This window comes from Protomyctophum bolini, assembly GCF_963924005.1.
Source record: "Protomyctophum bolini genome assembly, chromosome: 16".
In the NCBI taxonomy this organism is placed as follows: Eukaryota; Metazoa; Chordata; class Actinopteri; order Myctophiformes; family Myctophidae; genus Protomyctophum; species Protomyctophum bolini.
Window position 1 is genome coordinate 11,136,847 of NC_137877.1, and position 107,500 is coordinate 11,244,346.

The 107,500-nt window shown below is 43.6% G+C and overlaps 8 protein-coding genes across 15 annotated transcripts in view; 3 read left to right on the forward strand and 5 right to left on the reverse strand.

Annotated features, from left to right (window-relative positions):
• Positions 1–14,565, reverse strand: part of satb2 (SATB homeobox 2) — a 61,340-nt gene extending 46,775 nt beyond the window's left edge. For all 5 annotated transcript variants that reach the window (XR_013965529.1, XM_080785804.1, XM_080785803.1 and 2 more), the window contains exons 1-2: positions 13,822–14,565; positions 1,475–1,696 (exon numbers count right to left, since the gene is read on the reverse strand). Coding sequence is in view for 4 of the 5 variants with exons in the window: in XM_080785804.1 (XP_080641930.1) it covers positions 1,475–1,652 (178 nt within the window). In the remaining variant the exon portion in view is untranslated. The remainder of the gene's footprint in view (positions 1–1,474; positions 1,697–13,821) is intronic.
• Positions 14,566–40,624: 26,059 nt separating this feature from the next.
• Positions 40,625–49,111, reverse strand: dnajb11 (DnaJ heat shock protein family (Hsp40) member B11). The gene is made up of 10 exons (XM_080785340.1): positions 48,961–49,111; positions 48,244–48,400; positions 47,622–47,719; positions 44,253–44,388; positions 44,018–44,160; positions 43,639–43,721; positions 43,480–43,537; positions 43,257–43,368; positions 42,392–42,551; positions 40,625–42,198 (listed from the first exon to the last, which is right to left on the reverse strand). Exons 1-10 carry the CDS (start codon positions 49,032–49,034, stop codon positions 42,134–42,136), a joined length of 1,086 nt encoding a protein of 361 aa, XP_080641466.1. The 5' UTR covers positions 49,035–49,111; the 3' UTR covers positions 40,625–42,133.
• A 126-nt stretch (positions 49,112–49,237) lies between these two features.
• Positions 49,238–59,779, forward strand: tbccd1 (TBCC domain containing 1). The gene is made up of 11 exons (XM_080785262.1): positions 49,238–49,660; positions 50,333–50,397; positions 50,513–50,779; positions 51,705–51,860; positions 52,180–52,296; positions 52,459–52,708; positions 52,894–53,080; positions 53,836–54,363; positions 54,984–55,194; positions 56,981–57,256; positions 59,485–59,779. The coding sequence occupies exons 2-11, from the start codon at positions 50,335–50,337 to the stop codon at positions 59,755–59,757; spliced, it is 2,328 nt and encodes a 775-aa protein (XP_080641388.1). The 5' UTR covers positions 49,238–49,660; positions 50,333–50,334; the 3' UTR covers positions 59,758–59,779.
• A 61-nt stretch (positions 59,780–59,840) lies between these two features.
• lcmt2 (leucine carboxyl methyltransferase 2) lies at positions 59,841–67,475 on the reverse strand. 3 transcript variants are annotated; one of them, XM_080786658.1, is made up of 15 exons: positions 67,259–67,475; positions 66,937–67,061; positions 66,535–66,616; positions 66,256–66,436; positions 65,717–65,873; positions 65,419–65,608; positions 65,167–65,271; positions 63,651–63,738; positions 63,326–63,550; positions 62,683–62,928; positions 62,036–62,133; positions 61,751–61,938; positions 60,786–60,921; positions 60,322–60,403; positions 59,841–59,968 (listed from the first exon to the last, which is right to left on the reverse strand). In XM_080786658.1, the coding sequence occupies exons 1-15, from the start codon at positions 67,304–67,306 to the stop codon at positions 59,955–59,957; spliced, it is 1,965 nt and encodes a 654-aa protein (XP_080642784.1). In that variant the 5' UTR covers positions 67,307–67,475; the 3' UTR covers positions 59,841–59,954. The 3 variants fall into 3 exon arrangements, with proteins under 3 accessions (XP_080642784.1, XP_080642783.1, XP_080642785.1); XM_080786657.1 differs by having other exon boundaries at positions 59,841–60,403; XM_080786659.1 differs by lacking the exons at positions 66,535–66,616; positions 66,937–67,061; positions 67,259–67,475 and having other exon boundaries at positions 59,841–60,403; positions 66,221–66,282.
• A 390-nt stretch (positions 67,476–67,865) lies between these two features.
• Positions 67,866–75,517, forward strand: rab5b (RAB5B, member RAS oncogene family). The gene is made up of 6 exons (XM_080785825.1): positions 67,866–67,970; positions 68,653–68,944; positions 69,605–69,756; positions 71,592–71,714; positions 71,920–72,013; positions 72,520–75,517. The coding sequence occupies exons 2-6, from the start codon at positions 68,779–68,781 to the stop codon at positions 72,639–72,641; spliced, it is 657 nt and encodes a 218-aa protein (XP_080641951.1). The 5' UTR covers positions 67,866–67,970; positions 68,653–68,778; the 3' UTR covers positions 72,642–75,517.
• Positions 75,518–75,595: 78 nt separating this feature from the next.
• dbr1 (debranching RNA lariats 1) lies at positions 75,596–80,675 on the reverse strand. The gene is made up of 9 exons (XM_080784975.1): positions 80,552–80,675; positions 79,603–79,976; positions 79,392–79,516; positions 78,613–78,693; positions 78,434–78,519; positions 78,120–78,344; positions 77,856–77,933; positions 77,612–77,757; positions 75,596–76,775 (listed from the first exon to the last, which is right to left on the reverse strand). The coding sequence occupies exons 2-9, from the start codon at positions 79,797–79,799 to the stop codon at positions 76,013–76,015; spliced, it is 1,701 nt and encodes a 566-aa protein (XP_080641101.1). The 5' UTR covers positions 79,800–79,976; positions 80,552–80,675; the 3' UTR covers positions 75,596–76,012.
• A 6,404-nt stretch (positions 80,676–87,079) lies between these two features.
• armc8 (armadillo repeat containing 8) lies at positions 87,080–101,364 on the forward strand. 2 transcript variants are annotated; one of them, XM_080786335.1, is made up of 22 exons: positions 87,080–87,163; positions 89,081–89,157; positions 90,347–90,418; positions 91,074–91,216; positions 91,333–91,430; positions 91,562–91,654; positions 91,762–91,842; positions 92,011–92,086; positions 92,234–92,324; positions 92,676–92,736; positions 93,294–93,494; positions 94,025–94,120; positions 94,380–94,462; positions 94,604–94,685; positions 95,699–95,785; positions 95,930–96,022; positions 96,163–96,312; positions 96,982–97,077; positions 97,736–97,831; positions 98,354–98,426; positions 99,039–99,132; positions 99,650–101,364. In XM_080786335.1, the coding sequence occupies exons 1-22, from the start codon at positions 87,119–87,121 to the stop codon at positions 99,681–99,683; spliced, it is 2,022 nt and encodes a 673-aa protein (XP_080642461.1). In that variant the 5' UTR covers positions 87,080–87,118; the 3' UTR covers positions 99,684–101,364. The 2 variants fall into 2 exon arrangements, with proteins under 2 accessions (XP_080642461.1, XP_080642460.1); XM_080786334.1 differs by having other exon boundaries at positions 87,085–87,163; positions 98,354–98,447.
• A 5,822-nt stretch (positions 101,365–107,186) lies between these two features.
• The window catches only part of kcnh3 (potassium voltage-gated channel, subfamily H (eag-related), member 3), a gene marked incomplete at its 3' end in the record, with an annotated part of 143,943 nt that continues 143,629 nt past the window's right edge, over positions 107,187–107,500 (reverse strand). The window contains exon 16 of the mRNA XM_080785268.1: positions 107,187–107,247. Within this exon, the coding sequence (XP_080641394.1) occupies positions 107,187–107,247 (61 nt within the window). The remainder of the gene's footprint in view (positions 107,248–107,500) is intronic.

A 107,500-nucleotide genomic window follows, 5' to 3' on the forward strand; every position in this document is an offset into this window, starting at 1 on the left:
TCAAACAAACATTAAAGTCCATATACTTGGCTGGCAAATGATTTACGTCATAACTGCTCTAAACAAAGTAACATATCCTTAAAGTCCATAGACTGGCACCCTAAGGGCTCTATTTTCGTCCATGCTAAACCCCTTATCCGTAAACTTTGGCTTTTTTTTTTTTTACTATTTTGAAAAAAAACGTTGTTGTTGAATTGTTAAAATAGCCAATCTACAAGCTCACAACGTGTCAATATAGATCGGCTAGTTTCAAAATAGTAAAAAAAAAGGCAAAGAAGTTTAGGGATAAGGGGTTTAGCGGTGACGAAATAGAGCCCTATAAGTGCCCGAAACAAATATTAAAGTCCGTAGACTTGGCTGGCTCTAAAGTGCTCTCTAAAGTGCTCTCAACAAACATTGTAATATATCCTCAAAGTCCATAGACTTGGCTGGCAAACGATTTATGTCATTAGTGCTCTATAAACAAACGTAAAAATCACACCTGTGTGAAGTGAGGGGCGCTCTTATCATCAGCTGGGCATAGGAACAAACATCCCATAGACTTGGCTGCTGTAATCCTTAAAGGCCGTGCAATTTGCCCCACTCTATATTTGATGCCATATTACACAGTACAGTCTGAAGTGATGATTTAACTATGAAAGTGTGGATCTGTGGGGGTCACCCATTCATTCATGCTCTCATTCCACCATTGTTAATGTGTGAGATTCTTGACAACACACTGCAGTTAACACAAACAGACAGTTACAGGCAGATATAGATAGCTCTTTCTCTCCCTCTCTCTCACGCATTCTCTCTCGTTCTCTCTCTCTCTCTCTCTCTCTCACCCTCACTCTTTCTCATTCACAATCTTATGAATGCAGGGATCGATAGCCTAGAGTGAGCTGTATAAATCATGTTTATATGGCAGTAGCTCCTTTATTTTGTAAGTCCAATGTTATAGATTACACTGACACAGTACAGTATAAACTAATATAAAATACAACTCTGGGCCTTAAGCTCCACTATAGTCCGCCATACAACACAGCATTGGGAATGGATCTATCCAAACGCAATGTCCTGTGTGTATAATAGGGACTGAAATTTGGTCTTGAAATGCTTGGTGAAATGGACGTGGCTAATTTGTGTGCCTGTGTGCTGAAATTGCACAAGCCTGAGATTTCTATGCAAGAATATGAGTCCAATGTATATTCATCTGTCCAATTTAGAAAACAATTGTTACCTGATGTTCATTACTTCTTATTCTTTTCCTTAAATGTCACGAGGTGTGTACAAGTAAAACTATAAAAGAAAAACTTTGGTGAAATACAATATGTTTAGCCCTCAGTCGTGCTCAGTCTTCACTGGGTTCTCAAGCTGTCATTCAGGGCCCTAAAAACATTTAAAGTCGAATGGATGAATGAATGAATGAATGAATGAATGAATGAAGAACCAATGTATGTACAACTTGCAACCTTTGTACTGTATTTATGCTCACCTCCCAGGGGTCTCCGAGGGAACCCGTTGTGGCGCAGGCGGGCGTGCTCCGTGGGGCTCCCGTTGAGCTCCAAGCGGCCTTTCTTCCCCGGGGGAGGGAGGCTGGCGAGGTCAGGGCTGCTGCCACCCCTCCTCTCAGGACTGTCCTGCATGATGGGGGACTCCGCGCCATGCTCCATCCCCCTCCACACACCTGGGGGAACTCCAGCCAGAGGGAATGGGTCTGAATGGACAATGGAGACAGAGAGAGATAGAGGGGGGGAGAGCCAGGTGAAAAGCGAGAAGAGATAAACAGACAGACAAGGTTGCAGGACAATGTAAACCAAAGACGCACGCTATAGGGCTGACACAAATGCATGTCACTCGGTTGTACCGTTTTCAATTGTAGAATCACCAAACGGTATACGTATACAGGCCTCTCAGAAGCAGCAGGAGTGGGACGTGGACTGATAGCTCTCACGTGCAGATACAACTAGGAGGGTGATGTCATGACGCCATGACGCCCAATCAGCCACGAACCCACACAGAGATGACAGACAGACAAACGTTGACGACAGCGGAGTGGATTGAGCTACGTTAAAACCCAGAGAGTTAGGAACAGAGCGAGAGAGAGAGAGAGAGACGTTCTGCATCAGTGTTTGTGGAGAATGTAAACTGGCCAATGTGGGTAAGAGGGGGTTGTGCGGTGCCGTGGCTTACGTGTGTATAGTTTAGTGTGGGTGGTGAGTATGCGTATAACTATACATCAGTGTGCTTGTAATCTGGGCACGTGCATCGCGTGCATGCACCTTGTTTTCTCCGTGCACGCGTGCACATGCACGTGCGAACACGGACCTCAAGTGTCCCCTGATAAGAGAGCGTCAGCCAAACGTCTAATATGGGTAATGCCCATTAGAAAAACCTGCCAGGCCAGACAGGGGACAACTGCCAAGTACCAAAGAGCATCCAGCTCGCCCAGGCCAAATGGACTGCTTGTATTTACATACGAGTCCCCGGACACCACCTGCCAGCATGTGTGACCCCACACCACGGGGAGAGAGAGAGAGAGAGAGAGAGAGAGAGAGAGAGAGAGAGAGAGAGCTGGGGTAATAAAAAGACAGACAGACAGACAGACAGACAGACAGACAGACAGACAGACAGACAGACAGACAGACAGACAGACAGACAGACAGACAGACAGAGGGGGGCTGGCGTAATAAAAATGGAAAATGGCGAGGCAAAGCAAGAGTGAGAGAGAGAGAGAGAGAGAGAGAGAATTTTGTATTAGAGTATGGAAATGGAGTTAGCGACCAGATTTTGAGTGGAAAAACAACAGAGGGGTCAGTGTACTGAGTGACACTGGCCTGCAAATCAACAAAACAAATGAGGGGCGAATCCATGGTTAATGTTTGAGTGTGGCATATTCACAGTGCTTGATTAGTACCCCGCATTAGTACTCCCACAACACCCTGCCTCTTTCATAGTTTTTGCAGCTCTTTCCCCACAAAGATGACGCGGTCCGTTTCACTGTCTCTTCATTTCTCTGCCCTCCTCTCTGTATCTCTTGCTCCATCTCTCTGCATTTACATCCTTTATGTTCGTTATTTCTCCCCCCTCCCTCCCTCTCTCCCTCCCTCTCTCCCTCTCTCTCTCTCCCATCTCTTTTCTCTACTAATGCTGAAAAAACACCCACTACCACGATCCACAACCACAAAATAAAAAAGGAAAACCTCTTCCTCCAATCTGAGAAGAATTAAGAACTTGGGAGACCTCTCAAAATGAAAAATAAATTAAAAACATTAGCCTTGGGGTTAATTTAAAAAGTGTTGGAACGAACGAAGGGACCAGAAAAACGCAAGTGGCAAAGTTGAATAAGACCAGCACGGAAAGAAGAAGAAGAAAAAAGAAAAAAAAGAAAAGCTATAGCTGATAGAATGAAGCTGAGGAAAGCGTGCTTGGGTGTGAGCTAAGTCAGTGGTAGCTATAATTCAAATTGTGACTTCAACAATGCTAACAGCAATGGCGAAGAACAAAGGAATATAATGAGACATTGAATTAATTGCTGGCTGCTTGTGACAATAAAATGCAGACAATGTTCAACAGGCAGCTCTTGAAGCCCTCTTCAGTATGATGTAAACTTCAAGAAACATCTGCTCCCCCCCTCCCCTCCACCCCAATAGCAATCTGGCCAACTTCATTTCACAGAAGGAGTGGCATGTGAAGACAAGATGAGTATGGGGTTCTGGTTCAACTTTACACACTGACACTAGCAAGGTGCATGACAACAAGGGAAACTGGAACACTGGATGAAAGAAAAACACCCGCAGTATTGTGAACAACTTACATTGTAAAAGCCAATGCCTCCCCCCTATTCACAGTATTGCAAGTGTGGAATTTTTTTCACGAACAGAAGAAGTCGAGTGAGGGGCCACCAGAAAAGGTAACGACATGAATACCATTTGATTTGCCTGAATAAAAGGTAAGTGATATTGTTTGGTTAAAGGTTAACGTGCGGGCCCAGACGGTTATACTGTAGCTCAACCGTCTGGGCACCTTAGGCTGCTGAGCCAGCCTGACGGCGTGCCGCAGGTTCGACTCCCGGAACCGACGGCCTTTGCCGCGTGTCCCCCCCCCCCCCATCTCTCACCCAATTTCCTGTCAGATTACTTCCAACCTATCAATAGAGGCAGTTAATAATAAAGTGCGGTATTCTGACCAGTAATGGACGGTTGCTCGTGTTTGCTCAGTGTCTCTCCAGCTCTTTGATAAACAGAAAATACATTTCCAGGTAGGTGACGGAATATCTGCCAATCAGGAGAGAGGGTTTATCAGATTCATTTTTTTTTATATAGTGTTTGTTTCTGCTCATTTCTTTGTATATTCACTTCCAATTTCACTTGTTTAATTTGTATTCTGTCTGAGTTCTCTATATCCTGATTGGATAAAATGAGTAAAAGACCTGGAGAGACATGGACATGTCCTGCAACTGAATAGTGCTATCAGAATATAGAGCTATTTAACACTTATTTTAACCGAAGAGAAATCACTTACCCTACATTTAATATGAGAGAATACATTTCTCCTCCCCAGCAGGTCCTAACCTGAATCGTTGCTATCACGAGTGACGATCCCTATCAAGACTCACCGACATCTCACCATCGTACGACACACACACACACACACACACACACACACACAACCACACACACACACACACACACACACACACACACACACTATCAGCATCTCACCAAGGACAAGCAGGCACATACACACAAAAATATAGCTCAGCATCTCTCAATCTTGCTACACATCCTGTGTGCCACTTGCAATTTTTTGGAGGGCATTGATGCAAGAGATAAATTATTTTTGTTGTCCTGTTATGCATTTTTTTGTCTCCTATCCTGTGTAGTGTCTGAAAGTGGATCGACAGCCTCATCCAAACCGTTATTAACTTTAGAGCTTTTATTGGCTCAACCGAGTGATACAAACACGAACAAAAATACAAAAATGTAATTAATTGCAAGTGGAGATGATTGAATCGACTCTTGTTAGAAGAACAGACTAATTATTTTTAAACACTATTTTGCTTTATTATGATATGAAAGTCGCAAATAGCATTTGCATCTTCAAATTAAAGTCTTTAAGTATGTGAATATAACCTAATTTAAATAGTACTGGATTCATTGGGCCTTCAAGTTCAGTCAAAACCAACAGAAAGGTTAAATTTCATAATTTCATAAAGTGGCAGTAAAATGATTATTTGTATGTATTTGTATGTATTAAATCATTCTCTCCGGTGCTGAACTGCTGATAAGGGTTTCAGGATCTCATCTCCAAATCCTCCTCAAACTAGTGTTGCCTTTTGGAGTTGAAAATAATATTGAATTTGAAGAATGTAAGTGTGCATTAAATATGAATGTGTGATCCAGACAGAAGCAGCATGCAGTGCACGAAGAAGAGCATTGTCTCAGTGTTTTCTCCAGACTCCAGAACAAGGGTGTCCTGGCCTCTCTTTGTCCGTTTGCCTGTCTGTAATCTCTCAAGAACGGTTTCCGAGGTATACACTATACTGAATCTGTCGGCAGGGACATTCAGAACGTGTATACGTTGTTGTTAGTGGGAATGAAAACATAGGCGCCCCACCAGAAGAGGAGGGCCTAAGGCAGAGCAAAACGGGCAACATCCTGCTATCCACATTCTGCTTGGCGCCGTCCCCAGAGGCACATTCAAAAGGTAAACAGGGCGCTGTTTATTCCTTCGTTTTTTTGGCTGAAGGGTTCCCAGATTCGCCTGTCAGCTACAAAAGGCCTGATCTGGTTCCAGCCTTGTCTAGGCTCACATATCCATAGTATCCAACAAATAACTCACAGTTAAAAGAGGTTCCGATCCACTATGTATTCTCTAATAGACAGGGTGTGGGCCTATATACGTCCAGGTGTCACCATTGTTTTGCACATAAATCTCCATGGTCACACACACACACACTGATAAATGCTAATCCATTTTATACAATTATTATGGGTGTGTTGGGCGATAACTTGTGCCCTAAAGACACACTTTAGGCAAGTGTAGGCAAAGGACATGATAGCTTTCTTATGACCATACATAATTTATCAATGGCTCTGATGTTATGCATTTAGCAGTGCAGATAATGCAGTGTTTAATTACTCGGTTGGGTGTCTTTGTACATCCTACATAGCAGCCCATGTCCATCTGCAGTACTTCTTGATAAGGCTGAAGATAGTAGAGCCAGTTAATAGAGACACGATAAGAACAGTTACCAATTTAATGTCTTTTTTGATAACGCCAAGGGTCGGGCCATATTTCTCAACATACTGTATTGCTTCTCTGAAGCAACTGCCATCAGTGAAATACAAAAATACCGTGCTACGACTGAACGTTTTGTCTTCATCCTTGATAGTTGCTATTATAATGGTATTAGGATTACATTACACCAACATCCAGACATCTTGGCCCAGACCAAGAGCATGCTTAGACTTGCGAGGAGTATCTCTTCTGACCCCTTACATGTTTTAAATGATGAATATCAACTGTTGCCCCCCATGAGGCGGTTTAGAGTCCCTACATTTAAGAAAAACAGACTAAAGAACTTGTTTGTCTGTCTTGTTAAACCATTGGATATGTTCTCGTTCCTGATTGTTTCTGTGATTTTTGTCCTGTAATGTCTACCATTTTGTAATGTATGTCTTGTCTGTTGATTGAACGGTGACGTCATGGACGCAAAACAAATTTCAGTGCAAGCTGACAATAAAGTTGTATCGTTTACATTTAAGGATAAGATGCTATCACATCCTATATTATTACATATTCCAAATCCCTTATTTCTGCTGTGGCTAAAGGTCACAGAAAAACACTAATATATGGGCCCTTCAGTTTTTCTAAGCTAACATTTTCTTTGATAGTACGATATCATCAAGATTTGAAGATAAGCTACTATCATATTCCACATCATTACACGTTCTAGACATAACAAATACGTAGCAGGGGCCAAATACAAGATTGCAGAGGAAAATGCAGACACACCCAGAAAAATAGAAGCGTACAAACACAACAGCAAACACACCTATAAACAATATGTCGAGCTCAAAGACGTAAACACACACAAACAGAGGCTAACATGTAATTCAAAGCCAGTCTAAACTCTACAAATCAGACAGCTGACAAACACTGATTGGTACTCCCATCCGTTTCAAAGACATATATGGTATAATGACTGCTGTAAAGAGTGCAAAGTAAGGGCTACGACAGAGGGATTGGAACTTCACTATGAACACTGTTTTCCCAATTTCCATTTTTCTTATTCCCTGTCACCAGAAGATTCTGTTTTCTCTCCTTTTCGGCTCACTCTCATTCACTCTGTCTCACTTTTATTCTGTTTTGTTTAATCTGTTCCGTTTCTAGCCGCTTTTCCAACGGGAATCTGGGGGTTAGAAACATTTCTTCATGCACTGAAGTTGCATCCAACTTTCAGATTGATTATGCGTCAGACACATCACTTAACAACACGTCCTTATTTATTTTACATTTATTCAGCCAGTATAGTCACCATTGAGATGAAAATCCACTTTTTTAAGGGAGTCCTGGCCACGACAGGCAGCAGCATAATTAAAAACACAGTTACAAACAGAAAACATAACTCTGTGTGTCAAGAGCTCACTCTGTCAGCGCTGTAAAATCGACACCAGCCTACGTAAAACGACATGTTTCGATGAGATTTACGTAGGCTGGCAATGATTTCCCAGCACATGAGAACGGCAAGCTCTTGACGCACAGAAAACGTTGGGAAGTGTTGTGTGTGCAGATTTTTCATGAAACCTCCTCACAATGGAATCATCGGATTCACAAAATTGACATTAAGGTGTAATGTATATAGGCTGACAAATAAAAAGATTCATGGACCAATGTTATTGCTGTAAGGAGCAACGCAGAGGAAACCTGTGTACCGTGGAGATGGCGGTATTAGTTCCGTCCAATCCCCCCCATCCACACACACTCCACACAGTCAACAGTCCACACACTGTATTAACACAGGCATGTTTGAAATGGGACACATTCAGAAAGTTAGGAGTGAGGATGCGGGAAACAGTAATACATTCAATAACTTGTTTGCCTTGTGCATCGCAAAAATAACTGTATACGCACTATATAAACTAATACTATATTATATGAACTCTCCCAAAAATCTATAAACTATAAAAACACAATCAAATACAATACGATAAACCAGAGGAGAGGACCAAAACAATAAATGTTACCCACCACCTCCCAGAAAGGTGGGAAATAGGGATAAAACTTACATATTAGGTTGTCTGCACTGTTGCTTCTCAGGCTACCTCAGCCTAAACTTTACCGTTGCGATATGACACTAATACATGGTTGTGCTCTTAAGCATGCAAACCAGGCCCAGAGAGAAAGAGAGAGAGAGAGAGAGAGAGAGAGAGAGAGAAAGAGACACACACACACACACACACACACACACACACACACAGAGAGAGAGAGGGCCTGTGAGGTCATTATTAACGCTGATAGTGAATGAGGCGTCACTATAGGAAAATGTCCACAGACAGATAGGCTGTATGGTCTACCAACTGAGGATCCACTTTTATAGCAGGGCTATCGTGGTATTGACTGATCTGTAACATTCAGATAAAAACATGCAGGGAGGGAGAGTGGGGTATTAAAAGCCCTGCTGTCTGACACACACACACACACACACACACACACGCACACACGCACACATGCACGCACGCACGCACGCACGCACCATGCAGGGCTGTCAGCAACCCTGGCTCCTGGAGTTGTTATCAAACTCCCAAAATTCACCAGAACACATGGAACATATAAATCTACTATGTTAAATAGTTTCTGGGGGTCTGGGCAGTGCATGCAATCATATACAGAGATGTTCACTTAAATAATTAATTATTAAAGATGGGTCTCACGTTTCTTCAGTCATCCATTTTTTGTAGACCTATATTTTTGCGTTTTAATGGCTGAAACTGTACCCATTCCAATGCTAGTAAAGCAAGCCTGATAAAAGTATCAAAATTCACCAGAACACAGGAAATGTCTCTGTTAAAACATTTGTGGGGGATGACCCCCAGACCCCCGCTTTTGGGGAGTCTCCCCCCCCCCAAAGAAATCTCCTGGATTCTCACAGTCCTCACACACACTGCACACACACAGCCTCACATGAAGCACAGGCGTGCATCTTGGGATGTAGGCCGCATTGGTAAAAGTTAAGTGCCGAATCATCATCTTAATCACAAAAAATGAACTTGAACACAGCACATGTTGGCACTCCATATGGTATATAGAACATATACATATAGGCTATAGCCTACTCACTCACATCAATGTCATCAAAGCTGACAGGACGTTCATTAGCCTATCTTTTGCACCTCGACAATCCACACATAAATGCACACACATTCAAGGGGAGGCCTCACTCTGTAATTTATGGTTTCACAGAATTAAAAGGGTCTGAAAACAAAATGGAGGGCAAAATTAAACTTTTTTTTTTTTTTTATGTGACTGTTTATGAGTAAAATGATTGCTCCGAAGGAAGATTACATTATTGTGGAATGTATTGTTTATGGCCATCAGATGTGTTACTGGGAGAGCGCTATGATGTGGTGAGAGCTGGAGTGAGGGGGCGAGAGACCTTTGTGGCAAGCACGCTAATATTGCGCAAATGTTGTGCTCCACACAGAGTGCGCCCATGGCACCACCAGCCACTCGCACATGGACGCACACACAGTAAAACCCTGAAGGGGCTCTTATTTTTTATTGTTGACAATCACATTCTAGGTTTTTTTTTTTTTCAAATTAGAATAATGCTGACAGTGTACACATATAGAACCAAATCGGCCCTTGACGGGTCCATCATTTTGTATAGGCCCGGCCTACACACTCTCTCAGTTAAAGGGAGGAAAATCACTGCCGTGAGGGGGCGAGACGGAGCTCCTTCTGGTGAACATGTTTAGCGCACTCGTAAACATCTCATTTGATAATACAGGGTAAAGAGTTAACAGCACAGGGTTTATGGCCTCACCCCTCGACGTCGTCGGCGAGGGGATGGGTGCGCTCGCTCGCGCGCACACACACATACACATAAACGCGCGCACAGACACACTGACTGCACGCACACAGACAGACGAACACGCATTCATATACACTCCGCCGCACCAACCACAGCAGGCGCGCTACACAGCTTCTCTGCTGTGACACTTCCATGGACCACACACTGACTCACACGATGCAGTCACACACACGAGAGACAAATAAGGCCTTGAGGCAAACACGCGTGCATGCTTAAGTTACAAAAGTGCAACAAAGACACACACACACACACACACACACACACGCGCGCGCGCGCGTAAATAAGCAGAGCCCCCCCCCTCCTTAAAAAATGAAGCCAGTCCCAAAATAGTGCTATAGAAGCGCACTATTTTGGAGAGATTTAAAGATTAGTAGCCACAGTGTTTTGTGCTATGTGCTCTATGAACATGGCCGCTACGTAAAAAAATAACTTTACTGCGACTGCCCTTACATTCCACATCTATACCACACACACACACACACACACACACACACACACACACACACACACAGTCACACACGCCAAACCCATCCACCACAACGTGCGCCATCCTCGCCAGAAAAAGGAATAACTGTGAGTGAGGAGAGAAAAAAAGACGTCGAAGTGACCGTACAAAGAACACGGTGGAGAAACAGAAACAGGTCTCGTGTCCACTATACTATACTTAAACATTTAGTCTTCCAATAGATGCAGGCGCTTCAATATGTGAATCCACCAACGACATGAATTGCAAGCCGCAGATGTGTGAGTGATGATAGATTTAGCTATATCTTTAATGGGGAGAGCGTGGGGAAGGATGGCTCCCATGCCAGATAGAGAAGAAGGAGTATCATTAGTGAGCCTTCTTTCTCCCCACAGACCTTCCCCACTATCTAATCTTCACTTTAATAGCACAGACACACCCTTGATATGTGTGAACCGATAACTGGGTTCACACAGGAAAGGGATGAAGAAGAGACCAGAAAGGACCAGGAAAAAAACCGACATGCATTGGAAAATTGGACATGGTCTGGATGTATGGAAATGGATACTGCAGGGGGGATTATATGATACTCTTTTGGACACGTTAAGGGGGCAGTTCAGTTGACATGTTCCTCATTTTCAAAATGGATGGCGTTTTTAGCAATGTGTATAAGGGCAATAATAAGCCTAAATAAATTCACGTAAATGTAGCTTCAGAATTGCGTTGTATAACATAATGAACAACATCATTAGACTATATCTGCTGCAATTGGCCCATCCAGTCGGTCTACAAAAGTTACGGTGCAGAGTAAGCCTAGACCGCCCTCCATAAAGTCACCATAACATGTTCAACTATATGGTAGCCTTCATGGCAGAACAGTCACCAGTGACACTGCACATTAATGCTAAAGCTCGATCGGTGAAACCAAAGTAAACGGGAGAAAGCGATATAGGGGACATCATGGTGAAAACGTATGGCTTCCCTTCCCCTCTGTTTTGATACGCACTTTAAAAAGCGTCACAGGTCAATCCCTTCAAATCCCAAAGTGCGCGCGGCTGTGCTGCAACTCTCAACATCTAAGCAATGTTTATAAGTTTAAACAGAGAGATCTGGCGTTAATGAAAAAGCTTCACTCGTCACATGGACTGAAACGAATGCATTTTTCATCGGGCTTCGCACGGAGATTTTTCTGAAGCTTGTTGGGGGTCAGTGTGTAGGCCAGGGCCTATAGTAAAAGAAGAGACAAATGCACAGGAGAAAATGGTCGACGGTGACGTGCAAAACAGGCCTATATTATTCCCCAAGGGTGAAGTTTACAAGTCTCCTCTGATGTGCTGTTGGTGTTGTTTGCCTACGAAGTTATCTGGCCCGTATATTCGTGTTACCGTGCTTAAGAGCTGAGCAAAGTTCTATCTCTTCAATTTAGGCCTACTCGAGAATTTAATCTCTGGTAAAAAAAAATGGCCTTAAGCCTACTGTTTAGTGGAGCACAAACTATTGCTTTTGACGTGATCGCCGAGGAGCGACTGTTTCTCATTTAGCCTGCCAGACGCATTTACCTTCAGTTTGTATTGATTACAGAAAGTGGGCATTTTTACTCAAAAAAAACTCCGCCTGAGTCTGAGACCTGCATGTGCTTTGGCATTTAGACGGTGACTTTTAACTCTGGAATGGCATCTTGCACTTTTTTGTGTTCTTCACACACATATCATGCTACTAAATCAAGAAACCTATTGATCATTTCAGGTTTTTGTTACCTTGCATGCATGCTCGTATATAAGCCTAACTTTTTCGTATAACATTTAATGTTATGCTTACACTAAAATAACCCCTCTGCTCCATATACTTTTTTATTTATGATTATGTTCCCTAGCTTGCTTGACGTGATTCTTCATACTTAACTTCACACTTAAGAAAATAAAATGTTAATTAGTAACTCCATCAACACCTTTTGGACAAATGGTTCAGAAATAAATTAAAAAGTTAAACAGTGGACAGCATTTTCGTAATTTAGTGACGCACAGTTGTTTATTTTTAAGAAAATCATTTATTTCCTGTGAATAGTTATATTAATTGAATTCTGTCCAGATCTCTCTCTCTCTCTCTCACACACACACACACACACACACACACACACACACACACACACACACACACACACACACACACACACACACACACACACACACACACACACACACACACACACACACACACACACACACACACACACACACACACACACACACACACACACACACACAATTATCCTAATCCAAGAAATGTTTGTTTGTTTGTTTGTTTCTTATTGTTGTTGGGGAGGTATAACACCTGGTGCTTTGAATGAGCATATTAATCTATTTTCTAAATCACTAAAACATAATATTGGCCTTAAAGCCCAACATTTTGCAGTAGCAGCTGCTATTACAATCAAAGTTCTGTATTATAACTCTTCTGTTGTTTCGTAAACAGAACGCAGTTTTATTATAACTAAAAAGAAAACAAAAAGCTGTCAAATTAGGCCTACAACAAGGCTAATTACCTTAATTAACAAGATGCAATCACAAATTCACAATAGCCACGTAACTGTATACAGAAAGGAAAACTGTATCAAATATTATAATCACTTACTATACCATAATTGTAAAAACATTGTTAAACTTTGTTGTAACTGTTAAAAGTAGCGTTAATATAATCATTTTAAGATTATTATACTGCTAGGCTGCTGCTACTATACACTAATACTACTAATACGACTAATAATAATAATAATAATGATGATGATAATAATTCTGAAATTCAAAATCAAATATTCAAAATATTATTAATAATATGGAACGTTATTATCACTATTATTGTTGTTTTTATTAATGTTGTTTTTATTATTATTATTATTATTAGCCTATTACTAATAATAATGATTAATAATAATAGCCTAATATTAATCGAGCCTATAATTGGATTGGAACTTTGAAAGAGGACTGTCAGGTATAAATCATTGTTATTGTCATTATTAGGCTATATTGTTAGCAATCTTGTAGTTTGTAATTATTAACTGGCCTAAGTTATTAGGGCAATAGTCTATTGATTGTCACTCACGTTCCATAATTGCTCTGGTTTTCTCCCACATTTCAAATTGCGACGGCACTGAGCAGCGGAGTTGCGCCACTTACAGACAAGCATGCTATCATAAACATAAGAGACTGCATCGAGATTTCTTCAAATTGATGGCGGGTGACTGCGAGTGTGGAGTGCGCTGGCAATGTTCTCTCGTACTTACTGCTTATGGCGTGCCTGTATCGCTGCTGGCCGAGGCTCTGTCCATTGATCAAAAGTATCGAATCCAGGGCTGGGCTGAACGGGCTCTTGGAGTTGGATGGACCGCGGTCAGGGACCTGAAGTCCTCACTAACTTCTCCGTGGAGAACCGAGCGGCGTGCGCCAAGACGGAAAGAAACAATGGAGAAGAAGATCGGACACGGAGATGGACGGAGAATGCGCGTGCTTATCGTCTGTGGAAAAGTAGTGGTGAGTGAGAGATGGAGCACGAGAGAGAGAGAGAGAGAGAGAGAGAGAGAGAAGAGAGAGAGAGAGAGAGAGAGAGAGAGAGAGACTTTCTCAAAACCAGTGGCTTGACTTGGCTGTGATGTCGCGGGGACCCTCTCTGGACATGAGCACGGAATGGAAGTCTGAACTTGATGCGTGGAGAGAAAAAAATTGAATATTTGATGTCGTCGCACCGACTCGCACGTTTCGTGTCCTTTCGCTAAAGCACGACTATGGCACCGAACTGTCCTCCTCTGAACTCATGGCTTCATCAGCGCGCAAGTAGAAGAAAAGCGCGCAGCGCAGTAGAGTGATCAGGAAATGCTCGCGTAAAACCCAACTTGGTTGTGGATGTTGTGGACCCCGAGCCGCAAACATCGATCAATAGAGCATTTAGCGCGAAGCGTCCCGTTAACGGTGTAATGATCGGTGAAAAGGTATACAAGCAGAGTGTGTCACTTTCAATCTTCCCCGTGCCAACGGGCGCGCTGACTGACAGGCAGCGGGTTGAGGGCGGAGGGAGGCGAGCAGGAGAGAGAGGGGAGGAGAGAGAGAGAGGGAGAGAGAGAGAGAGAGAGAGAGAGAGAGAGAGAGAGAGAGAGAGAGAGAGAGAGAGAGAGAGAGAGAGAGAGAGAGAGAGAGAAACAGCGCTGCATGCAGGGAGGGAGGGAGGAGGGGGTACGGGGGCGTCAAAACCAATTTGACCTTTGGCAAGCATTTTGTGGGCTCTATATCTCGCTAAGGTTATATAGGCTATATATATTAAAAGTATACACGCTAAAGGAGATATTGTTTTTAATTAAAATATTCACATGTTGTGGCGATTCAACGATTCATTTTGCTTTGAGAACAACGTATATATAGTCTATATCGCTTTCTCCATAAAACATGTATACCCCCTATGGCTGCCATGTGCAGTATCATCCTACAGATAATCCGTTCAAGTTGAAGTCCATGCCACTGATACATGTTAATAAGTAGCCTAATAATATAGATGATGTTCTCTCTCTCTCTCTCACGCACGCGAAGCCTCGCGCGCACACGCACCCGCACACACACACACACACACACACACACACACACACACACACACACACACACACACACACACACACACACACACACACACACACACACACACACACACACACACACACACACACACACACACACACACACACACACACACACACACACACACACACACACACACACACACTTTTAATAGATGCCCTGTGTCAATACAACAGCAGTTCACTGTTGGGTGATACAGTTAATGATAAACCTGCAACTTTATAGACAGATGTCACTGCGTGGGGTTTAATAGATAAGGAATCCAAGGTCAAATGGCACTGAAGACAAATCCTGTGTTGGTGTCTGCATGCTCGCTACAAATTCACGTTGAACTGTCCACAACCTAAACATTTTGTTGGACCGACTTGTAGTTGGTTTATTGCCCTATAGTCTATATAGCCTATATGTCAAATTCACTTTAGCTAACCTTTACTACAACAAGGGAGTCTTTCAAGCTCATTTTAACGAGAGCATGCGCAACAGAATTGAGCAAGACAAAATTAAGTTACAGGTTTGCACATCTGCAATAAATGTGTCCACGGTTCTCTGGTCTCATGTTGAGATGATGGTCCCACGGCGAGAGCCAGAGAAGGGCGGCACACAGTAAAATCCTCCGTGTTCATTTCACTCCGAAAGTGTACAAAATGTATAGGCCTACCCATTTTCAGACTTACGGAGGATTTTTTGCTGTGCAGGATGGATGGATTACAGCATCTTTTTGTTGGCTCGCATATATAGTTTCAGCACGTGGATGGGAAAACAAACAGGGGCCACTGGAGTGTCCGGGTTCACTTCCACGTGCATGTCTGCGCGTCGCCGGTCAGAAAGAAAGACGAAGAATTATATTAGGTGTACAATGTTTGCTTTATGCTGAAATGACACTAATTTACCACAAAATAATTTGGCTTCGCTGGCTTTGTTTTAAAGATGGGATATAGGTTTTATAATAATAATAATAATACAAATAAATAAATAAAAATCTCTGACTAATTACTCTGACTAATTAGGCCTATAACTTAAACATATAGGCTTATATACAACTTTGCATTTATCAATTATTGTGCACTCTATATAGCTTCCATCCTTAATTGATTGCCAATAAAGTATCCTATCTTATATATACCATCTTACCCATATGCAGTTTTAAAAGGAAAAGTCGTCGACAATTAATTCGCTGTTGGACAGTTTGAGTCTATAGACAAATAAGACAACTCTCAGTGCGGGCCGGGGGAGAAAGGTTCGTCCGATGCTCGTCGTTCATTATAATATATATATTAAATATATGATAGCCTCGAATGGTGGCGATGATGATGATGTCGCTGTGGGCATATAGTTATCAGTTATCATTTTAATGCAGGATATACATGGATAGAGTTATGGTCATCATAATGAAGGTAAGCATATATATGAATCGATGCATGTGTCTCTCTGACTCATGTCTCTCTCGTGTGTGTGTGTGTGTGTGTGTGTGTGTGTGTGTGTGTGTGTGTGTGTGTACGCGCGCGTGGTGTGTGAGTGTGCGTGTGTGTGCGTGCGTGCGTGAAAATTAGTGTTGGGAATTACACTTGGAGTTTGCAGTGAGGCTACATGTGGCATTTACAAGTCACACACCAGTGATTTTGACTTAGCCACAAAATGCCTTTTAAGGCTTAAAATAGGCGTGGTAAACAGCATTTTAAATCGTTATTTCTCACCGTATAGTTGTTTAAAACAACGAGTCTGCGGTCTTTGGAGAAGGCAATATTTGTCCGTACGGTAAACCTTTTCACAATTTTGACGGGCAAGCGCATTCTTTAGTTTAAAGTAAGCAACAGAAATGCAAGGACATTAGTCAGACATTATAGCCTCTAAGCTGGTAATATAACCATCTAAAGTTATTTAGAAAATAGAATCACTCCGTTGTTATAGGCTATGGTTGACAGTGTTATTTCAAGTGAGATCAGACCTTTGCATGCCAGGGATTCAACTCAACATATTAGCCTACATCTTGGCATTCGTTGTTGTTGTTTTTCCGAAGGGTGGGAGTTTGACCATGCGATTTTTTTGTCATTGAAAGGAAAGGATATGCCACGCTATGTCAATTACATTATTTCGATTCATTTGTTGCAGTCCCGCATGCATATAAGCACGCAGACGTATAGCAGCTAACACAGATCATGCTGTTTTGTTTCCACTGAGGAAAATATAGGCCTTACAATGTTTTTACTTACAAAACAGGGCTAAATATTTTATTATGGCGCCATACCTGCTGTTTTAGCCTTCTCATGCAGATGCGCTTTTCAAGAAAGACAACAGGTTACACTTCTACTACAAAAAAGGCCTGTATACCTTTAAGCTAAACATTTTAATGAAGTACATTAAGTACAGTAAAATAAATAAAATCGAATTGATTCAATAATAAAAAATAAAAAAGGGGATTTAACTACAATGGTTGACCATTCAACACATTCTAACATTTGTGGGGAATATAGAACATATTTACATAAAATTATTACGACAAGTCAAATGGCTATAAAAGGCTACAAATGTGGCTTCATTCAGGAGAGGAGGAAACTTAGATGCGACGAAGCGAATGTGGTTCACAGGAGGCGGGTATTTATTTATCCAAGGAAATGTTTTGCAAACGGCATCATGTGCATTGCGCCTCATCGTGCAAAACCATCCCTCGGCTGCTCGGGTAAAACAGAGGCTGTGAATTATTTAAACCCATGCAGTTAGGAAATCCGTTGCTGCCTGCAGAGCTTCTCGTGAGCTCTCCCTGCAGTCCCAGTCCCACTGTATCTCCCATTGCTATTTTTCCCATTTCGTGGGGAACTGGGAACCTGGAATTCTGTAACTGTTGCTCAGGGGAAACATAGAGCACCAGGAGTCCTCGCTCATTAGCTCAAACAAGCGTAAAACTTAACAATGCCGTGAAAAGGATAAAAAATGTATCGCTACAATAGCCACAATGGGAAACTAATTCAGAGGTATCGTATGAATAATTGAAAATGTGCAATATCTCTAAAGATTCTGTGCAACATGGTAGTAATGAGGCAGACTTATTGGGCCCAAAGCGTCTTCGTGCACGTGTGTGTGTGTGTGTGTGTGTGTGTGTGTGTGTGTGTGTGTGTGTGTGTGTGTGTGTGTGTGTGTGTGAGCGAGAGAGCGAGAGAGAGAGAGCGTGCGTGCGTGCGCCCGTGCGCACACTTATGTATCCAAAGAAATATGATACGAGGTAAGAGCTTGAAGATGGGGGGCCTGTTTGTAGAGTATAAACGGGCTTCATGTTGCGACCGTTTTGGACCGACTGGCTGGTCTCTGGCTCTCTGCATGTCATCTACTCTGTGCACCTTATGGAGCTGCAGCCTGCGTCACGCCAGCCTCCAAATAAGAATAACATGCTTTTATTTATTTCACATCGAAGGGCCAGGTCAATTTATAGAAAGTGATCCAATGACTATACACAGAGCAGACCTCCGGCACAAAGCTCATTTCAAATTCAAGAAGTCAGCAGAATAATTTAGAGAAGAATGCATCTGGTATGTGTCAAACCAAGATGCAGCGTTAATAGTCAAATGGGTTTTTTTATTTCTTTTTTTTTAGGCCTGGGCAGCGACAGCAATTCAATTAGAGGGGTATTACGCGAAAGACTGTATATCTTTATTTGTGCTGGGAAATGGTTTTGTTCATCACGGACTACCTTGTTTCACTGAAGTTTTCACCTTGACAGAATGATGAGCAGAGACGCGTCACTTGTGCAAACAGCGCGACTGTGTGGCGAAGGGAAGAAGAATAAAATACAGAATGGTGCAGTCCGTGCTTATTGACCATTACAAACATGTTTTTCGATTTGTCGATCATGTATAGGCCTATAGATTTGTGACGAAAAGGTTTGTCGTGGAAGTGCCATATCCTAAAGCAGAATAGGCAATTTGATTCATCACGAAATAATTGCTATAGGAATTAGAGTAGCTGTTAACAATTTTCTTTGTTAGAAATTAAACCGCACATCATACGACGTGTGGTGTGGATAGGATATTTGAATGTCATTTATTTGACAGCATATTTTGTAAGGGTTTTCAATTAAAATTGTTTCAGTCCATTAGCAGTGTTGTCAATTTAACTTCTGCAAACACTGAATTAAGAAGCCTGCATGCATGTGACTGCTGCGGAGTTCACACTTCCAATATTCTGAAAAACATTCACTGTCCTCATTTAAACCAATTATAATGTGATATATTGCATTTGAAGCCTATTATCTTTCACAGCAAAACTGCGTTTTTGTTTTGCTTACTCCAACAACTATAGCATCTGATTCCTGCATGTTTTTCTCAAATGTTTGCCCATTGTTGAACATGGCAGTTTTTTTAATCGTCTGTTAAGCAAGTCAAGAGTAACAGGCTCTAACGTTGCTTACACCAGACCATACGCCAAGATATGATGAAGAAAATTGTCTTATGACCAACTTGGTGAAACACTGTAAGTAGAGTGTGTCAGCCTGTCATAACCGAGAAGTGAGCGATTATTATGCAGCTTTGGGAGGAGAACAAATGGAGAACTGTTTTAGTTTTTTTTAACGAAATTCCAGTATCCAAACATGAAACCAAACAAGTCGTTGTAGTAATACGAATATTAGCCTATTATTATTGTTATTATTATTATTAGTTACAGTATTAGCCCATTTTATGATATAGTTTATACACGATGTTTCGAAGTGATGTGTCATGGCTTGAATCAGTTGTAATTGAAAAGGAAGGTAACTAACGCATAACGAATGACAGACGTACCATGCAAAACAGACAATTAAACAGAAATCTAACTAAAATAAATACGTATTGTGCAGGACACCAGTTTCTTAACCTTTTTCCAGAGTCTTGATTGGCGCAAATCAATCAAGATTTAAAACATGCCGGCTTATAAGTAGGAACAAAATTGATCATCCAATATGTTTAATTAGTATCCATTGTTAATCACATTTAATGAGCCATTCGTATTGTTAGTCCAGATAGAGAAATTAAACACCTCCAGCGGATGATAAACTTCTCTGTTGAGATATAAACCCTCGTCGCAGCGCTTGACGTAACCAACCAGACAGGTTTTTACACTAATTTAGGGCTGGCTGTTTAAATGGCTTGCTTTTAAAGGATGTATCTAGTTTCCGTTAAGGATTAATTTGTCTTTTAAACGGCATTTGAATAGACACGGTGGCAGTTGGAGCGCACCTTCGGCCCTTTTCCAAATTGCTTCCATACACAGAGGTCACGACTCAGTCCATTAATGCTGCTTCTCACCATTTTTCACGGGTTCGCTTTTGCTCTCGCGACAAGCTCTGGTAGGCCTATAACTAATCTATACTCTGTATATGACTTCAAGCTTCGAGACAGTCAACAAAGCTAATTAAGTAATTTACCACATGCAGGTAAACGCAATTGTTTGATCGATTGCCTAATCTCTTACCTATCTTAATTTATTATATATAGGCAAATGTATAGCTACAGTGGCATTATCATTAGGCTATTATTATTAATATCGAATTATTGTCGATTTATTACCAAATTATTATTATTAGGCTATTATTATTATTGTTATTATTATCATCATTGGTGTTTAGTATACGTCCTATATTATTTGAATGTAAAATACATAGCCAATGAGGAATAAATACCGTATAGACACCAATCATAAATACATCTTCACAGACTTGCAGCACCATGCACCAGCGTTCGATGATCAGACATTGTGAGTGAGTTTTTTTAATTAAAAATGCATTGCATTTATGTTATTATTGCATTAAAATATTAACTCGCTCTTGGGTTTTATTAAATTGTTGACTTATTATTCTTATTTTAAGACTATAATATGACATAAAAGGCCATATGCTATACGATTTTCACTGATCATGTAATACGGAAAGACATCATGCACATGAAAAGGTTGCCCATCTCTGCACATATAGCAATATTTGAATTATAAATGCGCAATTCATTGATGATATAACTTTTTTTTGGTAAAAAAGACACCTGCGGTTAATACATTTCTATTAGAGACTGCATTGGCAAACGGGGGGCCGAGGCGCTAATGTTTTAACGTCTCCTTTAGTTTAACTTTAGACTACTTGATCCTTGGTCCATTTAGGCCCGGAAATTTGCACACAATTTTGTAAATCTATCCCAAAAATATTGAGCAAAACTGGCCCTCAGGCTTAGCTAAAAGGCCTGACGTGCAGTTTTTGTATACTTTATTTTCAATCAGAGAATATAGCCTACTTATCGGAGACAACAGTAATCTTGTTACGCCTATCTCAACTTCTCAAAGTTCAACCATTAGGCCTGGAGCTATTTAAATGCAACAAAGAAGATTGTTTTTCTCCTTCTTGTTAAAAGCCATAGCCCGCACCGACAGCCCTGCCGCCTCTTTCCTCCGTATAACTTCTTACCTGAAATCAAATACGTCTGACCTAAACGAGGAGGGAGAGTTGTTAGCGTCAGCACTCTGCACTATGTCATTGGGCAGAAGTATTTGACAGTTGGAATTATCTGTAAATACTTCATTAAACTGCGTAGGAGTTCCCCCTTATGCCTCATGGTCCACTTCTGGTAAGATTTTACAAATGATAACATAAACACTCTGCAAAAAAGGGGAAAAAAGAAAAGAAATTCAATTCGCGTTTGAAAGAATCGGAGGAGGGGAGAGCGGGGAGAATTTGATCGGGGCCCATTAGCAACAAAACAGCGGAGGTCGCGTAATGAGGTTTGGAAAGTGTGTTCAGTGTTTGGGCCAGGGTTTACTTGACCCACTGGAGGGATTGTCTTCCAAACGGACACTGCGTGCCAGAAGTGAGCTGAGCTGTCCAGGCATTCACCCCACATTGTATAGAACCTCTGTTGAGAAATGTGGAAAAGAATATAGGCTATCTGGGCTTCTCACTGTTCTCCTTGTCAAGTGAGACAGACAGATAGGCAATCCTTCCAAAAAGGCAATGCCTAATTCGACTCTAACTTGGCCCTAATACTACCACAATGAAATGACATTCTGCTCTGCCAGTCAGCTGTTTATGCTACGAAATTGTCCTTGAGATGAACTGATTTCTCTCCTCCCCCAAAAAAAAATACAAGCAGCCAACTTAGGCACTTCGTCTGGCTAACAGACAGGACCGTCTTAAAACGAAGGACAGATTTAGGCTACAGCAGACTGTGAAGTCACTCCACGCCCAGTGGTCACTGCATGCTCCAAAGCAGCAAGCATGCAGGCTGACACAATCAGATATACTATATGTTACCCATGTCAACCTGTCTGTAGCAATAACACAGAGGCAGTGCCACACAAGAGCCCAAAGTCAAAGACAGTCTGATGTCTGAAGGAAATGGAAAGTGATACGCTTGTGACAGACAAAAGAACACAGTAAAATCAGTGTGATTTTACTCTGAGAGTTACACTTTTTTTTTAAAGAGAGAATGAGGAGGTATATGGAAGGGGAAGAGGGGGAGGAGGGAGAGAGATTGTATCTTCATCAAGGGAGATCAGGTATAGGAAGATGTTTATAACTAGTACTGATGCTGTTGCAAATTGAAGCAGGGAAAAACTAAACTGACTGAGGCTCAAAGTCCACTGCATAGACTAGCACGCACACACACACACACACACAGACACACACTCACGCACACGCACGCATGCACCCACGCACACTCCTACCATGATCCACCCAGGTCCCCGTGGGCTGCTTGGATTGAGTCATCTATGGTCACCTCTCCGAATGTCTCGTGTCCAATTCTTGCCTCAGACTCCATCAAGGATCTGGACATGGCGAGGGGCACCATTCAAGGATGGTTTCGCTTTGCAGATCCCCCTGGAATGGGTGGAGCCTGTGGATTCAAAGCAACTGTCAATCATTTACTGTCAAACACCAATGAGGAAGCCTTTACTCACAAAGTAAACCCCTTTGATTTGTGTAAAAGGAGTAAATGATTAAGACACGACTGTAGCCAAACCCCATCCTCTGTCTTTTCTAACATCCGTGTGTGAGTGTGTGTGTGTGTGTGTGTGTGTGTGTGTGCGCGCGCTCGTTACCTGCCTGCGTGTGTCCATGCATGCGTGCACAATTAACTGCACTATACACTTTGTGGGGAGTGCATACGTGCAGCATGTGTTTGTCTATGAAAAGTCTGCAGTTTGTATGTGTGTGCGCGTGCGTGCATGTCAGTGTGATAGTGATCTGGCCTGCTGTGGTGTGTAGGGTCAGAGGTGAACTCAGGGCTGTGATCGTGTGTTTGTTATTGCTATGCTGCCCTTGGACAGGTTAACATAGCCCACAGCACCGACTGGTGGTGCACTTCCTCTGACACACACACACACACACGCTCTATAAGAGGGTGCTGTGGGTCACTTACAAAATGTGTTGATAGGCTCCGGGTCAGCTAATCTAAACTGGTGAAATGTTATCCCATACAGGGAGGAGTGAAGCCAAAGCAGTCCCGCTGCTGGCCCTAATGTTCGAGTGGGAAACAAACAACAGGTCCGTAATTGACGTCAACATCTTTACAGAGGTGGTGATGGGTTAACTATAGCAAATGTGGTAGATTATTTTGTACTCAAGGTGAATGATAAGTTATCCATGGGTCAACAGATCCCTCTGGGGCACTCTGAAAGTGTGCACGCCGCTGCTTATAATGTGGGGGTTGTGTCTGGAGACACAATGGAATACATAGCTTCCTATAGTGGCTAATGGGCAATGGTCAATAGATGATGCCAAGCAGTGTAGCGGACCGAGCTGGCCATGAAAGGTTGAAGTCTGAACTGATGTTTTGAAGCCTTCTGCATATATTTTGCAACATTAATACCAATAACAGTGCAAGCAAATGAATAAAATACCTTGTCCCCCTTTCCAGCTAGGTGCTATCTTCTGTGTGTGGCATTAGTTAGTTGACATTTGACCGTTCCTTTGGCCTTCCTTTCCTTAGCCATCCATAACCAACACACTTTAGCCACACCATTTGTGTGCTGTCTGTTTCAAGCCTTCTCTCTACTGAGGCATGCAGCATTTCCTTGTTTTTAGTGCCACAGCTGAGCTGAGTCCCAATCATCTGATTCTCATCAGCTGCGATCAGTTGTTGGCACAATGTCTTCAAATGAATAGACTTCCTGTTCAATGCCTCACATCACTGTGAATATATACTAAACAATAAAAGTATTACCTGTGGGTCTGTTACAAGCAGCATTATAAGGACAAAGTGGAAACTCAATTCCAACAGACTGACTCAGGATGTGTGTGGCAGTAATTAAGATAAATCACAGTCTTCACAGACAATTTAAGGCAATCGTGCAACAGTGCTGATGCTGCATTGACAAACAATTTGAACTCGTTCTATGCACGAGCACGGTAAGATAGGGCAAAACAAAGGCTTTACAGCAATAACGCATACATTCACTTGACAGAGGTCTTCGGACCAACAAGGACACACTGCAAACAAAGGGCTTAAATAGACAGGCACACAGAACACAGGTGACTAGGCCACAATAATCAGATATAGGTAAGAAACACCAACAAGAGTAGGCAACCAAAAACACAACAGAGTAAACAGTAAACCAAAACCAAACACCACAAGGCAAAATACAGAACATACTGAAAACACAGAATAAGTCCAAAACCCAATAATGACTGTAACAAGTGTTCAAAGGCAACAGTAATAGCAAGCGCTTCCTTTCTTAACATGCAAGGCATTACAGAACCAGAACTAACCAGACAATGGCCATGCCATAATAGTTCAGGGTGTGGAGCCATAATAGTCACGGTGCAAATACAACGGCAGAGGAGCAGGGCGTGACACCTTGGTGGTCATGAAGTGCTTTGAGACCAATATACTTCTGCATCTTGGACCCACAGCGGTTTGCCTATACAGATCCCTCAACGCCACCCTCTCCCACCTTGATAACACTGCAGCCAGGGGGCTGTTGTTTGTCTACTTCATTTAATCTTTTAACACCACAGTCCTCACCAGGCCAGCTGTTGAAATGGCTAACACGGCGGGACTGAACTCTTCTGTGTGTCTCTATGTCCTGGATTCCTTGGCTGCCAGACCCCATAGGTTGTCAAGGTGAGTGGTCACATCTCAACCACCCCCACCCTCAACACCATAGCCCCCCCAACGTTGCGTGTGAGTCCTCTGCTCTGCTATATTCATTGTACACACACGACTGTGTGTCATCAGGTATAGTTCCAACACCACCATCAAGTTTGCCAACAACCCAGTGGTGGTGGGCTCCATCACACACATGAGGCCCTACCAGGATGAGGTGGCAGACCTGTCACTGTGGTGCCATGCAGGATAAAGGCTCATACATAGTCTGGATTTTCGGTGGTGGGGTGACCACCGAACTACAACATGACGTCACAAGCCGCAAAGCCGTGAAGAGCAAACCACCACCACCGCCCCAGCCCTTCTCTCGGTTTTTAATCACCACCGCTCAACGTTATTTCAGCTCCGGTGGTCACCTCACCACCGGCGCGGTGGTCACCTCACCACCGAAAATCCAGACTATGAATGAGCCTTAAACAGTCCTCTCAGTAAAACCAAATAGGTGATTGCAGACTTCTTACCACAATGACAGGATAAGCAGTTTCAAGTTGTGAGTACATCACTGAGGATAATGTATACATCACGTCATGGATAATGCACACGACATTGGCCAGGAAGGATATAGGCAGCACCTGTAACACCTGAGACAGCTGAAACAAATTCAAGGTGTCACAGAAGGTTGTGAAATCCTTCTACTCAGCTACTACCACTCGACCACATTCTGGACAGGGGCCTTCACCATCTGGTACAGGAAGAGAGGACCTGCGAGAGGACCAGTGAGACCTGCAGAAGGGGACCTTCTTCCCCCCTCTGCACGGCTGATACACTTGCCAGTTGTTTTAGCAGATAACAATCAGAAGAACTATACAACTGTCTGAGTTAAAAAAAAATAAAAAAAATAACTAAAAGAAATAAAGGTCCTCTACCTGCGTCAGTAATTCTTTATAGGCTACTGTAACAAAACTGTATTGCAGACCAGAAAGAAAACACAAAACTGTTGCTTTTACCAAACAAAAATTATAATTAAATTCAAATTTATTCAAGATTTCAAAATATATATGTTAATGTTAAAAATATATAAATGAAGTCCCGCAACTCAAAGTTCCTTTAAATGTCTCCAAGTATTAAACAAGGTTATCCCAAAAGTAATCCAAAAGTAATCAAAACCAAAAACTGTAGATCTTTGATTTGAAGACAAATAAAAAGGCTAAAAATATATATTTCTCACCCAACCTTCAAATCAGGAGGCCACAGCAGGTGTCCCTTTGTCCAAAAGCTCTGAGGGATTCTGAGCTAAACCCTTGGAAATGTTCCTTGACCAAACTTTACTTCTTCCAGATCTCTAAAATAGTCTCTTTCACAAACAACCACCAAACACTCCTTGGTACATCACTTCCAAGTTCCTGGAACTATTGGTGCCTTTTCCCCACAGCTCCGCCTACAGGCAAACATTGTCAACAGAAAATGAATGACCAGGGTTTAACTACACAAAATAAAATATATTTTCTGTACACTACAATTCGGGGGTTAAGTATTCAACCATATTTAAACCAATATATTCCCCTGTTATCACCCAGTATGTCATTTTCTTTCAATACTCATTCCAGGACAGGAAATACATGTCTTCACACATTTATGTGGCAGTGTCACATGCAACACAACACCATGCAGCAATAAACTGCTATGGTCGGTCAGGCAAGTGCCTGTGTTGTCACAAGGTCACCAGCACAGAGAGACAGAGGAAGAGTTTCTTCTCTCAGGCTATCAGAGTCATGAACAAGGACATAACGACCAGGTCAAATGTCTACAACCTGTAAATATGCTCTGGTGTGAGTTTCCTCACACCAGAGCAAACACAGCTTTGTTCATCTATTTTTTTCTTTTGGGATAGAACCTAGACCTCATAGTACTTTGCACATATTGTAGGCTATACCTTATACCTACATAGATATTGTATAGGCTACTCTATAGGGTTTCTCAAAGTGGATGCCATGACGCCAGGCAGTTCAGGAGAGTGCGGAATACTCAACATAATTATATAGGCCTACTGTGCACAATGATTACCAGGAGATCAGAAAACAACACATGCATACATTTTTCCTACATTTTCCTTAACTGTTTTACAAAGGTCACAATCGTTTAAAAATAGAGTTTATTCATAAGCTGGTCATTGACTTCAATGCATTCTATTGAACTGCTATAGTTTGCCTCCCAGTGCGTCTATGGCACATGCTATATACAGTAGAATGTCTGTCCTATACTTGATTAATGACGGCTACAGGCCACACTACATATTCTGACTATTATCTCATGGTTGAGGCAATGTCTACAATGTCGCCTTAATTGCCGTTCAGAGCCGCTATTTTGAGTTGTTTAAGTCCAGGTTCCCAGAAAGACAACAAATTGCTCTTTTGAATCTCAAGCTGAGAAAGCAAGTAAACCCCTGCTTGAGTATCTGGGCTTAAGATTGACATTTACACTGACATGAACCTTTGTTCAACATGGTATACTTAGCCTCTTTATTTTATGTTTCTGTCCAAATGTTTTCGCTCATGAAAACTCAAACAGCAAAGGTATATGGACATTTAAGGATTTAGAATTATTTAGTGGTCAGTTTGCGGTGGGGATCAACAGCCCCAGCCTAAACATATACTTCTGAGCCCTCCATGCAAATACAACAGTGGCCACATAAGAGCCACTGAGACAGTCGCGCTGACTGTAGCGGTGCCAGTGGAGGTATGCCGACGGTGTCAGAGGATAGCTCTGTGTGCGTCACAGGTCTCCTTTAAGTCTGTTGGTCTGCTGCCCACCCACCTCCTTGATTTTCATTCTTCAAACGCCCAACAAAAGCCCCTCTAATATGGAACATATTGGGTGGGAGGAAGGGGGGTAGGCGGTTGGTGGCGGCTGGGGGTGGGAGCCGGTGCGTTGATCTGTTGCAACGGCACTTTAGGCTGAGAGGGAGAGGGAGAGAGAGGGAGAGAGAAAGAGTGAGAAAGAGTAAGGCACTTAATCAGTCATTATTTACGGTCCAGGGAGGCTTAAAATCAACATATTCAGGAAGTAGGGCCAGGCCTTATGGCTTTATAACTACTGTCCAAATAATCACAGTGCAGATACCATGTATGCATCAGAGCCCCCCTAATCCTCCTCCCTCCTCCCTGTCCTCACACACACACACACACACACACACACACACACACACACACACACATTCCATACCTATCTCAGTCAGTCAGTCAGTCAGTCTGTCTGTCTGTGTGTTTGTCTTCCAAAAACATATACCGTAGTATACCTGCCTTTTCCACCGGGCCCACCAGTATTCCAACAGATTAATTCCTCTCGCAGCCAAGCCATGAGGCTGATCATTATCTTTCCTCTCCGTGGCCAGACTGCCCTCCATCAGACAGTATGGCGATCAGGATGACTACTATAACCTACATAAGGCTGATAATGAGTAAGAGAACAGAAGGAATTAGGGGATGATGATAGAGTGAGTCGAGTATGATAAGTGTGTTCCTGGCTGCCTGTGCGTGCGTGCGTGCGTGCGTGTGTGTGCGTGCGTGCGTGCGCGTGCTTGCGTGCGCGTGCTTGTGTACGCGTAATTGCAACGTGTGTGCACATCTGCACAGCGTCCCCACACGTGCATGCGCACGCAGATGCTTGCCTGCGCATGTGTGTGTGTGGTGGTAGCAGGGGCTGGGAAATTGAAACAAATGGGAATCCTGAGTGGGCTGAACATGACGGATGGTGGTGCTCAGAGGGAAACAGAAGCATTAGTGTGCATGGTGAATTGTCTGGTTTGGCACAGAGGGAGGGAGGGAGGGCGCAATAGACGAGGAATGGGAATCGTTGCGCCAAATGATGGGAATGACGGTGGGATGGATGCTGGCGAGGGACAGAGCGTGCCAGAACCCTCCATGTGTCACTGATTAACCAAGTAGTGCTGCAATGATTTAGATGGCAAAGCATCACATTAGCTCTGTGGATCCAAAATGTGTGAGCACGCGCATGGGTGTGTGCGCATGTGTGCGCATATAGGTGTGCGTGTGTGTGTTTGTGTGTGTGTGTGTGTGTGTGTGCGCGTGCGTGTGTGTGTGTGTTTATACATGTGTGTTTACGTGTGTGTTTACGTGAGCATGCTTGTGTGCATGAAGGTACATCACACAAACATATACAATACACATGCATGGGGAATGTATTTGTGTGTGTGTGTGTTTGTGTGTGTGTGTGCGTGCGTTTGTGTGTGTTAATGATTCAGTGCAAAGCCAGCATGAGTTGAATTGCCAGAGTGATTTCATAAAATTCGTTTGTTTCTCACAGTCCCGCTTCAGTAAATGTAGCATTTATTTTATTATGCAGAGTATTATTGAGTAAGACAGGAATACTTTCTCGGAAATGATAATTAGCCTACTAAATGGTACAGTAAGTATGTCATACACAGCGCCAGCAAGCGCTAATGCAACAAAAGCAGGGAGTGGTTGTTATATAGGTCATTGTTCTGTGTAGATTACTAGATTATGGTAATTATAATAAAAAGTACTATGATTGCTGCAATTTGTTTGATAAAAATGTTGTATTTTCACCACTTTAATAATAACTTTAATAAAATACAAAACAACATCACTGCTTAAGCTTAATGATGGTGATGCCAGTGATGGCACTGTATTAATATTATTATTATTATTATTATTATATATAGCATTATTTTATTTACTTACTTACTACTTTACCAGGGACAATGCACATTGGTGGCCTAGTATTTTCAATACAATATACAGTACAACACAACAAAAAAGTACATTCTGGGAAAGAAATAGAAAAGAAAAACTAAAACGATTACAATATTATATGTAAAGACCATGAAGGTATATGTGTCAGAAATTAGGTTGTTTTTGGCCATTATTAGGCCATGTTACAAGTTTGGCTTATACTTTAAACTAAGGGATAGTCCAAAATATTGTATTTTCTATTGATTACTCACCCCATGTAGACTTGTTTTTGTCGCATTCCTAAACCAACGATTTGATGACCAGTAGTGGTTCCCTATGGAGACACAAAGGAGACTCTTTGAAAAAACGATATGCCTTTAAGCCATCTCTTAAGGTGACATTTAGTAGGAGACTATTACAGTGGCTCTAACAGAGAAAAGTGTTTGTGTTTACCCGAACTTGCTATACGTCTGTATTGTATAATGCATCCCCCTCTAGTTGCTTATATATGATACACATATCACAGCCTGCACTACTATGCATTATGAACTGACACAGTGGGGGAAGTGCAAAACCAAGAAGACCAACAAGACAAGCATGTGCAAAATGTCTTAACCTATAAAAGCGAAATCAACTATACCTTGCACTATATGCCAGTGATATTTAACTATTGGCCTTTCAGTCAAGTGTTTTATTTTTTATTTATTTTTAAGATATCTTTTTGCGCCTTACGCCTTTTTATTGGTTTTTTGAAGGGACAGACAGTAGGCTGACAGGAAACGGGAGAGAGATGGGGGGGATGACCTGCAGTAAAGGCCGTGTCGGGCTCGGGAGTCGAGCCTGCGGCACACTGCGACTGGATCACCAGTCGGGTGCCCAGACGGTTACGCCACCGCCTGGGCCCAGTCAAGTGTTTTTAATGTCTGTTATGTAATTAGTCTCCCGGGTGACGGGTGGCGGTACATTAACCGTCACCCGTCAAATGCACATAAAATGGAGACCAACATGCACTGATGTCATACACAACAGAAAACGTGTAAAACGCACATAATGGAGAGATTTCCAAAATTAATAAAACCCATGACCCTTAAATTCAATGACTAAAATCCTGTTTTATTTGATGGCCTTCCTGCCCTGGCATTTGGCCTTTGTGCCCTCAAAAATGGACAATACCAATGGCCAAGTGGCCTTGCCCCTAAAATGACAAAATTCCAGGCCTGAAAAAAATAATCACACCCATGTGAAGTGAGGTGCGCTCTTATCATCGTACATCATCACTATTTGCTAAGACACTACGACGTAAAATTCTCCATTCATTGTCAATGGGAATTTTATGTTTGTGTAAGACGAAAATCTACACTAGCTGAATATAGGAGGGACTAGCACCCCTCAAAAACAAGGTTTGGTGCAGATGGAGCAACGCTGTGCCTGTGGTCCCTGGTGTGGCTATTCTCACGGCAGATCTGTGTGTGTACATACACAGTACATACACACACACGCGCACGCACGTGCACACACACACACACACACACACACACGCACCCACACACCATTACCTGGTCTTGTGTGTGCGTGTGTGCACATGGTGTGTGCTTGTATCTATGTGCGTATATTATAAAATGAGTATGTGGTTTGACTCTGCATGCCTACAGTATGTGTGTGTGTGTGTGTGTGTGTGTGTGTGTGTGTGTGTGTGTGTCTGTGTGTGTGGCAGGCATGCGTGTGTGTGTGTGTGTGCGTACGTGCGTGTGTGTGCGCGTGTGTGCAATCATGCATGTGCCTGTGTGTGCACGTTTGCGCTTCTGTATAGGCGTGCATATGTGTGTGTGTGTGTGTGTGTGTGTCTGCGCGAGCGTGCACATGTACATGTACTTGTGCAATGAAAAAAATAAGACAAGAGGGGTGAAAAGGACAGACAGACGAGACAAGACGAGTGGGTAAGTGGAAGACAAGAACAGTCAACACTTTTCTTAACCTGAAGTAAGACCTGTTTAATCTCAATGTACAGAGAGAGAGAGAGAGAGAGAGAGAGAGAGAGAGAGAGAGAGAGAGAGAGAAAGAGAGAGAGAGAGAGAGAGAGAGAGAGAGAGGTCCTTGCAGGGACAAGGCCATGCTCACAGCTCAGAGGGGAAAGAGGGAGGTGGAGGTTTGGGGAAAGGCAACGCAGAGCGGGTAAGATGAAGCTGCAGGGGCCGTCTTGCGGCGGCTGCAGGCTTGGGGGTCTGTCTGTCTGTGTGTGTGTGTCTGTCTGTCTGCGTGGAAGCTGCTCTGGGCTCTAACTGATTAGGCCATAATTTGAGGGGTGTCTTGAGGGAGCAACCCCATTCCTCCCTGCACCGCCCAGGGGAAGCTGGAGTATATAGGTGGAACTGGACTCCCGGCATATCGACAGCGGCATACTCGTGTAAATGTGTACACACGCACGCGCAAACACACACACACACACACACACACACACGCACCACGCACACACACACACACACACACACACACACACACACACGTTAGTGTGAAATTCCGCCTCACGTGCATGTGGAAATGACGGATAAGCAGACGTGGGGATTGAGAACAGGAAGTGATGGTTTAAACAGAGCTCCAGTGACGCCAGCAACAGAACACCTATAACACGCTCTCACACTGAGGCCCTACTACATCAACGCTACGTGCACACTTTATGTGGGAAGAGGTAAAGGCTCTGTGTCGGGACCCTATTCACATTTCCCCATTCATAGCCGTCTCATTAGCCGCCACTTGATCGATATCTATATACCGGTCAAAATGTGCCCCGATATAGAAAGCGTTCACTGTTCAGTCTGCTGCAGAACACTCTCTTGTTCCCAGCAGCTCCTCCGGGGAATGCAAGTATATAAATAACCGAATGAGCTAACAAACAAAGATTGCAGTGGAGTCTTTGCATGGACATATATTAAGCAACAGAGACATCATAAAAACTATAATTAAGGCTGCGCTGCACTGTATTTATCGATGGTTAAAAGCGGAGGAAAGAGCCATGCCATTAATCCGGTCAATATGCCGGTGCTAAAAGCTACCTCCCGTCTCTGCTTTGTTTCCCTGTGTGTTGTTTGGCCATTGCCATGGTGCTCCAGAGGCCTCCATTGTCAACAACCAGCCTTACAATCTCCCATTAGATCAGACGCTATTAGGGTTGGAGAGGAGTCACTGAGCAAACAGTATCCCTACCTTTAAAACCGGGTTATCTAATCTAGACCAACGGGGATGAGCTGGACTTTGAGTTTCACAGACAGACGAGGCAGCTTGTCCGCTGGCATTGTTTGGCATGGGGAATAAATAAATAAAACGCCACGCCGAATCAAACCCCGTTTCCATTGGTTCGCTCCTCTGACGTATCTGCTCATTTAGAGTATGCGCTTTATGAGGATCAGATAAGGGCTAATTAGGGCCATGGAGGTCAGATAAGGTCTAGCTTTAGATGGTCAGAGATGGCATTAGGTCTTGGTTCTCAGGCAACCGAATCAGACGTGCTTCAGTAAAGGGCTGTCTGTGTCGAAGCCTTATCTCAGGATACAATGAGCAGTGGCTGAAGTTATATGCCCGACTTGTTTCCCCGAACACTGGTTATAAGCGTGGTCCTGACCTGCAATGAGTGCGTCTACATTTCTGTCATTAGAGAATTCCTGTGGGAAGACAACCAAGGTCAGTGAGGAACCAGAGCAGGCGTGTCTGTACAATTGACTGCATATAAACAAGTCTTTACATCTAAAGGCGTTCTCTCCGCCTGCGGTGCACGCTGCACAAAATCGGTAACCATAAGATTCAACCGTGTGATCCTTATCTGGTCAAATTACCCTCGGCCGTATATCTCGCGCCATGTCCATGCGGCCGCTTCTCTGACCTCTGACCCCCCACGGTCTTCTAGGTTGTGCAGGGCTCCTCTCTCCCTGGTTGAGTGCTCCGGTGCAGGCAGAGGAGGCAGTGTTTGAGGGACCCTGCCTGCATGGCTCAGCCTGCCCAGCGTCAGGCTAAGTGCCTCTGACAGCCCACCGCACAGTTATTAACTGTGATCCGCCACCACAGAGCCTGGGCAGCCCCGCGCCGAGGGGAGGGTCCACCAGAGGGCTCTGCTCCGAACACAAAGACCGCTTTCACCTCCCCTCCGCGCTCCCCCCCCCCCGCACACCCCTCTGACCCCCCGACACCCGCTAATACATATTTACATCATTTCATATACTGTGCATACAGTTGTTTTTTTTCTTTTTCTCTGAACGAATCTAATATGGCGCCATTCATTTGGATCTGGAACCGGTTGCTGTCCCTGCTGGGAAGCTTGTCCTGCCCAGCGTCCAAGTCCCTGACACTGATGAGTAAAAGTCAAGCGGTGGAATAAAAAATACTCTCCGGGTGGTGTGTGGACCTCTACGTGTGATGTTTAGCAACGGGAGTGATTGATTTTGGTCATTTATGAACGAGTGCGCCCGGAGGGCATGTGCACATATACAGGTCGCTGTGGCATGCGGGTATAGCAGACGTAAAGAGTGGTTTTTTGCTTGCTTCAGTTGTCTCACTATAGCTTTACGTTTGCGTACATGCTGTCAATAGGCGTATGTCTTTCATCCCTATAGGTGGTCCACGACACTGTTTGTCCTGTGGCCCTGCAGTATCCCAGCACTCCCCTCAGGATGTGGGAGACCGGCAAGCACATCGCCCACCTTCAAATAACAACACAACACAGGTCATTAGATGACCAAACTGTGAGGAATAAATGAATGTCAGATAGGTGGGAGGACGGAAGGAGTGGGCGAGCGGGAAAGAGAGAGGGGGAGAGAGAGAGAGAGAGAGATCCATAATGACAGTTGACTATGTTTAGCCCCCAGAAAGGCATTGGGATAAACAGCAGCTCGTCCTAGCTAACAGGAGGGCTTTAAGTCGCTGAATTGAAAACCCCCAAAGCCACTTTTTCCTGGCCACACTGGCCATAATGAGAGCCCCGCCATTCAATTGTTGAATAGTTGAGGCTTTTCCCTTTGAGGTGACTGGCTTTAATATAGCAACACGACATACACAGTGGAGCAATGGCCGTCCCCAGCGGTGTTCAAAGCCGTGGCGGGATAGGGATACGGCTGACATGCATTATTCCCTACAAAAGCTGCCCTTTGTTTGCTTTATGCTCAGATCCCACAAATTGTAGGCTTTGTCCGTCAACATTTCTTATTTCAGGCTGAATCTCCCCCCGTCGTCGCTGTCCTCCTTGGCCTTGGCATATGTTAGTGTAACAGAGCGTTGATAACCACACACACATTGAAACAGTCAGATGACTTTTTGTTGTCTGTTCATCCCTGCTATTGCTCCGTGGGGGGTTGGGGTGGAGGTGACTTTTCACTTCATATATATAGGCCTACTTTGTGTTCAATCCAAAGGTCTAAAATGAAGTCTATGAAAAAGAGAAATCAATCATGTACTCTACTAAATGAAAATGCCCCAACGTTTAATTCAATGGAGCGACTTCAATTGTGTACATAATAATAAAGAAAATACTGCTCAACTCGATGGTCACAAATGTTAGTGCTCATTTCTATGAAAAAAATAATGAATTTTGAGAAGGTGTATTATTAAGAGGATTCACTGTCTTTGTATATATGTGGCATCTCAGTGGCATATATTTCTCAGGTATGAATATTGTATTTTTTGAAGGGCCCTATGTCCAGCTTTGAGGGTTTGTGTACAACACAAACATTGTCTTAACACAAACATTGAATGCCATTGACAATGAATGGCCAGTGTGAATGGCCAGTGTTTCACACGAAGGTGAGGATGCAAATTGTGATTAGCCGGAATGAGATGATGTATGATGATAAGAGCGCCACTCACTTCACACAAGTGTGATTTTTATTTATTTATATTACAATTATATTTCTCAACAAGATTTAAAATGTCTTCCATGGCCAACATTATGTCCCTTCAGCTCAACTAAAAAGCCATTTTAGGGTGTGTGTTGAGCTTTCCCCCAGAGTACTCAGGCATCGTATGGAATATGTGGTTTATTCATAGATGGCATTCGAGGGCAGTTCCTGAGGTTTTAAAGAAAATATGAATCATCACCCTACCATCAATGTGAAAATACAGAGGGGTGCAATTTTAGTGAGTTTTTTCCTGTCCAATTTGAATGTGAAACTGGACAGAAAACGTTGTTGAAACAAACTGTGGATACTTATTTATTTATGTCCTATTTCATTATTCCAGCAGATTTTTGGAATTTCCTTTTCATTGTGATTGAATGGGTAAATTTGAGTACAGTATAGGTGGGTGCCTTTCTGAGCAGTGTGTTGTGCTACGAGTAATGATTCATTATAACCATGATCAGATTTATTGTTAATCGTATTATGGAGCATGAATGACGTATACAAAAGTTTCGCTCAACTGATTTTCAACTTGAACTTTCAACACATTGCATTGCAGTCACTACTGCAATGCAATGTCTTGAAAGTTCAAGTTGAAAATCTAAAATCTAAATTCCACTACTCAGTAGTGGAATTACTATAGTACTAGATTTTTGAGGGGTGATAGCCTCTTGTGTCCTATGTCCTTTTGGTGTATAATGTAACCCAATGTTTGTCCCAACACAAACATTATATGCCATTGACAATGAATGGACAATTTTGAGTTTGTGTAAACACAAACATTGCGTAAAGGACGCAAATTGTGATTGGCCGGAATGAGATGATGCATGATGATGTACGATGATGATGATGAAGAGCGCCCCTCACTTCACACGGGTGTGTTTTTTTGTTTTGTTTTTTAGAAAAACTCTATTACAATTAAATATTATGCTAAAAGTACAAAAGTACTCATTATGCAGAATGGTCAATTTCACAGTCATATTATTGGATGCCTCTGAGATATAGTGGAATGGAAGCAATCATTAAGTATAAATAAATATAAGTACTCAAGTAAAGAAAACTAAAAAATGCTTTTCAGTTTTTACATTTTCTTTTCCATTTTTCTCCTACACGTTTGTCGTAACTAATTCCCCCAATCAGTGTCACTGTCACTGCCAACCTGTAGACCACATATCACCAGAAACACAAAGAGCTGGCCCTGAATGACCATTACAGCTCTGCAACTCTGAGAGTGTATATGTATGTATATTTGTACACTATCACTAGTTATGGTGCATGCAGGTCCTTGGAAATAAATAAAAAAAGATTAAGAAACTACTGTATTGTGGACTGGAAGAAAACCTGGAGACTGTCATTCAGTATAATGGTGTCTTGTGATCTAAATAAAATAAATATAATAACCTGTCCCTGTGAGACCCGGACAGGAGTCAACCCACAGAGCCTATAGGCCTTCCACGCACCAGATTGATCTAACTCCGAGTCCCACAGATTATACCGTAGTTCCGGAGCAACGGATTGTGTGGCCCTATATGGTCTTTCCCTAAATGGGACTGATCGAGGGTATAGCTACCGCGGGACGTAAGTCGGGACTTGATCACCCTGGCCTGGGTCAGCTGAGTGATGTTCTGAGACCCGAAACCCAGATGACCGTGGGATACATCAGTGAGGATACGTCCCATGGGTGCATCCATCCATGCAATGTTTTTTTTTCATTCTAATGTTCTAATGTAAAAACAAAATCTAGAAGTCTTGCCACAGACACGTTTGCTATTGATGATGACTCCTGCTCCGACAGTGAGGAGTTTCACCAGGATGATGTAAACTCATTCAGAGGAGCACATCCTTCTCGTTTCCGATCAGGCACACAGACCACTTCTGCCGCTTTCCAAACACGGTGTTGGAGTGCCCACACAAGCCAGGGGCACCATGGGGGGTATTGAACCCCAATCTCCACGGTGGTGGGAAGGACAGCCAGTTGGAACAGTGAGATAGATGCCTATACACCACCCGGAGTCCTGGACACCCCTTTACAGGCTTTTCAGTTGAAAATCTGTTCATTTATGGAAGTGACACCTAATAATGTGTGAACACATGGTTAACCATGTGTTCATAGTGAATCACACAACCATGTATAAATTAGCTGTTCCACTGCTCCGCTGAACAAGCCGAGCTCCTGACAGGTCAGGCACCATTAACTGAGCACACTGCCAAGTCAGAGCAGGTCAAAACACTGACTGGCGCCACCACTCACTCACCCACACACGCACGCAGGCACACACACACACACACACACACACACACACACGCACGCACACGCACGTACGCAGGCACACACACACACACACACACACACACACACACACACACACACACACACACACACACACACACACACACACACACACACACACACACACACACACACACACACACACACACACACACACACACACACACGCAGGCACACACACACACACACACACACACACACACAGGCTGGTAGATTGCTCAATTAGGCCTCCTTTCGCCCGTGCCTCTCTTAAACCTGGAGCTACACTTAGCAGTCATTACGCTCAGGGTCAAGTGTGATCCCTGTGCTTATCTGCATCAGTGGCGCACTCGTGTGTATGCAGGCACAAGCACGTGCACGAAAACATGCACGCACCAACCCACCCGTCCATACATGTATATGCACAGTTTTGCACGCATATAGGCCTACAAACTACCTTCTGATTTCTGGAGTTGTTGGGAAATACAATTGAAATAGCAAAGGGATACCATTGAAGAGGCAATGCTGCCCTCGTGTGCTTTGAAAGCAGTTATTACAAGTGGTTAAGAAATACCATTTGTGGGTAGCTTTTTAAGAGTCCCCCTCCCCCCCCCCATAATTCACTTAGCCCTCCTTTTTGAAACCACATGTTAGGGAAAGAGAGGGTCACCCTCGAGGCACCTTATGATGTATCTTCCTGTAGATGCTCAGGACCCGCCGGGCAGCATTGTGCTGTGCTTCTGTGAACTTCCAAGAGCCTCGACGACAACGTGTCTGAGCGGAACCATCCAAAACTGGCTGTGATGATGCTTGTCTCTGGAGCTCTGCGGGGTGGTCCATGGCGGTCTATAGAGAGAGAGAACACAGTGTGAGTCCCACCGGCCCTATTAGGATGTAATAGCTGGTGTGCTTAAGTGTGAGGTGGAACAGTGAGATGCTTTATCTGGGGCTGATCACAAAGCACGTCTCCCTGCTGGAGACCCTCCAGCCTGATAATGACTAAGGGATGTGCGGTGGGCCGGGGAGGAAACTCCCTTCACCGCAGCCCTACTATCTCTGTGGGAGTTCATTACACACACACACACACACACACACACACACACAGACTGGCCGCACATGCACATGTACACACACACCGTGCCTCTACCCCAATGTGAGTGTGCGTGCGTGTGTGCATCATTCACATTGATATACCAGACAGTCACACAGACATGAATGCACGGTCTCAAAATGCACACGCAGACACATACAGTATATACATACATGACATGGATGCTGGTTGAGGAGGACCATTATGTGCACAGACTTAAACACAAACACACACACACTGACATGAACGCTGGTGGGCAGATGCGCACAACATTCGCCACACTATAAACTAAGCATCCTGAATAGATTCCTGTGGACATCCCCTTGCCGCACCCAAGCAGACAGACTCCCCAACAGCCTTCCACCCACAGTCCCTCCCCTCATTCCCTCCACCCGGGCCGCCCACACACACAAACACAAGCCAAATATCCTCAGTGTTACTTTAATTCCGAGAGTGCAAACATGGTCCCGAATGGACAGGTCCATTTGGGTTCATTTTTGCAGCCCTCAGTCAAAGTAACACTGAGGATTTCACTGTGCAGACAGAGTGATGCGGGCTGATAGCTGTGATACTGAGCCACTAGTGCTCAGATAGATGGCAGTTATGACAGTCAGACAGAGGCTAAGTGAAACCAGCTGGGTCACAGAAAGGGTGTCAGGGCATGACAGGGGTTGTCTCAATGTCATATGGACCACACACACACACACACACACACACACACACTTTCCCACGGCAGGAAAGGAATTAAGAGGGCAATAGATATATTCAGTATCATAAATCTAAGCCATTGCTGCTGTAGAGCAGCAACACAGTTGGGCCAATCATCACTGCAGGGCTAATGTGATCTATAGGTAAATAGCTAACATGGATTAGCTAAGATAAAGTATCTAGCTAAGATACACTTTTAAAAAGCTATATATAAAATATCTAATATATATTGTCATGGGCTAGACCCTCCTACATCCACACAACCACACACACTACTGTCCACAAACTTTGTCTTAAACAAACTCCCATCGACAATGAATGGAGAAGTTACCTCAGTGTCTATTTTACATCATGATGTACGATGATAAGAGGCAAGAGCTCCTCCACTGAAGACCTGGAGATATTGCTAGGACCTAGGGGGAGACCACTGTTATTGAACACTAACAGCCCATAGCAATTATTGCTATGGAAACAGAGCTATTTAACACTTTAGAAAGGTTAGCTACTTGGAATCTACAGCTCCAAAAGAGAGAAGAATACGAGATACTGTCAAATTATGTTGCAGATAGTTAACAAAAGGTAGTCTAACCTCAAGTGTCCCATCACGTGTCCTTTTCACACTGCACGCCATGTCGACATCCTAAATGGGTCTGATTGGTGTCCTGCCAGCCTCTGACGCAATGAACTATTTCAACTAAAGCTCTGATGCCATCTGCTGGTATGATCTTGACATGACCTCCACAGTCCACTTAAGTGTATTTATATAAATCTTTTATTTGAAACTTTCAGATGTTTGTAAAGTACAATTTTCTCCTGGATCACACCATGAAAATGGCCAGTTGATTCACAGTTGATAGTATGAGGATTTTTGGAGGCAGCCTTGCAGTCTAATTTGATAGATAAGATAAAAAGTTGGAAAACAAAAATATCAACCATTGAAGAAAAACCAATGTACCTGGGGAACCAAATTTACCCTGGCCAGGAAGAACTGCCAAAATGGCTGATTATATATCATGGCCTATAGTCCCTTTTAATGAGTTGTAATTCATTTTGATCAGTTTAAAATGGCGAAGAGAAAGAAGGGGTTAGGACCCAGTTGTCAACAGAGCAGAAAGTAAAGAGTTGTGTGAAATTAGATAAGAGCTCAGGGTGGCAAAGGCGAAGGCCATTCCACTGTAAGCACTCTCCAATGTCCAGATGAAGAGTTTAACTCGCCAGATTAGCCATGAAGAGAATGCTACACTCATACGTGTTACATGTCTGAACAGTTTGTGTACACACATTTAAATTAGGAAAAAACAAAACGCACACACAAAAATATCTAAATTTGTTCTTTTCTATTTACAAAATGTTTGTAATGTTACTGAACATAATTTCAACCAAGGATGCCACGGTGAAGATCCGTTTTTAATCACTCAACTGGTAGCCTTGGTAGCCAGGCTTTTAATTTCGTTCGCATTCGGGCTCAAAAAGAAAAGCCTGGGGAAACACATTGGAAAATGTGGCATAGGAAGCCCACTCTACCGGGGGAGGAGAGGAGGAGGTGAACCAATATGATCCACCGCCTGTTTTTTGACCGGCAGCCGTCACTCTAGACCAGAAGTCACACAGGCATGGCCCCAGGCTACTCAAACCGTTTGTCATACATTCATAAAACACGCTCATAAAAATAAAATAAAGAAATACATTTAAAAAGAGTCTCCCAGTCCTGCTGAAGTCAGTAATAGATTATGTTCAATATTTGCAGCCTGAATGTAGCTGGTCTTACAAGATCTGCTGTAACAGATTGCAACAGCATAGCCAGAGTTTTGCTCTAATATGGTATAGTTGGTTGATACAGAAATGGACAGTACTGATCGAAAGCCTCCACTCTGAACAACAGAAGTGACTTCAACTTAGTACAAAAAACCCAAAACATTATATATATGTACGGTATATAAACACATACATATACTGTAGCTTGATGGCAAAAAAAACACATGGGGACAAAACAAAAAGGACAACAGGCACCCGCTCTAATTCCACATGTCAAAACAACAGCAAATGTGCCACAGCTGCCACCGTCATCAAACATGTGAACATTAAAACATAAAAACTAAATCAATTCAAGCCATCCTGAGAACAATCTGAAAACAATAAATACACCCTGGGCTCCTCCACGCCTTATGCACACTCCTGTTGATAGACGATAGCGATTGTGTGTCAAGTGTTGTGTATGCGTCTTAAATCAGACAACTCAGTCCAGGCTGTGTCTGTTGGTGGGTCAGTATCCCTGTAGTCCATTATAAATCTTCTGTATCGACGCCTGCTTCAGGAGCCCTCGAATACCTTCAAGCAAAAGGCACACGCATACAAATAGTTACACTTTTTACAGCTTTCTGATCAGTCTTGACTGTATTGTAACATATTTGATCCAATATCTCAATGGAAAGACTGTTACCATAATACCTAACAAAAACAATGCATTCTTCCCTCTGCACTGATAAATTCAATGCCCAGGTCCCCCCCCAACCACACATACCGTCTTTCTGCTGATCATCCAATTGCGTCTGGGGGAAATCCACATCAAAGGTGATAATGAGAGAGCCGCGGATGTTGATGTTGTCGAAGTTGGGCAGGCCTTCGCCCTTCTTCCATAGGCGAGCACCGGTCTTGGTGATCTTATCCCTAACTACATGGACCTGGAGTATTGATGACATAATCCCCTTGACTCAATAGTGATAACAATTAGAATGCATTGGAATTACAACAGGCTCGTTGACAGATTCATGGTGTAAATGCCCCCATAAATAATATAATAATAAATTATCAGCCATTCACACAATGGAACAAATTAGGGTTTACCCTGTATAATAATCATTGTGAATACAATTAGAGGTGCCTAGTACTGTAACATAGCAAAGATAAAACAGCTTCTATACCACTCAAATAAAATTACATGTGTATCCGTTTGCGTACCCATCTCGTCTGAAGAATTGCTCTCTTACGCCGGGGCTCCACCGGGCGCGTCAGCGTCGCGTCTCCGTCACCGTCAGGGAATGTTCCCTTTTTAATCAATGAAGGGTGGCTCCACTGCCCGCGTTGCGTTGCGCTGCGTTCGGTGACGCAAAAATTGCCCCGGTTCTTTTTTTGACGCACGCACGTACCTACAATACATTATCCATAATGTTGCTGACGCGCAGTTTTCAAAAGCCTGCGGTGGAGCACCTCTAGCGTGACGTTGACGTTGTCAGGACGCGACGGAGACGCAACGCTTCCGGTGGAGCCCTGGCTTATACAGGGTTCTAATTCCACATTCACCAGTAGGTACATACATCATACAGGACATGGTGTAACTACCATGTTGGCAGACTCAAATAAAAAGGTGTTTTATCCTCAACACTTACCTTGTGTCCGTCTAGGTGTGTGATGTCCATCTCGAAGCCAACCAGTGCCTCCACCAGAGAGATTGTGACATTGGTGTACAAGTCATCCCCGCGCCGCTCAAACACGGGATGCCTGAAATAATATGAACGTTATCAGTGTATTCTTTGCTAATGAGCTGTTCCTTTAGGCTTTCCAGTACAGTACTAGTGCACAGATATTGTGGATGAAAGACATGGTTCATACTTCAACACTTTGATGCGGAAGCGCAGATCTCCCGGTTCTCCATCGATGTGAGGTTCCCCTGTGATGAGGAGAGAACACTGATCAGGGGAAACGACAAGGAGAGAGAAGGCTAAAAGATTTTTTGGTTCATTGCCAGCCTTGAGGTGGATGACACCTTACCTTCTCCAATGAAAGGGTACTCCATCTCATCTCGCACTCCCTGTTCAATTTCTACTTCCAGGGTTCTCTCTTCATTCACCAGTCTGAAATAGGTACGAGACATACCAGTCATCAGCACATTCTCGTCAGATCTTTCATTACAACATTTGCTTAAATGTTGTCTGTTTAAATGCCTGACATATTTTTTTTATCAATCTACAAATGCACAGAAACGGTGTACGTATACACCCCCACCACTCCAGAGACGAGTGGTTGTATAATCTTTGGAATTGCATAGTTCATTTGGACCGCATTTGGACGGTGAAAACCAGTGAGTGAGTTAAAGTACTCTGACAAGGGGTATGCATAGCTGGAGGGGCACGCGTTCCCAACGACTCACTTTATATTGGGACATTCATCACAGACCATCTCCTGAGTCATTTGGAAACGGCCGGGACCAAGCTGTGTCGTCCTCATCTCCTGTCTGCAGTTACATTTTCTCTTGCCAGGGGCTTCTTTGGCTATAGGCTTGTTCCGTACTACCTGTGTGGCAAATGGAGAAAGGCGTTTTGCTTGGACAAAGAAACTGATGATTGTGTGTATTGAAAGAACAAGAACTGTTGGCTGATACTAACCTCGACAAAGTTCCCAGAGTAAACCTCTTCAAGAGTGACTTCCAGGTCGAGTATTATGTCGTTTCCTCTTGGGATGTTTCTGTCCTGTTGCTGCCCATTTTTACCACCAAACATGAACCCAAAGTCGCCAAAGAAACTAGGAAGGGGAGAAGTGTTGTATGTTTTAGTAGCCACGACAGTACTGAGTTTTTCTACTACAGTCACATAAGACATAAGTAACACAAGCATTCTGGAAGTTGTTCATACAGTATATATTTTTTTAATTTCCGAGAGAGACACACAGCCAAGACAGGTAGCAGCATAAAACTAATGTTTTTGAAAAAATCTGCTTCAATTTAGATTAAAGCACATTTAGCAAATGAATTAAGTCACAGCTGTGTATTCCATGGCGAGGGTGCAGATTCAGAATATATAGTACAAAATCTCTCTGACTCTTCCCAATTTCCGCATTTGGGACAGGAAGCATGCAGAAGCCTTGAGAACGAAATGACCCAATATTACATGATAAAAACACAAAACCTGCCCAGGCGGTGGCGTAACCGTCTGGGCACCCGACTGGTAATCCAGTCACAGTTTGCCGCGGGTTCGACTCCCAAGCCCGACACGGCCTTTACTGCATGTCTCCCCCCCACCATCTCTCTCCCGTTTCCTGTCAGCCTACTGTCTGTCCCTTCAAAAAAAATCAATAAAAGGCGTAAGCCGCAAAAACAAAATCTAAAAAAAAACACAAAACCTTCACAAAACACAAAAAAACACAAAACACACAGGGATCACCAATGAAAGAGCCTATGCGTGGCGTGATGGCGAGTCACAGCTGTACAATTGATAACAAACTTCAAGGAATCATGATAAGCTGTGTCAACTAGTAGTCAAGTAGTGCAACTACTCCAGTGCAGGTAAAGAAAGTGACAGCAATAAGTCACTTTTTGAGGGGCTCCAGCTAGCCCCTCCAATAAGAAGATTACATCATATGGCACTGCAGCCAAGTCTATGGGACTTATAATGTTTGTTTAGAGCACAAGACGTACATCGTTTCCCAGCCAAGTCTATGGTCATTAATATTTGTTTAAGGCCCTTGTGACGTAAATCGTTTGCGAGCCAAGTCTATACCACTTGGCCCTACTCCCATAATCCACCTCACCACTGCTCCTTTTGATAGGTTGGAATGGCTTAGGGTTGCCTACAGAATACAGCAACTTGCAATGGGCCTGGTCTAAAAGATTTGCTACACCACTAAGATACTCGTGTACCTTCAAAATACTTCCTTAGTCCATTTTGGACTGCGGTCGATAAAAAATAAAAGGGCTTCTAAATCCTAATATTTTTCTGAAAAACCCATGTTTCTATGTCAGTGGTGCTCAACCTTTTTCATGTCAAGGACCCCCAGACTTATCTCTATTGGGCCACGGACCCCCATCTCAAAATATGTAGTTCCAGGGACCCCCCAGAAGCCAATATGTTAGTTAAAAATATTCGCTCTGAAATTCGAAACTGGCCCCTGTAAAAAAGTAAAAGTCTGTATTCCCTTTTTTCTAACTGTGTGTATTGATTAATACTGCTATTACTACATGTGCATGTCTTTAAATGTTTTGATGAACTGAAAATTGAGGACAAGTTTTAGGGCTTTTTCTGGTTTTATCCTCTTAGCAGTTTTTGTATTGACCCTTTTGTTTAGGGCAGTAAAAGACGACGTAAGACATCAAATGGCCAATTTAAATACATATTACCCGCTCAATTCACACAAGTGTGATTCTTTCTTACTTTAAAAACAACTTATTTCAAAAAACAAAAAAACAGTTGTAGCCTCCTATTTCTCACCATGTACAACACATGTGGCTTAACAACCTTTTTTCACTTCCCTCTACAGTGAAATGTTGTTGCAAATATAGGCCCTCATTTATCAATAGTGTAAATTCAAATTCAAGCGTATGTTGTGTTATAATCATGAGTTGTCTGTGTACTTGAACTTGAGATACAGTGTACTGCCTGAACTGTAGCATACTTTATACGAGAGACATACGAGAGACATCTCGGCGGCAGCAAGGTCAGCCTTGCTAAGTTGCTGCAGTAGGCACGTTATTATGATCCAGCACTATATATGTTCCCTGTTGTGTAATAAACTTTGTGAACCTTTAGCGTGATACTGTCTCGTGTCGCGTTATTGTTCTCCGGGGCCCGCCTTTGCAGGCGCCGTACCGAAGGAATACTTCAACCGGATCATCACACACCACCCAGCCTGCACACACTATCTGTCTGTCAGAACCAGACGAGGGTCCAGTACTTAGAGTTTACAACAGGTTCCAGTACTTAGAGTTTACAACAGGTTTTGGCGTACGGTCACGTCGGCGCAGCATTTATGAAGTGATCGTCATCAGTGGATCCCAGAGATTCGGAGATTCGATAAATGTCACAGCTGATTTCAGTCTGGATGGCAACAGAGGAAGGTCGGTGACGCTGGAGAGACAGCTGACCTCCAGGAAAGTCTGACAGGGCAACGGGGATTAGCAACCTCTGTTGCAGCACTCGCAAGAGGGCACCAAGCAAGCTACAGACCGTACAAATGAGCAATACCCCAGAGTCTCCCGAGAGGAGGGGAGGAAGAGAGACAGATTCAACAACAACAACTATGACAGTGACACAGAGAAGGCTCCCTTGACTCAAATACACCAGCGTAAGGCCAAGTGTGGACAAGGATGGACACATGCACACCGCACAGACGAACAATCTGGTGAGACGTAGGAGGACACTAAGCAGGAGGCAAACCATAGTCCTAGAGACCTCTAAGTGCCTGATATCCCCCAAGAACACACAAGGCAGAGAGAGCTTCCTGCTAGTTCTGGCAGGGGAGAAAGGACAGTGGGCGGGTCCGCGGGTGGGGGGGGTGGTCAGCACTGGTTTGATGCACCTGGCCGGCAGGTTTTTCGCACTTCCCTGTTGGCCGGGTGTGGCTCCCTCTCCCGGTGCTGATGACCTCTCTTCCAGGCCAAGGCATCCATTAGAAATGGATTATATTCGCATCTTTGATGTATTTACAAACTGCAGATAATGCACTCATGCCAAAGCACTGTTTAAATGGCTTTAAAGGGATATTTCACTTTCATTTTTTTGGGGGGTAATTTCATAGTCTACTCAGGCTTATGTGAACACTCCAGTTTTTAATATACGGCATACGCCCACTTTTGGGCGTGAGCCGCATTGATCAATGAGAGTGAACAGCATACATTTTGACTTTGTATGCATTGTCAACAAGTTAACATTTTTGGACAGTGACATTTTGAAAATGTTACCACTAGTAGAGAACCTGTTTGGATAGTACACGACAATGAATCCATTTCTCTTTGGAAACTCCTCCTGTTCATTAGGACCTACCTTGAGAAGATATCATTGTGCGAACCGTGGTGACCCTCTTTGAGACCATCCTCCCCATAAGCGTCATACTGTTTCCTTTTCTCCTCATCTGAGAGGACCTACAAAGAAAAACTAATCAGTCAGTCACACACACACAAAAAACATCATGTTTAATCTTACGACACCCACATACCAAATCATAGGGCTGTCACTTAAAATAACATCATGAGAGCTGAACACACTGATGCACCTGCAAAGTTGAATTAATCTGAGCCCACTCCCAGCACTCCACGTCGAGATTTCATGAATGCCAGCGGGCCGACGTAACAGCCAATCAGAGTGAGCCACACTGTCTATTGGACCAATCAAAATGACACAGGCGTTTCCAACGACCAAACGGATCGCGTACGTACACTACAGACTTTTGTATTTGCCTCGAGCGTTTCTAATTATCCACATAGACATAAGACATACAGAAAAATTCTAGCGCGTTATAAACAACACATTTCGTCATATGTAGTACATTTGACTAATTCTCCTGTAAAATAACAGTTATCGCAAATATGTCCCGCCTCCTCCTGGCTGCATCAGAAACGTCAGTATTTAAAACATATGAACATAAGGTGAATACATAAATACCAACCTCATAGGCTGACCCCAAGTCTGCAAATTTGTCTGCTGCTTGTGGGTCGTCTTGATTTCTGTCGGGGTGCAGCTGTAGTGCCAGCTTTCTGTAAGCCTTTTTGATGTCCCTGACTGTTGCCGACTTGGTCACTCCCAAGATCTTGTAGAAATCTCGTCTAACAGGACACACAAAAGGGGGTGACGACGACAGAAAACACAGAGCTAAAGTCACTTATACGTTAATTAAGGACTAGCTCTGATTCCATAGCTCTAATGCCTAATGCAAAAGCGTTTGAGCTATGGGCCAGGGGCCGGCTAAGAACGTGCCAACGTTAACAAACACTACACAAGCAATCTGACACACAAGAGAAGTGGCCAGGCATAGGTATCATACCGCTGGGATAGTGGGTAGGAATATGTAGGTCACTGATCAATAATACTTCTTATTGGTCATTGAAAACATGGCCATAACGTAAGGATTACATTGCGAGAAACCCCCCACTAATAATGAATGTAATGTACAGTGACTGTAGTGCAGCAATCAAAGCCAGATCAGCACTTCCATATTAGCCAGCTAGCATCAGATTCCTGTCCAGGCTGTCTCTCACACATGCCGCTGCTGCTGCTCAGCCGACCAATCACAATGGAACATGTGTACCAGTCCACTACCAGCCGGCTGAAGCGTGTTTTCTCTATTCTATCCCGCTTTATTAAAATATATAAGAGAACAACTCACCCCGCGAGCACCGCCGTGATGACATAGAGCAGCAGACAGCAAACATTGTACAAATTCATGCCTCGGGTGGCCATAGATCCGGTATTTTGTTTAAAGAGGCCAACAGAACAGCCGGCTTCTAAAGACTGCCTTTGCTCCCAGTGTGCTGCCTGACCTGTCAGTCACACAAGCCTCCTTCCTTCTGTCAGGGAATGTCCCGCCCCCTTCCTAGCGGAAGAGCCGCCTCTTTGAATTCAAACCCCACCCACTTTTTTAAAGCAACTCGACACAACACAGCCGCACGATTTTGAAACGTAGGAGGACCTATTCTAAAATGTCACGAATCTAAGATTTTTCAGTCGATTAGAAAAAAAAGAGGAAAAAATATGTTCGTTGTGGTTATTATCGCAATCAGAGCTCCTTTTTTAAATGACTGATGTGTGATGTAAAAACTGGATCCATAAAAGTTCACCCCGGGCGCGCCGCCGTTTGCTGCCATGCGCGCAACAGATGGGCTGAACAACAGGGCGCCAAATAGGAAGAACCTCATGTGTGTGTGTTTGCCTGTCTGCTTTGAATTCACAACAAACAAAACAGCCATCATAGCTGGAGCTCGACATCTTTACTTTCACTTATGACGGACTTTAAAGATCCAATCCTCTCCCTGGAACATCGAGACAGAACATCATTTTTGCTTGGACGACGAGTACAGAAGCTCAAAGTAAGACCACAGGAGGCGCCGGATCCTTCCCTCCCTGCGTCGTTAGCATTGTTAGCTAATGTCTGAGAGCCTGAAAACCATAGTAGCCCCATCCATCCACCAAGTTACGTTTTACGTGCTGGAGAGAGCACTGCACCAATATATTGTGAGATTTAATCACGCCTGCTTGCTAAACTAAGCTGATGCCAAGTCGTTTAAGTCAAGTTTATTTTTGCGAGCAACTCATACTATTGATGCTGCCAGTTGTCATGGGAACATTGACGCTTTCTCAGTGTGGTGTTATTACACCATATCAGGATTAAGCCAATAGACAAAGGGAAATGGGGAAAACTATTGTCCCAGCAACAGCTCTACTATATCAACAAAGTCTGTATGAAACTAAGTCAAACAGGGTTTATATTTGTATTTATGCACTGGATTGGATATGATTTTTGTTTGGACGTGACGTGAGTCTTTTTAGTTGCGCGCCATACAGTTGTTATCTCCCAGGCTCAGCCTCTCAGCTGATTAAGTCACTGGGTATTGCGATCAGCAGCAACACTTTTGAATGGGTAGATAAAGTTGACATTTGGTAGTTTGAGAGATTCTTTGTTCTGTGTCATGGTAATACATATTATTATTCTGTTATGAAAACGTTCCGTATAGCTATAATTTTGTCTCATTCCTTATCAGACATGGAGCCAGACAAAGTGAGCATATGGCCACGCACAGAGCCCTTCCTGCTGGGGGCATTGCCGGTGAATATATTATACTTGTTATGGTCCCCTATGTAAGAGTGTCCCACTGTCCCAGGCATACACCGATGCTCTAAGTCCTAAGTCTAAAAAATAATAATGCATGATGTCATTGTAGGTGGCTCCCCCTTCCAAACTCGGCATCTACTACCTTCGTAAGATGGCGAGCTATGTGCGTACACGGGATGGCTGCTTCCCTACTTTGGGCTGGGCCATGTGGAAGCACATCGCCTGTGGAAAGCTGCAGCTCACAGATGACCTTGCATGGCTCTACTTTGAGACCTTCGACATTCTTGTGGGCCACCCGCCTGAGGAGAAGTTGGAGTGGGCGGAGTGTCTGTTCCAGTGCTCCACCTCCAGAGAACTGGATCGCCAAAGGAGCAAGGTGAGAGACGAACAGGGGAGGACTGGCCGCAACTAGATTTTTGAGGGGCACTAGAGCGCCCCTCACTTCACACGGGTGTGATTTTTGAGCGCCCCTCACTGCACAGCACACAGGTGTGATGTTTCTTTAATATCTGCTGTCTGGAAGAAACCAGTCCAAAATGGCGAGCGAAACGCACACCGCCCATCATTGCGAAACACTTTGCACATAAAGAATAATGCAAGCTTTCCGTGCCTCGTTTAATACAATCAGATAGACTTTTATGTTTGGATGTATACGGGCTGTCAATAGTTGGTGTTGCAACTAACTTGCATTCTGTCAAGCTGTAACATTTTATTTTAATTTATTTAACCAGTAAAAACCACATTGAGACTGAAGTCTCTTTTACAAGTGTGAACTGGCCAAGACAAGAGGCAAAATAAGTGACACACCTCTGCCAGTAACAAAAAATACACAACAAAAAACAGGACAGACATACAATGCTCATAAATACCGAAGAAGCTCAAAGGGAGAACAGGAACTATGCTTGGATTGACTACAAATATGGTTCACATACAGCAGAAAAAGCAAAGGTCCTAGAATGGAACCTTGAGGGACTCCTTTCTCTAGGGTGATAGAGTCAGACAGTGTGTCACCGAATTTAACACTGTGTGCGGCCAAATAAGTAGCTTTTAAACCAGCCTAGCACATTGTGGCGAAAACCAGTATTCGAGAGGACGTTTAGCAAGACATGATGGTCCACGGTGTCAAATTATCTCACCATGTCACTTGCTTTTGTGTGTCGTCTATCTTTTGTGGGGGCATGCTGTGCTCATTGTTTTGTTAGCTATTCTTTGCCCAAGGGGGGAAAGCGAACCAGATATTGATATCCACCCGCCTGTATCACTATCCTCATTCTCCGCCCCTCCCCTCCATTCTCTTCCAGTTGTCTGTGGACACACTGCAGTTCATCCTGTTCCTCTACATCCAGCAGCTGAGCCGTGTGTCCCTGCGGACCTCTCTGCTCGGTGAAGAGTGGCCCAGCCCCCGCACCTCCTCTGCCTGCTCCGACCGAGAGGCCAAGACCAGCTCACAGAACAAGGTGTGCTTTGGATGCACAACGGCACTTAAAAAAAACAGTGCTGGTAACGTTTTGTTTTTAAGGATAGCACCATGCCACTTTATTTATTTATAGGTGGTGCGTGGTGTTGTGGAAGAATGTCCCATTATATGACTATGGTAGAGTTGAGGCAGAAAGTTTCACACATAAAAAACATTTGTTCATAAATGCTTGCTTCATATTTCCGATCCTTTACCTGTATTTCAGTGGGAAACATCTGCAAGTGCATTGTGTAGGACTGCCTCCCCTTTTTCCTCTCATTGTGCTCTCTCTCTCTCTCTCTCCTTCCTTGGCTCTGCAGAACTGGGATGACCAGGCCCACCTGTCATTTGTGCAGAGCCACTTGTGTGAGCTGCTGGAGCTACTCGTGGAGCCAGGCCAGCTGTCGGACTCTGGAAAGGCCATACGAGATAGTAAGGTCTGTGGACCTCCAAGCATTAGACAACCACATGGTGGTTTATTTTAACAAAATCTATAAGAATGTTTATTACGATAGATTGAGGCTGATTGTAAAATAATGTTTATTAAGATAGATTTAGGCTGATTGTGTTTTGTGGTCGTGTCTCCTGTGACTGTCCAGGTATCATTGGAAGCCATGCAGGGCTTGAGTTTGCTGCTGGAGGGCTCAATGGGTCATGGTAGAAGTGTCTACCCTCTACACAAACTGCTGCTCAAAGACCCCCTGCAGGGCCAGGCTGGCTTCTCCAAACTCACCCGCTCCTTTCCCCTGCAACAGCTCCTCACCTGCCTCCGAAACAACCTGGTATTTAACCCATTTGGCATGACAAACTGCCTGCGTTCCGGCAAGAAAATGGCCTGGGCTCAGCAAGGTATGCAAATCTGCTTGAATAAGGAATAGATGAAACCTCCATCATCACAACTATTGGCACATCAAATATAGAACACTATTAACGCAGGTGTGTGCTAGCTCACACCTGCGGTACATGTCTACATGTCTGTCAACGTTACACTTTGTTTGTGTGTGTGTGTGTGTGTGTGTGTGTGTGTTTTCCAGTGGAGGGGGCCATGAAGAGAGCCAAGATAGCCAGGAACACCCACTTGGCTCCACCTGGCAGCAAGATGGTGCTCATGTCGCAGGTCTTAAAACAGACACTGGCTAAAGACTCTGAAAAGCTGGTCGGTGCCAACATCAAGATCCACCGATGCTCCAGTGCCTTCATCTATCTCCTCTCACCTGTCAGGTACGGCTGGCCTACCTCCAAACAGACTAGCTCTCATAAAAACTGCAAGAGCACTTTTTGAGTTGTATAGTTACCAATACCTTGCCATGATGTAACTCCAATGGTGGACAATAAATCAAAAAATAATTGCTCCATTGATTAGAAATTGATAATTCAAAATAATATGCTGACTTGTACGCTTAAACAGCTCTCAAAGTCACATTTTAGTTTCGTGAAATGAACACAAACAAAGTTGATTCAGACAATCTAGACAAAGCATCACCAAACCCAGTACTTATATTTATTTATTTTTTAGAAACATGTTAATTTCCTGTTAATTTTACTATTTGAAGATCTTGATCCGGATCCACGGATCCAGTCTGGGTTTTCTTCCTACACAAACTTAAAGCTGGCCATTCATTGTCAATGCCATTCAATGTTTGTGTTAACACAATGTTTGTGTTTGCACAAAACCTCAAAGCTGGACATAGGAGGGGCTAGTGACCTTCAAAAAGCGAAATATGTGGGAACTAAACATTATTTTGTATTCTACACCCTCTGATATTGGTTCTAAAAGTGGGGTCCGGGGACCCCCAGCAGTCCTTGAGGGGGTTCCAGGGGGTCCTCAGCAAAATGTATTAAATATCATAAAGATCTATTTAACCACTTTAATCATATACAGACAGTCAGTAGCCTACATTGGCTATTTGAAAATAGCTGATCTACAAGCTAATTTTAAATGAGAGAAATTATCTTTTGTGTGTATGTACCTTCAGATCAGTCAGCGTGGACAAGTGCCACAACAGCACGGTGGTCCTGGGTCCTGTGGAGACCAGCGTTCACATCCACGGCTGCGAGAACGTGCACGTGGTGTGCGTGGCCGCCCGCGTAGTCGTCAGCTCCTCCTCGCACTGCAGCGTCCACACCTTGACCCCCACCCGCCCCCTGCTCTTACCCGGGAACACAGACATCACCCTGGGGCCTTTCCCCACGTACTACCCCTCCCTGGAGGACCACATGGCCGCTGTGGGACTGGCCGTGGTGCCCAACGTCTGGGACCAGCCCTTAGTGCTGGGCGCCGAGGGCCTCATCCACTCTTCCACCGCCGCCACCAGCCCAGACCCGGGCTACTTCCGTCTGCTGTCCCCGACGGAGTTCCGAACCATGGTGGTGCCTTTCAAGATGGAGGGCGACACGTGTGAAATGCCGGGGGAGCTTCCTGCGCCGTACCAGGCGGCGCTGGAGGAGAAACACGAGAGGGTGGAGAAGTGGCAGAGGACCGTGGCGGAGGCTCGTCTCAGCAAGTACGTTTACTGCCCACTCATGCATCACAAATACAGGAGAAAGAGAAGCAAAAAATTTCACCAGAATTACTTTCAGGAGTTCACTTTATTATCTTCTTTAAGCAAATGAGTCTTCCTCATTTGAGGAAGACTTTTGCAGTTATCTTTTCATAACATGAAAGCAAATTTAAATGTTATTGAGTATAAATTGATATGACAATACTAAATGACCCCAAAATGAAATGATTGAGGCATTTTCATGATTGTCAACAAACAAGATAAATAGTCACATAAATAAAGGGCAGAGAGAACAAAATAGTGTCTTGAAGAAACTTGGATACCAGGTAAACAATGAAACTAGCATCTGTATAAACAACATGCATCTGAATATTGCATATCATTTATATTCTATATTTATTTAAGTTTGTTTTGCAGCGTGCCTACACTATGTCGCGATAGCATAAATTAGGCGTTACATTTTTGTCCCTTTTTTTTGGGGGGGTGATTAGACTCAAAAAGCAATATATGAAAAATGCATACAGTATACTGTAGGAAGCTCAGGTGAAGTCACTGGCTTTAAGTAGTACAGTATCTGTGGGAATTCCCTGACTTTATCCAAATCTGTTCTGTCTTGTCTCCAGGGAGCAGCAGGGACAGTTAAGGGACTTGGTTGAGCAAAGGTTCCACGCGTGGCTGCTGGAAACGGGGCACATACAGGAACTTGATGGCCTCAAACCCTGTATGCTTTCATGTCCGAGGCCCCCAAGTGAACCCTCTGGAGGTAAACACAGCTCGGTGGAGTCCACGTCTAATGGCACCAAACATGTGGGGACCAGACGGGCCATCGTCATTTGAGCGGTGTCCTTGAATATGAGAGAGATATCTGGCTGCTTGCTAGGTTTTGGAACTCTTAACTTCTAGGTACATGCTTGAGTATGTTTATTTCTCAAATCTTTGTGATCATTGTGCATGATAGCTCAACCCATGTTACCAGCAGACCTGATGTGTTGGATGTAGTGTGCTGCCATGTCTGCAGAGGGAGCATAGCATGAGTTGGTTGAGCTAGTTTTACTAGAGAAAATGTACGCAAAGACATGTCAAAGCTAGACGTGAGCATATAGGAGAGCTGCAGATACACAGCATGCCCCTTGAATTCTCCAATCTGTAGATAAGATGGGTATCGAGTTGGAAGCATGGAGTGGAGCAGTCTTAAGTGACCGATGCCTTTTCCTCCTTTCTAAATTGGGCACAATGACGACATAGTATGAAATACTTCTAAAATAGAGAGTACCGGTATCTAAATAGAGTATAACAGACAGAGCTGGCTCAGGTTAGCTTAGTATATTTTTGTCTACATAAAATAAAGCGGGGGATTGGGTGTATAAGACAAGTTTCATTCAGTGTGTCTATAAGGAATGTAATATTAAAGAATATATATATTTATCGGTTTTACTGCTTTTCCAGAAAGTGCATAGAATGGATTAATAAAATAAATGATAATGGCAAGTTTCATTCTCCCAGTGCACACCTTTCAAATGATATAGAGCTGTGTTGAACAGAATGTGCCCATGGCAGCTTCTTAATGTTATATGGGCAAAAGGAGGTACATATTGCATCATATGGACTGCTGAATGATATATTTCATAAAGAACTATGTTGCCAAACTGTCCAAAATGCTGTTCTGTAGTTTCACCCGTTCTGTATTTTCACCTTTGTGGCCAGTGTGGAATATTGTACTGTAACTTACTATGCCTTAATGCTGTAACCGAATTCTTATTTGCACTATGGCCTGAACACAGTATGAAAAGAGCACGATTCACAATGTAAATGTAAGAAACGTTATAAATGAATAAAGATGTACATTTTCTTGTGTAATTATTTGCCTATGTGATTTCCTGCTCCGAATGCTTTTCTCAAAACAAGACCGCACAAATTAATGAAGAATCTGTCGGGTAAAAGAAAATCGGTTAACACTCAAAATACTATAAAGGACTTACATTTGACAAAAACCTTTTGCACAACAAGGCATTCATTATACACTGCAGATGGATTTTTGGCATGAGTTGGTGGGTGCTAGCCAAGTGGGGTCAGGTTGCTGGTGCTGTATGTAATGGTGCAGGCGTGAAGTGAGGTGAGTTGTGGGGCATTGCATCCAGCCAAACAGGCACAGTGTACGGCTGTACGCTCACAGTCCTCTGCCATTATGCCATAATCCCACCTCGTGTTTCTGGAAAAAGTCGATAGCAAAAGAATCACTGACTCAATTTTTGGATCTCATTTTCATGACAAAGCGATTGTTCCCCAACCGCCACCACTGTTTGTTTATAAAAGTGGAAGAGCGTGGATATAAAAGGGGCTGGTAAACAGCTACTCACGCATCCAGACTTTCAGGGGGACCGTAACCACTCAACATCAGGGGCCAGACTGCATACAATGTCAAAGATGGGCAGGGTGAGTAAGAAGATGGAATGGATCTCATTCATCTAGATGACACAAAAAATGACATTTAAAATTACAGTTACGTACCTAGACTAGTTTTGTATATTAACTGAGAACAGCAAGAATATTTTGAATCAATCGACTAAAGAAGCAACATCTCAAATATATTATCTTTAGAAAGGAACAGCCTGTTATCTGAATATCCGTAAATGGTAGCATCTATTTCCTCCAGATTGTATTTTACGAGGATAAGAACTTCCAGGGCCGTCGCTATGAGTGTGACAGCGACTGCTCTGACTTCCACGCCTATCTGAGCCGCTGTAACTCCATCCGGGTGGAGAGTGGAGTCTGGGTGGTGTACGAGAGGCTCAACTACATGGGGTACCAGTATGTCTTGACCCGGGGGGAGTACCCAGAATTCCTGCGCTGGATGGGCCTGAATGACCGCCTCAGCTCCTGCAAGATGATCCACTTTGTAAGTCAGCCACTGCCTCGTCTGACAGCATCTAGACAGGTTTCTGCTGAAATGTATCAACTGTTTTAACTAGTGATGGGAGATTAATCGGCAAACACATCGGTATCGTAAATAATATATCGGTTTTAGCAGATATTTTATTTTATAATAATGTTGAAAAATAAATAAAAGACTGAAAAAGCCTTTTGTTATGATGAAGGCTGCTAATTATATCAACAAGTTGGAACATTTTAAATATAAATACTACATTCAAGCTGTTTGTTTGGATTTGGGCCAATAATGGTGCACCCCTAGTTTTGGAATAAAGTTGCTTTTTTTAATTTAGTTTATAAGCCTTTTTTCAGAATGGAAAAAAATATACATTTCTTAATACAGAATGAGATCATATCGACATCGGTTATATTATATTGGCCACAACAGCAATTACTTATATCGGATATCGATATCGGCCAAAATGTCTCATCGGTACATCCCTACATCTTAAAGCAGGTGTTTTAACTAACCACAGGAACCCTAGCATCCCTATTCTGGGGCAAATACTTTGGTGAAAGTAGCATATCTACAGGCTAACAACACTGGCATATAGTCAACTCGGAAGCTTGTAGAGGGCTAAGCGATGAGGGGGAAAAGAAGACCTTTCAACAGTATATATTGGATTCAAGTGGTCAACACCTCAAAGACGTGTTTTAAGACCCCCTTTCTGCACTTCTATTGTACAACCGTGATGTTATTGGCACTGCATTCTACCACGGGCCTGTTTCACGAAACTTGATTAGAGATTAAAATGTGATTTAACAGATATCCTGTCTTAATATATGCTGGATCAGCGATTAACCGGTTTCATGAAGGATGCCAGATTAATTTAGCCAGTTAACCTGGATATGTTGAGGCTTGATTCGGTTTCATGAAAGCAATGCCACACTAGTTACCATGGAAACTAATGCTGTGGACATTGAGTTAAGAGCAGTGGTTAAATGTAGACTATATTTTTGGGGTAGTTGATCACTCAGTCTATCCACTATTGAGAGTATTTTCTCTTTTATTACAGCAGCAGTATTTCTTTTAGCAGCTTATGTCCTTGTATCAGTAAATCTGTGGAATAGATTAGTAGGCTAAAGATATTGAGATATACAGAAGGGGGTAGTAATGCCACTTTTAAGGATGCCAACTGCCATAATACCCCATGAAGAAGGATCAGTAAATCTGTGCTCCACCAGGCAACCAGGCTTTATGATCCTGGCTCGATAAATCCACCCATTTTAAGCCTCGCTTGGCTTTAGTAGAACGGAACAAACCAGGCTGTACGGACCAGGATTTAACAAACCTGCTTTTGATTTAAATCCTGGATTAGTTAATCCAGGTTTCGTGAAACAGGCCCCTGGGAGGTTCTAATATAAGTTATGTAATAACTAATTGTGTTATGTTCCATAGCTCTGGCATCCGGAACCACTGTCTACTGGACAGAGTAAATGAATAAAAGGGCTGAGTTTGGCCATGCCAATGCGGCCATGCAGTTGGTGTCGACTGTCGACACTACTGGTTCAGCGCTTTGTAAATGAAGCTCAATACCATACCATCTATTTCTACGACCTGCACATAATAACAGATCAATATTGCTTATCAGCTGACCCAGTACCACAGGGCATAATCATCAGTCAACCCGCTTTCATGCAAAACAAAATCAATCTAATTCAGTGCAGCATACATATGTACATTTATAATGGTGCAATGCACAAACATGACGGAATACTATGTATACCGTTGGCTCAAATGTCAAAGACCAGAAACAAACAGATGACCATGTTGTGATATGAATATCATCTCCATATTCCCCCCCTTTGTCTCATACCCCCCACATCCCCTCCCCTTTCTTTCCCAACCCGCTGCACTAACCGTTCCTCCCTCCCCTGTGCTCCACCACTTTATGCCCTTCCCAAGGACTGTCTAAAAGAGGACGGGACACGAAGACCGTAAGGGCGCCGCCATGTTGCTCACATGGAAGGAAAGGAACATGCGCAGTTGAGACCAAGGAAGCTGAACGAGGAAGTGTTGGCTGCATATAGCCCACTGCGCATGTTTCTTTCCTTCCATGGAGCACCATGTGAGCAACATGGCGGCGCCCCTTACGGTCTTCGCGTCCCGTCCTCTTTTAGACAGTCCTTGGCCCTTCCCCGGAACATAACCGACATTTTACACATACTTCCTTTTCTTTGCGTCCCTCCTCCCAGACCAGTGGGACCCAGTACAAAATGCAGCTGTATGAGAAGGTAGACTTTGCAGGCCAGGTGTACGAGGCCACAGAGGACTGCCCCTCGCTCCTGGAGAAGCTCCGCTGGAGCGAGGTCAACTCCTGCAAAGTGTTCGACGGCCTGTGGGTCTTCTACGAGCACTGCAACTACCGCGGCCGCCAGTACTTCCTGGAGAAGGGAGAGTACCGCAAGCCCAGCGAATGGGGCGCTGCCGCGCCATCCGTCCAGTCCTTCAGACGCTGCACAGAGTGACCCGACCAACGTTCACCAAAATAAGTTCCACATTTAAAAACAAATAAGCCCCCCAATATGATCAGATCTATAATCAGACTCAATTCTTAAAACGTTATTTATTTTTTAAACTGAGGTCTCACCTGAAATAAAAACCTGTCTGGCAAGCAAATTATGAGAATGTTTCTTTGGAGTGTGAAGTGTCAAGTCTGTTTATGTCACAGTCCTCCTCCTGTAAGATTGGTATGTTACTGTATATGGGTAAAGCCTAGCACATTCAAGTCTCCATAGTTCCATTCACACACACACAAAAAAGCATACATTAGTATAATTTATATTAGTATATTTGCCATACATTCTACAATAGTCTAGTTACTTTAGATTCATATCAGGCCTGATAAGAGCATTTACATTCCACAGCTCCTCCTTTGGAATTTTCAGATTCTTCCGTTTAGGTTTGTACCAACCTAGCTGAGTCAGTGTCAGAGATGCGCAAATCATTTAATCCTAGTGCAGATCTGAGGTCCACAGTGACAGGCTGGCGGTTAAGATGAGTCCCAAAGGAGAAACAGTTACCACCCCCACCTATCAGGAGCACAACTGGTTCTTCAGGGTCTGTCAGCTCACTGCAGAATGAATGTAGCAACAGAGGCCACGGTACAGAGGTCTGGAAGAGGAGCAACAGACAAGAGAGACATTTCAACATCAAGTCAATTGTTTAATGGTCCCAAAGAAAAGAATACCAAAATGTCCCCGTCCCCCCCCGTCCCCCCCAAAACAGTCACCAAGGGTACAAATCCGGCGACCTCGGATTGGTTACCAAATTTATATGTTGTACCATTTTGAATTTTGAATTAAAATAATAATAATAATAACTGCCCATCAGGCAGTTGACAAAAAAGTCAGTTCCGGTTACCGCCCCAAACATGAAGCTGATAGGGAAATCCATCATCAAACCTTTGAGGTGTTAACAATAGGGGAAATCCCATAAAAAAAATCTATGTGATTATTATAACTATAATAAGCAGCAAGAGGTAAAGTCAACTTACTGTGTCCAGTGTGAGCTCCACACTGGTCCCAGTGGTCAGATGTATAAATGCAACACCTGGCACACACTCTGAATGCAGCCAAACTCCACCCACCAAAATCAGACGATCTCCAATCACATGAGCACAATGAGAATATCTGGACAGAACAGAAGGGTGGACACAACATTAGCTTTCATTACATCACCTTCATTTGAAAGACTTCCCTTCTGTGATTTGGAATATGGATGAAAATTCATAATTGGGTTACAGGCAGCTGTGCTGCTGGTAAGGAAAGGAAAGGTACTATGTTTACCCAGGGTAACTGGACTAAGCTCAAGAACTTGTTTACAGCCAGGCCCTGCTCATAGAACATTTCATGGTAGAGGTTGTCCAAGGGCACTTCAGCGGTGGTAATTTTAACGTGCCGGTCCGGGGATACGAACTAGCGACCTTCCGATATCAAGACCGCTCCGCAAACCGTTCGGCCACCGCTGCCCCTGGTCCCTCTTGTATTTCCGATTCTGCCTTCCCATGCATGAAAATAAACACAACGTGGCACATAAATCCAGTCCTATGCCAAACATCAACTGCCATTGTTGGCCAACAGTTCTAATAGTGGCACTACAGCAACTGCCCTGGACCCCACTGTCCCCTATGCGCCAAGGCATAGGAGGCCCACTGATTTTTCATACTCAAAATATGTATTCCCCCTAACGATTTGAGTGCTTGTTGTAGTTTGAAGTAGTTTCTCCTACTCTCATTTCCTCAGAAACGGCACAACAAATATCTCCCCCTAAATGTTTTGCTCGCCAAATCCACTATACAGAAACAACGTTCAGCCCACAGGGCATCAAAAGGTGTTAATGTAAACAAACAATACTGTAAACATCTACAGCAAACTGTCGCTAAGTGAAGTGTTGAGCTGTCCTCTAGAATATTGTTTAGATGAAATGCCTTTGTGTGTTTTCATGTACAGCTCTAGATACCTGGGAATCGGAGGGGGCTGGACCTCTAGCCTGTCCCAGTGGAAGCCTCTTTTGGTGGGCCTCAGCAGTACCGTGTCTCCTAGTGGCACACCCTCCCTCCCCAGCCCACCAAAAATAACCACTCCTCCCTCGTATGGACATGCTGACTGGGAGAGACGGGCCTCGGGTGGTGCGCCCTCGATCAGGATCTACACAGACACACACACAGACGATTACAATTGCAGAGAAAGACCAAAACACCACTGCACATATGGGACCTATACAACTGTGTTGGGTTCCACAAACCTCAGTCCAATGCTGCTGGTCTACAGACAGGAAGTGACCATCACCCAACACTGGCTCCATCTCATTTCTTCCACCAAAAATGAACAGGAAGTCCTTGTCTATGTGGAAATGGAGAAGGTTCAACCCATTGATATTTAAAAAAATAGATGCCTCACTGGCCGCTGTAGTTAATTGGAGCGATGTGTCTCCATTGAAGGCAGGAAGTCAAGCGGAAGTTTGAAGGCACGCTGCGTCGCTCATGCGACTCCTCCTCTCTCGCTGTCACTCAAGTGACTACTGGCCAATCACAACGCGTCTTTTCCAGGACTTGCAGTATGTTACGCACGCTTCGCAAGGAATCTCTGAAAAACTGTGCCTTCAATTTTGACACGCGCCCCAGAGCCAGAAGAGGCGTCTACCTTTTAATGTCTATGGTTCAACCAACATAATCTGACCTAGTCTACTCTCATTTCTTATTCTTGGGTCTGTAAATCTACAAAGATTTGAGGTACATGCTTTATGAATGGTTATCCAATTTTCAGAAACTGAAAACTTTGCTTTTACAAGCAGAATCACAGAACGTCTAGAAAATAATGCATTTCTTGCCAGGACTGGAGTATATCCTAGCTAGGTTAGAGCTCACACCTACATTGTGGTAAATCTCTCACCGCTGTGGCTGACCATGGTTGCAGAGTGCCTCCATCTTGGCTGCGGTGTATCCCCCGTGCAGGCCATCTCCTTCACGGACAGTTTCACAATGCCCTGGTCCTCTGAGCCAACAGAGGCAGGTGGGCCACAGAGCTCAACGGTCACTTTGAGCAGGCTTCTGATTGGGTTGAGAGGTGAGGAGCGACCTCCATACAGTATGGCATCCACTCCAGGGAGGGAGGTCACAGTGTGATATAGCCGCACGCCTGGTGGTAGAAACAGTAATACATGAGGTTTTTTAAATAATTAAAACTGTTTGGTAGCCATAAACGTCTAGACGTCTAATTGCCAATTAAGTACCGGATGCCACGGACGACAAGACGTCTTCCCTTGGGAATTAAAATATGTATATTCTTTAAAAATAAATTATTTTCATCCATATTTTGAAAAGTCCTCTAATCTGGTGTACAGGTGATGACATGCACATGATTACATGCATAATAGAATTACAAATTCTTTCTTTCTTTATAATGGGAGAATTGGCACTCAAAGCCTAAACTGGTGACCACCAGGTGGCGCTAAAAGAGTTCTTTAAGAAGAATAAAAGCTTTGACCTCCATACACAGTATGCTACTGATCAAGAAAAGCAAAAAACAAACCTACTCCAGTCTGAGGAGGATTCCACATGGGCACATCTCCAGCCGGCCTGACCTCTGAGGAGAAGCCTTGGAGCTGCCCCCCTGCCTCCTCGACTAGAGCCTCCAGTGAGCAGGACCTGGCCTGGGCCCATGCAGGTGGAGGCCATGCCCAGTCCCTCCACACCCACTTCCTCTGGGAGGATCCTCGCACTCAGGAGAACGGGGCTCGGAGAGGAGATTCTAGATACAGCTGGAAGTCAAGTCAAAGAAAACAGAGTTAGAAAGACAATCACAAATGTAGCCTGTTAGTGATATGCAGCCGTTTAAATATATCAACTAAATTGAGTTACCTGGTGGTTGTGTGAGTAAAGCCTGTTTGGTCAGAGTGCCTCGAGAGGCGGTGAGGATGAAATAGTGGGAACATTTCTGGTGCCATTCCTGGGGGATACAGATATACAAGGACATTAAAACATGCAATTTTGTTGTTGGTAGGAATGTACACATGACTCATGAGTACCTGGATGGAGAGGACTGAAAAGAGCAGAAGCCAAAAGGCATTTTTCGCCAAATTCGCCAAAATATTTTGGGGGGTCCCCAAATTATTTTCAAAAATAAAATAAAAAAGCTTTTATTTATTTTTGTTGCAACTGAATGGCTGGAAAATGGAAATAAAGAGTTTACATAGTACGTGGTGCATGCATAAACTTTCCATATCCGTTTCCATAATTCATTTATGATATATTTACTCTATTATTAATAGCTGGGTCCAAATTCGTCCAAAATCAACAAGATCGTGCACTTGGTGACAAGTTTTAGATTTTTGGTATGGTGTTATAAGGTTTTCAAAAACTATCGCAAACGAGTTGGGCTCGCCCCCTAGTGGTCTGTTTGCAATTAATCAAATATTAAAAGTATAAGGTTAAAAACCAAAATAATTGATAAAGGAGATTTTCCAATGGATTCTATTAGTATTGGGTATGCTAAATAACATAAAAAATGTGGGTGAAAATAACTTCTGGAAAGGCATCATTTTCAAGATGGCGTCCACGGTGGCCTCAGTGACTTCAGGGTGACTGAGGCTGCCTATAAATTAATCCAATAAATCCAATAAATAGGCCAGCATTGGATTAATTGCAAACAGACCACTAGGGGGCGAGCCCAACTAGTTTGCAATGGTTTTTGAAAGCATTATGCTAACATCATGCCAAATATCTAAAACTTTAAAAAACGTTATTTTTTCCATACATTTTAGTATGTTATTTAGCATACCCAATACTAATAGAATCCATTGAGATTTGTATTTGATCCATTATCATGGTTTTTAACTTTATGCCCACCCCTAACACCATGCCAAAAAAGAACTTGTCACCAAGTGCATAATTGTTATGATTTTTTATGTATTAAATCCCAGTTTATAGGCATTTTAAGCTCACGGCAGCCATCGTGGACGCCATCTTCAAAATGATGCCTTTCCAGAAGTTATTTTCATTTTTAATGTTATTTAGCATATGCAATACTAATATAATCCATTGGAAAATATATTTTATCAATTATTTTGATTTAATCATATACTGACCCATTTAATATTAGATTCATTGCAAACAGACCACTAGGGGGTGAGCCCAACTCGTTTGGTTAAACCTTATAACCATACCTAACACCATGCCAAAAATCTAAAACTTGTCACAAAGTGCACGATTATAATGAATTGGGACCCAGCTATAAGGTTATTTTTGCAGTCAGTTTGTATTGGTGGTGGGGAGGCCCCGGGTGGGGGTCACAAGACATGGCCCAAGCATTTCAAGGGGGTCCCCAGCCAAAAGGGTTGAGAACCCCTGATGTAGAGCCAAGCTGCTAAGTTCTAACCTCATACTCATCAAAAGGCTCCAGGCTCTCCACTGTGCGTCTTTCCTCCTCGTTGAGGTCCATGTAGAAATCATTCATGTCCAGACACACACACTGCTCCCAGCCCTGGCAACACATGACACAACATGGTGAAGAATATTTCCGATGATTAATTAGGATACAAAACACACAATAGATAACAGTCATTATACAGAATCGGGTATATTTTTGTTGCCCTAACTTGTAATTATAAACTTGCGAATGAGCACTGACCTTGTCCAGGAACCTGCGTATCTGGGCAGCAGTGTTTGGGTATTGTCGAAGCGCATGCAGAGTAGAGTTAAGCTTCAGGAAATGATCTTGCATGATGCGACCGAAGGGGTCGTGGGGCCGGATCTGTTCATACATTACAAACAGGGATTGGGGCAAGAGCTGCACAGCCCAAACGATGACAGCGTCCGACCTGTAACACGCAAAATATGCAGATGTACCATATAATTACTGCAAAAACAGATCCATGCCCAAATACAAAGATATGGCCCTACTCCTCTGACACATAAATACTAAGTACCATTGTGTCTCCATGTAAGTTAGCACCACTTCAGAGAGCAGTAGGGTAGGGGCAGAACAGTCCATCCCGGCCTCACAGAGTGCTTCTTCCACCTGGGACGCTTCTCTGACATCCACCCCTAGCAGGCAATACTGACTACTGGACACATATACAGGGCCTGGAGAGTGGAGACATACAAACAGTCATGGGCACATTAGAGGCAGTATATTAGCAATGTAGATTTAGCCCAAACAAATGTGTATTTTTTGGATTTAAATCACAATTTTGCCAAAATAATCATTTGAACTGGGAACCCCCCCCCCCCCCGCCCTGACAAGCACTTGGAAATGTAGGAGTTGACTCGGTTCCACAGATGACTATTTTGAAAATAGCCGAACTAGATTTCTTTGCCTCTTTCTAATATTAATTATTTGCCAATTTGGCCAATGTTTGATCAGTTTGTTGATTACTTTAATGCAGTATTGGACTTTAGTATTTTTCTTAAAACCCACAGGTTGCTAATACCTGCATGTGTGATACAAGTGGATGGCATGGCAGACCTGTGACAGAAAATGGGTCCGAGTCCAATCTTCCACTCAGTGTAGTATTGCCACTGATCAGGGTGGCTTTGCGTCGAGCAACATCTGGGAAATCCACTTCGAACAGCACAGCTCTGTCGAGAGCCGCCTCTGCATGCAGGCGGAAATACAGAGAGTCAAAACCTGCACCCAAAGACAATATCTAGATACAGACAGAGGACGAGAGAATGAGAGTAAGAAGCAAGAACAAATGAAATAAGGTGCACATTTTGTCATTTCGGCTAGCAATCAAACATCAACCTGTCTTTTAGGACAGTTTTCAGTCACTTGAAGAAACCTCTTCACACAGTGGTCCACAGCTCTCCAGCGAACATAGTAGCCCCTGAAACATGAAGAAATACACAACACATGTTACTTAACATATATATACCATTTCATATCCCCCAAGGTATACAAGGCATTTGGTTGATGATCCACTGTGGATCCGACAGTAGCTATAGCTATCAAAAGTAAGTTAATACCTTATTGTAATTACCACTGTTGGAGGTAACTTGCCACCATGTTTACAAATGGCAAGACACATTGTTGTAGTTTCATTAATACAGATAACAGTATTCCTGTTACATGGAGTTTTCACTTTTGTAGAACAATATCATTTTTATTTTTGAAACAAAACAATGGTGGGCTCCACTCCAGACTGACCTGTTGATGAGCGGTGCTCTTCTGGCCACCTTACACACAAAGTGTTGGAGGAAAGCATCCTGGAAGTATCCCTGGGCAGCAGCAGACACCTTGCTCACCACACTGCTATCATTAGTTCCCTGCACCTGGGTGGAGATAAAGAGCACAGCCAAGCTCTAGTTTACCCTCTCATAACCTTCACATTGTACTTAACATTTAACCTTAGTTTAGTTTAGTAACCTAATTATGCTCTCTCTCTCTCTCTGTGTGTGTGTGTGTGTGTGTGTGTGTGTGTGTGTGTGTGGAGACAGAGAGAGAGAGGAGGGAGACTGGGAGACCTTACCGCAGTGTCCCTTCCCTGTTTTTGTCTCTTTCCGTTTGTGGTTGCCATAACATTGGCTGTCACGTCGCTCAAAAAAGTCCATGGATTCTACTCGTACTCTTTTCTTCCGAGTTGAAAGACGCGAGGTTACTCGTACTCAGATCATAGAGCTACAAAGGAGACTCTACTCTTCAAATCTAACATTTTGCACACACAATTTGCACAGAAGTATACGTCACAATGACTACCGGGTGAGTGACAGTGTTGTTGACATCCGGATCTGTCATCATCCTGGCGAGCCGCTGACACCTCCTGTCGGCTCGGATGATCACACATTTTAATTCACCAATGAGGTTTTTTGCATGGTGACCGTGCTAAAAAATACATTTTGGTATTGTTTTCTTTGACCTATGGACTTCCATACTTAACCGAGTCTGCGGCATTACGCAGGGGCGGGGATGAATAAATTGAAGAATTTAAATAATGTTTTTTTTCCCTACACATTATTTCTCTTTATTAATACATGAAAAAATAAGTAAAATAAAGTGGGTATTCATGTTTAATTGATTTATTTCAGTCAGCAGAGTTGAGCATTATTGACAATGCGACAGTTACTGCGGCTGCGCACATGCAGCCAGGAAGTGTGTGAACGTTCCTAAACTAAACAGCTGATTGCTACATTGTCAACAGTCAAACCTTTTGGTCCACTGCTGAACTGACGATATTGTCTGAGGTAAATATATCAGGATGTATTGATCTAAGGGTGTACATCGACCAGATGCAAATGTATTGTAGATTGCGGTGAATCGGGCGTCGAGGTATTGCTTATGTCCAGTTATGTGTCATCCTGATGTGACTGGCTGGACGGACCCGAGGAGTCCATTTATTTAGCACTCCCATTATGATATTTGTCTGTCACAGCAGAATGACACAGTCACTTACAATAACAACAACAACACGTTTACGTTTGACCAACACCTATCAGATAAAGTGAAGCTGCGTTGTCTGTCTTGATTTAAATGTTTATGAGCCAGAGGACCGCAGCAATACAAAGGCTCTCGCTGCATAGCATCCCCGTGAAATGAAACCATTCACGATGCATGTGACTTGGGGGGCCTATATTTACTGACCGCGGTCAGTCACACAATATAAACTAGACGTTCATTGTTGAGGGCGGCAATGCAATGACACTCATGCGTCATGCTGTCTTTCTCTGCCCTGTCTTGCGACCTCTTTAGATCTAGAGTAGACCCTTTTGGGGGAAACGATACATGATGTTGGCAGAACCATTATGGGAGTGATTTTAGTTTTCTCATCAAAGATACGAGTTGTTGTGCTTTTGTGAATGATTGTAACTGACCTAATCATGCCAGTAAGTAGACACTAACATAACCCCTCCTTACCTTACATCCCAGGAAGAGGAGAATATATAGAGGCCTTTGAGTTTTGGTGACGGAGAGACGTGTGTACCAGTTCCAGAAGCTCCTGACCCTGCAGGGAGGAGGCCCAGTCCCCCCCTGCTGTCTCCCACTCCAGTCAGGATGAGCTCCAGAGGTAGTGGCAGCCGTACAAACGGCACTCTGCCACAGACCAAGATCTGCCAGTTCAAACTGGTGCTTTTAGGAGACATGGCTGTTGGCAAGTCCAGCCTGGTCCTGCGCTTCGTCAAGGGACAGTTTGACGAATTCCAAGAGACAACCATTGGAGGTACGGAAGGGGCTAAAGGTGGAATGCTTCAGTTGGTGTAAAGCTGAGACTGAAGTGTATAGGGCTAATAGAAATGTTTGAATCGTAAGTTACATTTATGGCAAGTCATGAATATTTTGTTTTTAGAGATAAGATGTTTACTGTTCAAAGAAGGTGCGAGTTATATTCAGATTAGGTTTGATGAATGAAAATAAAAGCCTGGGAACCACTAGCCCCTTTCGGGACCCTCGTTTACGTTTTCAGAATTTTGGACGGCGGTACCAGAAGCCTGAAAGGGGCTAGTCAACCATTTGACCCATTTAGACCTGGTGTAACATATGTTGTTATACCTTTGGTGCCGGGAGCTACCTCTGTGTCTCATACACCTCTGTGTGTCATATAGCAACATAATTGTTTATGTATTTAATAGAAATTTGAAGGCTTTCAGAAAACCTTAGGTTAACTAAATGGCTTAAAGCTGTTTGAATGATGCTTACTCTTACCACACATACTTTATGTTACTCTGGATACATGTCTAATAAATGCCTAAATTGTAACTGTAGACATTTTTGTCTACACTTACAATTACAAAAGTGGGACATTTTGGGGAAGGACAGTCAGACTCCGGATGTTGTGGGAAAAAGAGCCATACTGTAATAACCTGTCCTAATTTGTGTCCAGCTGCGTTCCTGGCCCAGTCAGTGTGTTTGGATGACACCACAGTCAAGTTTGAGATCTGGGACACAGCAGGACAGGAGAGATACCATAGTTTAGCTCCGATGTACTACCGTGGGGCTCAGGCTGCTATTGTGGTCTTTGACATCACCAAGCCGGTAAGCCCTATACTTTTACAGTGCTTATTTTTCTAGGCATAATGGATAGACAGGTAGTCTGTATGCAGCAGCATTCGTTTTCTTCTGCATGTTGCTTGGACTGTTTCTAATACGTTTTTTTTATTTAGTATTTTGGATATTCTGTGCATTGTCCAAGCAAATATCTGAATACTCGTGCTAAATTAATTAGCCAGTAAATTAATTCAAGACTCTGTTGTGAGATTGTTATCTCAGCAGAGGGTATTAGTGTAATATGGTAAGAGGAGAAATTTCTCTCACCCTCCGTTGCGTAGTGCTTCTTGTGTCTATTTACGTTTGACAGTTGACTGTGTAAAGCACTTAAGTCGTGTCCTGAGAGCCATTCACATTGCTGGCCACTGCCTTGCATTGCCTAAACCCGAAATAGTTCACCTATATAAACTGCTTCATAAGAACAAAGTTGGTGTGAGAGAGTCACCATCATTATTTACATCATATCAACCATACAATGAACTGGCGTCTTGACTATGCAATGAAAATGAAGTGAGGAACTCAGGAAGAGAATGTAAAACTTTCTTTCAGGAAATCTTGGTTATGGCAACATTGTTTACTTTGTTCCTATGAAGCAGTTAGAGGTGAAACATTTGTAAAGATTGCTATAACCTTGAGCCAAAGGGGACAACAACCACAGACCCATAAGCAGCCAACAGAAAATCAACATGGGATCACATTTAAAAACGGCCACGCAACTCCTCAGCTTGCATGTGACGTGGCTGTGCATTAAGTGCAATGATTTCTGAAGCACCAAAATATTGTTCAAGAGTGGGTAATAAATAAATAAATCTTTACCGCCTGCATTGATCATTAGGCTTTATTCTTTCTTCAAAACAAGATTTATTACATTGGTGGGGTCCTAGCTCTGGTCCATAGCCCTAATGCCCTTTGCTGGCTCTGCCACGCTTTGCTTCCTTCCCTCGCATGAAATGCAGACCAGCCTCTCTGTAGCAGAAATATAAAAAAGCTTTTTCCTACTCAATAAACTCATAAAATGGTAAATGGTGCATTTATATAGCGCCTTCATCCAAGGCGCTTTACATAGATTGTGCATTACATTCACCCTTTCACGCACACATTCATACACCGATGGCAGTGGAAACCATGCAAGGCACCAACGAGCACATCAGGAGCAATTAGGGGTTCAGTGTCTTGCTCAAGGACACTTCGACACTAACTCTGGGGGAGCTCGGGTTCGAACTGGGAACCTTGCAGTTACCTTCCAGCCACTCTACCCCTGAGCCACCACCGCCCCTTACTCACCAATACAAAGGTGGCTTGTGTAATTGGAAAGCCTACTTTCCTTAGTGGACGCACTCTAAGCCCCCCACCACACGTATAAAATGCACTTTTTGGCCAGAAAGGGATTACTAGTACTGCACCCTCTACCGATAGTGCCAAGAGAACATTTAAAGATTTTTCATTCCGGTGGGGGAAAAAAACCTTTGTGTGTGGTGAGGGGCTCAGAGTGCGTCCACGAAGGAAAGTTGGCTTTCTAATTACACAAGCCACCTTTGTATTGGTGAGTAGATAAAACGTTCTTTAAATTTACGCTACAGATGAGAGGCTGGTCTGCAATGAAGGGCAGGCACTAGAGCTATGGACCAGAGCTAGGGGGTCCCTTGAACAACATATTTTCAGATGGGGGTCCACAGCCAAATACAGAATTCTGGGGGTCCTTGACATGAAAAAAGTTGAGCACCACTGACATAGAAACATAGGTTTTTCAGAAAACAGTTTTTTTAGACTCGGACTCAGGTCTAAATGCGTTAAACAATAATTTATGTTCCTCTGTGTTGCAGGAGACATTTGAGCGAGCCAAGGCCTGGGTTAAGGAGCTGCAGAGACAGGCCAGCCCTAACATTGTCATTGCTCTGGCTGGAAACAAGGCAGACCTAGCAGAGAAGAGACTAGTAGAGTATGAGGTAATGGTATAAGGAACTTAAAGGAAGGCTTGCCCCATGCTGCAAACGTAGTGTCCCAGTGCCCTATATTACAGAAGACAGGTTTTAAAGACAGAGCGTTTGCCCTTTTTGTTTTGGCCCATAGCTGGATGTTGACGCTTTCAGGTAATTTCCAACAAAATCTCCACTGATTGTGTACAATCTTTTGGTGTGTTGTCTGGAACAGGAAGCCCAGACGTATGCTGAAGACACTGGCTTACTCTTCATGGAGACTTCGGCGAAGACGGCCATGAATGTCAACGAGCTCTTTCTAGCCATTGGTCAGTGGCTCAGTCCATTTTATTTAAACATGAAACCAAACTAAAAGGTTTGGGTTACCGTACATTGCCATCATGTAACTATAAACATTGGTGAGATATGCATGTAAAATGATTTTTACATGCATACCGGTATATTAACTATACAATGAACTGAGGTCTTGTCTCTGCAACCGTATCACCATAGCCTTCACTAATGCTTAAAAGGATAGTACCATTTCTGTGTACTGTGTTCAAACGTTATTTTTTTCTTTTTACAATTTTCACTCCTGAAACAACCATGGCTACTATTTTGGCACGCTTTAGCTCTGACAGACAGAGTTAACAGAAGTTGTACAATTTTATAGTGAGCACTAGTCAGGGGGACTCGGGACCAATGTGGTGATAAGGTTGGAAAAGGGTGACCTATTCCTTTAACAAGTCGTCATTGTATTCTGTTCCTACCTTAACACATAGTAACCTCAGCACAGCTGAACTGAAATATTTAATTTACCCTTCTCCTAATGTAGCAAAAAAGATGCCAAAAACAGACACCCAGAACCCTACACATGCAGCACGGCACCGGGGAGTCAACCTTCAGGACCCTGATGCCCACTCCAACCGAACCTGCTGTGGTGGTGGTGGAAACTAGACCCTCCGCTCCAACTCCCACTACACCACCGCAGCCCTTTAGCCATCCTCCTCAACCAACCTACAGGGCTGGTCCAGGCTTGGGGAGATCTGGCCTCCACCCCCACCCCTCACCCCTGCAAAGATCCACCTGACCTCCTATTCAGTCCATAGTGACCCAGACAGACAAACGGCCTGTGGTTAAAAATACCGAGAGATGAGGAGGAGAGGGGCGGGAGATGAGAGTAGAAAGACGATGTCTTTTGCAAGTTTGTCTCCTGACCGCCAAGCAGGGCCAATGCTGGACGGAGGAAATGAACAGTAGAGGAGGTATGACCAAGGCTGAGATGAAGAGGAAAAAAAAAAGAACATGGAAGAGTGTGACTTTGTCTTGTATTTAGCACTAATTGTGAATGTCTTGTTTGTTTTTTCTCTCCCTCCCCCCCCCCTTAATTTCAATGTGCCTCAAGTCATTTTAATCAGTCCTAACTGATTGTGTAACAAGGCGGCACAAAACTGTCATCCGCATCAAACCCTCGTTAGTGGCCAAGAGGAAAATAAAGGGACAAGGAATTTGGAAGATGTATATATATATATATTAAAAAAAAAGAAAAAGGAAGCCAGAGGAATACCGAATTCCTTATTTGGCCTTTTCTCTTCCATTTTCCTTTAGGCTTGCTCCTGTCCTGATCCCTTATAAGCTCCTTTCCCTAAAATATAAAAAAGAAAAACGCATCACCCCCTACTCTGCACAATACTGCACATGGGACTTGCTGGAATGATCCCATACTGTAGCCTCCAATCCCTGTCTCCCCTGCTTAACCTCTATATGCATCGTTGTACCAAAATAGTCGATCTACAAGCTTGCAACGCATTTTGAGTTTGTAGAGCTTCTATTTTGTTTCATACATCAAGCATTATACTTCCTCTCTAATGCAAGGACACCGGATAGATGAGACCATTTGAGATGGCACAGATTAGTCACAATTGTGTTTGTATTGAATTTATAATCAGATAATGGTTTTATTTTACATGACTTGGCGTAACCTTTAGCCAGATTCATGGAGCAATTAACAGGGCAAGACTTTTTTCTTTTGCACAGACATCCTCCATTCAAATATGTAGCCCCTTACAAATATGTACAGAATGCAAGGTACTGTAGCTGTGCCCCACCTGCTCCGGGGTTTGGGAATTGTCATCAGCAGAAGCTGGACTCCCATTTTGTTATATCGTATGAACGTACTGGTTAAACTGTGATACACGATCTGTTTAATAGAGCGCCACAGTCCTGCCCCCTTTCAGAAAGACGAGGGCACCAGGAAATAATATCCCATAGACGTTTCAAAAAGTATTTATGTAAAGACCTTTAAAGCCTCGGACAAAACTAACAGCCAAGTTGACAAATCATGACAAACATTTTTTGGGCAGAACAAATAATTGGAAGAAAAACAAAAGTGTTGTACCCTGCCTTTTTTGGGTCTTTCTAATTATCTGTTCGGCCCAAAAAAATGTTTGTCATGATTTGTCAACTCGGCTGTTGCCGTTGTCCGAGGCTCACAGGTCTTTAAATAAGTTTTGAAACGTTTATGGTCAAATTAATATTGAATTCTCTTCCGGTGCCCTCGCAGGGGGCGGGACTGTGACGCTCTATATGGCCTTGCACATGTGAACCACTGACTAGCTTTAGATTTTTGAGGGGTGCCAGCCCCTCCTATGACCAGCTTTCAGTGTAAAAACAAACATTGAAGTAAAGTGTAAACAAACAATGACGACAAAAGAGAGGACGCAAATTGTGATTTGGTGGGAGATGTGCCATTGGTCATAGAATGAGACATATGATAAGAGCGCCCCTCACTTCACATGGTGATTTTCTTTAGGGTATCTTACGCAGAATAGAATATGAAGATCACTGACTTCACCTCCAATATGTTTCTTGGTAAATAACAGAAGACAGAAATTGGCAGAAGATACAGTAGGAGAAGCTATTGAGATGTTGAGGTAGACATCCTCCCTGCCCTGTAGGAGAACATACAGTAGCACTCATCCTCATCTGTCAAGTGTCTTAATAAGGCTAAGTTGTTGGTGAATCGCAACCTTTAATGTTTTTAATTGATAAATGTTTGCTGTTCAAGGTTTGGCTGAAGAAAATTAGCAAAAGGAAGCGATGAATACATAAAGGAAAAAAAGAACAGAAGTGCCTACTCCGTTAAGTTTTTATTTGAATGATGTTTTGGGCTTTCTAAGGGTGTGTGTGTGTGTGTGTGTGTGTGTAATGAGCAGAGCGCAAGAAAGGCACCCCCTGGCTTGTAATAGTATCCAATAACTAAGCACCCTGTCATTTTAGGCTGCATTAGCTCTGGTCGTTAAAGAGCCATTGTCAAATACACTGTATGTTATGTGTCGTCTAATTTTAATGAAAATATGGCATTGATTTTTACCAGAGCACACCTGTAAAACTGGAATGAATCTTAAAAAAATAAGAACCAAGATCAATGTTATGAATCTGTTTGATTTAAACATGTTGCTGTCCCGGTGAAATTCCTTGTATTTCATCAACTCATTTTCTGTTTTAATCATCACAAGTTAAATGTGCCGAATCAGTTATAGGCTCACAAAATTGGTTTAGAATATGAAGGACATTACATTATCCAGTGATATTCAAAGAAAATAGTATTATGTAGTTTCAGTAGTTTTCTCCTGGACACTAACACTCGGCTCATCATGTACAATTGTTTAGAATAAGGAATAACATTCATTATCTCTCTTCAGTGATCACGATTTAGCGTCATGTGCAATTATGACGACAAGTTCATTAAGTGGAAATGGACTTGATTATTAGCACTTCTGTAAAGTCTCATTCAATAAAAGAAGCGCAGAATGCTAAACGTTGACCTTTTATACTTAAAGTGGACTGACATGTTTTCTTTTGCGGCCTTGCAGTTGTACAATGATCTTCCTAGGCTGTTTAGAGGGTGAACGATTTATTTTAAGTTGAAAATAGATTTTATTTTTCCAGAGAAGTCAAACAGATGTTTTATCACTGCACATGGTATATTATATAAAAATACATTTCAAACAGGACTAAAAATCAATCACTTTTGGGGTTAGGTTATAATAAAATCATATTTATAAACATGAAAATTAGGATAATCTAATCACACAACTTTGTTGCAATAACTTGCAGTTTTTTCTAACAGCTGAGTCCAAGAGAGAAGCTAAACTCTTACTGAATCTAACGGGTAATTTCACAGAATTATAGGCTGTATGCCAGTATTCTTGGATTGCATGACTACACAAACTAATTCTATGCTTTACATCATCACATAATTCACACAATTCTGTATATTGACATAATTCAATTTAATATAAATTTGCATAATCTCACCCTGGCCACTAATCTTCACTCTCCTCATCCTCTGCAGCTGTGTAGATGACCTGGTTCCTGCGTTTGATCCTCGGGGTTATGCCAGTAGGTCCAGTGCATCCTTCATCACTGCTACGTTTGGGGATTCGCACCATGGGGGCCTCCCCTTCTCCGCTATCCGAGAGTGCCTCGCCTTCTGTTGAGGGCTGGGTGCGGGTCACGGATGGAGTAGAGTGGGAGCCAGGAGACATAGGAAAGGAGGACAGCTCGGGCGGTGATGTGTCACATTTAGGTTTTGGCAAAACCATGCGGCCTGGGGAACGGATCTCTCTGGAGGCGCTGTCAAAGCTCCCATCGCCCTTTGAATCGGAACCAATTTCAGCTAATTCCTTAGCCTCTCCTTTCTCTTCTTCCTCCCACTCCTCTTCTATAGTGATCTCATCAGGATTATATGAACTTGACAATCCTGATGCCGACGTGTCGGTTGGATACTCGCTTGGCTCATCCGCACTTCCTGTACTGGATTGGTCATCGTCCTCATCCTCTCCCTCCCCTCTGGCGCTCCCATGAGCACCTCCCTGTCCAATCTGGGCATAGATGTCTGTGAGGCCCAACGTGGCACAGAGCTCTGTCGTCTGTGGGTTGGTGCTGTAGTTTGGGCCTGCATCGGACCGTGGCTTGGCTGGGTCATAAACTGGTACAGTCCTGCTAAAGTTGTCTGGAATGACTAAATCCCCATTCATCTCCTCTACCACAGCCATCATGGCAGCTTCTGAAGCGCTGAAGTCCCACCTGAAGTTAATATATCATGCAAACCACATGAGTATGTGTGGCTGAATTAGGCATTTGAATGATTATTTTCATTCAATCCGTTAACCTGTACACATTTACAGTATGTAAAAAGTAAACACCCCTAGGCTAAGGCCAATGGTTTTTCCGTGCAACAAGCACAAGACAACTTGACAGTGGCACAATAATGAATTGAACTGAAAATGTAATTGAATAAAACAGGTGTTTGAAACAACCACAGAAAGTGATGGTCAAATTGAATTTGTCCGACAGTGAGCAGTGTGCCTTAGGCTATCAAATTGGGCCAAAATGACGTTTAATTATTCCTTCTAAAAACATAGGTTACTTGAACCATTTGAATATATATTTGAATATGTTTTTTTTTTTTATTATCTTGTGTGAGAGTTCCCAGGTTACCCGGCCGGTCCTATACTCTTTATTTAATTTTCATTCTCACTCTTTTTCTTACTTTCTTTCGAGTGAGAACTGAAACCAACGAGTATCTTTTCCATCACATGAAACGGGAAATAATCATAGGTTAGTACATGGCATGTACTAACCAAAACCTCATGCATTTCCAATAAGGGCTTTTTAGATTGCTCGGAGTGCAAACCACCCTTTATGTCCTATGTTGCATTGTGAACTCACTGTGGTCAAAAATTTATCACAAGCTTGTTGTTTGTTTGCTCATTTCAACTTGACATACATTCTATTTTCAATCTAGTGATGTGTGACTCCACCTGTTTGGCATGCTAGGCCAGGCCCACACCTTTTTCACAATCGTATATTAAAATGATTTTATATAATTATTGACAGCCGTAGTGTATGTGCATGTGTACCTTTCATGCAGGCCGTTGTTCTGTGGGGGGTTCCATGGATGCGGGGTGGTCCTCTGTAGGCTGTTAGTGGCCTTCAGAATTGCTAGCCACTCTGGATCATACTCCAAATCCTCAGAGGAGTCTGGTCTGTCTGGTAGCTCCACAATCTGAAATACAAGCATACCATTCCTCACTTAGACTTGACACAACTACATTTGAGTCTAAACCACCACCAATAGTCAATTGCTACATGTATGAGTCTTACCTGTAAAAATTCTCTGTAGGGCAAACATTTATCCAGAGACAGGAACTTAGTTGTACGTGGGGCAGCATTACCTTTAGGCTGCCAGGGAAGAAACACACCCATGTATAAAATAAGTACTGTAAATATCTGGACATAAACATTGAATTTAATTATCAGAGGGACTGAAATGAATAATGGCACAAACATTTCAGCAATTACTACACCCAGTTCTATCTACGGATACCACCAGCTACGTGGAACATAGTAAATGGAACTCGTTCTCACAGGGTGCTCCATGAGGGCAGCAAATTTGACGTGGAGATGTGCGGAGAACCAGTAGCTAGGCTGGAGGTGAGCCAGGAGCTCCGCTGCAGCAGGACTTCCTAGTGAGTTGGACTCCACCTCCTGACGCAGGAACTTCTTCTTACGCAGCAGCTCCTCTGTGCTTCCGTAGTTATAGATTCCTCTGGGCCAGTCGTGGCTCATGAAGATGTCAATTGGCATCTGGATCTGAGTCCAGACATGAATGATTTTTTTTTTATGAACAACAAATGGGAAGCATTTCTGATTGATATCAGAGTAATAGTTATTTTCTTTACCTGGTTTAATTTGAAGACGTCAATGTTTCGGATATGGTAAACACTTCTCAGAGTGTCTGGGTTGTATGGGGGGAACTCGTGGTGACCTGTAATAACATAACAACTGTTCATCTGTTCATTTAGACATAGTACAGTAACAGTGATGATGAATTAGACGGAAAGGTGGTTAAAGAACTCACCCTTCCTGTAGTCGTGTCCTTTAAAGATTCCAGACAAGCCACCAATTCTAATCCCTTTGTAACGAATGACACCGGCATAACCTGAGGGTAGATGAGCATATTATCAAGTGAGTGAATTAATTACACAAATACGCATTTGGATAATGCATCCATGCAATTTATTTTCGTTCTGAGGTATTCTATTTATAGTGACTCATAGGAATAGACTATGGGACAACCAGGTATAGTCTGGTGACCACCGGAGAGACGGGTGACAGCCGGAATGTAGACGGCACCCCGGGAGCAGTATGAGTTAGCGCCCCAGCCTGCATCCTCCGCGAGGAGGAAGCACAAAAACCTTCGATGAGGCCTCTTTCCCTAGTGGGTCTGATCGAGGGTAGCTACTGGGACGTAAGTCGGGACTTGATCACCCCGGCTGGGTCACCAGAGTGAGGGGTATGATGTTGAGAGACCCGAAACCCTGATGACCTTGGGATACATCACTGAGGATACGTCCCAGTTGCATCCATGCGATGTGTTTTCGTTTTGTTTCTTACAATAATTACATAATAATCAACTGTTATTTGAGATAATAGCAATTATTTTATATACCGGTAGGTAACTGCAATTATTTTGCATAATTGTAAATAATTGTTTCTGTGTTGAAGAATGCTCATACATTTTCCAAAATATTTAAAAAAAAAATTTAATTATTAAATATGTCACTCAAAATCATTCATTAATCACAATTATTTGTGACAATTAATCCTAAGATTGCACGATAGTGACCAAGCATATACCCAGATAGTAGATGTTGGGTGCTACCCAGCCTCCGTATGGCAGCTCCTGCATGTGGTTGGAAGCCTCATGATTCCCTCCAATAAAGATGGTCAGGACTGGAGCCTTCTTTTCTCCCGAGTAGTACCTGCAACACAATAGACACGCTGGTGTTCAAAGTGGTTAAATACTCTTGGTTAAAAGCTTTTCTTTTGGAGTGAGCATATTACTGACTTGTAGAAGGTCTGCATCGTTCTGTACTTGGCTGGCACAGCCATGCACTTCATGTCTCCTTCATTTCTCACTGCCTGGAAGTCCCCGCAGCACAGCAGCAGGTCCACCTTGAGCCCTTCCTTGTTCTCCAAAAAGCCAATCGTCTCATAGATCTTGTCCAGCTCGCCGTGGCAACAGCCCTCTACCGCAATCTTCATTGTGGTTCAACAGAGCAAGAGATCCCAGCGCAAATGCAGAAACTGAAGATATCTCGCTGCTCTGGGGGCTACTTTTGCTTGTTTTGATTTAGTTATTTTTGGTATTTCTGAGCTTGGCTTTGAGATGTCAGCGTCCAGAGATGCAAATCTACGGTCTTAACTTAATGAAGCGGTTATCTGTAAAGGATTCAAACAAACGAGAAACATTTAATAAGAGTAGGCATGGCATGCTGCATTTGTTTTGAGCTAAAATGTGCCAGCCTTGACAGGAGTGGAAAGAATTGTTCAATTCTTTGATGAATTGAACATGGTGGAACCTCTTGTAAACATGTAAGTGTAATGCTTTATTGGGTCGTGCACTCACAGTTAACAGTCTTTTGTATTGAGTTGTGCTTGAAATGTTTTTTTATTTATGAGGGCCAGTTTCGAATTGCAGCCGTCCGTAGGTGCCCTTTGAGAGCGGTTTTGAAGGAGTCATGGAATTCACATGTCTTAATGACAGTTGGTAGGGCGTTCCCCATTTTTTTGGCATAGGAGCGAAATTAATTTAGTCCCTTGTTTGTGCCGAATCTGGGTTGCACATAGTTTGTGCAACACGTCGGCGTAGATTAGCACATCGGCGACTAGGCCTACTCGATATAAATCATACATTACAGTGAATGAATGGGCAATTTATATCGTGAGATAACCATAGACTGTAGAAGCTTAACGCACAACGAGCCGTTGCAGCAGCTACCGAGATATATACTCACGGAGTTGGATTAATAACCGAAGAGTGTCTTTCTCCGTTCTTTCCTGACGTAACTCTACAAACTTTTCCACAGAATCATTTTCAAATTAGACCTAACAGCAGAACAAAAACACTATCAATTTTCCAGCACTGTCTAGTGAGCTAATCTAGTGAGCTAATTTAAGGCTTCCGGTGGACGATCTCTTCAAAATAAGAGTACCTCTAGAGTATTGAAAAAAATAATAATTTGCACATTAAAACTACAAATTAAGCATTTAAATGATGCTATAAGACACACATTATGTTTCTGTGTAAAAACAAGTAATTAAATAATAATAATAATAATAATAAAGTTATCTAAATGGATAAATGCTATTCACTGGAGTGCATGGACTTCATAAAGTGGACACTGGACAAAAGACGGCTCCGCGAGGCAACTATCTGGACATACCCACGCGTCCGGGGAGATGTCCTCTACCACACCCCACTCTCCGCTAAGCAGGAGAGGTGTAAAATTCACAGCAGCAGAGCTTCTACTGTGGTCAATGCAAAAAAAATTACCGTTTCCGGACCCAGAATGGACACTGGACAAAAGACGGCTCCGCGAGGCAACTATCTGGACATACCCACGCGTCCGGGGAGATGTCCTCTACCACACCCAACTCTCCGCTAAGCGGGAGAGGTGTAAAATTCACAGCAGCAGAGCTTCTACTGTGGTCAATGCAAAAAAAAATACCGTTTCCGGACCCAGAATGGACACTGGACAAAAGACGGCTCCGCGAGGCAACTATCTGGACATACCCACGCGTCCGGGGAGATGTCCTCTACCACACCCCACTCTCCGCTAAGCGGGAGAGGTGTAAAATTCACAGCAGCAGAGCTTCTACTGTGGTCAATGCAAAAAAAATTACCGTTTCCGGACCCAGAATGGACACTGGACAAAAGACGGCTCCGCGAGGCAACTATCTGGACATACCCACGCGTCCGGGGAGATGTCCTCTACCACCCCACAGTCTCCGCTAAGCGGGAGAGGTGTAAAATTCACAGCTGGAGCCCTTCTACTGGGGTCAATGCAAAACAAATACCGTTTCCGGACCCAGAATGGACACTGGACAAAAGACGGCTCCGCGAGGCAACTATCTGGACATACCCACGCGTCCGGGGAGATGTCCTCTACCACCCCACAGTCTCCGCTAAGCGGGAGAGGTGTAAAATTCACAGCAGCAGAGCTTCTACTGGAGTCAATGCAAAAAAAATACCGTTTCCGGACCCAGAATGGACACTGGACAAAAGACGGCTCCGCGAGGCAACTATCTGGACATACCCACGCGTCCGGGGAGATGTCCTCTACCACACCCCACTCTCCGCTAAGCGGGAGAGGTGTAAAATTCACAGCAGCAGAGCTTCTACTGGGGTCAATGCAAAAAAAATACCGTTTCCGGACCCAGACTGGACACTGGACAAAAGACGGCTCCGCGAGGCAACTATCTGGACATACCCACATGTTCAGGGAGATGTCCTGTACCACACCCCAGTCTCCGCTAAGCGGGAGAGGTGTAAAATTCACAGCTGGAGCCCTTCTACTGGGGTCAATGCAAAAAAATTACCGTTTCCGGACCCAGAATGGACACTGGACAAAAGACGGCTCCGCGAGGCAACTATCTGGACACACCCACGTGTTCAGGGAGATGTCCTGTACCACACCCCAGTCTCCGCTAAGCGGGAGAGGTGTAAAATTCACAGCAGCAGAGCTTCTACTGTGGTCAATGCAAAAAAAATGTACCGTTTCCGGACCCAGAATGGACACTGGACAAAAGATGGCTCCGCGAGGCAACTATCTGGACATACCCACGTGTTCAGGGAGATGTCCTGTACCACACCCCAGTCTCCGCTAAGCGGGAGAGGTGTAAAATTCACAGCTGGAGCCCTTCTACTGGGGTCAATGCAAAAAAATTACCGTTTCCGGACCCAGAATGGACACTGGACAAAAGACGGCTCCGCGAGGCAACTATCTGGACATACCCACGTGTTCAGGGAGATGTCCTGTACCACACCCCAGTCTCCGCTAAGCGGGAGAGGTGTAAAATTCACAGCAGCAGAGCTTCTACTGTGGTCAATGCAAAAAAAATTACCGTTTCCGGACCCAGAATGGACACTGGACAAAAGACGGCTCCGCGAGGCAACTATCTGGACATACCCACGTGTTCAGGGAGATGTCCTGTACCACACCCCAGTCTCCGCTAAGCGGGAGAGGTGTAAAATTCACAGCAGCAGAGCTTCTACTGTGGTCAATGCAAAAAAAATTACCGTTTCCGGACCCAGAATGGACACTGGACAAAAGACGGCTCCGCGAGGCAACTATCTGGACATACCCACGCGTCCGGGGAGATGTCCTCTACCACCCCACAGTCTCCGCTAAGCGGGAGAGGTGTAAAATTCACAGCTGGAGCCCTTCTACTGGGGTCAATGCAAAACAAATACCGTTTCCGGACCCAGAATGGACACTGGACAAAAGACGGCTCCGCGAGGCAACTATCTGGACATACCCACGCGTCCGGGGAGATGTCCTCTACCACCCCACAGTCTCCGCTAAGCGGGAGAGGTGTAAAATTCACAGCAGCAGAGCTTCTACTGGAGTCAATGCAAAAAAAATACCGTTTCCGGACCCAGAATGGACACTGGACAAAAGACGGCTCCGCGAGGCAACTATCTGGACATACCCACGCGTCCGGGGAGATGTCCTCTACCACACCCCACTCTCCGCTAAGCGGGAGAGGTGTAAAATTCACAGCAGCAGAGCTTCTACTGGGGTCAATGCAAAAAAAATACCGTTTCCGGACCCAGACTGGACACTGGACAAAAGACGGCTCCGCGAGGCAACTATCTGGACATACCCACATGTTCAGGGAGATGTCCTGTACCACACCCCAGTCTCCGCTAAGCGGGAGAGGTGTAAAATTCACAGCTGGAGCCCTTCTACTGGGGTCAATGCAAAAAAATTACCGTTTCCGGACCCAGAATGGACACTGGACAAAAGACGGCTCCGCGAGGCAACTATCTGGACACACCCACGTGTTCAGGGAGATGTCCTGTACCACACCCCAGTCTCCGCTAAGCGGGAGAGGTGTAAAATTCACAGCAGCAGAGCTTCTACTGTGGTCAATGCAAAAAAATGTACCGTTTCCGGACCCAGAATGGACACTGGACAAAAGATGGCTCCGCGAGGCAACTATCTGGACATACCCACGTGTTCAGGGAGATGTCCTGTACCACACCCCAGTCTCCGCTAAGCGGGAGAGGTGTAAAATTCACAGCTGGAGCCCTTCTACTGGGGTCAATGCAAAAAAATTACCGTTTCCGGACCCAGAATGGACACTGGACAAAAGACGGCTCCGCGAGGCAACTATCTGGACATACCCACGTGTTCAGGGAGATGTCCTGTACCACACCCCAGTCTCCGCTAAGCGGGAGAGGTGTAAAATTCACAGCAGCAGAGCTTCTACTGTGGTCAATGCAAAAAAAATTACCGTTTCCGGACCCAGAATGGACACTGGACAAAAGACGGCTCCGCGAGGCAACTATCTGGACATACCCACGTGTTCAGGGAGATGTCCTGTACCACACCCCAGTCTCCGGACGCGTGGGTATGTCCAGATAGTTGCCTCGCGGAGCCGTCTTTTGTCCAGTGTCCATTCTGGGTCCGGAAACGGTATTTTTTTTGCATTGACCCCAGTAGAAGGGCTCCAGCTGTGAATTTTACACCTCTCCCGCTTAGCGGAGACTGTGGGGTGGTAGAGGACATCTCCCCGGACGCGTGGGTATGTCCAGATAGTTGCCTCGCGGAGCCGTCTTTTGTCCAGTGTCCATTCTGGGTCCGGAAACGGTATTTTTTTTGCATTGACCCCAGTAGAAGGGCTCCAGCTGTGAATTTTACACCTCTCCCGCTTAGCGGAGACTGTGGGGTGGTAGAGGACATCTCCCCAGACGCGTGGGTATGTCCAGATAGTTGCCTCGCGGAGCCGTCTTTTGTCCAGTGTCCATTCTGGGTCCGGAAACTGTATTTTTTTTGCATTGACTCCAGTAGAAGCTCTGCTGCTGTGAATTTTACACCTCTCCCGCTTAGCGGAGACTGTGGGGTGGTAGAGGACATCTCCCCGGACGCGTGGGTATGTCCAGATAGTTGCCTCGCGGAGCCGGCTTTTGTCCAGTGTCCATTCTGGGTCCGGAAACGGTATTTGTTTTGCATTGACCCCAGTAGAAGGGCTCCAGCTGTGAATTTTACACCTCTCCCGCTTAGCGGAGACTGTGGGGTGGTAGAGGACATCTCCCCGGACGCGTGGGTATGTCCAGATAGTTGCCTCGCGGAGCCGTCTTTTGTCCAGTGTCCATTCTGGGTCCGGAAACGGTATTTTTTTTGCATTGACTCCAGTAGAAGCTCTGCTGCTGTGAATTTTACACCTCTCCCGCTTAGCGGAGACTGTGGGGTGGTAGAGGACATCTCCCCGGACGCGTGGGTATGTCCAGATAGTTGCCTCGCGGAGCCGTCTTTTGTCCAGTGTCCATTCTGGGTCCGGAAACGGTATTTTTTTTGCATTGACCCCAGTAGAAGGGCTCCAGCTGTGAATTTTACACCTCTCCCGCTTAGCGGAGACTGTGGGGTGGTAGAGGACATCTCCCCGGACGCGTGGGTATGTCCAGATAGTTTCCTCGCGGAGCCGTCTTTTGTCCAGTGTCCATTCTGGGTCCGGAAACGGTATTTTTTTTGCATTGACCCCAGTAGAAGGGCTCCAGCTGTGAATTTTACACCTCTCCCGCTTAGCGGAGACTGTGGGGTGGTAGAGGACATCTCCCCGGACGCGTGGGTATGTCCAGATAGTTGCCTCGCGGAGCCGTCTTTTGTCCAGTGTCCATTCTGGGTCCGGAAACGGTATTTTTTTTGCATTGACTCCAGTAGAAGCTCTGCTGCTGTGAATTTTACACCTCTCCCGCTTAGCGGAGACTGTGGGGTGGTAGAGGATATCTCCCCGGACGCGTGGGTATGTCCAGATAGTTGCCTCGCGGAGCCGGCTTTTGTCCAGTGTCCATTCTGGGTCCGGAAACGGTATTTTTTTTGCATTGACCCCAGTAGAAGGGCTCCAGCTGTGAATTTTACACCTCTCCCGCTTAGCGGAGACTGTGGGGTGGTAGAGGACATCTCCCCGGACGCGTGGGTATGTCCAGATAGTTGCCTCGCGGAGCCGTCTTTTGTCCAGTGTCCATTCTGGGTCCGGAAACGGTATTTTTTTTGCATTGACTCCAGTAGAAGCTCTGCTGCTGTGAATTTTACACCTCTCCCGCTTAGCGGAGACTGTGGGGTGGTAGAGGACATCTTCCCGAACGCGTGGGTGTGTCCAGATAGTTGCCTCGCGGAGCCGTCTTTTGTCCAGTGTCCACTTTATAAAGTCCATGCACTCCAGTGAATAGCATTTATCCATTTAGATAACTTTTTTATGTTATTTAATTACTTATTTTTACACAGAAACATAATGTGTGTCTTTACAATAACTTTAATGTAATAATAATACTAATAATGTAATGTAATAATTATTTAATTAACGAATTAAATAACCTTATCTTATTCTGAAGGCAACCGGATGTCTTAAATTAGCTAGCTCTCAGACAGGAAGTTCTAAATTAGCTCATAAGACGGAGCCCAATTTTCCCACCTTGCGTCCCTAAGCGCTGGCGCATGCGCAACACCATTTGGGGGTAAAATCATTTTGTACCACTATCAGCAGATTCCATTACTATTCTGAGGACAGAGGACTGCAACAATCACATCAATATTATTACTATGTTATTATAACACATCAAACGGTATACTATATTCAATGCTCGTGTATTGGTGCGAACAAAATATTTATATTTCATACAAGAGTGCTTCTGACGAATCGGTTAAATGTATTGTCCCGACTTACGTCACATGTATAATAACAATTACTTCATTAACGAATTCAATTCATTGTCGATCAATGAGCGGCAGTGAAGTTTACGTTATCATTGATATGTTTTCTGTTGTGGATATTAGGCGGCACGTGTCCGTTCAAAACAAATACCGGTAGCTATTAAATTATCCCCAAAAACACTTATTCGTGTTTCTACTTTTTTAAAGCCACAGTGAGCCACTCACTTCACTGTGTGAGGCTAGGGCAGAGCCATTGAAATACGAGTGGGTAGGAAAGTGCCATCGTTGCCAGACTTTGCGAGAAAAATGAGCAACCAGGTCTATGAAAACAAGACCAAAAGAAGCTACATGAGCATTTTTGAAAAATAGCCAATCTACAAGCTTACCTAAGATTGAGTGAGTCAAAAACTACTATAGGCTACTATTAAACAACGTAGATCTGCTATTTTCAAAATACTATTGGAAAATATGGAGAATACACACACACACACGCACACACACACACACACACACACACACACACACACACACACACACACTCACTGACTTTAGAGGAAAAACAAGCCCAAAGTCGCTTATAATAAGCAGACATGGCAACACTGGAAAGTGCTGCTCCGATTGGGGCGCTCGATCGGGGGAAGAGAGATGGCGTGCTTGTTGGAGGCCCCTCTCCGCATCAGTGTGCTGTCTGTGAGTCCCACACTCATCCTTCACTACAGATCTGTATACTTTCCATTGCATTCACCCTGACACTGCATGCACCATGTAGTTTGACGGGTCGTATGGAGCTACCAGACGGACGAGTCAATATGAAAGGGGTCTAAGTTGTCCTGCTAGCCCGCGAGCTAAAGGGCTTTGCAACATGCACAGCAAGGGCGGTCCACCTACGTAGATGACGGCGAACACTTTTGTGTCACGCCGTGTCCCCGACGGGCGGGGATCGAACGGGAATCTCATTCGAAAGATGTGTGCGATCGCCGCCGCGATCCACCCGTCGGCGTACCGTGTGACTTAAACCAAACGCCTTCTGGAGCTGTCAGTGTCACCCGGAATGAGTTAGCCGAGCTAGCCACATTGAAAGTACTGTTTAGAAAAATAATGGATTAAACGTGCTGTGTAAGCCCAGTGCAGACAACGAGCTTCAGATCAGATGCATCAGATCCGATCCAATCATGATCCAACTAGTTTACCTTTCTCCTAATGTTATATACCTAATAATAGCTTCTCTATGCTAACGTCAGTTGCTCCAGATATGTATCACTATAGCGTTAACTCAGCAAAAGTTATCAGACTAGTGACTCAGCTGTTGATGTTTTTGATCGAGATATCATCCCCAAAGCTACACATCGTTATGATTTAGCTTCTTTTCTCACGTGATCACAGTGGCAGTGGTTGGGTTGCCAGATTAATTCATATCTTAGAGGAAACGCCCCCCCCACAGAGTTATTCTTACTACATGTGTTAACTGTTGTGTTGTGTTCACTGTTTTTGGCTGAAAGGACCCTGCGTGTCAGGAGGACGAGATATTCATTATTAGTAGTCTAGCTGATCGTTGTTTTCTCCATACATGGCCTAACTGGCTTTTCCACCACATGTATTGTTGTTACAGTTAGTATTGTTGTTACAGTCAGACCACATGCGAGTGAGATTGTATGTTGTTAACTTGTGTACATATTCATGCTTGGGTAATTTGGGGATATCTTGTTGAAAGCAGAGCACATAAGGCTAGACTGTCTGTGCTTCAGTCAGTGACTGGGGAAAGTTCTGGATCATATGAGGTTGCTGATAAAGTAGTAAACACAACACAGTTTCAGGTGACACACCTATATACATCTATACACCCACACACACACACACATCTATACATTTTACACATCTATAATATGTAGCACATTTCCAAGAGTGCATGTGCGTGAGATGTAGCCGCAATTTGCAACTCTATATTTTTTTTAATAATGGGATGAATCTAGAGTTTCAATACCGTCCATTGACTCCCCAGTCCCACTCATCCAAATTGCTTTTGCGATCTGCTTGTATTAAACGTTAAACTCACCATCATTGCAGCTCTAGGCGAAGCTTGAATTATCCTCTTTCAATCTGCCGAGCTTTTGTTTCATAAAAATCCACTGTAGACATGTTATTCTGTGCAGATGGTTCTTTTTCTAAGTGCTGGATTTTGGAAGCACTCGTCGTAAGTGATTGAACGGCCCTGCGTACCACCTGTTTTGAATTTGCACATAATGCAGGAGGCAGCAGCGTGACCCGTTAACAAAAACGAGTGCTTCCAAACTGCAACACTTAGAAAAAGAATCACCTGCACAGAATTTCTTGACAGAAAGTAGATCATAACATGTCTACGGTGGATTTGTATGAAACAAAGGCTCGGCAGATTGAAAGCGGATAATTCAAGCTTGGCCTAGAGCTGCAATGATGGTGAGTTTAACGTCATTTAATACAAGCAGATCGCAAACGCAAATTGGATGAGTAGGGAGTCAATGGAGGCTATTGCAACTCTAGATTCATCACATTATAAAACAATCTAGAGTTGCAAATTGCGGCTACATGAGATAGAAAGTGACTGTTATTTTGTCTCCCATGCCCATACAGGAAGTAACTGCCACCAGCCGCCACTATGTTGACAGACTGTTCGACCCCGACCCACAGAAAGTGCTGCAGGGAGTCATGTGAGTTCGGTACCACATCATTTTTGTGCACTGTCGATGTAAAAGTGTCCTTAATTTAGACGGCATCGTACGCCAAAGTATAAATTAGGGGTTGAATATGGGGAAGTATGTTGAACTTGAAATCTGATTTAAAAATGAAACTCATCCATCCTCACATGGCAGAGCGAGGTTTCACAGGTTTAGCATTTGAATACATACAACTGGTGTGAGCATGTTGATGGAGAGAGAGCTTGATTTGGAGAAAACACGAGTCACAGCAGTGTTTGTATGCCTCTGTTTACGTGTCGACAGATTTGCATGTGACTGTCTGTGAGAGTGCATTTCACTGTCTCTCCTCCTGTGGGCTGGACTCTGACCATTCATCTTTATTTTTAACCCAGACTAGGCTAGCTCTAGTTACTGGCCTGCTCCACTCCACTATCACAGCAGGTACCTGGTTTGACTGTGTATGTTTCCACTAGGATCATTCACCTGCGATATTTGATACTATATTGAACACATTCAGGGGAAGACATCACAAATTATGGAAATGTAGCAGACAGTCAGAGTTATTATGTTTGAACTGAAGAGGAACTTTACTGCTTTACTGTTAGTCTGTTTGTACCAGAATGCTTTGCTCTGCTGATACCACAGGTATTCTATTGTCTCTGTAATGCATCAGGTGACCATGCCCAGGGTCTTGCTTTGCAATGGCCTACAATGATTTTTTTTCTTTTTTTCCCCTAAGGAGCTTTGCATAGTTATCACTTGGTATCATCCTGCAAAATGTTTTTCCCTAAAGAAGACATCTAGTATTAAACAAGAAATATGGCTGGAAATATCCTAAACCAAATTATAGGGTACTCACTACTCACAGCAGGTCACATAATATTCAGTGGTGAGTGCCATCCACATTTGTTGTTGGAGTCAGCTTTGGGACAGTCAATTAAGCTTTCGCAGAGATTTTGTACAATCTAGTCAAATACATTTTCAATTCAAGTGTATTGTATCCTGATTTGTGATTAGCATTGTCATGGTTTCACCTGCACATGACGCAACCTTACCGTGATGCTATATGGACAGCTGTTGTGAAGCCTCTTTAGGCATATCTGTGTGTCTGATTTGTGGTGACGATGATAATAATATGCAATAACGTGCGTGTCTGTGTGTGTGTGTGTGTGTGTGTGTGTGTGCGCGTGGGTTTTCACAGTGACATGAAGAATGCCGTCATTGGAAACAATAAACAGAAAGCCAACCTGATTGTCCTGGGAGCTGTGCCCAGGCATGTGTCTCACACACCATCTCCTCAGTCCTCTTGCTCTCCCTTTCTGTCTTCTTCCCTTTCATTTTCTTACATGCCAACATGACCTCCTCACCCTCAGTCCATTTTATTTGGCAAAATACATATTGCATATACTGTACATTCAGTGGGAAAGTACCCGAGGCGGGGTTGGCGAAAGGGCCTTTCTGTGTGGAGTTTGCATGTTCTCCCCGTGTCCCCTAGGGTAGGTAGGTACCCTCACAAAAACATGCAGTAATCCTGGTCTCTAAACTGCCTCCCCCTGGCCAGCCGGGGCGCCTGATGGAGGGGAAAGGAACTGGTTGGAATAACGCGTTCCTTCCACGCGCTACGTCCAACCAGGGAAACTCCCCCCTGTCAGGTGTAAAGGAGCAACTTGGACACTCGGGCATGAAGGAAGCATGAGTTCAAGTCCGTTGCTCTCCCCATGTCCCCCATATACAGTATGGGGACTAGGCTGGTGGAGGGTGTGTAGAGCCCAGGATCACATTAGATAATTGACACAGGGGTGGAAAATGGGTTACAAAATCTTGGGATAAAAATTATAGGAAAAAAAAAAAGATATACAGAAGTAACCATGACACTACTGTTTATGTGTGTGAAACCAGCTTTGTGTCTGTTGGCTGTTTTGATCCAGGTTACTGTACTTGCTACAACAGAGCTCATCCAGCTCAGAGCTTAGAACAGAATGTGCCGTGGTGCTGGGCAGCCTCGCCATGGGCACTGAGAACAACATCAAGTCCCTAGTCGACTGTCACATCATACCTGCCCTGTTGCAAGGTAAACCACCTTTATTCACTTTGAAAGAGGCAAATCTAAGCCAAACCTGTGCTCATGTACCGGGTCTATAAAGTGTGTGTGTGTGTGTGTGTGTGTGTGTGTGCGCCACATCCCAGGTCTCCTGTGTCCAGACCTGATCTTCATCGAAGCCTGCCTCAGATGTCTCAGAACTGTCTTTATAAGTCCAGTCACTCCAGTGCAGCTGCTCTACACTGTACGTGGCCTGTGGTTTTACTTCACCCCAACTGTGTGTGTGTGTTCCACACACAACGGATGGTACAACAGCATTTATTGAGATACAACGACACAAAATGTCCTAATAGCCTTTTGTCTGTGCCTTTTTAGGACCCCACTGTGATCCCCCATCTTATGTCTCTACTGAGCCGCTCACAGAGGACACAGGAGTACATCACACAGATATTCTCCCATTGTTGCAAGGTTGGCACACACACACACACACACACACACACACACACACGCGCACACTCACAGTGTTTATTTCCTGGATAAGATTTATATTAACTGGACATGTGTATTCTTTCCAGACCCCAGAGCACCAGATGGTTCTTTTCAATCATGGCGCCATCCAAAATATCGCACCTCTACTTATATCTCCCTCTTACAAGGTAGGGTGTGGGTGTGGGTGTGGGGGTGTGTGTGTGTGTGTGTGTGTGTGTGTGTGTGTGTGTAGTACGTGCACAATCACATAAACACGTAAGTGTTTTTCTCCTTCATGTCTCTGATTCTCTCTCCCATTCTCTGTCTTTCTGTCTCTTCCTCCATGGTTTCTCCAGGTCCGGATGCAGGCGTTAAAGTGTTTCTCAGTCCTGGCGTATGAGAACACTCAGGTCTCAATGACACTGGTGAATGGTGAGGAATCTCCTCTCTCTTCAACTCTGTTCTCTTTTGACTCGTCACTTTGACTCTCTAATCTTTGACTCTTCCACTGTCTTGTGTTCTCTTCTACACACTTTTCTCCTCTCCTCTACTCATTCCATTTCATCAATGTCTTTCCAGTGCTGGTGGAGGGTGAGCTGCTTTCTCAGGTATTTGTCAAAATGATGCAACGGGACCAGCCCATTGAAATGCAGTTAACAGCCGCTAAATGGTAAGCAACTTTAGTAAATACAATGTCAAATTATTCGTACATTTATACCGGGTATAAAAGAGTGGATGAAGTTCTAAGAGTGAAAAACATAACTTATCAAAACGAATATCAAATATACATAAAGTGTTTGACAGTGTTCTGCAGTCTTTTGCGCAAATACATCAAATAGCAGCACGTATCAAATATGGTCAAAAGGGTTTGTATCCATAACTAAGAAATATCGGTGGTGGATAGTCATTCACACATTGGCCTCTTTTGTGTGTGTGTGTGTGTGTGTGTGTGTGTGTGTGTGTGTGTGTGTTTTAATAATGTGTGTTATAATAATTTTTATTTGCTCTCCTATTCTGCCAGTCTAACCTACATGTGTCGAGCTGGAGCCATCAGGACAGATGACAGCTGCGTAGTTCTAAAGGTGAGATAGCTATTTATTTACCTCGACCGTCATACTGCAGGGACACTCCCCCGTTGGCAAGATAATTGTGGGGGAAAAATGTTAACCCATTGATTAGGTCGATTCTACAAATGTCTTCTAAATGCTGACAGTTTTCTGAAAAACCCATGTTTCTATGTCAGTTGTTCTCTATTTCATGTCAAGTGTGCTCATTTTGTTTGAGTGTAGCCTCGGTACCCAGGCTTTTATTTTCGTTCGCATTTGGCTAAAAAAATGTAAGCCTGGGGAAACGCACTTGGAAATCTGGCATAGGAAGCCCACTTCCTTGTATTTTTCTGACCAATAGCAGAGGCGCGTTTCTCCAAATTTGGTGACGTCTGTGTTCTCCACTGTTTTCTACCCGGGAGGGGGAGGGGTGCGGGGGGACAGGTGCTCAGATCTGCGAGCCAATAGGATCCACTGCCTGTTTTTGACCGGCAACCCGCCCCTCTAGTCTAGACCAGAAATCATACAGGTTGGGCCAGGCTATAGTTTGAGCGTGAATACAATGTGATGGTATCCATGACCTCTCCCCCCAGACCTTGCCGTGCCTGGTGCGGATGTGCAGTAAAGAGCGCCTCCTGGAGGAGCGCGTGGAGGGTGCAGAGACCCTGGCCTACCTGATGGAGCCCGACGTGGAGCTGCAGAGGATCGCCAGCACCACTGATCACCTCGTCGCCATGTTGGCCGACTACTTCAAATACCCCAGCTCGGTGTCGGCCATCACCGACATCAAGAGGGTGTGTAGTGTGTGCATTTGCAGTGTTAACAGTTAACCCATTCAGGCCTGACGTTGAAATTTAAAAAATGTTTTCTAAATCATGACAATTTTCTGAACGTTTTTTCAAAAATAGCAGACCTACAAGTTCATAGCGCGCCACCGAGTGGCGCGCTATGAGCTTGTAGATCTGCTATTTTTCAATAGCTAAATTATAACATAATGTATGTAACCACCAAGAGAGGTATGTAACCTCTCTAGATAATTATCAGACTGGCCCCAGTAACTCTTAGTGGCTGGCTGAAAAATAAATTGTTACATATTTTTAGGGAAATTGATAAAATCCACAATCACAATGTTTAAGCTGTCCAATACATCAACATTTAGTGCTGGGTGGTAAAAAAGAAAAACTGAATTACTGCAGTCCTTAGTTCCTAACTTCCGAATACCTTTTTTCTAGTTAGAAATTAGAATCTTAAAGCCATTTTTGTTTATCCATTTTTGTTTAGTTTTCACTGTAAGTAACGGGTCTACTGTCTCTCTCCTGTGCAGTTGGACCATGACCTAAAGCACGCTCACGAGCTGAGACAAGCCGCTTTTAAACTGTACGCCTCATTGGGCTCCAATGATGAGGACATCCGCAAGAAGGTGACTTTTCCACTCAAACATATCTCTGCTGTCGGGGAGAAACCACCTAAATGTTAATTTTTCAGGTTAATGAAGAAAACCGTATATATATTTTTTTAAACAAAAGCAATACTGCCTCATCAAATTTGCAATTGTGAGTTACTCTAGGTGGTTTTGTCCGAAGCACTTTTTTAAATACTTTTCTTTGGTTAAATTATTTCAAAGCCAACACACAGATGTTCATTAGCGTTGATTAATGCTAATTAATCAATCCCTGCAGATCACAGAGACGGAGAACATGATGGACAGGATAGTCAGCGGCCTATCAGAATCTAGCATCAAAGTCCGTCTAGCAGCTGTCAGGTATGCTTGGTTCTATCATCCATCCATCTAGTCATGCTCTCACATTCTGATGACCCTGTGGTTTTTGAGTCCCTGTTTTTCTCTGAATTAAAAATGACTGCAGCCTCTTTTGTTTGTGTGTCTGTCTGTCTGTCTATCCAGGTGTCTCCACAGTCTGTCACGGTCGGTGCAGCAGCTAAGGACCAGTTTCCATGATCACGCAGTGTGGAAACCACTCATGAAGGTCAGTGGCCACTGTTGCCAAATCTTGCGTGTGAAAAATAAAGAAGCGACTAGGCTACTTGGCTATTTGAAAATGGTCGATCTACAACCTGACCAATTCCACCATCGATTCTTGACACTGTTAACCCATTCTGACCTGAGATCAGATTCATACGAGGTTTCCACTGGACACACACTGGTCTGATGAACCCATTCTGACCTGAGATCAGATTCTAAAAATGTCAGTCGTTCTTCGAATTTTTCAAAAATAGCAGACCTACAAGCTCATATCGCGCCACTCGGTGGCGCGATATGAGCTTGTAGATCTGCTATTTTTCAATAGGTAAAGCATAACATGATGCTAACACCAAAATGGGTGCCCGGTCAGAATGGGTTAAAAAAAAAAAAACATTTTAACACTTTGTGAGCCCACGCAAAACTTTCAAAAAATCACTTTCACCTAGAAACTCCATTCACACTTTATAATTCAGCTGACTGTGGAGACACATGCTGGAACCTTTTACTTTGAAATGTTTTATAGTTTCTGAGTTATTTAACTTAAACGCCCAATGCATTCTCAATGGCAATAACACAAACTTTGGCACCACATGTATGTTTTTTAAATAAAATATTAATTAATTAATATAAAAATTAAAAATAAATTTTATTAAAATTAATAAAAAAGACCACAGACTTGGGCATAAATCTTGTAAGGGGGTCCCTGGCACACAATATTTTCAGATGGGGACCTATAACAAGCATACAGTACATGGCAATGCTGTAAGTGGCATGTCTAGGACTCCTATCCCACCACATGGCATGTAGTAAGTGGGATCATGCATTATTAATTAATCAATTAATAATGTATTATCGGGAGTGAGCGTATGGAGGCCGAAAGTGTAGGGGGTGGCTCATTAAAACGGCAAGGCTTACCTGTGCTTATTTAACCCTAACCCAGCATATACTGAACAACCTCACAATCTCTACGCTTGTGCCAATTTTAACTTCTCATCCTTGTGTGGTTGTTTCTACTAGTTGTTACAGAATGCCCCAGATGAGGTCCTGGTTATGGCCTCCTCTACACTATGCAATCTGCTGCTGGAGTTCTCCCCCAGCAAAGAGGTACACACACAACACTAGATTGCAGATAATATGATGTAGAAAGTATGATGCATGCAGACTTCTAAAGAGAGTGTGTGTGTGTGTGTGTGTGTGTGTCTGTGTCTGTGTCTGTGTCTGTGTCTGTGTCTGTGTGTCTGTGCGCAGCCCATCCTTGAGTCAGGGGTGATAGAGTTACTATGCAGCCTAACCCAGAGTGACAGTCCTGCACTGAGGGTCAATGGGATCTGGGCACTGATGGTGAGAAAATGTTACTTAATATCCCTGTTCTTTATCACACCGTCCTTCTCACACACTTGATCTGTATATCATTGCATCTGCCTGGTACACTGACTATGGCCAGAGTGTTTAGTTTGTATATCTGTGTGTGTTTGTTGTAGAACATGGCGTTCCAGGCAGACCAGAAGGTGAAGGTGGAGATCGTGCGCTCGTTGGGCACGGAGCAGTTATTCCGACTGCTTTCAGACCCCGACACCAACGTGCTGATGAAGACCCTGGGCTTGTTACGCAACCTCCTGTCAACACGCCCGGTGAGAGAGACACACACACACACACACACACACACACACACACACACACACTCTAAGGCATTAAGCAACTAGTCAACTAGTTTACTAGTAAATCCACTAGTCGACCTTGTTGGTACTAGTTGATAAGAATAATAATATATCTTTTCCCCCGATTTTGTAGGCCTCAAGATCAGGTAGATTATAGTTATAGTCACCAATGTACACAGTTTTTAAACTCTACATATATTGTTTTACATAATAGGTAGTTAAACAACTAGTAAACTAGGCAACTAGTCAACTAGTAAAAATGACTAGAAGTGAATACCCTAACACACACACACACACCGTGTGCAACCTGACCAATTCCACCATCTTGACGCTGTTTTTAAATGCAAGCTCCACATTGAAAATATGGTGAGATGGTACAGACTAAAATAAAATGCAGTGTAAACCGTAGGCCAAGATGTCTCAAAAGTAGACCAATCGCCGGCAGATCAATGTGCACGCGCTGTATTCTGTCACGAATCATCCAGGAAAGCCTGAAATGTCATGTTATTTCACCACTCCTGCGTCCTCCTGGCTCGCCACTGTTCCACAGATGCAAACGCTGAGACATGTTGCCCTCTCTCTCCCCCTTTCTCCCACACACTAACTATCCCTGTCTGCCCCATCTTTCCTTGGTGTTCTCAGCACATTGACCAGATCATGAGTTCTCATGGGAAGCAGATCATGCAGGCGGTCACTCTCATCCTGGAAGGAGAGCACAGCATAGAAGTCAAAGAACAGGTTGGGCTATAATGGATATAATGGAATGAACTGTATATGGGGTAAAATGCTAAGTCAGAAAGACCCACTGTTGAGCACATTCTACTGGTAAGTGGCACTGATGTGAGGGGTGCCTTTTGGGGTCAACTACAAAGTCCATAGACTTGGCTGCCACATTACGTCATGGAGGGCATGGATAAGACCAACATAAAATGTCCATAGACTTGGCTTGCCACATGAGGTCACGTGGGGGCATGAATAAGACCAACAGAATGTCCAGACTTGGCTGCCACACAGTCCATAGACTTGGCTGCCACATGACATCATGTCTGAAAGCCAGACGTTGGAGGGGGTATCGCCCCTCAAAAATGTTTGTCACACTTTGTGTGCATACCCAAGGTCATAATGAGGACATGAATACCCAACAAATCGACATATAAGATTACAACATACGACACTATACACCCTCAGCGGTGATTTCCTGCTTGCATAGTGCAAGACAACGGAAATTACAAGAGAACGCACAGAAGCATGTCTAATAGCAATGCAATCGCAAGGAAGAGAGAGGAGAGAGCTAGCCATTAGCGACTGGTAGAACTTCTGCAACATTTCTGTGTTGTCAGAACCAAGCAGCAATACAAGGGAGCTGACTAAACTAACTGTCTCTCTTGTACCTCAGACTCTGTGCATCCTGGCCAACGTCGCAGACGGCAACACAGCCAAGGATCTCATCATGACCAACGACGACATTCTCCAGAAAATCAAATACTACATGGTACGTCACAAAGCTCCTCTAAATGTTTTTGTGGTGGAATAAATTATCCAGAAATGTAGGAAAAATTGCATCAAACTATTCATTTGGAGATGCCTCATACATACAGGTCGATGCTTTTATTTGTGGTGAAATGTCGACCTTGTTAATAAAATCGCCACATAATAATCGTACTCTGTGTGTGTGTGTGTGTAATCATGACACAATGCAAAAGGATATTTTTGGCTATTGTGGCTAATACGCATTATATGCCTTAATACATTATAATTGCCTCCTGTAACACAACATTTAAATATTTTAGAAAGTATAGTTAGAAAGTATTATTGTAATTAAATTAAAAACATTTTCGGGAAATATTGCACGTTGCTATATTTGGTAACCACTTTATGAAAGCGATAATCTCTGCCTTGCATTGAGCCGAACAACTCTGTGTGTTAATGACAATATACCATGGCCTGTCGTAAGTTATTGCTTATTATTCTCATCTCTTTCTCCGTCTCTCTCTCTCTCCCACATTCCTCTCAGGGGCATTCGAATGTGAAACTGCAGCTGTCCGCTACATTCTGCATCTCCAACCTGATCTGGAACGAGGAGGATGGTGAGTGTCACGCCCCCAGAGGTGAGAGAGGGAAGTTAACTACATGAACGATCTGGTGAAAATGGCACATCTACTGTGTAGCTTATCGGCTATATTTAGTGCAGTCCACTAGGAGCCTCTGATGACCCTACGACTTAACCCATTTTAGTGTTTTAAACATTGTTATAATTTAGCTATTGACAAATAGCAGATCTACAAGCTCATAGCGTGCCACCGAGTGGCACGCTACGAGCTTGTAGGTCTGCTATTTTTGAAAAATCGTGGCGCAAATTTGGAAACATAGGTATTTCAGAAAACTCTCTTGATTTAGAAGGCATTTTTTTAATTTCGACGTCAGGCCTAAATGGGTTAAGTAAATATGGTTTATGTAAAGGAGAACTTTACCCTGTTTCAACCTTATCGACCTATATCATGCTCATTATAAGATGCCACAATTTGAGTTCACTCTGTGTCTAATTGGTGGGCTGTGGATAGTTCAGAAACCTGCCATGATAACATCGATGGAGGATTCCAAGCTAATGGAAACGACAGCCTAACCCTTTTCCTGTGTGTGTGTGTGTGTGTGTGTGTGTGTGTGTGTGCGCGTGTGTGCGTGCGTGCGTGCGTGCGCAGGCTCTCAGGAGCGGCAGGATAAACTGAGGGAGATGGGGTTTGTAGATATCCTGCACAAACTGACCCAATCCTCTGACCCCAATCTCACTGACAGGTGTGTTTCCATCTGTGTTTCACCATGCATGCACAGTTGCACACGCTAACCCGCCGCTGTCGGGTGGAAATTGGAAACCATGTATGTCCAAAACTGTTACTTTTCAGAACGTCGGGGAAAAAACGACCCAGTTGTCCGTGTCCCAGTGGATCGTTCTATTTAGTCACAAGTGCTTGTTGATACTATTCATTGTTTCAATAGTATAAAACCCAGTCAGACATAGCCTTTTTTTTAGGTTTCTGCCTGACGGCAACAATAATGAAGGTACTACACTAATTCAGACAGACAGACACACACATGTGTAAGTTAAGCCCCCCCTAGGGTTTCTTACCTCGCCAGCAGTCCGGCACAGTATTTCGTAGGAAAGAATGTACCGGTATTATGATTCATATTGTATAAATCAAAATCGAATAGTACAGAAGATACACTTAAGTACAGAAGCAAAATGTTTATTACATGCTAATAAAACTGCTGAGGAGGTCATACTAACTCATATTTTTATTTGTATAACCCCAAGGGCGAAGACAGCAATGCAGCAGTACCTGGCGTGACCACACGGGGGGGTGGATTCCCCTTGTTGCCAGCCTAACTAACAATCGAGGGAAGACCTGCAGACTTCTCTTTTTTTTTCCCCTTAAGTTTTTTTTTTAACCCCAAGATTTTGATTTGATGCACAGAGACACCTATTATTATTATCATTATTATTATTATTATTATTATTATTATTTTAATCTACAGCAGGTCTCCCCCTCACCAAGACCCCTCCTCCCTGCACCAACTGCTTCCCCAACCCAACCCCTGTCCCCCTCTCTCCAAAACTCAGCAAGGGGGACTTGAGGTGGTCGATGGTTGCTGCTGTTGGGCAACTAACGGTTATATGGGGGTGGTCTCTGTGGTTTCAGCCCCCCCCCCCCCACACACACACACACACACACACACACACACACACACACCTTTTTATTTTCAATACACGAATGAGGTGATATTTTTTTTTCTCTCTGAGGCTTGTGAAGACCCCCCTCTTTGGAGTACAGCAGTCTAATGAGTGCCATCATGTGGCCAGGAGGCCTCGGTGCTTTTGGACTCCCAAGCAGTGTGGACTGTGGAGGCTCTGTCTCAAAGAGAACCGGACTTTGGTTCGAACCCGAGGGCAGGGCTGTGTGGGAGAGCGACCGCTTCCTGGGTTTTATTTTTGCTAATTAATTATTCGGTAACAATATGTACAAATATTCTTAATATTATTGTTATTTTTAGGACACGAGAAAGGACATGTTTGGAGAGAAGGAAAAAAAAACCCGACAAGACTGCTTATTTTGAAGTTTTTTTTTTGTGTTGGTGTTTATTTTCTTTTCTTTTTTTTGTGAATACATACCTCGTAAATATATATAAATATAAACATAAATATATTTTTTGGATTTTTATTTTCCTCCGCTCCCCCTTTTGATTTTGTTTCCCCAATATGTGTGATGCGTAACCTCTGGTAGCAGAGTGAATCCACCGCAGTGTGACACAACTACACCCTGGACTCTAGCAAGGTTTACTGAGGCCAATGAGGATATATACATTTTCTCTGTGTGCCCTCACACACACACACACACACCACTGCTTCTGTGTGCTCTTAACTTTTCTCTCGTTTGAAAGGAATGGAATGTTGGCGGTATTACTATTGTGGTGTAGTAGGTGTACTGTTGACCTATTATTATATATATATATATTCCCAATGGGAAATGCCGTTCTATTGCAGATAGATACGCCACTACCCTGACCTTTTCAAATTAGCAGGCTTCGTGTACAGAGGAGCGTGTGTAATATCTCTCAACACCTCTGCATACTCGCAATTTTAATCTCCAGCGCATTCCCTGCTGCGTGCTCTGCATCCCGTCTCATCCACTTTAAATATCAAGACGCGAGAAAGAGGTCTGCTGGAGGTCCATGTTTTCTGTCGGCTCTAATCTCTCTCTAGTTGTGTTTTGGGACGGCGGGTGTCAGGAATGAAAGCAGGAAATAATAATTTGTCCTGGCCACCCTGGGGGACAAAGCATTAATTTTCCACAATACAATAATACTACATTGTTGTTTTCTCCCCTTCTGCTGTATGAGTTTCTCTGCCTCTCAGAAGCCTTTCTAGACTGTTGCCCCTTGACATTTCAAACCTTTTTGTTGAAGCTCTGATAGGACGAATGTTACCAATGAAAAATATATGCAGACTTGAAAGAAGGACCCTCGTTTGTGTTTGTGCGTCTTATTTCTCAGAATGTTTTATGGTTATGGTTACTCAAGACATAATCATAAACAAACACCCATATATAAGCAGCATGACTAGTCTCAGACAGAAGATTTAGATGTGAAAATGTTCAAAAGATTGGATTCAAACCAGGGTTATATATAACAACACTATGCCACTGATTTACTATGACAATAACTAGAAAATACTTTTCCTGAAGAAACCGTGAGGTCTTGAGTAGCGATCCGTACTCTGATGTGATGTCCCTCTGTCTTCCGATTCCGATTTGTTGACCCACATGCTGTCACAGCCCAGCAGGATAACGGTCCCGGGAATAAACCTGTACGATGACGTCACAGCCCAGGAAGAACATGCAAAACATATAAAGGATTTAAGTTAGTTACTGCGTTTCATTAGCAGGACGGCGCTTTGGATATCGTCTTCACACATGCAATGTTCTAATCCAGGTTGTGTTATTATTACCACATGTACAGTAGTTCCGCTCAAACAGTTTTTTGGTTGTGGAATCAATGTGTCCGTGCGAGACAGCGATGAGTCCGCGCGGCCGTGTGTGTTCGCTGGGGGTCCGCCACCCTCTGAAGCAGTGATACTCAACCTCAGGCCCGCGGGCCACATCAGGCCCGCGGGACCATTATGACTGGCCCACCAATGAAAATCTAAAAAAAAAGAAGAAAAAAAAATCTGGAAAATGAAATAAAAATAAATAAATCTGAATGAAGTTATCTTTAATTACATTATTATAAGTAATACTATTAGAGTTGTACTATTACTCGAACGAAAATAAAAGCTTGGGGGGGGGGGGGGGGGGAGATGCAATGCAAATGAAAGACATATACTGTGTATCCCTATTCCCTGACATAATTTTATAGCTAAACGGACAGAATTCTATTTTATTTGAATGATGAAACCCAGCTGCCATTAATAGTTGGAAATGGAAATTGCGGAAATGGTCGAAATGGAAATTGCGGAAATGGAAATTGCGGAAATTGTGGAAATGGAAATTGAGGAAATGGTGGAAATGGAAATTGAGGAAATTGCGGAAATTGAGGAAATTTGCGGAAATTGAGGAAATGGAAATTGCGGAAATGGAAATTGAGGAAATTGCGGAAATGGAAATTGCGGAAAAGGTAATTGCGGAAATTGCTCTTCAGTTATAGCTATCTATTTTCAGGTAGATTGTTTTATTTTACACAGGTAAATCTATTTGAGTATCCCTGCTCTGAAGCACCACAGGAGTCCCATAAATCTTATAAAACAACACTTTATTGTACAGTATTTATTCCTGGTAAAGTTTCTGTAACAGTAGTTAAAATACATCTGAAGCACAATAACCTCCAGGAGGTCAGCGGCCGGTTTAATGCCACCTCCCTGTCATCTGTCAATAGATCATAAGCAGGCACATTCCTCATGCAAATAGCTTGTGACATGCATTTGATTGACCCCCCCCCCCCCCCATAACCACTTAAATCCTATATACTTGGTTGTATGTGTATGTCAAATAGAGAGAATATTTTGCGGCACGTTGTGAGCTTGTAGATTGGCTGTTTTCGCTGCACAGTATGTCACTGAAAGGTTGCCTATTTTTGGCCGAATGTGCACCTATTATGACATGTCAATGGAGCCCTTTTCACCCTGTCCAATAGGAACCCTAATAGAATCAGACCTCCTGGTGTTCTCAGTGGGAAAGTCTGCTTTACAAATGAATATATTTTGGACTGTGAACAGTCTAAACCCACCCACCCGCCGCCCGCCTCCCCTGGCACCCTCTACAGAAAATAGAAACCAGAAATCTGCCTGCGCTTATATTACAAAGAAGGCATGGTTGGCCTATCCTGCACACAGTATAGAACGTCGCTGACAGGATAATGCTAGCTCAGGTTGCGGGTCAAATCGATGTGTTTAGGGTGACGCTGCTTCCTGGGTGGTGCCGGTGTTGTATCATTTTTCCACTCTGTCAGAATCTAAGTGTGTGTGTGTTGGTGCTACATACTCTAGGAGTGTAAAAGGCTACACGCGTTGAGTACCATTTAGAGCTAGCGTCATAACAAAAGGGGAGGGAGGGGGGGGCACATCATCCTTAACCCACTCCCCCCCCTCCCCCCGCCGCAGTTGACCTGCGCTGGATGGAGGACACCCTGATGATAAGGTAAAGATTTCCTATTAAACACACTTCCCTCGTTCATCAACAAAAAATAAATAAATATATAAATTATTTTTTTGTATTTAATTTTTAAATGAAGTGCAGTGTGCAGTGTTAACGGTGAATGGTGGTGCATGATCATAATGCTTTTAAATGCTATGCCAGTCAGCCAATAATTATTAAAGATCCCCTAGGCTGTGGGAAGTCTTATGTCATTATTAGTCAGGGTGATATTTCCAAAAAACCTGAAGGAAAATCGTGTTAATTTATGGCATACATGTTTTTTAAGGTCTGCTGAATCCAAATCTGCTGAATGCCAAGCCCTCAAAATGGACAATTTAAAGATGGCGGCCACCATTATGCTGTAACATAATAAAACGCCTATGTTTTTTACTAAACAAGGTAGAAAATATTGTCTCCACTGGCTGTGTACATGAGGTCCTGAGCAATGCTAATAATTCTCAACTTCCGTCTTGCTTCATTCTTATCAGTTCATCACCATCAAGTAGACGCTGACCACCTAGCAATAAGTTAAGGAACATATAGAGGCTGTTAGGTATACAGTCTATTGCTCTCTCATCACTGATATCAATCCCTTTTGGTTTGGGATGTGACAGCATGTCACTACGGATATTCAATGCAACATGAACCATGTTCAGGAACATATCCTGTTCCTCATGTTGGAATTAAGGAATGACTATTGCAATTGGTCGTGTCATCTTTCATCATTGCTGACACTGTAATATGCCGGAAGTTTGATGGAACCAATACAGTACGAGGTTCATATTGTGTGATCCTGCAGGACAACAAAATCATATATGCCCTCAAGTTGATTGGCTAATTTATCCTTGAATATATTCCGCCGACACAGAAAAGAAGGTGGTACAGCTAGCTGAGTATCTCAAGCTATTTCACAGTATCTGTCCCACACATCTACAAGATCCAATATATCAGCTTGCTTTGCGGTCTGTTCAAGCTCTTGGCAAAGCCACACTAATGGCATCTCTGTGCTCTGGAGTGACATACTGGCCATGCGATGAGCCCTACGTTCAAATAAGACAAAGCAACTCCGGTGATAACTTCCATCTGCAGCAGTAAGATCATTTCCACAAGATAGTCAAACTCTTAGGAATTGATCATACTTTGCTGATTCTAATAGTCAATCAGCGAGGCAGAGGTACTGTAAGGGGTTAGGCTTGTAGTTTAAACGAGCAAGAGTCAGAATCAGTTCTTAAAGAAGGATCAGCAAAAATGTCTTGAGAGCTTGAGTGAGTCACAGAAACAATCTGGCAAACACTGAGCAGGGAGAGGGCTCTGGCTTAAATAAGGCTGGCCTGATAACTGGTGATGGTCTCCAGGTGTGTTCACTCTGGCAGAAGCTCCACCCACACCCAGAACTAGGTCACACTGTGACAATACATTTTGTGTGTGTTTTTTTCTTTTCTGAGGTTCAACTCCTTCTGAGAGAAGAAACAAGGTGTTTGTGGCTGATATTTGAGTTAGGCCATCAGTTTATGCCACAGGCATTCAATATGCTATTTAAGCATGCCAATTTCTTCACAAGTATTTTGGAGTTGGTTAACTTTATAACCTCCCGATGTGCTGGTTGGTGCCTTGCATGGTTTCTGCTGCCATCGGTGTATGAATGTGTGTGTGAATGTAATGCACAATCTCTGAAAGGTCCATTTTGAGGGCTCAGCGGCCATTTTTGAGCTTTGCATACAGCAGATTTGGATTCAGCAGACCTTAATACCCTTAAAAAAACATGTATGCCATAAATTAACACGATTTGCCTTCAGGACTTTAAATAAGCACATATTCTGAAATGCTGCCTTGACTATATATGGAGAAGGCACGGATGGTTGAATGGCTAAAGCTCGGGGGTGCTGTAGGAATTATCTCCAGCCTGATCTACACTTAGTTATGTGCCACAGCGTCGCATACTGAAAATGGCTGATCTATACAGCAAACCTAACCTAAACCTTTTAGCTCGTCGTGACCCAAGAGAGAAGTTTGAGCTTGCAGATCAGCTATTTCCCACTGCCTGTTGATTAAACTGTTTTCTGCCTGTTTTCTAATTTATGGAATTTCTTTGATTTGTTTGTTGATTTCTTCATGAAATTACTGAACAAAAATAAATCATTGAATATGTTTAATTCGTGACAAATTAAAGGGACACTTCACCCTTTTTGCAAAAAAATATATGTTAATGAGGTTTAGAAGCTTTAGAACACACTCCTGGGGGTCTTTATGTGTGTAATATCATGTGGTTTTAGATATTTTAGATTGTAGCAGTCAGCCTGTTGTCTCTGATGTCATGGACACTGGGCTCACTTCCTTCCTGGACTACATGTTGTCTCAGTAAGACAGCTCTCCCCCCTATCCACAAGGAGGAGCAGTGCACCAAAGAATTATGGGAATTGTAGTCCAGGAAGGTAGTGAGACCAGTGTCCATGACATCAGAGACAACAGGCTCACTGCTACAATCTAAAATATCTAAAAACACATATTACACACATAAATACCCCCAGAAAAGTGATCTAAAGCTTCTAAACGTCATTAACATATATTTTTTTGCAAAAAGGGTGAAGTGTCCCTTTAAGGCACCCATAAAAATGTGTCCGTGATCGGCTAAAGGGTCCTAACCCAGTGATCTATTCTACAGTACTTACGTATAGATCAGCTGTTCCCAGCGTGTGGCACTTGCAAACAACAAAGCATATAACTCAGGCTTTACCTGTATAACGTTGGCTGCTAATAAACAGTCACAGATAGTGATATGCAGTATATTTGAGATGGCTGTGGTTTTACGTGACGTGGTCTAAACTTCTAAGTTCTTTACCTTGATTGCCTTTGATCTGGCCTTTGGGCTTTGGCACGTGCTCTCTAGTCTACTCTCCACCCCTAAAGCAGAACCTCTGCCGTCATGTCCCATTATGGCTTTCCATGAATTCACACATATTCGTTCACATGTATGTCTGGTCCTTCACTCACTTGTGCATCGATTCGCTCAGCTTGTGTACCTCAAAGGATGTTCTTGGAGAGTTATACAGGGGGAAAGGAAAATATGGCATACTCTGTCAAAACATCGGAACAAGCTCACATATTTACAAAGGATGTAGGATGCAGGTGTGTGCAGTGTGTGTGTGTGTGTGTGTGTGTGTGTGTGTGTGTGTGTGTGTGTGTGTGTGTGTGTGTGTGTGTGTGTGTGTGTGTGTGCGTGCGTGTGTGCGTGCGTGCATGTTCAACAGGAAAATGTAAATGTGGGGTTTCCATTCCAAGAGATGAGATGACACTTGAAACAGGTGGAGACTGAATGAGTTTACATTCCCAGTCCCAGCAGAGGGACTTGGATGATCGGATAAACGCATGCTTCATGTGCTGAGCTGGAGACATATAGTGTATTGTAGTGTGGAGACCCCACCCATAGGAGTCGACGACCAGGCTGCTGAAACATCTGGCTGTATCCATGTGGGTTTATCAACAGTACTAGTCAAAACCCATGTTCTGTTCTGTTCTGGTTGAGTTTAGTTTGTTTGGAGCCCCCTCTGCCCCCAATAAACAGGCTCACAGGTTCTGGCGCTCTCATGGGGAAATATCTTAGATCAGACCTTTGAAACATTGTGCTACAGGGTCTCCCCAGTGGCTTTAAGTACCTCTGGATGCGACTCAAGTGTTGAAAAACGTCACAAGATGAGGAGTGGCAGTAGTATAGTTCTGCAGACTAGACCTGACGAGAGCAGGAGTGTGACTTTGACACGTGGGTTTTGAACCTCTGAATGTATGGCTGTGTCTCTCTTTAAGAACTGTCTGTCGTTTTCCAGCACAAACTGGCACTGTCTCCATTCTGTTTGGCCGTCCATTCCTTCTATCCATCTGTTCTTTCAGCCATTGGGATTCCTCCCCTCAGGCTTGTTTTCTCTCACTCTCTTACTTATGCTGCCTCTCTCTCTCTCTCTCTCTCTCTCTCTCTCTCTCCCTCT

What these genes read in the sequence shown, in the direction of transcription:
- rab5b (XM_080785825.1), top strand. Translation starts at nt 68,779, where the DNA reads ATGAGCTCCAGAGGTAGTGGCAGCCGTACAAACGGCACTCTGCCACAG. An exon ending in TCTTTGACATCACCAAGCCG is followed by an intron (nt 69,757 to 71,591) that starts GTAAGCCCTATA and finishes TCTGTGTTGCAG; the next exon opens with GAGACATTTGAGCGAGCCAA. An exon ending in AGAGACTAGTAGAGTATGAG is followed by an intron (nt 71,715 to 71,919) that starts GTAATGGTATAA and finishes TGTCTGGAACAG; the next exon opens with GAAGCCCAGACGTATGCTGA.
- tbccd1 (XM_080785262.1), top strand. Translation starts at nt 50,335, where the DNA reads ATGGAGCCAGACAAAGTGAGCATATGGCCACGCACAGAGCCCTTCCTG. An exon ending in AGGCCATACGAGATAGTAAG is followed by an intron (nt 52,297 to 52,458) that starts GTCTGTGGACCT and finishes GTGACTGTCCAG; the next exon opens with GTATCATTGGAAGCCATGCA. An exon ending in CCAGACGGGCCATCGTCATT is followed by an intron (nt 55,195 to 56,980) that starts TGAGCGGTGTCC and finishes CCTGTTATCTGA; the next exon opens with ATATCCGTAAATGGTAGCAT.
- dnajb11 (XM_080785340.1), bottom strand. Translation starts at nt 49,034, where the DNA reads ATGGCCACCCGAGGCATGAATTTGTACAATGTTTGCTGTCTGCTGCTC. An exon ending in ACTCTGGGAACTTTGTCGAG is followed by an intron (nt 44,161 to 44,252) that starts GTTAGTATCAGC and finishes TTTGCCACACAG; the next exon opens with GTAGTACGGAACAAGCCTAT. An exon ending in GGATGATCAGCAGAAAGACG is followed by an intron (nt 42,199 to 42,391) that starts GTATGTGTGGTT and finishes TTTTGCTTGAAG; the next exon opens with GTATTCGAGGGCTCCTGAAG.
- dbr1 (XM_080784975.1), bottom strand. Translation starts at nt 79,799, where the DNA reads ATGAAGATTGCGGTAGAGGGCTGTTGCCACGGCGAGCTGGACAAGATC. An exon ending in ACGATGCAGACCTTCTACAA is followed by an intron (nt 79,517 to 79,602) that starts GTCAGTAATATG and finishes ATTGTGTTGCAG; the next exon opens with GTACTACTCGGGAGAAAAGA. An exon ending in CTGCCCTCATGGAGCACCCT is followed by an intron (nt 77,934 to 78,119) that starts GTGAGAACGAGT and finishes CTTCCCTGGCAG; the next exon opens with CCTAAAGGTAATGCTGCCCC.
- lcmt2 (XM_080786657.1), bottom strand. Translation starts at nt 67,306, where the DNA reads ATGGCAACCACAAACGGAAAGAGACAAAAACAGGGAAGGGACACTGCG. An exon ending in GGACCCATTTTCTGTCACAG is followed by an intron (nt 65,874 to 66,255) that starts GTCTGCCATGCC and finishes TCCACTCTCCAG; the next exon opens with GCCCTGTATATGTGTCCAGT. An exon ending in ACCAGCAGCATTGGACTGAG is followed by an intron (nt 61,939 to 62,035) that starts GTTTGTGGAACC and finishes GTGTCTGTGTAG; the next exon opens with ATCCTGATCGAGGGCGCACC.
- armc8 (XM_080786334.1), top strand. Translation starts at nt 87,119, where the DNA reads ATGGCGTGCTTGTTGGAGGCCCCTCTCCGCATCAGTGTGCTGTCT. An exon ending in GTCCTGGGAGCTGTGCCCAG is followed by an intron (nt 90,419 to 91,073) that starts GCATGTGTCTCA and finishes GTTTTGATCCAG; the next exon opens with GTTACTGTACTTGCTACAAC. An exon ending in GACCCCAATCTCACTGACAG is followed by an intron (nt 99,133 to 99,649) that starts GTGTGTTTCCAT and finishes TATAACCCCAAG; the next exon opens with GGCGAAGACAGCAATGCAGC.